Source organism: Nymphaea colorata, chromosome 2, assembly GCF_008831285.2.
Source record: "Nymphaea colorata isolate Beijing-Zhang1983 chromosome 2, ASM883128v2, whole genome shotgun sequence".
Lineage (NCBI taxonomy): Eukaryota > Viridiplantae > Streptophyta > Magnoliopsida > Nymphaeales > Nymphaeaceae > Nymphaea > Nymphaea colorata.
Genome location: NC_045139.1, coordinates 9,144,330 through 9,270,585, shown reverse-complemented (window position 1 = coordinate 9,270,585; position 126,256 = coordinate 9,144,330). Strand labels below are relative to the sequence as shown.

Here is a 126,256-nt window from a genome sequence, read left to right as displayed (position 1 = left end):
TAATGAATTAATTAATAAAACTGAAAAATATATTTACAAGTCTTAATCAAGTAAAACTTTAGCACATATAATACGCTAGAGAAATTTCTGTTAACTTTGCGAGATGAATGGACAACATTGAAAAATAGAGATGCATTGAATTTTTGACATTTACGAGACTGACATCCGTCTTGCGTTGTGTAATATCTAAGATGGGATTTACGAGAACAACAGAGCCCGAAAAGTGAGTATATTTTGATCGCTCTTTGATATACACGAACAAAATACTAAACTGCAAGTAACAAGTATACACAGAGAGAAGAGAATAGCATACACTTAGCGCACACTGCTTACGAATGCCCTTCATCTTGAAATTAAAATGAACTACATCGACAAAAAGCCCGTATGGTGAGCCTTCCGGTCGGAACCTCTTTCTAATCACCATCCATTTCCATTTTCCGCCATTAATGGCGACACCGGAAAACCAGTTTTTCATCCCATAGATGGGTCTTCTAGCCATGGTGGTTTGGAGGCGCCACTCTTAACAGTATTCTGATCACTTGCCGACAGGTGAATCTTAATCTTATGTAAAGTATATCTTCCTTTCCTGAAAGTTATATAACAATGTTTCAATCGTCCAGCCACTGTTCTTTTCCACTAGTTGGCAAAGGTATGCCATGACGGCACGTCGCTTCTTGTTTCCAACTACTTATGAATTGATAAGAAAGGCCACATCTTCGTGTTTGAGCTAAAATTTAAATCCTATATAGATTACATAGCACAAACGTCTAGGTTTGATTATGGGACATTTCCTTGAGAGAGAAAATTACCTTTTATAAGTAAAAAAATAAGAGTACACATTATAATTGGTTAATCAATTGATCATCAGAGAAAGAGTTTGGCAATTTATTTTGATCATCTTTGATCTTCACCAACTGAAATGTCATTTTCTGGTCTGCTCCTTTTGTCACCCCTACCATCATCTTAAAGTCTAGATTAAAACTTTTCAGGAAGCGTGCTAGGAAAAGTTGCAGCTTTAAGTTAATCATGAAATGTTGATCGTTTTAATTTCTACGGTAAATGGGAAGAAAATAATATTGAATGGAAGAAAATATGTTCCTGATCTCCAAAAAGAGAAAACAGAAACTTATATGGTTAAGAATCAGCAAGACCAATGTCCAACACCATTGTGCATTTAAGCCTTATTTGGTAGAAGGTTCAACAGTCTCTTTTGGAGTTTGTCTTAGTCATTTGGCTATCTCGATCTTAGACCCAAGAGTCAGATTTAAAGCGAGTCTCACCAAAAATCTATGGTTCTAGCGAATTGCTGATTTGAGAAAATGAATTTGAGATCTCTGTTATGCTACAAAGTCATGCATCCGATAAACAGAAGCAGGGTTTGACTTGAGAATCATTGATTTTAGGATGTAGATTACAAATTCATAATATATTGACGTAAGCATGTTTCATAATATACAAGAAACTGCAGATACTTGCTAGAGTCTTCAGAATTAGAAAGCCTCACACCATCTCAGATTTTAGATCCAAGCCAATCAAATGTCTTCTACTTGAAAGGCATTGTGAGATTTTGCATCCAAGGCAAAGCAACTGAAAATTATTTCCTACATAACAGTGGTTCATTAATTTTAAGAATAATAGCACTGATCAATTCTGTCATTTTTACGGTTACTTCTTAAACAGAAAAAACCCGTATGCATATTAATGGAACCTTATTCCTCAACATTTAATCAAATTACAAGTCATTTGAGGTATTGTTTGAACCCAAGCCCTTCTCCTTTCTAGTCTTACCACGGTATGTTGCCGAAACCCAAAGGCCCTTCCCAGATATCATTGAGCTTCAAGAACTAGTCACATAGAATTCCAAAGCTATGAATAGATCCAATACTTTTATGTTGTGGATTTATTCATTCTCCACATTTGTAGCCAACTTAATTGATCCTGTAATATCCAAACCAACATCAGGAACGGTTGGCCTATCCCGGATTGTAGTGGAACAAAAAAAATGTGGTCATGCCAAAGCATGAATTGCTTATGTTGATCATTACAAAGAAAATTGGTGTGTACTGGAATAACTCAAAGATAGTTGCCAATTCATGATCGTGATTGTCTACAGATTTGGATTAAAATTTCCTGAATCAATGATGTTTGTATATTAACTGCGATGTAAGATTTTTTTTTTTTTCTGAGAAAATAATGTGTAACTTGCCCATATGGGCTCAATTAAGAGAGTGCCCCACACGTGTTGATCGATACAGCTCGTCAAGTGAGGACACAAAAGTGTGGACACAAATTAAACACAACCTGGACATGTCAGAATGATCGTTGATTTTTTTTTTTTTTTTTTTTGCTTATTTTGATATTTTTTTATTGATATGTTTCATGAATTTGAATAATGAATACATTATATGTTTGCTTTTGAATGGGCCTACATATATATATATATATATATATATATATATATATATATATATATATATATATATATATATATTCTACGCCAAGTTTTTCACAGGTGCATGCAGCCACACTTGCAGGGGCCTTGCACCGTATTTTTAGCTGCATTCTTGTGGCGGTGTGCGATAATCAATGAACACTACTAAGCATTCTTACGTTAAATAACATTTGCTACTGTCAGTTGTTTTTTCCTTTCTTTCTTTCAACTAAGGACCTGACTTAAAATATGAGACCTTCACGTTCTTGCCTAATATTTATGCATGGTCTAAACTCTAGGAAAAATAGCAAAAAGAAGTTCAATTATTGTCATTTCAAAGATAAACCAGAATATGTTTAACCATGTTGACTGAATAGATCTTGTACCAAGATTTCATGTACATTGTGTGGACACCAGCTAAGGAAAATAGTTATCACTCGATGACGAATTTCTCTTTTCTATAGTTGCATACATGACAAATAACACTATTAAGCGGTCCGAACTCCCAAGAATGTTTTCTGTCGTCAGAAAAAAGAAGGAAAACTCCATTTCAGACTTGTTTTCATGAGCTGCAGCTCTATTTCTTTTAGATTTCTCCTTCTCTGGATACTGAAGCTAGGAGTTCTAGTCAACACTTTAGCGATCGACTTCACTGTGTTGCTATTTTCTTTAGCAGAATATTTCATCTTAAGTCGATACAGCATGGTTGGCGTATTCTTTCTTGGTTCATTTTAGGACATGATCAGAACCAGATTGTCTTCAGACTGCCATACAATTTCTCCGCACGACCCAACCCTCTCTTTCATTTTCAGCCATTAGAAAAGCACCAAGAATAACATCTTAGTTAACCCAGCTTCCATAGTAAATGGCCGCATCTCCCTTGCAGTTTAGTCAACAAGATTTCTCGCTGGTGAACCTGGAAGATCTCTCCACCAAGCATTGCTCTGAGATCTGATCAGCTCTTCCTAGATTATGTTAACTTGGAGGAGCAATTTCTAGTTCCTCTTGAATAAATTAATGTTAATTCTGTAAAAAGACGTGAAATGAACGTCTTACTGATCAGCACGTCACAAAATGGCTGCCCAGCTTTTGTTTAATCGATTCGGGCACTTTATTTTTTGCTTCTCCATTTGCATCGGTGGTGCTCCAATCTTTTTTTGATGCTATGTAATTTACAGTGAAAGTAACCATGAAAACTAGTGTGCCTTCTAAGGAAAATGTGTTATTTTTGTATTTAACGGTCTTGGAATTTGTGGTTATTAACATCAGATGCTTCCTTTGTATAAGTAAATTAACACTGGTTGTATGGTAGAACAAAATGGAGGGACAGGCCGTAGATTGTTTTATCATACTATAATGATCCACCTAAGGATAGGAGGGCGACTTACGGTAAAATGATATAATAAACGGCCAGCTATGTAATAGACTCACAACCCATTTCAGATTACTCTTATTGAACGTGATAAAGGCCTCGGATGCCCTTCCCATCTACCAAAAAGATACCACATTTTGTTGCAGCATGGGATGCATTAATCAAGTACTTCTTCCCGGAATCCATTTAGCTACGCAAATCAGTATCAGCGGTACTTAGATAAATTTGCTGAACATTTTGCTAGCAATTGAGTAGAAGATCACCCTCTTTTTGTTTGTCCTTTTATTTCTTCACAGTGTTCGTTCCTTGTCATGCTTCAATAATTGAAGTACAATTTTCAAAGTGATACTGAGCGCCTGGCCTACAAAAAGAAATGTGTAAGTCGATCTAGCTTCAAATAGCTTATATGAATGAAGTTCTAAACTTCATTTTACCAAAAAAAACACTAAAAGTAAAAAAATTTTATCCATGCACCCTCAAAAAGATAAGAGAATGAATTTGGTAGAGTAGAATACAAGTGCTTTTCAGACTTCATAAACCCAAATTGGCTGATCCCAGATATTGATCTTGAATATTATTACCACACATTCTGGATCCATATGTTGAATCTCTCGAGACTATTCCCTCCACTTTGATTCATATCACCTTCCACTCTGATTCAGAGTCATGTAGACATGCATCTCAGTATATGTTCCTGCTCAGATCTCAAACCTGAACTGAGATTTAGACCTCCATTAATAATCATGGAGGCTCGGGCTCCATCATTCTCATTGCATTCTCTATTCAAATTCAAGAATCCCTGGTGATAACAAGTTCCACTCGAGATCTGAACACAACTGCGGTACGGTGATAGAATATATTTATTTCTTTGTCATGTGATCTCTATGACCCACATGCGGATTCCTTGAGAACTTGGGAGTCCTCGAGAGCTTCCCTTCCTGACCACAATGTCCCTTGTTGTGAGAGAAAAGTATGTGGGGGCACATGGGATCAGGATCTCATGGGGAAGGATAGCTAGTGTGAGGATAGTACGTAGTACCCCCAGTCTTATTATCACCTCAGCTTCTGATGTGAAGATGGTGGGTATAAATTTAATGTCTCTTTCTAATTGCCCCCAACATTGGATGCCGGTGATCATACCAAAGACTCTGTACAATCCAAGAACTCCAAAGTTGAACCAGGTCTGATGCGAGTACTGCTTCGGCTGGTGACCTCTTAAAAGAAAAAGGTGATCGTGGAAAGAGACTGATGGTCATCAGTTGTATTAAAGAGGGCAGGTGGGAGCATAGGAGCGGAAGCGTGTGAATTGCAGGAGGACTATTGGAAAGCCCTTTATTAAAGTTTTTAACTTTAAGGCTGTCAAGGCGACCAAGATGGAAATCTGCAGTGGGCAACACTGTCAGCGGTTGAAACATCTATTTTTAGGCGGCCACGGTGCCTCTGGTGGTACGAGCGGTGGGGTTACATAGTCTCACGGCCATTGCAATTTAATTTCTCAGATATTTTCGGCCGTGCTTTAGTCTGTTTTTACTTGATTGATGTTCAGTGGAGTTGGTGCTTTTCTCTTTTGCAGAAGAAAAAATTACTACTAAGGTCCAGTCCAGCTGATTACTTCTTCACGTCCAAGAATCAGACAATCGATAAGAAATGTTCCAATGGACACTAAGCCTATATAGAAGAGTACTCCTACCTATATACAGGTTAATTTTTAGACAGAGGCATCATACCTGTGCCATTGATGTCACGGGGAAGGTACTTGCAGGTAAGTGGCTCCAGTCTGAATAAATTAAAAGAGAGTGCGCTGATCAAGGCTACTTAGCAGATCTGTACCCTTTACATAAAGATGTGCAAGCAAAGAAAATACATTGCTTGCCCGTGGGAAAACGAAGAGAGGGCTATTGAACGACTGAGAAAAGTGATTGCAATCATGAAAAACAAGGATAATTATTTAACCTTACTGCTGAGATTAGGCGCCCTTTAATTATGTCTTATAATGAGGACAAACTGGACTCAAATCTATGCATTCATGAAGTTGGTACCTCTGCTCCTTCGTGTTTGAGGCACATGAACGCGTATGTGAAGGGGATCAATGGGAATAATTACGGTAAGGGTAGAACAACGAGCCAGATATGAAGAGAAAGCTGAGAATGGCTAAAGTCACAGATCTGCTCCCCGGATGACGCCAATGGACAGGATGATAAACCTTATACATTTCACAATCAAGCCCTACCTGATGCACTCACTCATTGACATGTCACCAGATGGACAGCTATGGATCCATTATTGAGTCCGGCTTCAATGCAACTTCTTTTTCCATACACATACACACGTACAATCGCGCGCATGCATGTGGGTATGCGAACACATATGGACGCACATACACATGGTCTCTTTCTTCTAACTGGTTCTGGAACCAAAGACCTTTGTGCATGATACATCTCATTTCATGCCACCAGTATTACGCCAGCGATGCTGTATTTCTTGTCCTTTGATTTCAGAAGAGAGAAATGAAATAACAAGAACCAAAGACCTGAACTTCAGAAATTAATTGTCTTTCTATGTGAGATGGATTATTGATCACGGGATTGTCTGGTTCTAAAATACTTGATCAGCCTCGCGGTAGCCGAGCAAACAGGTTGGTACATTCCTTTTTCGTTAATATCGTCTAAACTACGAACCTTATTGACATTTTTAACTTAAGTATTCTAATCAGAATCTACGTGCAGTGCTGAACAGACCTTTCTTACTACATTTGTCTATTTGTGATGCGTATATGTGAGAGAGGGGGTAGAGACAAGAACCGGTCCACTTGACCTCATAATGACACTTTTAATCTAAAGATCAACGCCCAACCCAACCCGTCGCAGTACCAGTGAGAGAGATATATGATAACTGTGCATTGTCCATTATTCGTATAAGAAGAAAAGAAAGGAGCTGAATAAAGATATAGAGAATAGAAAAGGAGAAACTCGAAGAAAGTAAATTCTCCTTTTACATAAAGAACACACTGCAGCTTCAACATGACATCAAACAACATACACTGATGGAAAAAAAAAAGAAGTGCCTACTGATCCGACTGACAGTAGCCAATAATCACCTAGCTAATATTATTCCCTCACCAGCTAACAGAGCTCATAATCTCAAAAGACCAAAACTCTCATATTCACCAAACATGATTTCTACTCAGCAACAGCGGTCTCCTCTGCAGCGACGACGGTCTCCTGCACCACCTCTGTGGCTGGTGGTGCCTCTGGCTCCTGAGCAACAGGAGCAGGTACCTCCGCCACCTCTTCCTCCACCACCTTAGTCTCCGCCTCTGCCTCTACCGCTGCTGCTTCCTCCTTCTCTTCAACAACCTCCTCCTTCTTCTCCTCAGCTGCTGGGGGCTCCGCCGTGGCCTCTTCTTCCTTCGCCTCCACAACCTCCACCGGCTGCGCTGCTTCCTCCTCCACCTTCACTTCCGCCTCCACCACTGCCTCCTGCTTCTCCTCCACCACTGGGGCCTCTGGCGTTGGCTCGGCGGCAGGGGTCTCCTCGGAGACTGGTTCTGGTGGTGCTTGTTTCTCCTCCACTACGGTGGTCTGCTCGCTCACTTGTTCTGCAGTTGTGCTTACCTCGACAGATGCTGGAGCAACCTGCAAAAACGTTCAAAATCTCATTGGGTACATGACTCATACATCTTGATCTCGACCCTTGATCATTTAACAGTTCAGACAACATTGTATACATACATACATATATTCGATTATGTTAAACCATGTTGTAAACCTGGTTTTGATCAAGTATCTGTGTTGTTTTCGTAATGAAAACAATGTCTAAACTAACTAAATGGGTGGGAGAAGATAGTATTAGAGATTTCATTACTGGTTTTGCAAGGATCATTGCATATTCTTGGAAATTCATTCCTAATGAGCAGAAGTCACCACACCAACCTCTTATCTCACTACGTATTTGTGCAAACTAGTGTCCACATCAACGCTGAAAGATACCAAGAATCAAACACTTGCTAATATGAGCATGTGTTTGTGAAACATTGCGAAGGATACGAGAGAGATGAAACAAATGCACCCCGATCATCTTATATAAACGCAGTATAAGGTTCATATATAAATTGAAATACTGGGCAGCCATAGGACTTCTTACCTCGACGCTGGCCATGGTGATGACTGTGGAGGAAAAGAACAGAGTGGACGAGTCTGATCTCCCGGAAAGGGTGAATGAAGATGGAGAGTTTGGAGGAAGGGGAGGTGGCTTGAGATCGAGAGGGTTTATGCGAGTGAGTGAGTGAAGGTGAGAAGGGGCGACGGCTATTTATACAGAGCCGTCGAGGAATCTGGCCGACATCGTCCCTTGGCGGGTGTCACTGGAAATTATTTTTTTCAATATTATAAATTTTTTTTTTTGAAAAAAAAGAAAATCGCAGCTTGAGGTCCTTTTTTGTTTGCTTCATCGTGCCAACCATCTTACTTTTGCCGGCCGTACACGTGGCAGTAGCGGAATGGTCGGGCGGAGGGGCGGGGCCCGCGGAGAGTTGAAAGAGGCTCGTGGGTGGGCCAGGGTTGCAGGTAGACGACGCCGGAGCTGACGTGGAGGCCGACGCCTTTTTCGCCATCCACGTCTCATCCTTCCCTGGTCCCCGTGCATGACAGATGGGAAGCCGGTGGCTGGGGCCCGCTTCGACCAATTGGTGCTTGACACGTGGCCAGTCGGCCACGCATACAGCCTACTTCCCGTCTTTGGTGGGATCATTTCATTGCTTTTCTCACACTGTTGCTAACAATGTATGAAATTCAATGTCAAAAATCGGGACAAAGAATGTTGAATTCAAAGAATCCCTTTCCTTTTAAAATTGTAAGTTAAATTAAGAAAAATCAATGTTGATGGATGACTAGATTTTGAAAATTCACAGGAACAATAAGTCTTTCTTATTACACGGCTGGAATATAACTGTTTTTTTAACAGTAAATTTTTAAATTTTAACTATCTAACAACATTTGTGGTAGAATAGAATTGTTCATATTCATGTTGGGTACCCCATGTTTACTTTATTTACGAAGGTAACAGATGTACTCAAGCGTCAATTTATTAAGAACAAGTTGGAAGCAGTCAATCCTTAGATCCGATCTTATGGTGCTCGACAGCCTGCTATGGCATCGGAATCAGGTAAAAAGCTACCTTTACAGGGTGAGCTTGAAAATAAAGTGAAAATGAAAATATTACTTGAATTGCTTTCATAGCAATGACAAGGAGAGAGAGAGAGACTTCTAATTCTTGTCTTAAAATCATCTACGAAGAGATAAGATATCATCTCTTATTTGTTTATTATCAACTCGTTTAAGAATCAATTGTAAGCCGGAATGTCTGTGAGGGGCAAAACAGTCAAAGGTTGAGGGACAGTGATCCATGAAAGCGGTAGAGTGGACACGTGTCTCATCATCACAGGCGAAGGGCGAAGGCCACCATTCCACATGACAATGTCCCCTCCTACCACCTTTTGCCGGCCAATCATGTGCTTTGCTTAGGCCGCGGGCCATCCACCTGTAACTTTCATTATCAAAAATGCCCCTGTACCTTTTTCTGTTTCCTCCGGCGTGCTTGGAAATCGTGTCATATGCTTCTGTTGGACCTCCCCAATTAAAATTTGCAGAAGTTGGATCGTTTGAGGGTCGTCCAGCAATTTTAAATAACTTGTAGTACTTCCATAGAAAATTCAACTGCATTACATAAATGGGATCTTCGAAATTAAACTATATCTTCAAGCTATATGAACATTTTTGTCTTGATACTTTTATTCTATTGCCTTCTGATTGCACTTTAACTAGTTTGTTTGCAAGTAATGCAAACCAAAAACCTGTCGGCTCCATCACCAAACTCTGATCTTGTATATAACTTTGATTATTGACCTAACGCTGGTATTGTATATAAGTTTGATCAAAGCTCCTTAAGCCAAGTTATATTTGTAGATTTAACTGGTTGAAGTGATTAGAACTGTGGCCATAATTTTGTGATAATTATTGTGAAAGCGAACAGCTTATGTGGTACCAAGGGCTGGTCACAGGAGAGGGGCAATTGGGCCCAGGACAATGCTTGAGAGTGACCCCGGCCGAAGATGAGTTGAACTGACTGCTGGTGACCTCCTGAAGTTCCCAACTGGACCCCTTGCTCCCACAGTTGGGTCCACAATCTATCATCCTAGAAACGGGTCGAGGCCTCGAAGAAGCCGAAGCCATTTTCCCTTCTCCCTGCTTAAGGGGTCTAAAGCTGCTTCAGGACCGTGCATAAAACCTGATTGGATCCTTCAAATTCGATCGAGTAGGGTCTGAAACTGTAGACTCTGGTGAGTCTTACTGATCCAGATAATCATAAATGGTGCCCTTGAGAGGGAGAGAGATCTAAAGAGAAATGGGTGTTGGTTGCAGAGAAAACAGAAGCGGCTTTATCTTTTGTGGTTGGACCGCCAGTTGCCTAGACAGCTCCTATGATATGATAAGAGCGTCTGGACAATCCGAGTCCATGCTGGTCAGATATGATACATGTCTTCTTATTGTTGTCCCTATCGTATCGTTTCAGCTAGATATAATCATCATCACCATCATCATCATCATCTCACTTGTGAATTAAGAAGTATGGAAGTTTCCCAAATTTTTAACTTGAACAATTTCCAGATATCATGAACTATATAAGTTTCACCAAAATATCCAGCTTAATGGCCGTAAATAGGCTTGAGAAGTGCCATCTTCTTTCTAAATGTTGTTTCACCTTGTTTTTGAGATGGAAATATGTCTATTTAGCCTCATTTTTTGGTGTATTAATGTTGCTTTGCAAAGGTCCAGCTTAATTTGGTGCGTCTGATCAGTCTGCCAATGTGAAAAGAAAATGCATTCCGTCATTATCAAAGAAAAATCAGTGAAGTTGGCTGGCCTGATCTTACAGTGACAAATCTTTCATTGCTTTTTCTTTATCTATATTATCGTTATCACGTCTATATATGTTGGAAGATGACAATCAGAAATAAGAATGTCAGCAGGAGACGGAACCTCGAATGGAACAAGAGAGCAACAGACATCAGCTAACCAACATCGAGAAGGAGAGTAGGACAGCTTGTTCAGACCCTATAATTCCTGAACTATGCATGAAGCCTCATTCGCAATTAATTTTTATTTAAGAAAGCTACTAAAACTGGTGGGTGATATAAGAATAATATGAATGAGCTCCAATTACATAGTACCAACATGGATATATATATATATATATATATATATATATATATATATATATATATATCTTGTGTCCCCAACTTGTATATTGGAGTAATTCATTGTAGCTCACTGTTTACCGATGATGGGTCAATTTGAAGGACTCAATTATTTGGGCTTCCATGCCCACCTGCATATCTTTACTGAAAAGAAGAAGTAGACTCACGACTCCCACTAGTCCTCTGCAATTCTATCTCTACGAAAACTTCAAACCGATAAAACCATAAACGTCATCCTTTCTTCTCTTTGCACATGATAAGTTGGCACTTTCCCTTTGGCTGCACATGACTTCTGCTACAAATTGCGACCGACTTTCTATCTGTGTACATGAGCCTTTCACATGGCCCTTAACACTATGCGGGTGCTATTCGTTGCATGTGAGCGCAGGGTATGCAACTGCACCTTGCTCCTTTCGCTCCTTTCCCAAAAAAGAAAATAAAAGAATTATTTCTTTTCAAGTTGATTAGTTTATTCATTGAAACACCATGCTGCTGATTCATTCTTCTTCGGATTTTTTGTTTAAGGTATTTATGTTTGAGACAGTCAATCATGTCTCTCACTTTTATATTCCTAAATCTTCCAACATTTTGTAGCATTATGTATGTTGTTTTTAACAGATCTTGTAGCCTTACAGCAGGGTGTCAATCATCTAAATCTATTAGATTTCTTAGGCCAAACATGAAAATATGATGCATATATAGAACAATTTTTATAAAGCTTTTTGGATAAATGACATGCATGAACTTTTTTTGGAACATGATATGGAAAATCTAAAGTATAATTAATTTTAATATTGCTCATTAGAAGAACAGATCGAATGACCCAAATGGCAAGGACACAGTTGCAGAAAAGAACCCAAAATAAAAAAAGAATGGCCACAGTGTTCTCCTCAGCGTCCAATAATGATCGACATGCTTCTTTAGATGAGCATCGCTTTTCTTTTGTAGCATTGTTCATTAAAAGCTGGGCATCACAGGACATGGCCAGCCAAGTTTTTTTGTCTAATAAGGTGACGGCAATGCCTGTTTGGATGTGTTGCTTGTCACTTTCTTTCCTGCTTTTTCTTTCGTTCCATAATTTAATTTGAACCTTTTGCTTCTCTTTTGTAGCACCTTTACGGAACTTCAGCGTCCATCCACCAGTCAATGATACTACGTAATGCTGATATATATTGTAATATATTTTTTTATTATGACATGTTTTCATATCTTTTCCTCATCACAAAGTAAGGTTTCATTTTCAAGAATCCCCTTGTTTAGAAGCAGGCCAGTTAATAAGCGCATCCTTCACTCCCCAACTAGTTTTAAGGATGAAGGCTATGCATATCAACAGATAGATCGGATTATTGGGATTGGATGTATCATTTATCATATTCGATTTATTAGATATTTATATATTCGAATTTGAATACAAATCCTTGTGGGGTTTAGCGCACACAACTCACGAGGTGAGGGCTGATAAGCAGTCAGTTTTCATTTTGAACTCCTATAGCATCAATTCATGAACTCATATGTACCTAAGGCATCGAAAACAGTCTTAGACCCTGAGGGATTGAGAGAAAGGAGGGAAGCTTCGGCCTTCACCCGGGCAGTGGGATTATTATCCGGCTCACCCAAAATTTTTGGATAATGTAAGTGAAGAAAAATTCAATCCATATCTGAATCACACAAATCCGTTTTTTATTTTCATATCTGAACCCGTGTCCAACTTGTAAATTGCACATAAACGGAATCCGTATGCTATCTTAGTGACTACTAAAATGTATGGATAATGGAAATCGGATATTTATCCAAATGTCAGTCCAAATCTATATCTGAATCTGAATTCAGTCAGTTATGTAAAACTGAATCCAAATCCAATTATATGACATTTGGTAAATTCAAATTCGATCCGATTTCTTAAGCAGATGCCAGTTTCTTTTGTTTTTAAATATAAAATGCAAATTTTTTGAACAATTAGGTCGGATATCCGACCCCGATCGATCCATTCACATTCCTAGTGAAGTTTTTACGAGGATAAGCTATTTGAAGGCAAACGAGGAAGATGTCAATTAATTATAAGTTGAAAACCATTTTCTCGTAAGAGTCTCCTGATCTCAGAAAAATGTATAAATAGTCCAGACGTTTTAAACTTTGGGAGCAAAGATGTGCTGTTTATGCTTAAATTTAAGGGATATAAAAAAAGTTATCAAGTATGAAGATAAGTAAGACGCAGATAATTACATCATTCTAAAATTTGTAAAGCTTACAATAGTCCTGCACAATTAGGTGAAGAAGAAGAGGTACATCTTGGAGAAATGGGCAAAGAAACAATTAACGTACAATCTTTTAGCCATTTTAGTTGTGGAAAGGATTCAGGTCATGGCCCCTGTTAAGAAAACACGGCCACTCCTTTCAATTTAGGAATCATCTGAAAAGAGGCAACACGGCGAAGAGAAAAAGAAAGAAGAAAAGAAACTTTATGTGGTTGAAAAAAACTGAGACGCACATCCACGGTAACAGTAAAATGTTACTGTTCCTGGAGATGATAGGAACAAGAGACGGTTTCTCCTTTATATGCAAAAATGCAATGTCGTTGGAATAAAATAGAATATTGCCCTCCTTCCCATCATCCATGTTGGAAATTTGAACTATGTTTGCATTTCAAATTCTCCACACGTATTCGAACTATGTTTGCATTTCAAATTGTCCACACGTTTGCCTGTACCTGAAACACATAAACTTTAATCTCACTTCAAATAAAGGCACGGTTATATATATATATATATATATATATATATATATATTCCTGCCGCTAAAAGTCGTTGGAAAAAGTGTGTTTGCAAGGGTTAGTTGTTTGGTCACGGTTTTCAGTAACAACTACATAGTTTTGCAATGGTTTTTTAGAGACACAAAATAAAAAGATAACTTCGGTAACAAAAATGGCAATCAGCTAGCTGTCAGAGGTTGCTGGATGCCATGCAATAGAAATACTGTTAACAATTTATCGTCTAGTGATAGTTTACGGTGTTTTTAGTGGTAATTCATGTTACATTTGGGTACAGCTTTAAAGATATAGCCATCCGATGATATTGGCAGTAAGCATGTTTTAAGTAGTATATATATACACACACACATACACACACATGGGTAGCTATCAGACCCTCATATGCCACATTTGGAGGGAATTGTTTGGGCTGTGGATTATAAGAAGATTCATGGATATTAAATTGAAAAAAAAAAATGAAAATCCAGTTGTAATAGACTAAAATACCCTTCAATGGAGGAAACAAATAGGTTTCCTCAATTGAGATGCTTTTCTTCTTTTGACTTAAAAATATAAATAGATTTTCTTGACAATTTCCATAAGTCTGGCATATTAAGGTATGGCATTTAGCTATATGAAGTGTACTATATAGCTTTGTAATGAGTACTCTATTGATACTTCACAATAACAGTACATACAAATTTATTTTTAAAAAGGTGAATGACAACTCGTCTTTTGAGTTTAAAAAACTGAAACAACGAGTGATATCTTATGAGTCTTCAATCAAATTGATAGGAAAATCCATCTCATATATACAAATTCTTGGTCAAAGTTCCATTAGTATAATTTTTGAAAGATTAGTTTAAACCAAGAAGCGAGCCACATGAACCAACAGTGCGATCACTTTATCAACAGAAAGTGGGCCAACAAGCAATCAAGACGGCATTAAAGAAAAAAGGAGAGAGGGATGTTAGACATTAATGGAATAATTAAGACAAACAGAGCCTGATAAATAGAACATGCATGTCTGATGAATGAGCCCAAGCAATTAGAGATCTCCAACCTCCAGAGACTCCTTGTGAACTGGTCGTCGTTGCTGCAGGGCCGCTGGACTGTGTTGATTGATTAGAAATATTGCTAGGAGGTGACATCCAACAGCCAGATTTTCATGCAAAGGTCTGTAACCCGTTTGCAGTTGATGGTGTCCATGGCAGTCTAAGCTCTTGATCTCCGCCATGAATCCAGGCCTTAAGCCCTCTGTGCTCACCCAAATTAATACTTCTAGCTAGCTATATATTATGATCTTATTGCAGGTTAACTATATATTCACTGTGTTTTAACTCAGATCATCTATTCTTCCCACTTTTCCTTTTCCACAGCTAATCCGTGATCAGCAGTCGAATCTACACCGACGTTTTCGACCTATCTGAAGATTCAGAAATCTATCCATCAGCTCAAGCAAGACAAAAGCAGGTAGGTTCATGTCAAATTCTTCCTAATATATACAATTGTGGCCCCCCATCTGTTTTAACTTTGCCTGGAGCCTGGAGGCTGGCCCATTAGGCACTGGGCCTGATCCTCAGTGACGATTTCTTATGGTCAATTCAAGCTTCTATCATTGCACTTCCTTTTTTATATTAGTTGAATTTTGGTTTAGCTGTCTTCACTCATGAAATTTATTTCAGGAGCACAATCTCGCGCCATTAGTTGGTAGAAGACTTGAAAACCTTTAGGGTTCCACTGCAAAGTTCATCCTACATGGGTGCATGAATCCCCCTTCCCCAAGAGGTTTTGGTGGGACTTCTGAGCGGTTAGCAGATGGTTAGTTGGTTCGAGTGTCCTTGGAGAGCCATGATTTTTTTCAGGGGCGGGCCAAACCATCCGCCGGTCGGGCCAAGAGAAGCGACGGGTTGGACCAAACTAAAAAAATTTGATTTTTTACATATAAAAAAAAAACATTTCGGGCTCACCCGGGCGCCCCACCCTCCCTCCGTCCCTGGCTATGGGATACTCCTCCCGCTCACCTAAGTTTAAGGGTAGGCATCAGGCCGGGCTGTCTCGGGTCGGTCCGTCGGGCCCAGGCCCGGCCCAATATCCCGGGTCGGACCTGGCTCGTTTTACAATAAAAAATAATTTTAAATTATGAAATAAATTTATAATATAAAATTTATTTTTTAACAATAAAATACATATTAAAAAATTAAAAAATTAAAAAAAAAATAATGGCTAACGGGCCGGGCCCAGGACCCGATTTTCTCAGCCGGGACCTGGGCCCGATCGGGCCGGGTACCCAGCGGCAGCCCGGCCCGACGCCGAGACCTACCTAAGATGAGGCTCAAAGACGTAATCAATGGACAACATGTGAATTGCAACTGAGTGATTGTCATACTTAGCAAGAAAACTAGTCCGGCCCCTTAATTAGATGTCAATATATCAGTTTTAAATCAGATATCCAAATGAACTTATTCGAAAAAAATCGGACACGAAAAAAAAATAATATCTGATTAAGAAATTTGATTGGCTTCCAATTTAAGAAATGACATCATATTATATTTGGATTCAAGTTTTGATATACACAAATATCTGTTTGGATTCAGATATGAATCAAGATTGAATTTATTTTTAAACAAATCTCTTATATCTAGTGTGCTTCCATTTTGTACATTGTGAAAATTTGGATTTCAGATTCAGATATGATTTTTCTTTATTTGTATTCGAATACAAATATGTGAATATATGAAAAATGAATATAATTAAGGATATATATGATTCAAATCGGTTCAGTTGGCATCCCTACTCATAATGAATCGAATGCACTCCAAGGGGAGTCGGAGTCGTGTGCACTTGGCTTACCTGTGAGTTGTCCTTACTAAGAGGAAAAATGTGCGTCTCTTGTCATTTATCATTTACAAACCCTAAACTTGTACACTAAGATGGATTAGAAACAGAAAAGAGCAGAGTCTATGTGATTCCTTTATATATATATATCAACTCACACGTGCATACATGCATGCACACACACACGGAAGGCAGAGGTCATCCCAGCTAGTTGGGATGGATTTTCGCTATTTTTTCTTAAATTGACTTTATGGAAGAGGTCGATCGACAGACTCAAATCTATGGGATTGAAAAAATCCAGATTCAATGCGTGAAATAAATTTTAAGAAGGTTTTATGAGGATCATTGGTTTTAGATAGATCGAAATTCGAGGGGTTAGAAAATTCAACCTTGCGACAGATTTGGGCATCTCTTTCTTCTCAAACTTACAAGTTGTAGGAAACCTGTTGGTTTTTGCACGTCCATTTTGGTATTTTGGCATGATGTTGCTCCGGGAAGCTTAAGAGTCTGTAGGATTGAACAACAAGCGGGGCAACTCAACTTTGGCTTGAGCTTAAAAGATCTGTTTCCCTTTTTTGAAGAATTTTTTTATATAGTATTAACATTAGTTTTTATTTGTACATTGAACGAAAAGTACAATATACAGGCTGAGTAGAAGGAGATGTTCAAGCTGGGCTGTTTTGCTAAACTGGTCGAGCTCGAGATCATGTCTTTGCTTGTTTTTTTAGTTGAGCCTAGTTCGAGTTAGTTGAGCTTGACATTTTCTGCTCAATTGGGTTCGAGAAAAGACCGAACAACAAATGCTATTTAACACCAAACATCCATTCCATTTTTTCATTTTGTCATGTGTTTTCTCTCTCCTCATTCTCTTCATTCCACAAAGGTCTGGTGGTTCCTCTGGGCAGCATTGGAACAGCAATTAACGTACGACACTTGCGGCCGAGGTACTACCCATCTCTATCTTTCTCTCTCACACACACAGGCACACTAAGTAATCAGTGGCGGAGCTAGAAAATTTTGGTTGAGAGGCACTAATTGATCTCTCGTTTAGAAGGATGAGTGCTTGTAGGGCATTGACTTAGGCCTGGTGTAGGCACTATATGTGGCTGAACATAGGTCTAGCTTAGTTGACAATACATGATTTCAAGGAATGGCATGGGCAGTGGCTCACCAGTCACACAATAGCTTCGCTACTGCAAGTGATAGATAGCGCAACCGATCGGGTTGGGTAGCATATTATAGTAATGTATTGAAAAGTAGTATTGATCTTGATATTAGGGGTGCCACTATGAGACAAGTTCCTCCTCTTTTCCCCTTTCTTCTTTCACTCTCTCTCTCTTTATCTATCTCCCATCCAAGTCCCTGGCTTAGAGTCTCTGAAACCCTCATAATATTTAGAAACATTATTTTTGGGCTGCTAGGAGGAGGAATGGATGGGTGAGGACGACGGGCAACGATTCTGCTGAGAACGAGCTGAACTTAAATGAACCAAGCTCGAGCTTGACGTTGTACAATCGCGTCGAGTTGAAGCTCAAGGTTTCATGAGTCGAAGGCCCAGCTCAAGCTCGACTCAGCTCCACTCATTTTCAAGCCTACTTGAGAGGTTCATCCCACTATATCTGGATCCAAATATGGACCTGAACCGGATGCAACCATTGCCTCTTTTTCAACGCGTTCATTTTCTTTTCATCTTATATAAGTATTACGAATGATTCGTAGGCACCACTAGGAAATGAACTTTTGGCTTTTTAAGCCTTTTTAAACAATTACAAACAATTTTAAATATTTGAATATGAGAAAAAAATAATGTTTTTAAGTAACATAGTTTTCAATTATTCATTGTTCCACCCATCGAAATTTAAATCATTAACTTTATTATTGACGTGCATTCAAGACGGTACGTTTTACCGGTGCTGAATTCGATCCAGTGGATCGGATTCTGGTCAGCTTCATACAGCGAGAGCCAGATTTGGATCGTTTTAATTTCATTACAGCCATAAGAATGAGACAGTGACTGGAATCGTTTCATGGTCGCCTTGGAATCTTGGAGGGATGAATTATTTTCTTGTCCATTTTTATTCTCTCGTCCTCATGTACGTGAAACATCTTGAAATATGATAAATTCCTAAGTTGATAATATGCTGATTTTACTGACATCTTGGTACTCTATCGTTGAACATCCCCTCAAGAAAAAACAGAACAAACGATAAAATGATTTTAAAGCGCGGATAGATATGATTTATTCATTAATGTGAAAGCGTTCAATTCTATGCAACTATATAAGAGTATGTTAGTAAATTCACTTTTCTTGTTTAGTGACACGAACCTTCCAAGGATCGGACCACCTAATGGGCACAAACTCGCTTCTTAAAGTTCTAGCCACGAGCCCAAGTCAGCTGCAGCTCGGTTCAGTTTTAATCCAGATTGATGATCAAGTGTCCGATGAATTTAACCAAACATTTCACCTATGGATGGCGCTCAACCTGCAATAAGATTGCCCAAGAGGTTTGGCTTAGCTGCTCGGACTGTTGACTAGTAGAAGTACAGTCCTCCGCTTGATTCTCATCAGTGTCAAGTGGTGGAGCCACATGGTGACTGATGTGGGCACTTGCCCACACTAGCCTCTTAATATTTCTTTATTTTTAAATGGGTATCTTTAAACATTTATCCTTAAATATAAATAAGTGCTCCACCAAATATGAGTATCTTTCAACGAGTATCCCTCTAGCCAATTTTCATGTCTCTGCCACTAGTGTCAACATCATGTGCCAACACAACCCTACGCCCCGGTGAAGAAGGGAAAAAAAGGGAGAGATTGGCTTCTCATTTCTCGACACAACTCGCAAGAAGATGGAATCAAAGAATGAATTTTAACAAAAGGGGAGTTCAAGAAGAACTATAAAGGGTAGATAAGTGAGTCCTTTTCTTGACAGCAACCAAATAATAATAGTGCAATGTCAACAATAACAACAAGAAGAAGAATCAAGGCTAATAGGAAAAGAAGGACAATAATAACAAGAGACAAAACAACCCTACTACATCTTCCAAGACGTATTTCTACAAAAGCTTTCAATCAGGCAATGGGTTGTTGGCCTTAAACTTCAGATATGACTGCTTCCTGGTATGATCTAACTAGTAAGCATCTCCCTAATCTCACAGGAATATGAATGTGCGGAATCCGAGAAATATTAGTTTGAAACTTCTAACTGCAGCAGTGTATAGGACACTGCCGATCTATAAGTGAATCGTCACTTTTATTTCATAGAAAATATATATGATTAGAAAATGAAAGCAAAAAGAAGAAACTATATAAAAAGGAAATGGTAGGGGTTTTTGGAATTCCTCCAACAGGAAACTAGAACAATCAATTTAGTGTTGAAACTTAATTACAAGTTTATTCGTTTGAGGTGCCGACAATCAGCCTACAGCACACTTTTAACGATGTGATCGTGCAAACAGATCCAATCCAAATCAGCTAAAACTTGAAAAATCAGATCTGAAGCACATCCAAGACAAGGAATTTCAAAACCCGAAACTGAAGAAATCCATTTTCATTAATGCTCTTAACCTTCCTGTGAACCTCAACTTAAACAAATTCATTTTCGCGTGCACTCTTAATGTCACGGGCAGGCTTTTTCAAGCCTTATTTGGCACGTACGGTGCCAAGGGTTTCGACAAACCTTTGGCCAACCTTTGCTCAATCTTAATGTAGAAGAAGCATCATCAATCTTTTGAAACCATGGACCATATGAGTAGTGCTAGGCACTCGGCATACCATCACCCACTATTATCTCGCAGTAGGTCATCGGCAAGCCGTGGTCATTAAACTCTGTCAAAACTCTGCCAGTTCTCTAAGTACCTATCTACCTCTATACAAAATCTGTATGGGGGAAAACTTTCCTTTGGATGAAGTCTCCAGCTGAAACCAGATGTCAACTATATGTCTTTAAGTAAGGTGACCGACCATCGACTTTCTAGACAACGAGCTTTCATTTGTTCACCCTCTGCTATCATGAATGCAGCATATGTGCCCATCAAGAAAATTAACCTTAACCCATGCCCAAGCTGGCCAAGCAGCATCCCATACTATTGGCTTGGATGGGTCAGACATAGTCGGCCCGCAACATTTAATGTCGCATTTAAATGTACGATATTCCACTATAATAGTAGAACTAGGAGTCAAAAATCGGGAAAATTTCCATGACATAACAAACATAGACATTAATCCCAAGTGTTTTGGCTCAGTCCTGATACTTTTGTTTCAGCATGAGAGTTTCACCTGAACATGTAGAACTTTTGAGAAAAAGAGACGTCGAAGGAAAGTTTTAGGTCATTATGCATAAGATATGGTTGGTAGGTGGAACTTAGAACTTTTGTTTCACCGGACAACTATATGGTACTAAATGTGCGGCATTTTAATTTCGAGTATTTTAATACCACTCATTCAAGCATGCCCCAAGAATAATGCGTACCATGATTCTGTATGGTATTTCAAAATAGTTGGGCAAGGACATGCACACTTTACGTGCACGCACAGGCAGACAGAAGTATCATAATTACTTGTCTATGTGGTTTGAGAAGAAAGACTTTATTTTTTGGGTCTCTCAAATTCACACTTGACTAAGCAATTGAGACATTTTAGGCCATGTTGGATAGCTTTGGCTGATCTCAGATCCGCACTGAGAGATTCACTATCTAGACAAACAGTAAACATTTCTAATCCATGGCTGTCAATCTATCTACGTCAAAGAAGCAAAGAATTTGAGACATTTCATCCATAGGGAGGGGGTGGATGCAACGGTACTGGGACAACAGATCCAGGGTTTTGAAATCCCGGCGGATTAATTTTCACTGTGCTAATTAGTAGCTTTACCCTAGTAATGTGTATTTGCAGCCTTCCGAAATGGGTTTGTGCCATTTAACAAAGATTTAACTGTCATACTATAATAATCGATTGTTTCTTTTTTCCTTTTCCTTTTTCACATTTACCCTGTCCTTTTATTGAACAAAAAGGGTTTGTTGGCAAACCTTATAAGAGTGATTTGGAAGAAAAGAATAAAACACAGGGTTGAATTAGCCAATATCAATGAAGCAAGGATCAAGCAGATGATGAGAGGCGAACAGTTTGTAATTGTTACATGAATCCGTCTCAAAAATTGAGTTAGAATTATAAAACACTTTTTAAAGTAATTCATGAATCTGCATCAATCTTTCATCCACTAATTTACATATATTGTTCTGTTTGCCAAATGAATGTCAGGAAGCTGCACCTCCATTATTTATACTCTTGAAAACATATATCTGATTCCCCAACTCTTAGAAGGCTTATATCTCTATCTCTTAGAAGACTTATGTTTGATTCCCGCCCCAGCTAAGCAAATGAAACTCCTTGTCACAATCTGAATTCCATTTCTGTTTTCCATGGCTTCTACTTTTGATTCTAGCTGAGTTAATTAAGGATAGCTAGGAGAAGAGAATCCTAACAAAAAAGTAAACCACGAAAAATTTGTCGCCCTAATTTCCATTCACTGCATATGTAGATGAACAAAACCCAAGTACAATAGATGAATTGATCATGTGTCGAAGCACTTCAAAGTCTTTGGGCTCATACCTGACCTAGGCTTCACCTTGGTTCGAGCCCTGCTTGACATACTTTGAGGATTGAGTCATCCCTATGCAAGCAAACTCTTGTAAAAAACCCTTACAAGCGCACGTGCCACTTTGTGGCCCATCAGGGGTGGAGCCAGAAACTTTTTATGAAGAGGGCTGAATTAAAGTTTCAAAATTTTGATTAGGGCCTAAATATCATTTTTCAAAATTTTTATACAGAATCAAGTGAAATTTTTTAAAATTTACGTGTAAATTTTTAAAAGAAAAATTGAGGTGGGGCTAGGACTCATGCAAGCATTACCGTGACTCCGCCCCTGCAGCCCCTCACTGCTTTTTTGTCGCTTTTGTTTCAAGAGCCAGTCACAGATGCGGACTGGCACGGCAAGATCGCATCTGAGGTCGGGTCACTTGCGGACCTAAGTAACCATAGCCACCAATGTAGAGTTAGGGTTTATGTCTTACTTCTAAGAGTGTCGTGTAGTTTCTATAGGGAAAAAAGTTGAAAGATTCTTGAAACTTTCAAAGGCTTTGGGGTGGGGGTGGGCATTAATTGGTAAATACCATGTAACAAAGAAAAACCAGACCACCTAAATTTGTATTAAAAATTATCCTAAACAAAATGTGAGCATCTTATTATGTTCATAAACACTAATTTAATATAAATCATTTTCTATTTCAAGTTATTTTTGTGAAAATTTTGAATTTTTGTACGATCACAATTTTGATGCTCTTAACTTTTAAGAGCCGTTCACTTTTTATTATTAGAAAAAAGTTCTTCAATTTAAAATTAACTCAATACATGTTCCTCATCAAACCACTCTTTAGGTCACAAAAGAATACTTTAATAATTGTTTCTAATGAGTCTGGCTTTTGTCTCTTACCCAAATGGTATGATATCTACCAATTTCTCGGTCTCCTAACATTTTTTTTTTTGAGAGATTAGTTCTTGTTTGCTTATTCTTATCTTTGGCCATGGTATCAAAGCAGAATGCATAGTGAGTCCAAAAGAGATTAATTCTAATCTTAAAGCAAATCCCAAGTTAGGATCGGTTCTATGAAGATTGAAAACGATTAATATTTGCTTAAGAAGAAATGGACTTCTTTCAGGCAACCAAGAGATAGTTGGTTTCTTCAACAAAGAAAGGGCTCGATCCACTCTCACAAAATTCTCGCAGCAAACTTAAGGGCTGCTTGAATACGTCCTCCTTTTTCAGAGAGTAATTAGAAAAAGAAAACGAAACTACTTTGGCAACAAAATTATTCCACAAAATAAATTCTCAGATGGATCTTCATTGTAAAGTAGGCGACCGTTAGAAGGCTACAAATTTTGGAATATCGATGGGATATTGATGATTGTAACCATTAAAAATGTTGTAGCAGCTCATTTATGAGGAAGCTATGAATCAATACTTTCATTTTTTAACAGTATTTATTCCTCTAATAGATGGAAGAGCGTAGCCAAAGAAAAAACTTTCATGAACAAGCCGAATTATAGTTTTCAATATTAACAAGAACCTTGAACCAAAACATATTTTTTCAATCCAAAATGTTATATAAATTTATATAGAATATCTAAAATTTATGTGCACATTTTTTTTTTTCATTTCCGCCAAAGCAATAAGAACCAGGATAACAGCGATGGATCTGGATCCCAGTTATGGATTCATTAAGCCACTCATTCAGGATGCATGACAAACCATACAATGCCATCACTCATGTCACGCCATGAAAATACCGTGCACGGCCCACCAGTCCCAGCTCAGATACTAAAAGCGATTCCCTATTCGCGGAAGCGGGAAGCGAAGGAATGGACAAACGAATTTTGATAAAGACCCACATAATCGAGCGTCGGATCTAATTGCTAGATCCATATAGGTCCCACTTAGCCACCCCTGCGCTAAAGGGCAAAAGAACAGAAGAAGCTCCTTTTCGGTGAATCTCACTCTGCAGATTTTAATGGAAAACATTCTCTTTGCTGAAGGTGAGCTATTATGGTTTGTCCATATCACGTGCAGTGGAGGACCTCGGCGTTTTCCCTCTCTCCCCTTCTCTTTTCTTCTCTCAAAAGCCAATGAAAGTTTCACGCTTTCTCCCCTTTAACAGGCATTCGTATCCTTTCACTTTCTCTTCGAAAACGACCACAGACTTTGTTATCTCATTCCTCAGAAGGCAAAAGCATTGAAAAGTGGTACTAAGAGAACATTAAATATATAAAACACAGAGAGAGGAAAAGAGAGAGTCGTGAACTCGTGATCCTTCTTTTCGACGAATATTTACAGACTTTATCTCCCTTCTCCATGACAAGAGCATGTTTTCATATATAACATAAAATAGATTGGGTAGATGGCAGTTCGGCTCCCCTACCAATCGACTCTCCTATCATCATCATCACCACAACGTACTAAAAAGAGGAAAAAGAACAAATTAAACCCAAATTTTTCAACCACACCAAAGAAAATGTATAAAAGAACACCACGCGCACAAAGGAGAGGCCGGAGGCCGTCTACTGAAACCTACAAGACAACCCGCATGCTGAGACTTGTGCCATTCAGTAGCAGACACGCCGGCGCCGGAACATCCTCGAGAAGAAGTTGAGAAACTTCCGCTGCAACATGAAACCAAGTTCACGATCATTAGAGAGAGACAAAGGAAGGAATAACTAATGAGGACGTAACATGCATAATGACCATGACGGTATGCATGAGTACCATGATGGTATCTTTCAGAGGGAGAGAGAGAGAGAGAGAGAGAGAGAGGATACGTACTCGTCGAGTTTTCCGCAGCAACTCCGGGGGTATCTTGTAGAGATCCTCGTCGACGGCCTTCGGAGCTCGCTTCGGCGGCGCCGGTGCCGGCGGCGATGGGCTGCGTGGCGCCTGCGCTTCATCCCAAACCCGCCCGGGCTTCTTGGTCTCCTTCCCGTTCTGGAACCGTCTCACCGTTCCGTGTCCCTGCCAACCCGAGTCGAATGACAAAAGTAGAACAACAAACGCTTTACTTTAAAAGAGAAAATCGCTCATCTCAGAAGCCCGAAACACCACGGTTCGCCACGAAGCGACTCGGGCTAAGAAGCGCGGCACAATTGTCCCGTTTGGCCCTCACGGAGCACAACAATTACAGCACTGACCCTTCCAACCACCGGTTCCGAAAGGACTTTTCGGTGGTCTGAAGGGATGGACTGAGATGACCTGAACCAGGAGACCATCTCGCTTTTGCTTCAAACGAAACAATTCACGGACTGAGGTCAGGACGTCTCGTGTTCGAATCGTAATTACAGAGAAGCAACCCGAAGGGAAGAAAGAAGAAGACGATGGTTGGCCGGGAAAAAAGCGGTACCTTGATGCGGTAGACGGCGAGAGGAGGCGGAGGAGGGAGAGGGGCGTGGCGGTCGAACTCCCAGAGACAGTCGTCCGGGTGGAACTTGCCGCGGGGGTGGTGGAGCCCGGCCTGACGCGCCGACTCGAAGTATTGCGTGATGGGCATGTCATCGCTCAGGTCCCAATTCCCGAACGCCGGAAACTGGTACTGCACTCGCCCATAGTCCTGCACCACACACTCCATAAGTCGAGAGAAGGAGAGAGAGAGAAAGCAGAGGCAGAGGATTCTCAGCTTACCTCCATGACGAAAGAAAGAGAAAAGGGGAAGAAGAAGGATTGGCGACGGCGGCGAAGGGGGAAGGGAATTTATAAAGGGAAGCAAGAAAAGGGGAAGGAGGGCAGAGGACCAACGACTCTCAGTCTCACTTCCCGTCAACACAGAACGGAAAAAGGAAAAGGGTAGACCACATACTTTCAAATCCCGAAAGAAGTAAAGGTGGCGCGTTCCCTCTCAGTCTCCATGTCAATTAAGAATCTGTCGCCTGCGCTCCTTTTCCTCTTCGGGCAGCGTGTCACGAACCAGCGCCAGCATTTACGGGAACGCCCTTCCCCATGGGAGACCAACCCCCTCCGAATGGGTTCGGTCCAAGTCCGGACCATGGTAGCCGGGGCTGACCATGGCCGGGGTCCAGTCGAGCCTGGTCGTCTGGCACGGCGCAGTGGCACGAAGCGAAAAGATCCAGGGAAGAAGGGGAGTTTCTTGGGATACTGTTGGTATGGCTCGACGTGGACTGCGGTGACTCTATCACAGGCGACAAATTGGAAAAGCGAGTGAGAAAGCAAAAGGGTCTCGCAGCGGCTTGTAATTGACGGAAATGCCCTTAAGGTGTGGCGGAGGACGTGAATTGGTCGCTTTCGGTTGCGTCACGGAGTGGGCAAAACCGTTTGAAATTTTGACGCATTTGGAAGACGAGATAAAAAAAGAAGGCGCTTCTGCTACAATGATTGACGGAAATAAGGACCGAAAACATGCGTCCTCTTGTTTGTCATTCTGGCGGACGGACAGAAGCCCTTGTGCCGGTCCGCCGGAGCTCCTGAACACTCAGATTTTGTCCGGTGGGTTCGTTGGCCGGACTTCGCTTCATTTGGACGCGTTACCTGAGTGAGCGTGAGACATACTTGCTCAGTCAAGTAAACCATAGTTAGATTAGCTGGATTAAGTCACAAATTTTTATAATACATTTTTTTTACAAATAAATGAAGTAGGTAAGCATGTCCGGACTTCATATTTGATTTTTTTCATCAACTAAAATTGAATAAAATGTAATATGAGAGTATTTACATACAATTTAGTAAAGTTTGTGATGTTTAGCACTTCAATAAATAACAAACTTCAATGTTTAACAATGGGTAACAAAAAAGAACATATAATTAGTAAACAATCTAACTGATTTGGTGAGCCCTGGCTCGTAATAATCAATCACAACCAAACTCGAGTCGTGGAGCCAAAAAAAAAATTGTTTTATAGGCACTCATTCATGGATTTTCATAACCAAACAAACATACATAAGAACAAATATTTGAAGATGTTAAAGTGAACATAAAGAAATATTTAAGGGCCTATCCCCAACAGCCTACATATTGACTCTGCCACTTGCTATAAGGTTAAAGCTCGTACTTCGACTCCTGAATCGCTTTATTTTTATTGTCAAAAAATGTGAGTGTCCATGTCCATGTCATTCCAAGTAGAGTACTTCCCACTGACAGGAGCCAGTCACGCTTAGGGGCACAAGAGCTTAGGGGCACAAGAGAGGAGGGCCCACCTGGGCTGTGTCTCCATCCCAGTGAATTGAAAAAAAATATATATATATTAAAAAGATTGAAAATTTTTATTTGTATCATGTATTTTTTGGATTCAGGTTTAGTTTGATTCTACCTGTATCAGTTCATTGAACCATTTAGTTCACCCCTCAAAAAAAATCTTAGCAAGTTAGATCTCTAAAAACGGACCATTTTTATTTGTATTATGTATTTTTTGGATTCAGGTTTAGTTTAGGTCTAGTTGTATCAGTTCGTTAGACCGTTTGGTCCGCCCCTGAAAAAAATCCTAGCAGACTAGATCTTTAAAAACGTTCACACACTCCACCTAAAATATGTATGAAGTGATCAAGTTGTTTGTAATGATAGGATATTTGCAAGTAATGATAGGATATTTGCAAAAGTAATAGCCAAAATGTAATAATCTCTATCTTAAGCAATAGTTAAGCATGAAAAGATCATTTTTCTTGTTTGTTTTAGTGCATGTCCCACATTTTAGAGCAATCTAATGGTATGAACTGTTCCAATTCAGGAAGTTCCATCTAAGGAACATAATAACTTTTTCATTTGAGTTTGTCAAACATTGTCTGTCAAACCGGCCATGACTTACATGTTAGCTTCGTCTTAGTGCTCTTACATACACAATAATAGCGAAACGTCGATTTTCAAAAAGCACTATCATGGCTTACACGTTTATTATATATATATATATATATATATATATATATATATATATATATATATAAACAATTCATCGAATTGCCGATTTGCCTTAGCCACTGAACTGGAGTAGTTCTCAATAGTAAGTTGGCAGAGGATATATTCATTGAATGCTGCACCTTCATGCGATACAGGCTCATATAAAGGGGACGTTCTCACTGATTGGGATAAGAATATCCCTACCTATCAAACACTAGTTAGAAAATGGACCATCAAATTCCCTTTTGCCAAGCCCTGACAATTCGTAAAGTTCCAGCAATAGTTGCATAGGCTGGACTTTTATCATGCGGAGTGCTAGTGGAGTTGTCGTGGGGATAGAAGATTGGGAGTGGCGAGATCACTATAGTTATGCACCTATAATTCGAGTCAGATAGACCACTATCTTCAAGTGATCCGTCTGCTTGAAGAGAGAGAGAGAGAGGCTCAATTGAGATTTTTCTTTCTTTTAGAGTGACAAAGTGTTTGATAAAGGGAGAGAGAGTGAAAAATTCAATTGGGTGACCAGAAGTTTCCAATGTACAAAAGCAAGCATCAAAATAAAACAAAACAAACTAAAGAGAGAGTAGAGATTTAACCGGTAGTAGACAGGCAATGCAAAGTGCAAGGTGAACATCTACCTGCACCATATAGTATACAAAAGTGACTCGAGTAGTTGTGTTTTTTTTAAGAGCTGATTATTTCAACCCTCCCAAAATCTCCACTACCAACGTGTTAACGATGTCAGGCCCTTGTAACAAATGGAGAAGGGAGAAAGATGAGGGTGTGCATGGTAAGAGAAGTCAGAAGAAGGGCGTACATAAAAGGTTAAGCATAGCCGAGAAGGTGTTGGTAGAAAAGGTAGAGGTGAAAAGGTAAAGGCGAGACTCTACATTAGAGCAATCAAACATGCATTAATTAGCAAGTTGAAGTCTCAAACATTGTAGGTGGTCAAAAATGTTAATATGGCCAGCAAGATGCACAAGCAAAACCATGTCTCGAGGACAAGGTGGAAGATGGGAGGCGCGACCATAATCTTAACCATTCTAAAAACCCGTAAGTCTTCACTCTCAGCTCTTACCTCTCAATTTGGACTAGAGCATAATGCCTACAAGAATTGAACTAGAGCAAGAGAACAAGAAAAGGTAAAGTCTATAACACCCTAAAAGTTCAGTATCGTATTGAAGATTGTAATGGATCTTAAGAAGCTTATAAAATGGGTTGTTAAAGATGTTGGTTGTCCACCCATGTTGAAATTGCTAGGGGGTGGCTGCCAAACCAGATGCTTAAGCTCCAGAGTGGGCCGAGTCCTTGCAGTGGTGTCAGAGCACGATTCAACGCTCATACTTAGGGTCCCACACACATGCCTTAAAGGGGTGGAGTATAACACTCCAAAAGTTTAGTTTCATATTGAAGATTGTGAGGAATCTTTAAGAGTTTATAAAATAAATTGTTAAAATAATTGGTTGCCCTAGTTACTAGTTTTTGTTTTCTTTTTTGCTGAAACCAAAGCTACTAAGGGGCGGGCCAGGTGCTCGAGTTCAAGAGTGGGTCGAATCGTTATAGAGTCAAGAGGAGGTGGACAACACAACCATAACCCCAACCATCCTGAAATCTCGTAGGTTCTCACTTCCGTTCTTACCTCCCAACTACCAGAGTTTAATGCCTACAACAACTAAACCTATGATGGGTTATCCACATGTCATAGGTCTAACCAGCTATGCTATACACTAACATGAGAGAAGGAGAAAACATGGTCATCCATTCATACCAACATAGATGAAGGAAAGAATTCTATAAAAACAACTTTATTTTTTAATTAAATAACTTGATTCAAGATAGATAAAGCTTGAGGATAACTCAATTAATAAGGGAGTAGGGTCATTCTAGTGTTTGTGGCCAATTTCATAGCCAGCTTGATAAAGAAATTGGACTTTTTTTGGTGTCAGCTGTGCGAGCAACCTTATCGAGCATTTAATTAGCAAATTGATGCATGTGTACAATAAGCAAGTCATTTAATCCGAGTCAACCTCACCCTCGTCTCCCTTGTTAAATTTTTAGAAATCAATGGATGTCCACAACTTATTTTAAAAGAATAAATGAGTCACCTGATTACAAGAAGCTGCTATCTTTTAAGTCATTGAGTTAGATCTCACAGTTATTATGTCCTTAAAAGAAGGTGCAGCATAGTTGATTGGTCAGATGGTGAATACAAGGTGTGTTGTTGTTCAATTCCAATGAATGTTATTTTCTTGAGACCACGAATTGTGGGATCACTATATTTATTGAAAGGCATATCATACTTCACCTATGACCAGAGACGTCCTGAGAAGAAGAAAAAAAATGAAAAGGCTTTAGAACTTCTTTTATAACTGGTGAATAGCTAATCTCGTGCTCCTCAAGGTACAAGTCCATAAAAGAAAAAACTAAGGGGGAGTGTTTGGATGACATCTTAGTTTTGTGAAAGCTTGTTAAGAACTCAGTCTTATAAACTTGGTTAGATATTTGAATGGCAAGTAAAAAAACTTGGGTTTATAAACAAAAATAAGTCTTACCTGAAAAACCCGAGAAAAGGCGCATTTTTCTGTTTTTTATGGAAACCAGGTTTTATTAAGATCAGGTTTTAACAAAACTCAATTTTAATGTCATCTAAACTATGGTGTTTTGAGGCAAAACCAAGTTTTCAAATAAATAAATGAGGAAACTGGACGACCCGTGCTTGGTGCCACCCTTTTGATCGGCTTTGAGGGTATTCTGGTCTTCGAAAATTAAAAAATCCGGGCATCAGGAGTCAACGTCACCGGGGACGGGGACCAAAGTCCGAGGCAAAGGAAGGGGGTAGTCTGGCAAATAAAAGGAAAAGCTCGGGGGCATAGACGTCCATCGGGCCCACGGGCGCCCACGCGGGGGAGCCTCAAAAGCCGGGGTCGAAGGCCTTTTTCGTCGGTGGGGAGCTCGAGTGTGTCGACCGCGGCTCGAAAAGAGGGCGCAATCTGACACAAGCAAGGCGACAAACCACCTTTTAGCGGGCACAACCAACCTCCCTCTTGACGATTCTGCCCTTTGACTCGGACCTCCCCCACTGCCGCCCTCCAACTAACCTCGAAGGGAAATAAAAACTTAGAGTTTGTGGCGGGCCCCGCTTTTCGGGCTCCCACCCACAGCGTGGGGCTCAAGTTTGTGGGTCTTGGGGACCACGTTAACTCCGCCAAACATGGGCTTGCGGACCGGTCTGTGTCCTGCTTCTGGATTTGTATCCGGCACAAGTGTTTATGCGTACGAAGTAAATATAAAAATTTATTGTGAAATATGTGAACAAATTTTGTTCACTAATTTTACTTAACCTTCGATCAGGTTCAACAAGACGAGTTATAATTAATTTTCTTAGTTTTTATATTTAATCACATACATGTAACAAGACATATATATATATATATATATATGGGCCGGCCGTTCGTTTAAGGTGGATGTGGTGTCCGGGTCAAATCCAGAAGATGGACATGAATCCACAGCTACAGTGTGAGGCATTGGCGGTGGTACTGGAATGAGGAATTGAGGGGACTGGGTGACATGACCGGACCTGGGTCCGGACCGCACCAGTATTAATAAAATCTGACTGCGGGTACAAATCTTGACCTCCGCATCGGATTGCGTATCCGTAGCAGCTGCTGTTTTCTATGAAAAATAAATAGATATCAGCTCAGAGACAAGATCGTCAATCTACTGGATCTGGATTTTCTCCGACCCGGTCCAGACTTGACCCTCGTGATCCTTTCCCGATTGACATGACCTATCAGGTCGCTTGTTTCGAAAGCGAGGTCTTCGCCTTAAATGTTCCAAAGAAAAGATGGGGATTATGAAAGATCTGGATCCAAATCCTTTAGTAGATCGAATCTGATTAGTCGCATTCACCAAAGGAAGGAGGATCTAACTTTTTGCAATTCGATTCTGATTCTTTCTGCTGCTTTGCGTCCAACTTTGGACTCATTCTCGGAAAAATCCTCACCCAATTAAGATCTAAAAAAGCAGTCAGTCACCTCCACAGATGAAGCTGAGCTTAACCAACCTGTGGTGTCCTAGCTCAGGCCATGCACTTGTAGAAGCTTGTTAGGACTCACCTCATATGGTTTGTCTCATGACATGCAATGCTAATTTAGGCTTTGCCTCGACATGTGTAAGAAAACTAAGTCGCTCTGGAGGTATGTTATATACGTATGTATGTGTGTGTGTGCATGCATTAGCTCGCACTTAAGTGTACATGTCTATATACTTAGCTTCAGCTTTTCTAAGCATAGGAGAACAACTTTGGTTGAGTTATAGATTTGAGGTTACTGCACTGAATCCAACTGGATTCCACTTTCCTACATGTTTAGCTGTTGTGAAACCGCCCATTTGCACCCTTAATATGTATAGATATAATATGAGCATGAACAGGTTGTTGATCAAGAAGAGTTAGAAGAGAATAGTGAGACAAGGTGCTGGCTTCATTAATTTTGCCAGTCTATATATGTAGACTCACATCAATCTGCAAATGTTGTTTAGTTATCTGTATGATTAGATCAGCATCTATGTTCACTTTTAGAGGAAAAAGAGTCTAAAAAGTTGAGCCCAATTTAAGCCGCTGGTCAAGTTGGACAGCTGCCAAAGTGAACACCATAATAATAAAGAGGAAGAGGCTGAGAGGAGAGATAAAAAGAGACCTACTGGGAGACTGACAGAGTGCATAGACATATATGCTTTTTTGTTTCTCAGCAGACCTGATGATCCTTGGCCCTTCTGCTGTAAGAAGCCAATTTTTTTTTTTTTGGGTCCCACAAAAGGTAATGAGGAAGATGGGAGGAATCAGACTTAAAGGCCATCAATGCGCATGAACCAGCAGAGCCATTAAGTCGTGGGTTGGTGCTTTCGAATTTTTCATTGAATAGGAAATAGTTCTGTTAATAATTCAAATGTGGTAGATTCAGAATATTGCAGTCATTCTTCTGCTGGAGTTCATAATATGTGCCATCGCTCTCTCCCTCTCTATAACCACGAGAGAGATGCAAAGGCATACTTCGACGTGAAGTAAGGAATTACGAAGAAATTTCAAAAAGACAACTTAGAATGGCAGTGTTCTTCTCTTGGTAGCTATAACATGAATCAGGAGAGCATTTGAAACATTTAAACCGTAAAAAGTAATGGACATGTTCTCTGTAAATAATTCCTTTAAGATCTGAAACTCATTTATTGTCAACGGTGCTTCTGCATGCATATGAACAAATGCACGTCTGTCTGTTTGTGTTTAGAGAGAGAGAGAGAGGGATGCTTCTGTCATCACTACAATGACTGTTAACCTTTTATTCACTCCATTAAACCCGACAGCAAAGTGATGCACATCAGGAAATGCAGACTCGAGTAGGTAAGCAAGGGAGAAGCCAAAAAGAAAACAACCATTGACACAGTGTTCCCCACAAAAGTTGAGATGAGGGTGGTAGGTGAAAAAAGAAAAAGGCGGAGGTGAGAATCTTGAGAGAGAAACAATATGAATGTTAAAACTCGCAAAGCATCTTAGACGCGCCTTGTTTAATGCTCAGTGCAATAGGAAAAGCAAAAGCAGGTGCAACCGTGCAGGGATCAGGTAAAAAGGAAAAGCTTAGTGGTTAAAACTCAAAAAGGCCTCTGCACTATCAGCACATCCTTGGACATACAAAATTATAACTGCCATTCTTTGCTGTAGTCCTCGACATCAATAGCTTTCTTATATTACACTAGACTACATTGTGGTCTGTAAATAAATAATTTTTTGAAAAAAAAATGATACACCCAAATCAAGAGGGCACTTTAGAAAGAGAGAAAGGGAGAGAGAGACTCAGGAGTCAGGAGCTGGTTTTCTGTCTCATCCATTTTGTAGCAGACCACTTCTCTCCATCTAGAACTTCACAGCCACCATGAACACTCTTTGGATCTGATGTCCCATCAAGATCCTGTAAAAAGACAACCAATGTGTTACAGAACTAGTAAATAATAAACTTCCTGCCTAACCACTCTAACATAAGACGCTGACGGCAGAGGGCAGACCATGCTCCAGAAGAGAACTGCATCTCCTCTACTTGGCTTCACACATAATCCTTTAACCATCTTTCCACCACAGCTACATTCACCATCTCCCGCCTGGTTGGTCAAGAACATCATGATATTATACCATGAAACTATACCGGAGGCGTTATTCATGAAATCTTGCAAAAAAAAATAGAGACCTGGAAAATATACAAGACGCTTTGACAACACAGCAAACTAGCATTGACAACCATTTTGGCGATAACAAAGGATTCTAGCCATATCCCCGCGCACATGCACGGACGCATGGACCTGGATGCTTCAATACCAATTTGCCACATTTCGCTAAATACTCTTTTTCATTCTTTTTTAATAACTTTCAATAACAAAATGCCTTTTAATATCAAAGTCATAACAGTTTTTTATTGATTAAAAATTCAAAATATGTCACGCCCGTTTTCGAAAAAGAACTATTTAGGTGGTAAACCTGCAAGATATTATCTTGAATCCTTGCAGTACTATGACAAAGTCAAACGAATGGAGGTAGATGCGCTCCAACAATTTTAAGAACCGTGACCCTAAACTGTAGTTACACCTCACAATTTTTTCACCAACCAAATAATTTCTAATTAAGGATGTGATTGGAAAGTGGAGAGGGGCATGGCAAACACTCCATCTCATGACCTTTTCCATCCTCTCTTTCTGTCCCACCTTTAAGGCTGAAAGAAACTTTTGGTAAATCCATGCAAAAATAAAGATAAATGGTGGAAGGTGTCCCATGTTCAAAAAGGATGCATGCTGTTGAGACACGGCCTGTCTTAGACAGTTTCCTGCAATAAAGGGTCTCTATGTGAAGTTATAATATATTACCCAGGTGCTATCCTTTCACATTCTTCAACACTTATGCCGCCTGGAAATTCTCCAGAGGACTGGTACAAGATAGTTTTATTAATTCTTAATTTCTTATGTCCACAAGAATGGAGTGACGTAACACATTAGCAGACCACTTACAGCAAACACTGTCGCAGAGGCAGGTGTGGGCAAGTCTACATAATAGATATCAGCAGGCGAAGCCAAAGAGCCATTAATCTCCAGGCAGTTTATTTTGTTTTGAAAAGGAATAAAAGAAATGCCTTGTTGCAGAAAGTAAACATGGCCGCCCCAGAAGATGCAGGATAACATGTAGGAGTATGGCAGAAGCATATCATGCTACTCCTGTCAAAGCCCTTCCCTATCGTCCCCTAGATTCTGTTTTACTCTTAGAGGTAAATGCTCTTTATTTCAGCAGACATGTTTACAGTTGCTATAAATGCAAGCGTCATAGGCAGTGATATCAGCGGCTAATTTTAGTGAAAGTGCCTAACTAAATGACAGATCTTTGATCTTCATAAATTAAATACCTACTAGGTTGAAAAATCTGGCTACAACCCTTGCCTTCAGAGTTTGAGAAAAAAAAATGTTGGCGTATTATGTGATATGCATTCAGACCCCAACAAAAAACCCCAGACATCACAACACACAACCAGCATATCGACATGCCCTTTTTACTTGGAATTCTTACTTGGGATTCACATGCTAAACAATGACGAAAGCCATTGACTTGCAATAGGGAAACTCTTTGATACATAGTCACAAATATCGTTATCAAGTCTTTATGGGGAAGGTTTTTTCAGATGTCTTTTAGCAAAATTTTTCTCAAGAAATCTCAGAAATTAAAAATTAAAACATAAATAAAAAATGGCACAAATTTTATGACGTTAAGAGTTTTCTACTAATTATGTTACAACAAACTGATGAAAATTCAAAATGTTTACTATTACTTTAGAACAAACAAAAAATTAAAACATAGACTAAAAATGCATTAAAAAAGGCTTTTCTATAAAAAAAGGAATCACGATATTTGAATAGTATAGAAACAAATATTTTTTACAACATTTTGAAAATTTTGTGAGATTTTCCCATTAAAAATGTTTGATGTTATTTTGATGATAAGAAAACAATATATTTGTGATTGTGTTTCCGTAAGGTTGTTGAACCTATTCTAACAAAGGGCACGAAGATCTTATTGGAATTCCAGGTAACATGACAGGAAGAAATGAGGTGATATTGAAATGGATGATAGAAACATGTACTGGATATCAAGGTAACAACCTGATTTAGCTATCACAAAGGCCTAGGCATGTATAGCCCTCGTAGATTTATTGGACAGGGAACTTGAGAGGGAGAAATGAGGTGATATTGAAATGGATGATAGAAACCTGCATTGGACACTTAGGCAACAACCTGATTTAGCTACAACAAAGGCGTAGGCAAGTATAGCCCTTGTAGATTAGAAACTCTCAACCAACAAAACCAAGGCTAGTAGACAATTTGAAATCAGATGCTAATAACATTAAAATGAGACATTAAATATAGTTGCTTAAAATATTTATTTATTAAAATTTCATTGTGCAAACATGTATGCCCTTAGTGGATTACCAAAATTCCTATATATGAACTTAGAGAACTACCTAAATGCCCATAAACGAAAAGAGAGGTCAAGTGGTGTAAGGTTGCCCGAGTGATAGTTTGCAAGGTAGCACATGTGAAATTACCTTTTGAAAATGAAATACAAGTTGTCATTTATTTTTTCAAAAAAAGTAACTAAAGTACTACCCAAATGCCTCATTAACAAAGAGGACGTCCAGATACCAAATGAGCCAACAACCTAATGGCCAAGCATTGGTTAGGGCTACAAGGCATTTCTATCCCCTTCTCTTGCTGCATTTGTATCTTCTAGAGCCTTGTGTCCATATAAGAAGGCGAAAGTGGAAGACAAAGCTTAAAAGCACTATTCAATGATCAGCAAACCACAACATATCAAACAAAAGCTCAAAGAAGTAACCGGAAACAACCATCATAAAACAGCAACCTATGGAGAACAAAAGACCAAAACGCAAGCTCCCAGAATTAGCAAGAGATAAACCATTATAAAACAGAGACTCCATGACCAAAAAGCCAAACATACCATAGGGAAGTATGTCTCACCACCTTGAACATTATCACTTAGATACATGAGCATTGTTGCAATTCTCTGGCCTCCACGTTCCAAATTAAACTATGTACAAGAGAAATAAAATATTTAGAACATAAAGACTCAAATACAAAGGGACCCCTCAGATCTGATGTGTCTAAACTCTAAACAAACTATATGAAGTAATCAAGTAAATATGCACCTCAACATTTTCAGAAATACCATAACAGAACTACATTCTATATCAGTGTCTGCAAGTCTTTTTATGAGTATCCGTGGATGTATACCAGAAACCAGGTACCAGAGGCTCAAAAGGAGAAAGAAAATGGAACTTACTGTATCAGAGAAGTAGTCATGATGTGGTTTGTAATACTGATTCTTTTCATACCTGTCCTTTCACAGTTATTAAAAGTCAAGTGCATATGAAAGCAAGTCATCACTTGAAAATTTGAAATATGAAAAAAAAAAAAACAAGCATTGAACTGCTTACCGAAGGACCTGTATGAGCTCTCCATTTTCTGCAGGCACTTGAGAATAGATAGCAATACGTTTTTCAATTTCCTGGTCCACAATAAAAGGCATGAAGATCACTGAAGATTTTTCATCTATTCTTCATCATTTCATTCAGCACACGCACATCCTTCTCATATAGAACTACTGTAAAGAGAAGAAATTTAAGACAAATATTGAACAACACAAACGTATTTGGTTGTGCAATATATAGTTTGAACAATTAAAACTGGAGTTTATTGAGAACCGGCACTATGATTAGTAGTCGATTATTACAAGGTGTTCTGAATTGACACGTGTATGGAAGATACAAAAGGGAAAACTCCTTAACTGTTCTGTAGCAGAATCTGCACAGTATCTTTCATTTGAGCTCCTAATCCTTTTGTTGGTACTATTTTATTTGGACATAAGGACTTTCTATTTGATTTACAGAATGTCTTTGCTGAATATATCCTTGTATATCTATCAGGTTATATGCTGTGCATGGTTCACTTCTACATGTTTATTGCTCTAATTATGCATTTTACAGTGATTGGCATCTGTGTAGAAGGATACCATCACATGGATGAATTAAGTGCACGCTTTGTCAACAGGCCACTGGAACAAAAACTAGTCTTGAGCTTTAAAAGAGTGCATTTCATGAATGGCTTTCAAAAAATGATGGTTTCTGATCATTTATCAAGGTTCCAGTATGTCATATGACTTTGATAAACAGGTATTGCTAGAGAACAGAAGAAGAAACAGAATATCAATTTAAATATGCAATTTAAAATGCATGCTTAGACCATATGGCACTACCATACTTGAAATTAAAAAACCAACCTGTATCATTGGATACTTTCTCTCATTTGAGCTTAAAAACATCCCAGAACTTGTTCGAACATTACTCTTAATACCCTGGTGGCCAAAAACAAAAGGGCTTAGTACTCAGCAGTTGGGAGTAGATAACTGGACACCTGGAACCAGACATGATTAAACATGATAAAGATACCTAGACTCTACGGGGATACTAAAGTCAATCGCAGGTTTGCAACAAAAATTAGGATTCAAAATTTCAAACAAATACATATTTCAGAACAAGTGAACATCTAAATTTTACCCAGTGTATATCATCTGAACGCAAATTTTGCCAAGTTGAAATGCGAGATAAACTGCATAACTAGTCTCTCGTGACAAAAAACAAGAAGCCAAGAACTGTTTGAGCAACATGATACCTTGAGGCATAGTAACAATAGACATCCCCAAAGAGGAGGAAGTATCCATAGAAAAATTTTATTCCAGAATGCTAAACACTAGCACCAGTATCATGAGATTTCTAAAGAGCTTCTTATTAATTGTTACAATGGAACTTCAACGTTCTTTTTTTTTCAACTATCAAATTAGAGTTCTTTTTATGTAATTGAAGCAACTGATTTCCCAGAAATCTCCTGCTTGTTTGAGTATTTGGAATATTCAAATATTTTATTACATACAATTTTTTCACATTCAGGAAAATAATACCAATGAGAGAACCATTTTGCCTGCATGAAATAGCAAGAATCAATTTTTGAATTTTACAATCTTGAATCTAGACAAGAGATCTCTGTACTAATAGTTATTCACATGATTAATCCAAATTCTTATAACAAGAATCAAATAACTTTTGCAAAGGCATAAAAATAAAACAGGCAAAAGTGGTAAACTCGTTATTGAACATTACATTAAACTTAAAGTCTTAAAGTCAAAGAGAGAAGGAAGCAAAAAGCCCTTAGCTATCTAAAAGAGGCTTGGAAGGACATGCCTTGCCTGTTTTTGCATCTACAACTGTTGAAATTTGAAGCCTTGGCCGAGCAATTGCTTTAAGGTAATCACACTCCTGAAAGTAACAAGTTACACTTTTGCTTTACAGCACAAAATCCAATTTAGAACTTGAACACGAAGCACTGAGACACAAATAAACAGAAAATAGCATGTAACCATAAGACAGAACAAGACGATACAATCAGTACCTCTGGACTTAAAAAGTTATGAAGGATAGTAATTCTTGGGGACCAGCTGACTACTTCAGGCTTGATCTGTACCAAATATAAAAACTCAGCCACAACAGCTAAATGGTTCAGCTATTTCAACACTGTAAATTCTATAACATAGGGACCAAAAAAAGAAGCTTTAAACTTTGTTTTGCTCACGTCTGCAACACATCTTGCTATATATTACAAAAGAAGCAGGAAGAATGCACATAGAGAAGTGCTGTTCTCTACTTTCTCTCACATCCCAGATTTTGAGCATCAAAAATTGTAAAAGAAACAATTATGTTCCCCACGTTCATCTGCAACCATGCATAATGGCAGAACAGGAACTCTGCCTTCCCATGGATCATATCCATGGAACACGATCTTGGCATTCTGAGGTCAATTGATGCCCCTGCTTGGCAGAACAACTGTTTCACAGAAAGCAAACACAGTCCCTCTCGGAGACATGTTTGTTCTTCCTGTTCAGACGTCTTGTTTCTGGCGTTACCAGGGGCAGGAATCAGAAGGCCTCTGAGAGATGCTTCAACATATAAGAATATACACAAACAAAGCAAATTTAACAAGTTACTGGGTTGGTCAGTATGAGCCTCTCCCACCCTAGTTCAGCTTGATTCCTGATATGCCCATCCTCGTATGCCCTTTATTTTTGTTTCATTTTCCTACCACGTATGCCCCTTTCTTTCTATTTCATTTTCCAAAATAATTTTGCCCTCTCTAGTTTAAATTTATGGGTCTTCCATTGGATTTAGTGATATATACAATATCAATTTCTATCAAATGAACATGGATGAACCGCGTCTTGCCAAGTCGTAGTTTTGTTCATGTTTCAAAACTGTAGCTTGGCAGCTAAAATAAGACTCTTGAGGAAAAATACTAACCAAAACAATTTATGGGAAAGCAAGAAAGCAGGCAAGAGTTTGAGCATACCAATCCAAGACGTAGAACACGTGCATCTTCATCATTTGCCCAAAGAGACAGTCCTGGAAAATGTTAAAAGGCATCAGCAGGATGAAAACTTAAACAAATGCATCAAGAATGGGACAATGGGTGCGGAAGTGGACTTGTAATACAATTAACGGAAAAAATCACCAAAGACTATCACAAAAACATATAACCAGAAAGTAACCTGCACAACATGCGATTTCTAGTAGGGTATTAGCCAATAACATAATCCAACATGGATATATAATTGGAAAAGGTAACAATAACATGCTCAACACTCTGTTCGGCTGTTCCTTAATGAGGTATGGTACAAAGACACACAAACCTGAAGGCATAGTATCTTTCTCATGTTCCAGAAAAGACACACTGCAATGATTTTAGTGGTATGTCATCACACCTGCCTAAAAGATAAAAGATACCATCGACAATGAATCGTGAAAAAGAACCACCACATGAGCATGCAGATCATTTCACACTATAAACAAGGAAAAGGAATAATTAAAATTTTAAAACATCAAGTAGTCTCTAGTACCATATGGAAGATAAAATACAAAAACTGCTGTTCTATGTATAAAAATGGGCCTGTAACATCACAAATTTGAGATAGACGATTGCACCTCTCCAGATCAGTAATAATGCTTCTAAATCCTATCTGGATCACAGCATCCCTCAACATTTTTACATACAGTAAGCATGACATCAATAAATTCGGTAGAAATTTCCTTTAAAATTCAAACAACCTCTTGATAAGAGAGCACGGCCTTCACTCTGACTTCCACCTATTCTCCTCGACAAGGAAAACTTGGAACCTGCATGTGAACATTGCCCTTCAGAACTACTGAAACAGTGTAAGCAGCCACCGCTCAAGCACAAACTTGCATACGTGCATGTACATGTTTATTATGTTCCCACAGGAAAAACCAGTAGTTCCTCATACGGGGCTCAGAACCCGCTACTGGACGTAAAAGTAAAAGACAAATATTGCACAATGTTTTGCATTCCCCAACATACTAAGAGAACTTAGTAAAATGCCAAGTGAGGAAATGAATGGTGCTCTCTCTTACCATGATAATTGACATTATAAGACCACCAAAACTATGTCACATGGGTGTTGGGTGCGGGTGAGGATGCAACAATTTAAAAAAAAAAGGTGCTAATGTGGCAATTACACACACACACACACACATATATATAGTTAATTAACTGTTTAATATCCTTATTTATCTATATTTACATCTTGGTCATTATGAACATTTGTACTAGGGCTAGTTTAATCAGGTGTGCATCTAAAATGGTCAGTTTTAGCTTAGTTCGGTAGACGCCGGGGATGTGCCATATCTGAGCTGCTCCAGCACCTGACTTGTGTTGATGCACGTGCGACAGCACTTTAGAAGCATCCATGTGACATAGCACCAAAATATGAAAACTAACATTATATCTGCATAGAACATCCAATGTGATGTGAAAGACTGAAAAGGTTGTAAAATTTTTAGATATTTGCAGTTCCTCGTTTGTCATATCAATAAGCAAGAACCTTTTATTATCGCAAAAATACGACAATCAGCATCCGTTCATGCCCAGGATTTTTGCTGCCGTGGGATCAGATAAATACATGTCAACAAGCATCAGAATCCACCTCCTAGATGCACAAGATCTTCAAAGAAACAATATAAGGAGAACCATAAACACTACCTGATGATTCCTCAAGCTGCCGAATAAATGCCACTTGAAACAACGCACCTACCAACAAGACATAAACCGAGTAAGGCTGAATGTTGACCATCCAAGAATAAACAGAGTTCGGTTTTTTAATCAAACGAATTCCACACTCAACTACATGATGGTGCAAAGCAAGATTCCAGAAATTCTACAAAATTTAGAACTAAAATCTGATACACTTTATGGGCAAGTTGAATTGACTTAGCAGGAAGTTTTAGTATCGGAAGTTGCAAATGAGATGCAAATTTACGGGAAATTTTCCAGTATGCTGCCGTTACTTCTACAGGACAACTGCTTGTCGCCTCATAGGTACCAGGAAAAACGAAAATCAACCAACAATTAACTGGCAGGGGCCAGACACGGACAGAATCGCCATTATCTTAGCTACAGGGACATCCAGATTTCAACCAACAGATGAAACCCGACGAAATTGGTTTAAAATAATTTCTGAGAACCCATAAATGGTCCGAAACTTGTGAAATTAAAACAATTTCTCTCCTGTCCAGACGAGAAAGCCAGAGGTTTAACTCAAGACTGCCATCCCAACATCCAAGTACCAAATATTTCCAATAATCAAGAATTCGCATCGCCTAAAACAACAAAGATTAAAGAAACTCATCAACCAAGCATCCCTTGTTCGCCTCCCTTCGAATTATCACCAACGAACCAACGAACGAAACAAAAACTGAAGAGCAATCAAAGAAACCAACCTATGATCATGCCGATTGTGACCAGAGTAAGGAGGCCCAACACGATCTTGATTCCACCCATTTCCTACAGCAGAGTCAAGATCCAAGGAATCACTTCAGGAGACCAAGTCCACTCCCAAATTCGATAATGAGCTGCAGAAATCTTCAGTGGGCATGTCTCATTTAACTCAACAAGCGAAAGAAGAAAATTCCACGAGACGACCGACAACGTGTGGCGCCACATTGAATTCCTTTTCCCCCCAAGCAGGAGTAACTAGTGGCCGAATTTAAGGATGATCGTAATTAGTGATCCAAACCACCCGTTGGGTCCAGTCCACCAAGGTCGAATCCTTCGACCAACATGAGTCCCGTCAAAGGGTGCGAAGTATCTGATTCAACTCCTCGAGACATTTCAACTTGACTTACCGTGCAAAGGGCGCAACAACATTTTTTTTTAATAATAATCGAAATGAAAAGCAAATAAGTCTTAAGAAATTATGTTCAATTTCTAATTTTTATTTTTTTTATTAATGATGCAGGTCAATTGTTTATCAGCCATAGCTAATAACCTAAACAATTCCTTTTTTTTATTCTATTTTGAACGAGGTACTGATGAAATGACAATGCTAGCCTTAACATGCTTGAGTTGTGAACTTCTTTTATTAGTACGAATAATTCCTTTTGACATATAAAAAAGGAATTCCAGCTTCATTTTGATATTAGCAGTTATGTGTAACTGTCCGAAAATTGAGGATCCACTTTTATATATACATGTAAATTAAACAGAATGTTGTAACAAGGTTTTATTAATTTTAATATTATTTCTAATATTGAAAACTTAAAAAAAGAAATACTTGCAACTACACAGTATGTTATGATATAAACCATAGTTTAGGTATCTCGAAATGTTGTTTCTATTATGCTTCAACTTATATATTAGTAATTTTTCCTTTTTGCATCATAAAAATTTGACATTCATAACACTCAAAATGCAAATTGACCACTTACCAACCTCACTCCAAGCTGTTGCGCATCCTCTATGACAAAAAATGATTTTTACATAACAATGTTTTGTAGGGAAACAATAATAATAAAAGAAGCCTTGTTTTTGGATATGCGATCTAGACGGGTGTACCAACTTTGATTTGGATGAAGCACGCTCTTGGATTACAAAAATTGAGGTTGGATCCAAACACACGTCCTATCATTCTCTTCAGACAAACGATTTGATTTGGAATTGGATATTATTTCATCTATTCTTCATCGTTATCATATCGTTGTATGTGCAGGCATTTTCCCAAACATAATTAGCGAAGGCCGGTTGTTTGAACATATAGCGCGATAAATTTCCGTCCTCCGGTATATTCCCGAAGTGCAGATATATAACATGGGCCCTGCGCCCGTTTTTCTTATTTCCCGCGCTTCTTCTGGGGAGGTCTGTGACGAGAGAGAGGGGTGGAGGGGGAGAGAGAGGGAGCATAAAAAGAAGAAGAAGAAGGGAGCAAGCAAATATGTGTGGAAGGTGTTGCTGTACCCTGAATCCCGAGGATGTCCCCAGGGCCTGTGGAATCAATGCCTCCTCTATCCCTGTTATTCAATCTGAACGGTTGATTCCCTCTCTCTCGTGTCCTCCCTTCTTCTTGTTCTTGTACTTCTCACAGTTCACCCCATCGGAGTTAGCATCTTCTAGGATCCTTCTTTGTGATGCCCTCTTCTCCAGTGCATTGCTCGGCGTTTACGGTTTTTTCTTCTTTCGAGGAGTCTGCTTTTAATTACGATGATTTGCTAAAAGAGATACGGAAAAAGGTGACGATGTAAATTGATCTCTATTTTTCTCTCACGCGATTCTGCGTGAAACTCTCAGGAGTTTTACTGTCCGATTCATGTTGACTTTCCTTTGCGGGTAACTGTGCTTTCGAGAAGAGCGTGTGGACTGCAAAATATGATTCAATCGAGAAGGTTGTAAACTGCAAGTTAGTCCCAATATAGTTTACATGAAGAGAAAGGGGTTTGACCCTCTAGATATAACTGGCTGGTGTCATATACTATTTGTTTTACAAGAGTATTCTATTCATGGACGAGTTTTAGGAGAAACTTCATGGTATTGGGCGTTTGAAAATGCATATAAAGTTAGGTTTAGTGCCATGTCTATTGCACAGGAAGGTCCTTTTCTTTGTTATTCATTTTTCATAGGAAGCTATCGCAATACTGAGTAAGTCCAAAACACTTATGACTTATTTAACCAAGGGCTTCATGCAGTTTAGCTGTCGTAAAGGAGTGGGAATCGAATTCTTTCAACCGTTTTTCAATTAAAATATAAGAAATCTATATGACGAATTGTCTTGATGAGACTTATATATGGTCGATTTCTCAGGTACCATCCATCATACAATGTTTCTCCTGGAACATATTTGCCAGTTGTTCGAAAAGAACGTGGTGCAAACTCTGAGCCAGTTGTTCACTCTATGAAATGGGGACTAATTCCCAGTTTCACCAAGAAAACGGAAAAGCCTGATCACTTTAAAATGGTAATTTTTTATGGTGCATGTTTGCACGTCAATTTCTTTCCTTGGCCTTTCATATTGGAGAAGGGGTTTTCATGTCAGTTATCTTTATTTATTTATTTATTTTGCTATGCTAACAATGACTCCTTTGATTATGGGTTTTAAAACTGAACTACAAAAAAACAACACCGCGAGACTTTGGATTTGAAGATATAGTGATCTATCTGCATAAATTAGGAGCTCGCTATGCATTAAACAGCTTTCTGTTTATGATCTTTCACCAATGCACTTAAGATTATTTACAGAAGACTGCTAAGCAGTTTGCACACAATTGTTTTTCCTTCTAATCTGTTTTTAGTCGTTGGAGGATTGTTCCAAAATTCTCATTTGGATGCTTATGATGGAGATACAATTCACCTTTATTGCCTCTGACTGCAGTTTAATGCTCGATCAGAATCAGCATGTGAAAAGGCATCTTTCCGTCGGCTAATTCCTAATAATCGGTGCCTAATGGCTGCCGAAGGGTGAGCTCAATATTGCACATCTCCGTGATATTCATCTGTCTGCTGTTTTTCACATGGATTCGTCGAAAGATCTACATCAAGTCCATCATTCAAATATTTGCTGCTACTTCATCTACTATATTTGCCTACATGCATGTGGGTTTTTTTTTGGCTCTTATCTTTTTTCACTTAATTATTTTGTCTATGCAGCTAACGTATATTCCTTTTAGTTGCATAACATGATTTTTTTGTTCTCTGTCATTAGTGGCATAATCATTTCATGTTGGCTAGCAGCACAATAACTTATTGGGCGTTTAACCTTGGTCCTGTACAAAAATACTCCACCGAAAGCTCTGTTCTAAATTTATTGTTCACACCTTTAAGAATGAAAGCTTTCTCTATTCCATTACCACCAGTTCTTGTTGCATAGTTGTCATGAATCTGTAGCACTTGCAAGAGATAGATGAGATAAACGTTTTTTATTTTTATTCTTCTCTGTGACAGTGATATTCAGTATTTTATCAGTTACTGGTCTTCATTACCATCTTATTTTTCTTGTTCATTTATTTCCCATGCAATTTCATGCAGATTTTATGAATGGAAGAAAGATGGACATAAGAAACAACCGTACTACATACATTTCAATGATCACCGCCCTCTTGTATTTGCTGCTTTGTATGACTCTTGGACAAATGCTGAAGGTGAGGATCTCTTTTGTACGTAATGTTTATGAATATTGGATTTTCTTATATCATAGGCGAGTATGTTTCTTTTAAGGATTCTATTTTGCTGTTCTCTGTGGCTCTTCGGTAAATGCTGAAGCTGAGGATCTGTGTTGAACTTGGTGATTTTGAATATTTTAGATTTCTATATCATAGGCAAGTTTGTTCCTTTTAATAACTCTGGCATCATGTAATTATATTTGGTCAGCTACAAAAGAAATCTCTTCATATTTCTTTTTCATGCTTCTTTCCCTTGCTTTGTCATGGGTTAATACTCATTTTTTTCCTTGAAGAACAATGGGAAAGAAAACTTAGCTGTGGAGATTCTTGGAGTGATATTCTCCAATAGATAATGATCTTGCCAACTTTTTGTGATTTGCATTTGTTGTAACCAGGGTACTGATTTTATATTGAGTGTGAACTTGTGAACCTGAAAGTCGTAGATGATGGATCTTTATTAAATAAGTTGTAATGCTACTTGTGGGACTATCATTAGTAAGTTAATGACCATAGAGTGATGCCTATTTCATGCCTTTAAATCATTTGAAATAAATTTGAGAACTCAAAACTACTGCTCGTTTGTCTCTTTCAATGTCTTCCTTCAGTGGATTGAGTATTTTGTAGTTGGTTTCAAGACAGCCGTAAAATGTTTATTAGAAGCTTGATACACTCTGGTGGTACAGGGAAAACCTAGAATTTCCTAAAATCATATAAAGTAGGTTGTGAACTTGGTACTGAAACTTGGGCATAATTTGGAATAAGTAGGCATGAAGGAACTAAATGAGATATGTTCTTTTTATACATATGTTTATAAAGCACTTGCCTAAGTTTCCGTTTTTGCAAGATACTGAGATAAAATGATAAGAAAAAATCCAAATTGAAAGAGTTAGTAGGTTTGGACAATTTTGTCCTTTTGTTTCCTTCTGAAGCTAGTCATGGTAGCATAGATGCTGAATTTAAGAAAGGTCACGGAATATTATACATGTTTATACTTTATATGAATGGGTGGGTACATGAATTGCATGTATATATGTATTTGGTGGCCATATTCCACTCTGAGTAGTTTTACTTTTGGCTTTTCTATCACAAAAGATTTGTATCGTAGTCGGCCCATGAACTGCTTAACTAGAAGATATAGACTTCAGCTTCGGTGTGATTACAGGAGTTCAACAGGTGAAACTTACACCAGTGCTTATTGTGCCTTGCAGGAGAGGTTATCCATACTTTCACCATTTTAACCACACGTTGTTCGTCAGCCTTGGAATGGCTTCATGGTCAGTTTTTTGCTTCTCGTTAGGACACACTACTCATTGTCCTGCAACGTCTTAGTTCTGCTCTGAGCTTTTTATGTATGTTTTGATGATTTTCATTGTTTTGCAGCATCTAAATTTTGTTTTGAACTTTTATGCCTGTTCTATGCTTTCTTCACTCCATTTTCTAAAGGGCTTCATACACAACCTTCCTTGTGCTCCTAAAGCTGTATCTGTTTTTGGGTCTCTCTGCAGTCTTATTACTTGTCCTTCATGGATGAAGTTCACTCTAGCATTAAACCGTTTCATTTGGTTGATAGTGACCTAAACACCTTATCTTCTATGATCCTAAGGTCTTTCATGTAGGTAGTTCTGCTTCATGTTTGTATGCTGCTGTATCTTGGTTGATTTGTTGCTGATATTATTGCAGCAGTTAGAGTCTGTTTAATTGATCAGTTGATGTGTTCTGTTGGTTCAGGTCCATACTTGCCCCTTTCCATCTGCAGCCTCGACATAGCTTATTAAATTTATGCATGTGTGAACCTTTTAACAAAAGGAATCTGATTAATTGCACTTCAACCCTTCCATCTACAGCCTCGATGACAGCTTATTAAATTTATGCATATATAAACTTTTTAACAAAGGGAATCTGGTTTTGGTTAATAGAATTGTAAAGAGCTTCATACTTCATAGTAATAAAAGCAGCCGCTGTTGGTTGCATAATTACATCTACTCTGTAAGCCTTTGATATCTTTCTTGTCATTTCTTTGATTCTGGTGTGTGGCGGCCAATACAAAATGGTTTTACTTTTATCCCTTATTTAATCAATAATGCTTATCCTATGTCACATAGGTATGAGTGCCGGTACAAGTACTGATTCGGACTACTTTAAAAAAACTTGGGTACGAGAGTACGGCTGTATATATATATATATATATATATATATATATAACATAAAATAAGAATCAAACAAACAACACATTCATGATTCAAAATTTATAGTTTCTAAAGAAGAAACTATTGAACAAAATATGAAAATGCAGCTCTGTATGTGTTTCCTGAGTGTAAATGGTGTAAAGAACAAAACTGAAATATTAAATTTTGGATAGGAAATTACTCGGTCAACTTTGATCGAGTCTTAAATCGATGGATATGGTCCTGGGTACATTGACCGTATCTGGTACTGTTTGACCAGTACTCAAGAGGTACCCAGGACAGTACCAGTACCGGTGTTGTACCTGATGGGTACGGGTACGCTGCCTTTACCGTAGTACCCATGTGAGAAAGTGCTTATCACCTTATTAAGTTAATAAATGCTCTTCTTGGCAAATAGCTGCAGTAGCAGAAAAAATTTTTATGGCTGAAGGATCATTAGAAACATAAGTAGTTCATTTCAAATTGATTGGATCACACTCACAAGTCTCACATACATCGATCCCAATATCATTGCAATTCTGAAGCTTGCTGATAATGTGGGGAAAAATGGAAACATTTTCAAAATACCACCAAAATGAAAATATCTAGATATTATCCCAATATATAAGTAATCTTTTTTCAAGACATTCAAAAATTCCCTTGTTTCATAATTTTAACTATATGATTTTTTGTTTTCTTTTATAATTTTATGTTTTTCTGCTTCTATAATTATTGCAAGAAAAATTCTATAAAACCTGTTGACTCTCCTTTTTTTCCTTTTTTTTTTTGGGTTCTCTATGCTTCTCCTGCTTAAAGTCTTCAATTTTGCCCAACATGTTCCCGCAAGAACCTGTATCTCAGAAAATCAATCCCAAGTAAAACCTTGCCAAGCTTTTGAACAGCGTTTCTTAATGACAGAGTCTCCTGTGCTCACATTCACTAATTGACTTACTTCTGGATGATAAATTAATTCTTTGTTTGGCTTACCTATGGAAAATAGCAATTCATTTATTTGATCTTTTTTTCCGTTCTTGGTTGCCTTAAATGTTTCTGCTGTTCTTGGTTGCCTTAAATGTTTCTGCTGTATGATCCCTGTCAGAATGAGCAAGTAGCCTAGTAACAAGCTGTTTCGTCTAAGTGCTAATGCTATATTTATATTTGTATCACAAATGCGGCATATTTCTTCTGGACTAACTTTTCTATAACTTTCACAAACGGTACCACAGACAGGATGCCTGTAATATTTGGAGATGATGACAGTAAGAATGCATGGCTAAGTAGTTTGCCATCTACTAAAGTGGTCGGCATGCTTCAACCATATGAAGGCACTGATTTGGTAATTGGCTTACTTGAATCAAAATTGTGGTCTTCCTCCAAGTTATGTTATGTTGTTATAGTCTCTTTTCTGTATTTTCTCTATCCACAAGTAGCTTAGCTTTTTAGCTGGATTGCTTGATGTAAACTAGCAAACTGTACCAAATTATATGATGGAGGAAATGATGTGTTCGGTGAATTTAAGATGTCCACATGCAGCTAAAATTTCAGTCACTTATCATTATCCTCTCATAACTTGGCATGTGGTTGTGTTTTTTGAAGAATTTTGTCAGCTTAATAAAATAATTGAAGTAATATGCTTTCTAACTGCAAGTAATCCTTCTATTGTTCTAGCCAAAAGGTAAGTATATATCACGTGTTATCTTTTTCTATTTGGAAATTTGTATATTTAAGAGTATTTTATAAAGTGATTATAATAGTACTACCTGCTGAAAAAATGATTGTCGGTTAACAAGGTTTCTAACTACATTGCATTTTCTCCTGTCAAAAGGCATGGTATCCTGTCACACCGATGATGGGTAAACCATCATTTAATGGACCAGAGTGCATAAAAGAGGTAATGATAATACTGTTCATGCTTTAACTTTCCTTTGCCAAGTAATCTTAGGAATGCTTGTTATGCATTTAACTTAAGTAGGTGGTCACTTGCAGATTCAGTTAAAACACGAGCAAAAAGCTGCAATATCATCATTTTTTTCTAAGCGCGAATTTGAGCGGAAAACAACACCTGAATCTCAGAAAAAATCGTCCTCCGAGAGCCCTAATTGTGAGGACTTCGTGAAAGAGATTGCCAGCACTGATAACTCTGAAAGCTTCAAACTTGAGCGGAAAACAACACCTGAATCTCAGAAAAAATCGTCCTCCAAGAGCCCTAATTGTGAGGACTTCGTGAAAGAGATTGCCAGCACCGACAACTCTGAAAGCTTTAACACGCCAGATCATGATGACTCGGAAGCCTTTGAGATCACCGAAGCAGTTAAAAAATGTGGCACCAAACGTGATTTTGAGCAGTTAGACGATTCTGATGGTAACATGCTGAAGGGCGTGGCTTACCATAACTCTCCGAGCATGGTGGATATAGCAAGCGACAAGTCTCAGCTTCCAGTCAAAAGAAAAAGTGGTGTGCCTAATCAACAGACGCTTCTCTCATACTTCGGTAGATGTTAGTCTTGCACAAGGTGAACAGATGATCTGTCTTTAACGTTTTGATATGACTAATTGCAGTGATGAGGTTTGTGCAGTGGGTGATAACAATGTAAATAGTTCGACTATTTTCTATGGTTGTGTATCGCTGATGCTACAATCTGTTTGTAGTAGGTCCTCGCTCGAGCAGGACATTTTGTATGCAAGTTCCTTGGTACCAACCAAGAGCTGCAGGGTATAATGCCATTGTCAAGGTGAGGAAGAATGCTAATTGCTTTTGTGGATTTGAAACTTGGACGAGTGTGGGGCGATGGTCATCCTTGTCCTATCAAATCCATTTGAAGGTGTCATAAATATCCAATCAAATTTTCCTTGGATCTTAAATAATGTGTCATCCCGCATAACTCATTGATAATATCTTTGTGTGAATCTGAATAATGACTTGGTTTTTTTTTTTTTATGTGAACATAAATTCATCTCAACAACAAAGGTACTTTAGGAATCTCTCTCTCTCTGTCTCTGGTCTGAGCTATCTAATCACATTCTACGTGGATTTTTACGTAATTTGTCATCCCGGATAACTTGTTGATAATATCTCAACAAGCGTTTGAATCTGAATAATGACTTGGATCCTTTCTTTTTCAAACATAGATTCATGGTTAACACTAAATGTACTTTAGCAATCTCTCTCTCTCTCCCCACCCGCTCGCACACACAGATTCCTATATAGAACTAGACCTGCTCAGAACATGGCCACTTTCAGACTGCACAGGATTCACGAGTCAAATCCACGTCCCACGTAAATTATCCCGTGAATATCTGTTCGTTGCCAAGAAATTTCTCATTCTATACAAATGAGAGAAGTAGATTTTGCCTTAATGGTGTATCTAAACCTGGGATCTTGGAAACCTAGCTTTTAGGTGAGTTTGAACCGTGAGCTTTGAGATGAATTTGGATCCTGAAGCGGACTCCTGATTGATCATGTCGCTAACGCTGGGCAGCGGCCGCTGGCCAGGTGTCCGTTTAGTTGTGGGGAGAGGGGTTTCACTTTTCGCGCGGTAGGAGATAATCTCTCACCTCCCAGTCTGATCTGTTTACACACCTCGGTCCACTCAACATTCAACGCCAAGATTGATCTGTGATCAGAGCCTTGACCATCAGAGCATTGAAGGCATCGTTGTCTGGTTAAAATTCTAAGCTCAGGCAATCTAGCGATTGAGCGAGCGAGCGAGAGAGAGCAATGGCGTCGGCGAACGTGGTGGAGAAGATCGAGTTGGGGAGTAGTGGTCTGGTGGTGTCGCAGCAGGGTTTGGGATGCATGGGGATGTCGGCGTTCTATGGTCCGCCGAAGCCGGAGGAGGACATGATCCGACTTATAAGGCACGCCATAGATAGTGGCATCACCTTCCTCGACACATCTGATATGTACGGGCCCTTCACCAACGAGGTATTGGTGGGTAAGGTCAGTACCTCTCCCTCTCTCTCTGAGATGGTGTCTTCCTATTATTGGCAGTTTAAAAATAAGGATTTAATGCGTTGATGGCGGTACTTTTCGAATTGGGTACGGTGGCGGTTTTTCAGGCAATCAAAGGTCTGAGGGAAAAGGTTCAGTTGGCCACCAAGTTCGGTGTCAATCTTGCAGATGGAAAGAGAGAGATACGCGGGGATCCTGCATACGTTCGGGCGGCTTGCGAGGCTTCTTTGAAGAGATTGGATGTGGATTGCATCGATCTGTACTATCAGCATCGCGTTGACACACGGGTTCCGATCGAAGTTACAGTACGTTCAATCTTCCAGCATCTATGGATATAGGGACAGCCTACTCGCTACTTAAATGTGTACCTCCCGTTGGTAATTATCGTGAAGATTTCTGTAGGGATGCCATGATCTCTGAAATGTTTATCTGCTACATAGCTTGATAATTGGCGCGAACACATCCTTTTTGTTCCAAATTGCACAACCTATAAAAAGAAGGAAAAAGAAATGTAAAACATAGAGAGTGCATGTTGGAATCAGTTCTCTATTTTATTGGAATGACAGTAGTGCTTAAAATACCTAGTTTGATCAGTATGCCGTTGCTCTAACTGCTTTGTAGCAATGGTTTTTTTTTCCCTTCAACATATCTCACTTTATAGGCTGGGGCTGCTTAATTTTTTGACTCTCTATAAGTTGTTGCCTTCCACGTATTCATTCATGGTTATCTTCACCTAGGCAACTACTATAGTTAGAAACCCATTGATAGAAGTAGAACAGCGGTTTCTCTACTGTTCAGAAAACATGATGGAAAGCTGATGAGACTTGATTGGGCATAATTCAGAGAAATTGGATTTGATTAAAAAGTAAAGTCAATGTCAAGATTGTGGCTTATTGTCTTTTCGTGTTCAATATAGTAAACTTGGAATCAATTTTCATTTATCTTTTAGTTGCCTCCTAGTCCTTATGTTGATCTTCTATATTATCTATTAATGCCTAGTTTTACATGTGCTACATCTATTTATTTGTATGAGGAGCGTTATTTATAGGTGCTCACAATTATGTGAGGCTTAAAAAATTTTATCTGGTCTTTTCCCCTTTCATCGGGCTAGGTTGGTGAAATGAAGAAGCTGGTCGAAGAGGGCAAAGTAAAATATTTGGGGCTTTCTGAGGCCTCTGCCTCGACAATTAGAAGGGCTCATGCTGTTCATCCAATAACAGCAGTGCAATTAGAGTGGTCCTTGTGGACCAGAGATGTTGAGGAAGAAATCGTTCCCACCTGTAGGTGAGTATCTCCCCCGTGCTTCCACTGTGTGTAAACTGGTGATTGATTTAAGAATCTTACTTCTTCCGTTTGTTCTTTCCTTTCACAGGGAGCTTGGTATAGGTATTGTTGCATACAGTCCCCTGGGTAGAGGTTTCTTTTCAACAGGACCCAAACTGGTTGATGGCTTTGGAGAAGGTGATTTCAGAAAGGTGGGTTTGTGTGTGTGCGTGTGTGACAATCAATCATCTAGGGATTAATAGAATTATTACATTGTATCCTTCTTTTCATCCAAATCCTTTTTCTCCATATGAGAGAGAGAGAGAGAGAGAGAGAGAGAGAGAGATGAGGAACAGAGAAAGTTTCTAACACTGGTTTTCATCATATTTCGCTTGTTCTGCTGAGACAAAAACGTCAAGTTCTAGGAAACCTCAACCTCTATATAGAAACTAAAACTCGCTAGTTTCTCTTGCAACAGGCATGAATTATGCTTGTACATTTCCCTTTCTGCATTAGCAGGTATAATTTGCAAGTGAACGATATTTTGAAGTTTTACTGGTGCAAACTGCCTAGACCAAATTCATGGATATTCTTCTGCAGCTGTACGAGCTTCCTCTACAATTCTTTTAACCCTTTATTCTCCGGAAGTAAAACTAATGTTAATGGGCATTTCTTCAACTACTGGTAAAGGATCGAGCTGTCCCAAAATGGCAAATTATTATTATTCTGGTTACAGGACACTATTGTAGACATGCAGCACCCATAAGGCCATACAATGCATATTTTTTCCCTTTTCTTTTGGGTGCGTCTTTAGACTAATCCTGTTAGAAATGGAAACCATATACATGGATTTATTTTTTGTCATTTGATCTCTAAGCTTGCGTTGTCTTTACAGTTCTTGCCAAGATTTCAGCCAGAGAATTTGCAACATAATGCCAATCTGTTTGAACGTGTACATGAAATCGCTGCTAGGAAGGGATGCACACCATCCCAGCTTGCATTGGCTTGGGTTCATCATCAGGGGAAAGATGTTTGCCCGATTCCTGGAACCACCAAGATTGAAAATCTGAATCAGAATATTGGTGCTTTATCTGTGACCCTGACCTCTGAAGAAATGACAGAACTTGAGCATATAGCTTCGAAGGATGCCGTTAAGGGAGACAGGTACCCAGACATGCGTCCCACTTATTTGGCATCAGAGACACCTGCTTTGTCCTCGTGGAAAGCCGAGTAATTTTACTCCAAGGTGGCTGTTGAACTATCCTTTGGTGCATGATCTGAAGACCATTATAATATTTTAATAAAGCAAAATATGGTACTTAAGTATGCTGAAAATGAGTTCGCGGAGGTATAAATAAAGAAAGCATTATGACTCATTATGTAGAATATATTGAGTATACTAGGAAAAGCTGTTGTATTTTCCTCTTATTATAGACAATGGTTTTGATGTAGAATGGATTGAGTATATTGGGAAATACTATCGTATCTTCCTCTTGTTTTAGACAATGCTTTTGATGCATTACGGTAATAAAATGCTGTACTGATGCTTTTGTTCTTAAACTGTCCAATTATCTATACCTGCTGCTGAATATCTCTATGCGATAAGGTTTAATGTAAGTAATAAAATGGTTTGGGGATTTCCCTAAGTTCATCCCTGACCTATAAGGCGACTGACAAATCCACCCTTCTCACAATTGGCAAACTCAACTTCCGACGAAAGATATTTTAACTGTCATATCCTGGCTTCTGGTGTGTGGCAGGCAATGCAAAGTGGTTTTATGTTTATCCCTTATTTGATCAACGATGGTTACATGGGTTTATCCCCTTATTAACTTCTTGGCAAACAACTACAGTCGCAGGAAAAATATTCTATGGCTGAAGGATCTTTGGAAACATAAGAAGGTCATTTCAAATTGATACTTTGGTCCATACTCACATGCATCTTCAATGTTTGAAAAATATTTCATTATCATTGTGATTCTGAATCCTTCAGATCATATCGGGAAAATATGGAAACTTTTTCAAAATATCACCAAAATGAAAATATATCCCATTAGAGATGTAATATTTTCTCGAAACTTTCAATAAGTCCCTTTTTCATGTTTTTAAGAAAATGATTTTTTTTTTATCATTTTATGTTCTCAAAATGTTTTCCTGCTTCTATAGTTTTTGCAAGAAAGTTTATATAAAACCTGCTACCCCATTTTTTTAGTTTCCTATTCTTCTCCTGTTCAAAGTCTACAAATTTTCCCAACATGTTCCCGTGATAACCTGTATCTGAGAAAATAATTCCCAGGTAGAACCTTGCCAAGCTATGGTTTGAACAGCGTTTCTTAATGACAGAATCTCCTGTGCCTCATTGGGCACTTTCACTAATAGACTTACTTCTGGATGATAAATTAATTTTTTGTTTGGCTTAACTATGGTAAATGGCAGTTCCTTTATTTGATTCATTCCTTTCTTGGCCGCCTTAAATATTTCTGCTGGCGCGATCCCTTAAAAATGAGTTAGTAACTGAGTAACAAGCTGTTTCATCTAATTGCTAATGCTATACTTATATTTGTATCACAAATGTAGCACGTTGCTTGTATATCTTTCACAAACTGTACCATAGACAGGATCCCTGTAAAAAACAGATGATGACAGTAAGGATGCATGCTAAGTAGTTTGCCATCTACTAAAGTGGTCGGCATGCTTCATCCATATAAAGGCACTGATCTAGTAATCGGCTTGCTTGAATCAAGATTGTGGTCTTCCTCCAAGTTTATCTTGTTACAGTCTCTATCTGCTTTTTCTCTATTCATAAATAGCTTATTTTTTCAACTGGAACGCTTGATGTAAACTGGCAAACTGTATCAAATTCTATGATGGAGGAAATAATGTGTTCTGTCAGTTTAAGATGTCCACGTGCTGCTAAAATTTCAGTCACCGATCATTATCTTTCTCATAAATTGGCATGTGGTTGTGTTTTTCGAAGAATTTTGTCAACTCAGTAAAATAATTGAAGTAATATGCTAACTGCAAGTAATCCTTCTATTGTTCTAACCAAACGGTAAGTATATATCCTGCGTTATTTTTTTCTATTTGGAAATTTGTATTAATTTTGTTTTAACTGTTGCTAAGTGATTATAAAAGTACTACCTGCTGAGAAAATGATTGTCGATTAACGAGGTTTCTAACTACATTGCATTTCTCCTGTCAAAAGGCATGGTATCCTGTCACACCGATGATGGGCAAACCATCATTTAATGGACCAGAGTGCATAGAAGAGGTAATGATAATACTGTTCATGCTTTAACTTTCCTTTGCCAAGTAGTGTTAGGAATGTTTGTTATGCAGTTAACTTAAGTAGGTGGTCACTTGCAGATTCAGTTAAAACATGAGCAAAGTGCTACAATATCATCATTTTTTTCTAAGCGCGAACTTGAGCGGAAAATAACACCTGAATCTCAGAAAAAATCGTCCTCCAAGAGCCCTAATTGTGAGGACTTCGTGAAAGAGATTGCCAGTACTGACAACTCTGAAAGCTTTAACACGCCAGATCATGATGACTCGGAAGCCTTTGAGATCACCCAAGCAGTTAAAAAATGTGGCACCAAACGTGTTTTTGAGCAGTTAGATGATTCTGATGGCAACGTGCTGAAGGGCGTGGCTTACCATAACTCTCTGAGCATTATGGATATAGCAAGCGACAAGTCTCAGCTTCCGGTCAAAAGAAAAAGTGGTGTGCCTAATCAACAGACGCTTCTCTCATATTTCGGTAGATGTTAGTCTTTCACATGGTGAACAGATGGGCTGTTTTTAATGTTTTGATATGACTAATTGCAATGATGAGGTTTGTGCAGTGGGTGATAACAATGTAAATAGTTCGACTACCTTTTATGGTTGTGTATCACTGATGATACAATCTTTTTGTAGTAGGTCCTCGCTCGAGCAGGACATTTTGTATGCAACTTCCTTGGTACCAACCAAGAGCTGCAGGATATAATGCCATTGTCAAGATGAGGAATAATGGTAACTGCTTTTGTGGATTTGAAACTTGAACGAGTGTGGGACGATGATCATCCTTGTCCTATCAATCCATTTGAAGGTGTCATAAATACAATCAAATTTTCCTTGGATCTTAAATAATGTGTCATCCCGCATAACTCATTGATAATATATCTTTGTGTGAATCTGAATAATGGCTTGTTTTTTTTTTTCATTCGAACATAAATTCATCTAAACAACAAGAGTACTTTAGGAATCTCTCTCTCTCTCTCTCTCTCAATGGTGTATCTAAACCTGGGATCTTGGAACTCTACCCTCAGCAAGTCAGATTTTAGATGAATTTGAACCATGAGCTTTGAGATGAAGTTGGAGCCATCGATGGCAATGGCATCGTTGTCTGGTTAGAATTCTAAGCTCCGGCAGTCTAGCGATTGAGCGAGCGAAGAGAGAGAGCTAGAGAGAGAGAGAGGAATGGTGTCGGCGAATGTGATGGAGAAGATCGAGTTGGGGAGTAGTGGTCTGGTGGTGTCGCAGCAGGGTTTGGGATGCATGGGGATGTCGGCGTTATATGGTCCGCCGAAGCCAGAGGAGGACATGATTCGACTCATAAGGCACGCCATAATAGTGGCATCACCTTCCTCGACACATCTGATATGTACGGGCCCTTCACCAACGAGGTATTGGTGGGTAAGGTCAGTACTTCTCTCTCTCTCTCTCTCTCTCTGAGATGGTGTCTTCCTATTATTGGCAGTTTAAAAATAAGGATTTAATGCGTTGATGGCGGTACTTTTCGAATTGGGTACGGTGGCGGTGTTGCAGGCAATCAAAGGTCTGAGGGAAAAGGTTCAGTTGGCCACCAAGTTCGGTGTCACTTTTGCAGATGGAAAGATAGAGATACGCGGGGATCCTGCATACGTTCGGCGGCTTGCGAGGCTTCTTTGAAGAGGTTGGATGTGGATTGCATCGATCTGTACTATCAGCATCGCGTTGACACACGGGTTCCGATCGAAGCTACAGTATGTTCAATCTTCCAGCATCTATGGATATAGGGATAGCCTACTTGCTACTTAAATGTGTACCTCCCTTTGGTAATTATCGTGAAGATTTCTGTAGGGAGCCATCTGCCACATAGGTTGATAAAGTTGGCGTGAACACATCCTTTTTGTTCCAGACTGCACAAATTGTAAAAAGAAGGAACATAAATGTAAAACATAGAGCGTGCATGTTGGAATCAGTTCTCTATTTTATTGCAATAACAATAGTGCTTAAATACCTAGTGTGATCAGTATGCTGTTGCTCTAACTGCCTTTTAGCAATGGTTTTTTTCCCCTTCAACATATCTCACTTTATAGGTTGGGGCTGCTTCATTTTCTGATTCTCTAGAAGTTGTTGCCTTCCACGTATGTATTCATGGTTATTACTTCACCTAGGCAACTAGTAATAATTGGAAACCCATTGATAGAACAGCGGTTTCTCTACTGTTCAGAAAACATGATGGAAAGCTGACGAGACTTCATTGGGCTTCAGAGTAATTGGATTTGATTCCAAAGTAAAATCAATGTCAACATTGTGGTTTATTTTCTTTTCATGTTCAATATAGTAATCTTGAAATTAATAATATAAGTTATGCCATTTCATTTATCTTTTAGTTATCTCCTAGTCCTTATGTTAATCTTCTATATTATCTGTTAATGCCTAGTTTTACATGTGCTACATCTATTTACTTGTATGAGGAGCGTTATTTATGGGTGCTCACATAATTATGTGAGGCATAAAAAATTTTATCTGTTCTTTTCCCCTGGCAAGGTTGGTGAAATGAAGAAGCGGGTCGAAGAGGGCAAAGTAAAATTTTTGGGGCTTTCTGAGGCCTCTGCCTCGACAATTAGAAGGGCTCATGCTGTTCATCCAATAACAGCAGTGCAATTAGAGTGGTCCTTGTGGACCAGAGATGTTGAGGAAGAAATCGTTCCCACCTGTAGGTGAGTATCGCCCCCGTGCTTCCACTGTGTGTAAACTGGTGATTGATTTAAGAATCTTACTTCTTCCGTTTGTTCTTTCCTTTCACAGGGAGATTGGTATAGGTATTGTTGCATACAGTCCCCTGGGTAGAGGTTTCTTTTCAACAGGACCCAAACTGGTTGATGGCTTTGGAGAAGGTGATTTCAGAAAGGTGGGTTTGTGTGTGTTTGTATGACAATTAAGCTTCTTGGGATTAATGGAATTGTTACAGTATATCCTCTTTTTCCTCCAAACCCTTTTTCTCCATAGAAGAGAAGAGAGATGTGGAACAGAGAAAGTTTCTGACACTTGTTTTCATTATATTTCCCTTGTTCTGCTGAAATAAAAACGTCAAGTTCTAGAGACATCAACCTGTATACTGGATCTAAAACTTGTCTGGTTTCTCTTGCAAGAGGCATGAAGTATGCTTGTACTTCTTTCTTTCTGCATCAGCAGGTATAATTTGGAAGTACACGTTATTTTGAAAATTTTACTAGTGCATACTGCATAGACCAAATTCATGGATATACTTCTGTAGCTGTACGAGCTTCCTCTACAGTTCTTTTAACCCTTTATTCTCCCGAAGTAAAACTGATGTTAGTGGCCATTTCTTCAAATATTTGTAAAGGATTAAGCTGTCCCAAAATGGCAAATTATTATCATTCTGGTAACAGCAGAGTATTGTAGACATGCAGCACCTATAAGGTCACTGTAACTAGGGGACTTCTTGTCCCCAATTTTTGTACGTAGGGAACTTCTTGTCCTCAAATTTTGATATACATTCTCATTTTATCGGCTATATCGGCTATAAGGTCACCCAATGCATATTTTTTCCCTTTCCTTTTGGGTGCATCTTTAGATTAATCTTGTTAGAAATGATAACCGTATACATGGATTTATTTTTTGTCATTTGATCTGTAAGATTACATTTTCTTACAGTTCTTGCCAAGATTTCAGCCAGAGAATTTGCAACATAATGCCAATCTGTTTGAACGTGTACATGAAATAGCTACTAAGAAGGGATGCACACCATCCCAGCTTGCATTGGCTTGGGTTCATCATCAGGGGAAAGATGTTTGCTCGATTCCTGGAACCACCAAAATTGAAAATCTGAATCAGAATATTGGTGCTTTGTCTGTGACCCTGACCTCTGAAGAAATGGCAGAACTTGAGCATATAGCTTCCAAGGACGGCGTTAAGGGAGACAGGTACGCGGACATGCGTTCCACTTTTTTCGCATCAGAGATACCTGCTTTGTCCTCGTGGAAAGCCGAGTAATCTTATTCCAAAGTGGCTGTTGAACTATCCTTTGGTGATCTGAAGACTATTATGATATTTTAAAAGCAAAATATGGTATTTAAGTATGCTGAAAATGAGTTTGAGGTATAAATAAATAAAGCATTATGACTCATTATGTAGAATGTCTTGAGTATATTGGGAAATACCGTTGTATTTTTCTCTTATTCTGGACAATGGTTTTGATGTAGAATGTATTGAGTATACTGGGAAATACTGTTGTATCTTCCGCTTGTTATAGACAATTATTTTGCTGCATTACGATAATAAATGCTATACTGATGCTTTTATTCTTAAACTGTCCAATTATCTATACCTGCTGTCTGAAAATCTGTATGCGACATGGTTATTGTAAGTAATAAAATGGTTTGGGGATTTCTCTAAGTTCATCCCTGACCTATAAGGCGATTGACAAATCCACCCTTCCCTTCTCACAATTGGCAAACTGGACTTCCGAAAAAAAAGATATTTTAACTGTCATATCTTGGCTTCTGGTGTGTAGCAGGCAATGCAAAGTGGTTTTATGTTTATCCCTTATTTAAGCAGCAATGGTTACATGGTTTTATCCCCTTATTAAGTTAATAAATGCGCTTTTTGGCAAACAACTATAGTCGAAGAAAAAAAAAATCTATGGCTGAAGGATCGCTGGATAAGCAGGTCATTTCAAATTGATACTTTGGTCCATACTCACATACATCTTCAATGTTTGAAAAGTATCTCATTTTCATTGCGTCTCTGACGCCTGCAGATAATATGGGAAAATATGGAAACTTTTTCAAAATATCACCAAAATGAAAATATCTTGACATTATCCTAATATAGATGTAATATTTTCTCGAAACTTTCAAAAAGTCAATTTTTCATATTTTTAAGAAAATGATTTTTTTTTATCATTTTATGTTCTCAAAATGTTTTCCTGCTTCTATAGTTTTTGCAAGAAAATTTATATAAAACCTGCTACCCCATTTTTTTAGTTTCCTATTCTTCTCCTGTTCAAAGTCTACAAATTTTCCCAACATGTTCCCGTGATAACCTGTATCTGAGAAAATAATTCCCAGGTAGAACCTTGCCAAGCTATGGTTTGAACAGCGTTTCTTAATGACAGAATCTCCTGTGCCTCATTGGGCACTTTCACTAATAGACTTACTTCTGGATGATAAATTAATTTTTTGTTTGGCTTAACTATGGTAAATGGCAGTTCCTTTATTTGATTCATTCCTTTCTTGGCCGCCTTAAATATTTCTGCTGGCGCGATCCCTTAAAAATGAGTTAGTAACTGAGTAACAAGCTGTTTCATCTAATTGCTAATGCTATACTTATATTTGTATCACAAATGTAGCACGTTGCTTGTATATCTTTCACAAACTGTACCATAGACAGGATCCCTGTAAAAAACAGATGATGACAGTAAGGATGCATGCTAAGTAGTTTGCCATCTACTAAAGTGGTCGGCATGCTTCATCCATATAAAGGCACTGATCTAGTAATCGGCTTGCTTGAATCAAGATTGTGGTCTTCCTCCAAGTTTATCTTGTTATCTATGTGCATTTTCTCTATTCATAAATAGCTTATTTTTTCAACTGGAACGCTTGATGTAAACTGGCGAACTGTATGGATGGAGGAAATGATGTGTTCGGTCAGTTTAAGATGTCCACGTGCAACTAAAATTTCAGTCACTCATCATTATCTTTCTCATAAATTGGCATGTGGTTGTGTTTCTCGAAGAATTTTGTCAACTCAGTAAAATAATTGAAGTAATATGCTTTCTAACTACAAGTAATCCTTCTATTGTTCTAGCCAAAAGGTAAGTATATATCCTGTGTTGTTTTTTTTTTTTTTCTATTTGGAAATTTGTATTAAATTTGTATATTTGAGAGTATTTTAACTGTTGCTAAGTGATTATAAAAGTACTACCTGCTGAGAAAATGATTGTCGATTAACGAGGTTTCTGACTACATTGCAATTCTCCTGTCAAAAGGCATGGTATCCTGTCACACCGATGATGCGCAAGCCATCGTTTAATGGACCAGAGTGCATAGAAGAGGTAATGATATACTGTTCATGCTTTGACTTTCCTTTGCCAACTAATCTTGGGAATGCCTGTTATGCAGTTAAGTAGGTGGTCACTTGCAGATTCAGTTAAAACATGAGCACTTGTGGGTGTGAAACTTGGAAGAGAATGGCATTATGATCATCCTTCTCCTATCAAATCCATTTGAAGCTGTCATAAATATCTAGTCACATTGTCTTGGATCTTAAATAAGTTGTCATCCCTCATCAAATATTGATAATATCTTTATGTGAATCTGAATAGTGACTTGATTTTTTTTCCTTCAAACATAAATTATCACAATAACAAAAGTACTTCAGCAATCTCTCTCTCTCTCTCCGGTCATAACTATCTGATCACATTTCATTTGGATCTTAAATGGTTTGTCATCCTGGAAAACTTATTGATAATATCTTAATAAGCATTTGAATCTGAACAATCAGTTTTTTTTTTTTTTTTTCAAACATAAATTCATAATCAGCAATAGAAGTACTTTAGCAATCTCTCTCTCTCTCTCCAGAGATCCGCACACACAGGTACCTATATCGAACTAGACCTGCTGTGCGCATGACCACTGAACTGTTGATTAGATTCAATGAGTCGGTCCCGATGTGATTCAGATGGCACAGGATTCACTAGTCAAATCCACGTCCCACTTAAATTATCCCGTGATTAACTGTTCGTTCCCAACAAAATTTCTGTTTCTATAGAAATGAAAGACCAGTAGATCTTGCCTCAGTGGTGTATCTGAATCTGGGATCTTAGAAATCTACCCTCAGCTAGTCAGCTTTGAGATGAGTTTGAACCATGAGCTTTGAGATGAATTTGGATCCTCAAGCGGACTGCACGTATGGAACTTTCAAACACGATGCTCGCTGAAGCGCGCGATGCCGCTAGATCGTGTCGCTAACGCTTCGTGGCGGGCCTGGCGGCCGCTGGCCTGGTGATACTTTAGCTGGGGGTCCGGAGGAGGGCCTTCATACCATTTTTTACAGAGATTGGGCGATTATCCGACACCAATCACTCAAAATTCAACGCCACGATTTAAGATTGATGACTTAATCATTGACCAGAGCGTTGAGAGCGTTGACAAGTGGAGCAGTATCTGGTTATAAATTCTAAGCCCAGCCAATCTAGCTATTGAGCGAGCGAGCGAGCGAGAGAGAGAGAGATAGAGAAAGAGAGAGAGAGAGCAATGGCGTCGACGAAGGTGGTGGAGAAGATCGAGTTGGGGAGTAGCGGTCTGGTGGTGTCGCAGCAGGGATTGGGATGCATGGGGATGTCGGCGTTCTATGGTCCGCCGAAGCCAGAGGAGGACATGATTCGACTCATAAGGCACGCCATAGATAGTGGCATCACCTTCCTCGACACATCTGATATCTACGGGCCCTTCACCAACGAGGTATTGGTGGGAAAGGTCAGTACTCTCTCTCTGTGGTGATCGTGTTTTCCGATTGTTGACAATTTAAACGCAAGGATTTAATACGTTCATGGCGGTATTCTTGGAATTGGGTATGCTGGTGGTGTTTCAGGCAATCAAAGGTCTAAGGGAAAAGGTTCAGTTGGCCACCAAGTTCGGTATCAGCTTTGCAGATGGAAAGAGAGAGATACGCGGGGATCCTGCATACGTTCGGGCGGCTTGCGAGGCTTCTTTGAAGAGGTTGGATGTGGATTGCATCGATCTGTACTATCAGCATCGCGTTGACACACGGGTTCCGATCGAAGCTACAGTATGTTCAATCTTCCAGCATCTGTGGATATAGGGATATAGAGATAACCTACTTAAATGTGTACGCCCCATTGGCAATTATCGCGAAGATTTCTGTAGGAATGCCATGACGTCTGAAATGTTATATGCTACGTAGCTTGATAAAGTTGGCGTCAAAACATCCTTTTTGTTCCAGATTTCTCATTTAGACGTTTACTCAATTCATTGTTTATAACTCGTACAAAGGAAGGTAAAACATAGAGCGTGCATGTTGGAATCAGTTCTCTATTTTATTGGAATGACTGTAGTGCTTAAAATACTAGTTTGCAGCAGCATGCCATTGCTTAAGATTGTGGTTTATTTTCTTTTCGTGTTCAATATAGTAAACTTGGAATCAATAATATAAGTTATGTCATTTCATTTATTTATTTTTTAGTTACTTCCTAGTCTTCATGTTGATCTTCTATATTATCTGTTAATGCCTAGTTCTTCATGTGCTACATCTATTTACTTGTATGAAGAGTACTATTTATATGTGCTTAAGTATGTGAGGCTTAAAAAACTTTATCTGTTCTTTTCTCCTCTCATCTGGCAAGGTTGGTGAAATGAAGAAGCTGGTCGAAGAGGGAAAAGTAAAATATTTGGGTCTTTCTGAGGCCTCTGCCTCGACAATTAGAAGGGCTCATGCTGTTCATCCAATAACAGCAGTGCAAATAGAGTGGTCCTTGTGGACCAGAGATGTCGAGGAAGAAATCATTCCCACCTGTAGGTGAGTGTGCCCCCCCGCTTCCACTCTGTGTAGACTGGTGATTGATTTAAGAATCTCACTTCTTCTTTTGTTCTTTGCTTTCACAGGGAGCTTGGTATAGGTATTGTTGCATACAGTCCCCTGGGTAGAGGTTTCTTTTCAACAGGACCCAAACTGGTTGATAGCTTTGGAGAAGGTGATTTCAGAAAGGTGGGTTTGTGTGTGTGTGCGACAACCAAGCATCTTGGGATTAATGGAGTTATTACAGTATATCCTCCTCCTCCTCCAAATCCTTTTTCTCCAAAAAAAAAGAGAGATGAGAAACAGAGAAAGTTTCTAACACTGGTTTTCATCATATTTCCCCTGTTCTGCTGAAACAAAAACGTCAAGTTCTATAGACATCAACCTGTATACTGGATCTAAAACTTGTCTGGTTTCTCATGCAAGTGGCATGAATTATACTTGTACATATTTATTTCTGCATCAGCAGGTATAATTTGGAAGTAACACGTTATTTTGAAAATTTTACTAATGCATGCTGCGTAGACCAAATTCGTGGATATAATTCTATAGCTGTAAAAGCGTCATATACAATTCGTTTAACCCTTTATTCTTCAGAAGTAAAACTGGTATTGAATGAGCATTTCTTCAAATATAATAAAGGATCAACCTGTCCCCAAAAGGCAAAGTATTATAATTCTGGACCCTGGTTACAGGATAGATATGCAGCACCTATAATGTTATACAATGCATATTTTTTTCCTTTTTCTTAGGTCCATTTTAGACTAACCCTGTTAGAAATGATATGGATTTATTTTTGTCATTTGACATCTAAGATTGCATTTTTTTTACAGTTCTTGCCAAGATTTCAGCCAGAGAATTTGCAACATAATGCCAATCTGTTTGAACGTGTACATGAAATCGCTGCTAAGAAGGGATGCACACCATCCCAGCTTGCATTGGCTTGGGTTCATCATCAGGGGAAAGATGTGTGCCCGATTCCTGGAACCACCAAAATTGAAAATCTGAATCAGAATACTGGTGCTTTGTCTGTGACCCTGACCTCTGAAGAAATGGCAGAACTTGAGCATATAGCTTCCAAGGATGGCGTTAAGGGAGACAGGTACGCAGACATGCGTCCCACTTTTTTTGCATCAGAGACACCTGCTTTGTCCTCATGGAAAGCCGAGTAATCTTACTCCAAAGTGGCTGTTGAACTATCCTTTGGTGCATGATCTGAAGACTATTTTAATACTTTAATAAAGCAAAATATGGTACTTAAAGTGTGGTGAAAATGAGTTCGTGGAGGTATAAATAAAGAAAGCACTGTGACTCATTATGTGGAATGTATTGAGTATACTGGGGAAAACTGTTGTAATTTCCTCTTATTATAGACAACGGTTTTGATGTTGAATGCTTTAGTATATTGGGAAATACTGTTGTATCTTCCTTTTGTTGTAGACAATGCTTTTGTTGCATTACGATAATAAAATGATGTACTGATGGTTTTGTTCTTAAACTGTCCAATTTTCTGTACCTGCTATCTGAATATCTGTATGTGATATGGGTTAATGGAAGTAAGAAAATGCTGTTGGGATTTCTCTAAGTTCATCCCTGACCTATAACGCGACTTGACAAATCCATACTTCCATTCTTACAATTGGCAAACTCGACTTCCGATAAATGTTGTTAAAAGCAAAAGCGACGCCTGCAGGGCAAGGCTATAATGGAACTTTGAAGTGTAAAAAGCCAATGCTTCATAAGGAACAGGGAAAAAAATGTAAGCAAAAAAGCAAAGGCGTGCATTTAATTAGTAATATCTCCTCCTCGCTCTCTCTCTCTTATTATATATATATATATATATATATATATATATGTTGTTAATTTTTGGCAATCTAATGTTATGGCCATGATCTTAAAGAGTGATTTGTTGAGAAAATATATTTAGTTAGTCGTTTTCTTACTTAAATAATGCTTTTTTAATAGTCAAAAAATAAACTGTTCTTATAACAACAAAATTTTGCTGATAATTTTTTTTTATAAAAATGACTTGAATTAAAGCATGATTATATTATTTTTTTGTTTATCAACACATTAATAGGTATATGTACAGATAGTGTAATTGAAGGGAAAAGGCTTGTTATCTAAACAAATAAAGGAACCATTACTCTATTTTTTCATCATCATTTCCAATGCAAACTTGCTGGGGTTAGGCCCTTACCAATTTGTTAAGATGGTATGAACAAAATTACAAAAAACGGTGGACAGAATGTACAAAGAGAAAAGGCCACTGGCGACGCATAGAACTAAACACTATGCGGCGAGGACAGACGTTGTTACACAACTATATGAAGGGAAATTATATAAAACACATTAATCGTTCTGTTGTTTTGTTCATCAAAAGAACTGACAGTCAAAGTGTTGTTACACAATAAGTTATCATCATCATTGATATCAATTCTTCGTCACCTGCACTTTCTTCTTCCTCATGAAATGATGGCATGGGAGTCTTTCTTTTGCCTCTAGTAAATTGTACACTAGAATTATACAATAAAAGATGCTTCACTAAAATTTATATAATCAAATTTATCTATAAACTTTGCGCTTGTTAAAGAATATAGATACGATTCACATTTATATAACATCAACATTTACACTCTAGATACAATAAAAGGTTTGTGCCGAAAGAGAACCTCGCCGAGTTGGAATTGTCAAAAACCGAAGAGAGAGAGACGGAAAAAAGTAGCGAAAGGATGAACTCAGGGAACGAGACGATAAAGAAATTCGTAAGAAGAAGAAAAGTCTTCGGGCAAAGGGTGGTTTTTTTCCAAAAATTTGTGCTGGTAGAGACTTCAAACGGGTTTTGTATGACGCGAATTCGTCTACTTTTCAGAACACCACATTCCCAAACTTACGTTCTTCTTTAGAAAAAAAATGCACTCGGGCAAGCACGCCATGGTTGAACTTCAAAGCATCTTTTTTATTTTCAAAGGGAAGCGCGCCTTTCACGCCCTGAAATCACTTTCACAACATTGCCCTGTAACTTTTACAAGGCAAATTTGCTTTGTTTCTGTTTCTTCATCCCTGCTAAGCGGTTTCTGTATTATGTTCTTCAGAAAAATGGTTTCCTGTCATCAGAAAAAACATCCCAGCTACAATCTTACAGCATGGAATTCCCTAATCCTGAATCTCTGAGATTCCCTTTCTTTTATCTGATGTGCCATCTTCATTTCCATGAGCTTATAACTACAATTACCTCTTCGTGTACACCAGGAAAACAGTTGAACACAATTCTTAAAATATTCATCTCATCTCACATTTGGTGAGGGCCTAAACAGACAGTACCCACCTTCAGAAAGCCGCCCTCCTTTACATTAATAGAGAAAGCCACCTGTGTTCTGCCATAGTTGCATGTCACAGCTGCTTGAAAAAAACTCCCCATGTTTGGCCAAAAATCTGGTCTAACATTCGTTTTTATCCATACAAATGTCTTTCCTGTAATTGGAAGACCAGCTAACCTGAAAGCGTATCTTCATGAAATCATGTCAGCAAACATCAAACTCAGCCTCTGCTGTTCTTCTTCATGAATTGCTGCATTGCGACACTTTCAAAGGGGCCACGCTGTCCACGAGGAACAACAGCCAACGTCTTCCAAGTCAACTTCCCGGCCCTTCCACTCTCCACCACCAATTCAAAGGCTCATTAATTGACATAGACAGTGTTATTTTCTTGTCAAATCTGGCTGCTAAGAAAGTCCCAAACTTGTTCAGTAAACTGGCATGAAAGGGATACGTGCGAACCAGGGCACCTGAAATTTACAGAGGTTGAATTTGTCAGCCAGAAACATGGGAAACGGAGTCTCCTCCCACAATCTAGAAGCAGAGCCCATTTGACTATAAGGAAGCGGGTCGTTGTCTCGATTGCTTTGTTCCACTTAATCTGGAATTTTCTTCTCTTGATGCAATCAACATGATTCTTCTCGTCCCCCCAGGCCAGATAGACGCCACCCTCGCTTAGATTGATGCATTGGGAAATCCAAGCTGGGAATTTTCATTTCTAGAACGGAGGGTGGTTGCAAGACTTAAAATTTCTAGATATAAGACTCTCTGGCAAATGATCAACCATATAATAATATTCTGGCCCTTTGAGAATAAAATACAGAACGTACCGGGTGAGCGAGAGCCTTAATCCCACTGCCCGAGCCCAAGCCACCCTCCTTCCCAAGGGTCTAAACATAGCAGGTAGTTAAATCTCTATGTGCTTCAATTGCACATAGGCCTCTGCACCTCCTTATGAAACAAGAACATAGCCCTCCATGATTACGAGCCACATTATGTGCCCCACGCTCACCCTTTTGAGCTATGCCCAGGGAAAATGAAATACAGAACTTGCTGGCATTTGGCATGTTTCCTATTATGTAGTTCTTTACAATGAGATAACTCACTTTTTCCATCTAGGGCCTGATTTGCATTGGATATCTCATCAAACTGTTTGAAAAAAATCGGATATGGAAAAAACTATAATATCCCATTAAAAAATCAGATCTGATTCGGATTTAGAAACGACATCCAATTAGATTCAGAATGGATGTGCATACATATTCTGATTCAAATCAGATTTAGTTTTGAATAAATATCCCATATTCAATAATCTTCCATTTTGAAAATCTTAGATTCAGATTGTAAAATTAGATTTTAGATTCGGGTTTGGATATAACTTTTATTTCTTTATATTTGAATCTGGAACCAAATATGTGAATATCCAAAAAAGCGGATGTGGTTAAAAATAACATTATATCCGATTCAATCGGATTAGTTACATCCTTATTTCCATCCTCACATTAACCTTGGGCCTCTAGAATTCTTTCTATATGTCCAAAGATGCTACCTATAAGTGTCCAAAGATCTTTTGATAGCAGGGAATATCATGTCGGCCCTGTTGGAGCATGTTAAATCCACTCCTCCCTCTTGGGCCTTGGCGTTATGCCAATGAGGAGATTGCATGTATATCCTCAACAAAGTTGGAAGGTTGATTGCTTGAAACGAGAGATGATAAGAAATCTACATATGAATGGGAAGAAGATGAAAAATCCTTGGCATCAATGCTGAGCTAATGAGCCTTGGTGGGTACTGGTGTGAAGATAGTCTGTAAGCTTGGTGTTCCATCATAGCTCATGAATAAATGTAACGCTTCAAGTACTTTGGCTGAATCAATGTAGGGATGTCAACGGGTGGGATTCAGATTATATTTATATATATATATATATATACCCTTGATCATATTCACTTTTTTCAGATATTCATATATTTGGATTTAAATCCGGATTTGAATACAAATAAAGAAAAGTCATATCCGAATCTGAAGCTCGATTTTACAATCCGAATCCGATCCCAATTCATTTTTTATATTTATATCCAAATTTGAATCGGATTTAGCCAATTTTCAAAATATAGTAGCATTAGATACAAGATATTGTTTAAAAATGAATCCGATCCAAGTTCATGTCCGAATCTGATCGGATGCAATTTATTAAATCCAAATCCGACCTGGTTTCTTAATCGGATAATTTTTTTTTTTCAGGTCAGTTTGGTCGAATATCTGATTGACATACCTAAAAATCTATGGGTAGTAGATCGGTGTACTGGGGGTTGGGTTGTTTGAAGGGAAGGAAGACCAAAAAAATATTCAACCACTTTCCAAGGAGCTAGCTAGGGGTTTCACTAGGTGATCAGACGAGGTACATCTAAATATGTGAGTGCATTTTTAAATGTAGTAATTACCTAAAGAAAACAAAATATTTGAAGACAGGAAAAACTTTCATAATTGTGTAGCAAAAGAAATACCCATGTTGCACAAGTGCATTAATAATCTGGAATTGTGAAAAATTAGTAAGCACAGGCCCGTGAGTAAATGCCCTCATTGAACTTCGCCACTCTAAAATTGGCATCTTTATTTATTGGAAGGTGCTAAAGAATACGAAAATCAAAGAAAAATTATAGAGGGATGCAGTTTGACAATCAAAGAAGCTTGGCCACTCACATTCTCAATCAAAGAATATGAGTCATTAACTATCTTCAAGTTGTTGGGATCAAGAATACATTGAAATCAACACATGAATAAGTGTTTGGACGCCTGCCTTTTCGTGCCAAGCACCGCTAAATCCCCCATGGCTGCAAATGGAGGATTCAAGTTCTTTATTGTACTGCTCAATCGTAAAGCGAGTTTCTTTTGGTATTCCTATTTGATTGAAGATAGAACCCAAATACAGAACATTGAAAATTTGAACATAATCCAACTAAGATGTAAAAATCCCTGCGTGGGGATTTGAATCGGATTAGGAGGCATAACTTGAATAGCTTCTCCAAATCTTAAAGTTAGTTAACATTGTCAATCTGTCATTCCATGTGCTTAGTCATTTTTCGGAGAAGAATACTTTGCATCGGCACCTGATGCTCATCAAACATATGGTGATGAAGTTAGGACTTCATTCTTGTATAGTTTTTAATATAAAGTTTGGGTGATGGAAGTCAGTGGGAGAGAAGGTTGTGTCTTTCTTGAATCAATTTTATGGTGTTAGCATACCACCGTAAGCATTACCCAGAACCCAAAGTTTTTTTTTTTTTTTTTAAAGAATGCTCCAAGAAACTTTAGAAGCACGAATCTCCTTTTATATGTTTCTATTCGAGGGAATTTAGCTCTTACATCCATTCAGGCCAAACCTGCACAATGAGGTATAATTGAATTTGATATTCACTTTTTTATTGTGCTTGCCTGAAGTTGATATTTGAGCAATGAATGTGATAAAGCATGGGCAAAAAGCACGCTATTTTCACAATAACTCCAAGCAAGCCAGCTTTCCAACTGATCTTTTACCACTTAAATGAGAAATGAATACATTTACCCTCAACAGAGCTTCAAGGGGTCGAGCAGCGCAGTGCAAACAGCCATGGTTTCAGCTTTATGGGCACCAGCTCTTTGCACGAGTCGTAAAATATATTCGGTCCTGTTGTTAACTATGGAGTTTTATAACTTTGACCTAATAATAGATCAAAATTTTGTCACAACATATTACATAGAAGCTTTAATGTCGAATTTAGAAACCAGAATCAACTGCAGTTCTTGAAACTTGACCTGATCATGAACTGCATATAGCTTATAAAATTATAAATTTTAAGCGATTAATTTCCCAAAATCTTATGTCTATTTAGATACGCAGTCGTGATGATGGTTTAGAACATTGAAATCAATCATGAGAATCTGTTACTTGAATGCATAATAACATTTTCGACGGATTGAATAATTCATTGGTCTAAAACAATTTTGGCAATTTAAAGTGACAAAATAAACTGATTCATTAACGTGTGCCGATCTGAATTTGAATTATGAATCGAGGTTACCGTTATTTAACTGTTGTTAACTGCTGTACACTTTCCACTTTGTCGGATGTCTCAGAAGTGACAACTACTGTACACTTGTTCCTTGTATTAGTAGTTTTTTTTTTTTTTCAGTTGATTGAAATCATGACTGTTTGCTTCGTACTTTAAACAAATTTCTTTATAAATCTTATGAAGATCAGGGGTGGAGTCAAGATTTTCTTTAGGGGCGAGCCGACAGTTCAACCTCTAGATTTGAATAGGGCCAGATTGAATTCAAATCTAAAAAATACATGACACAATTAAAAAATTATATTTTTTTCAATGTAATTTTTTTTTTCATTGGCCCAAGGCCCCCCCCCCTTCAAAATTTTAACAGTGTAATAAATTCAGTGTGAATTCTAGCAATAATTCAAAACTAAATTAAAAATCATTGTATGCTTGTTCTCTTGCATAAATCAAACGGCATAGATGTTGAACCTGATCGATCTGATATAATGTAGACCTATAGGTTGATGAATTTGGCCACACTACCTTTAGCTGTTTAGTGCTATTTGGCTACTTCGGCGATCAGTTTTTTCAATTTGAATACTTCACACAAGAACTCAAACATTCCGAATTAGTTGTATAGTTAAAAAGAATCATTGAAAGTTTGATGCACAAATTAAATACTATGAGCATTTTAGAATCAACATGTGTGTGTGGATCGATACCTTTTCAATGTGGCCGCCGAACAATGACACAGTTTGTTGTTCAATTAGAGACGAAATGTTCAGATGTCTACTATCTTGTAGATAAAAGAAAGAAACTACGTCTTTCTGAACCTCCTGTTACTGTTATTAACCATACCAATTGCAAGTCCGCGCCGCCTGTTACATAAAGTAGTAGATTCATGAAACAGTTTGTTATTGTTCTTATTGCCAAAGGACCTTCATGGATGTGATTTTTTTAATATAAATATCCCGATCTTGCCATGGTTCATTGAGAGCATCTTGGCCAGCACAGTCATCATACAGCCGAGGGAGGTTAGCGGCATCTAGAGTTCTTTTTTTTTTTTTTTTTCATGGGGCATTAAATATGTGGTTTACAAATTTTCAGTTGGTCTTGGGGCAGTGACTCGGGTCTCGTGGGGCTCCTTCATGTAACTTAAGTCAGGTCTACCAATTGATTCAACACGTAAATTCAAAGTTTCAAATTAATCTATCTCCGCCCCTGGGTAGATGCTACTGCCAGAAGTGCTCTAGAAATACAATGTCAAAAGATTTCATATGCGAAAACACAAGCAATGTTATCAGGGAGGCAGGATTGGACTTCGACTCGAAATTAAAAATGCAATAAGCTAACAAGTGACCTTTATTGATGTTGGCCAGGTTCCATGATATACTTTTATGCTCGTCTTCTTTCTTTCAAATGGGCATAAAATTTGTTCTTTTCTTGACAGAATGGCGTGTTTTGACAGTAGACTGTGAAACACAACGATGGAGTTAGATAGGCCTACATGAGCTTTAGGGATGTCAAGGATTTGATTTTGAATCAGATAATACCCACAATCGTATCTACTTTTTTTTGGATATACACTTATTCGAGTTCTAATAGATTCAAATAAAAACATAAAAAGGTTATATCTGAAACAGAATCCTAATTTTGAACTGAGTGTAGACGATTTTAAAAATGTAAATGCAAGGGGATAGGATATTTATTTAAAAACTAAATCAGATCTGAATCCAATGGGATTATTGTATATCTGAGAATCTAAATTCGATCGGATGTCAGTTCTTAAATGATCTGATTTCTCAATCAGATATTTTTTTTTTTGGAATCTGATCATAGAAAGATCAGCCAAAGGAGCATCCTGACATCACTTAATGGTGCATATTTTTTCATTAAAAGTAAAATGGAACTTTAAAATATAAACCCAATGTTTCCATTATGGAGCGTTTGTTTTAATTATTTTATGAACTTAGGCAGTTGTTCGTCATTTTTCCATGTTAAGTGTTATTTGAAAATGTATCAAAATTTTGGCAGTTATTTGTAAAATTTCGATTAAATATCATTTGAAGCCTTGAAGATCAGAGGCTCAGTACTGACGTTTCAGCAAGGCAAGCAACAATATTCTCACTCTCTTTTTCACTGGAATAACTCTTTTGCTGGACATGCAGCTACAGGAGTTGGATGTAGTTAACAGGAAGAAATTAAAAGAATTATACCTTTCTCACAATCAACTGTTCACTTTAATTTCTCTTGTCAAAATCCCCAAGTACCCGATGAACATGATTCCACTGTTCTTTTCTTGCCACAGGTAAAAGAAACAACGCATTCTTCACATGAACGTTATAACAGGAACATGGACACCTTAATTTGAGTGCCCTTTTTGGAACTGTGAACCTGACGATCTTTTTCTTTAAATAGTTCGCCGCCTCACGTTTGGCATCACCTTTCAACAAGTAATACCCAGTAGAGAATGATTTACTTTCGCAAAGTGTGGTTGGTTAATGGAGAAAAGCCACTGCAACTACGCAACTTACAAACAAGATTTCTGTGATCCCTTTAGTCGTGAGAATGTAAAGAAACTGTATGGTTCATCTTCAAAAGAATGAGTCGTTTATACATTGGCTTACCTTTTCCAAGCTGAGAAAGCTTTCCACAGGCTTTACAGATACACTCTTGCACTGGTTGCAGAATTCAACAACGCACCAGCCTACGCATTTAAGGAAAAAACGGGACACTTTCTACTTAATGTGAGAAAATTTTTCACAGGCTTTGCAACCGCATTCTTAACTTTCTTGCTGAATTGGACAACTTGGATGGCAGTTAGTAGTATATGCCCATGACTTTGCCACATTTCTCAACCATATAAAGGCATAGGAATTATGGCTGTTGATCACTTTACAGATAGTGGCTTCTGCTCATGAAACATGGTGCGCAGTACTGCCTCCTATATAAGGCTATGGCTGGTTGGAGATTGATTTCATTAGTTTTGTACAACTGCCGAGATGCACATGCAAGTGTTTGGTTGTATTTGGAAATATTTTGCTGTCTGTAATCAGTTGGAATTTTTTCCAATAAAGACTTGTTTTTTTTTTTCCCCTTAAATTTCAATTTCATATTTAGCTTTTTCCAGATTTCCCACCACAGTGCTAAACTTTGCTAACAATTGTCAAATTGAGGTTGTATACCGAACCATTTATGTAAGGGATGAAAACCAAACCCACTAAAATTAATTATTAAAGCAATTTTTTTGCAATCTAACCTTATAGATATGGAAGAGTTAGTCATTTTTTTACTTTAATAATGTTTTTTAGTAATAAAAAATGAACAGCTCCTAACACATCAAAATTTTGATAGTACAAAAATCAAATTTTCTTACAAAAATTATTCAAAAAATGAATTTTTTTATAAAATGAATTAAAATACAAAATCTTAGAATTGATTTAAAAATAGCGAAGTAAGATGGGAGACCATTGAATCAGCTACTGAATAGAATCGACTTACCATTCGGTTCAAATCGGCCAGTTCGGGAAACATATATCGGGCTTGGGGTACGTAATGGGATTTCGAAAAACCATATCTATCAAGAAATATTTCATTGCTAAATATGGTAAACCAAAATTTATAGGGCACGTAATCCAAGCTTTTTTTTTGTAGAAAAAAAAAACTTCTAATTGTTTGCCCATCAAAGAACTTGGTTTCATAATGAAGTTGACACGTTAAGGAAACGAAACGAATTTTTACGTGACATTTTTTTTTCATAATTTAATGAAAAGTTTCAGATTTTTATTTTGATACAAACCTTACTTTTGTACAACTCTCCAACAAAAATACCTTCGCTTATTTTTTGTATAAATAAAATGACACTTAATTTATCGCAAAGGCTTCCAAAAGAAATGGACGAGGAGATTCTTACGTGGGGGGCCAGCCAAGCTGATTTCCCGAATAAATTCAAGTCGAAAGAAACAACTGACAAACTAATGGTGGGCCTTCTGTAAAAACTTATTACATGTGCAGGCCTTGTAAATTATTGGAGAATCTACTGTTCTCTTTGGCATTTAGTAACTAGTAAGCCTTGGTGTCACGTTTTCTCTAATAGTCTCTGAAAACGACCAAGCTTTTCAAGAAAACTTGTCCACAAACGAATTTCACTAGAACCGTCCATAATTCGGTTCCTTGGTTAATTGTGATTAAGTTATTATTCTTTTACTTACTTTTTTTTTTTCTTTTAATTTTGATGCAATTTGAATAACCGACAAAAGCTGTTGTTTTTAAAATGATAGAAACTTAAGAGAAAAAACCTCTTTAACTAGAGAATGTGTGTTCAAGGCCAAAATTAATTGAAGGGCACTTTTCGAAATGAAAACTGAGTTTTTTGGTTTACATGAAAGACCTGTTTTTCCTTAAGTTTTTAAGGTAAAATTGATTTTTACCACTAAATCTAAGTTTTTCATTTATCATTCAAACATCTAAACCAACTTTTGAATCTAAGTTAAACCAAGTTTACAAAAAGGCTCAGTTTTAACAAAATGATTTTTTTTTTAAAGTGTTATTCAAGCGCTGCCAAAATATTTTCCATGTTAAAAAAAATATTTTAAAATAAGAATATATTTTTTTTCTCTCTTTTACAAAACCCAAAACGGAAGGCCTCGTGTGTGGGCCCGAACGGACGCTCTTGAGAAAATATCTTGGGCCCCATTTCGCCGTGTAAAAAGGAAGGGATATTTTTCGAGATATCAGACGAAAAAGATAGTCCGAGCTCCGTGAAAATCTTCATTAATTTGCATAGAGTGGACTGACGTGGCAGCTTATTAAGGGAAGACCTTGATTAATAAACGCAAATCTCTGTCGCTCCTAAGTTTTTTCCTGCGGGTTATTAAGCCCCAACCTTCGTGATGATCCTCTGCAGCCCACGTGGCAGATGGGCATAGGTTTATATATATGCAGCGCCAGTCGACTTCTTACAACCGTGTAGCTCCGCTTCTCCCCCTCCCTCCTTCCCTCCTCTCCCCTCCCGAGGGGAAGACACGAGAGAGAATCCAACAAATTTCCGAGTTTACCACCTTCTTCTTCCCTCTTCCGCCATTGATTCTGCATCGGGAAAGAAGCAATATGTCGTCTCTCTACCTCGTGCATTGCTCGTCTCCCCTTTGCAACGCCTCGTCTCGGAAGGGATCCTCTGGGAGTTCGCATAGGCATATCTTCCATAGGAAGCTCCGGTTCTTCCTCCCTCTCCAGGGCCCGGAGCGGAAACCGTGCTGGAGCCCGTCTTTCGTCGTTCGTAGTGCTGCCGATGTTTCGTCCGGCAGAAGGTTTCACATTTCTTGCTTCTTGATTCAGCTCCTTGGAGTCTTCTTCTTCTTCTTCTTGCTTAATTCATCGGCATTTGTTCCTTTAGTTTCTCGTGTTTTTGATGAGGGCTGATAACTAATGTTGGAGATTACGTGGTTTGTTAATGATATTGATGAGTGATGTTGCTTCCTTGATGTTTTGTCGATGATAATAAGGATTTTGTTTTTCGTGGACGGGACGAGATCAGGTTGTTGAAGGAATTTAAGTCTATGATTGAGTGGGATAAAAGGTCCGAATGTTTCGAGAAATGGTGGCGCCTCTGGCCTTTTGTTTTATTTTAAAATTTAGATGGCTGATAAAAGTAGTTCATCGAGGTGAACACTTCCTATAATATTCATGCACTAGGACGTTGATACTAATTCATTCGTTGTTCGACTACCTATAGCCTAGAACGTGCTTTGTGGGATAAAACATACTATCTCGACTCTCGGTGTCCACATTTATCCTATGATAAAGTTTAATGGAAAATCAAATGTAAGTATTTAATCAAGTTTACTAATCAAAATTTTATTGTGAAGGAAAATCAAATCTAACCAAACTTATTGTAAAGGAAAATCAAATGTAACTATGTTTCTTATGTGCACGCTTGTATTAGTGGTGCAATTTAATCGTGCAGGAAAATCAAATCTAACGAAGTCTCTTACCGTATGTGACTAGGGAAATGAGGACACCATCACATCGGGAGCATGGAAAAGTGGTTCTTCACGTCTTGTTAGCTTATCAAGTGAAATTTGGTGAACATATTGCTATCTTGGGTTCCTCTGAAGAGCTTGGCGTTTGGAAAAACCCGGTCAAATTATCATGGACGACAGATGGTTGGGTGTCTGATTTGGAATTAAAAGGTGGTGAGACTGTTGAGTATAAATTTGTGACTGTAACTAGCCAGAACAAGATAAAGTGGGAAGCGGGTTGCAACAGAGTTTTGAAATTACCAATGGAGGGAGAGTATAAAATGATTTGTCACTGGAACGTGACAAAAGAGGCTGTCAGTTTAATTGCACTGTCAGATGTAGTTACTTTACCTCAAGAAGAATTTACACAGGAGGCGGTGGCAAGTAGTAATGGGTCTATGGTTGATGCCCCTGTTTCAGTCAACGAGCCTAGCTCTTTTGTCCAAGAATGGCAGGGGAATGATGTACAATTTATGAGTTCTAATCAACACTCTGCAAGAGAAACTGAAAGGAGATGGAACACTGATGGGTTACTGGGTGTGGCACTGAAATTAGTTGAAGGTGACAAGGTTTCAAGGAACTGGAGGCGAAAGGTATACTATTCACTTTTGTACATGCACAATGCATTGACCTATCTATATACACATACATGCTTGTTTTTTTGATCTATCAATCTCTATGACATTCTTTAGCTTATAAGAAGTTATGCTTGAAGAGATGAGCTCATCACTATGGCTTCCCCCATTTCTTGAGTTTCATCAAGTTCCTTATGATTTTCTGTTAATCTTAGTAATCTGAAAGATTTCTATTAAATGTTTGCTTGTTATTTTCCCATTATTTATGTACCATTCTTTAGCTGATAAGAAGTTATGCTTGAAGAGATGAGCTCATCACTATGGCTTTCCCTTATCTCTTGAGTTTCATCAAGTGATCATTCCTTATGATTTTCTGTTTTCATCTCATTTATCTGATAGATTTCTATTAATTATCGTATCAGCTTTTTGATACAACAGAGAAAAGGTGGGAAAAGCAAGTACTTTTTTTTTTTTCTGTTTTTATGGTTTGTTGCATATTACTTGACATAGAAGCTACTCTATGTTTTTTAGGCATCATGTAACAAGAGAGTTAGAATCTTTTGGAAGACCAGAAAGCTTCCATGTGTGTAAAACTCTTTGATGGTTTTTTCATCATGTGATGGTTGGCATGATGGTACTTCTCCATGTTTGGCTAATATTGCAGCGCCGGTTTCATCTAGAATGAACTACCTTCTAATTTTACCCTGATACAGCTGGAAGTTGTGCGCGAGCTCTTGGTGGGAGACTCGAAGAGGAGTGATCGGCTCGAAGCTATCATCTATTCTGCCATATATCTGAAGGTGTTCCTCTTTTGAGGTTATTTTGTTGGAAAGGATTATAAAGATTCAAAAAAGTTTAGGTTTAGAATTATGTTTGCTGGACATATATGTACTGATGAGCTTTTCCCAAACAGTGGATTAATACAGGTCAAATACCTTGCTTTGAAGATGGGGGCCATCATCGGCCAAATAGGCATGCTGAAATTTCAAGGCTCATTTTTCGTGAATTGGAGAGATTCACCTATGCAAAAGATACAACACCAGAGGTAGGGTTACAATGCATAATGAATTTATGTTTTCTTAGTTGATGCTAGAATGACCACTTAAAGCAGGTCAGCTTTCAATTTCTTTTGTTGCAACAATATGGTTAACTGCTCAGCGCTTGTTGTTCAATGTTTTTTATTTTCCACCACCTTGTTTGGGTAGTGTATATATTGTTTGGTTACAATAAAGATGAAGTTTCATGCATGTTAAATTCCTTTTTTATGTAACTTTTCTTATGCTTGGAAGGAGAAGATAAAACTTCTACCAAAAACATGAGTTGGGTGCATATTTTGGTATAAATCTTGGCTAAGAAATTTATGCACTGCATTTTGCCTAATTTTTGATATCAAATAGATGCACTGCATTTTGCCTAATTTTTGGCGATTGGGTTTTAAAATATTGGAGCCTTTTGATGTTCTTAATTCTGAAATCTTGGTTTGTAGAACTGGTAAACATTGAAAACTTTTGGTTTCTAATGATGTTAAGAGTGTAAAAGTACACTTGATATGAAAGCAGATAAGAAGAGGAGTTCTTTCCAGTTCAGACAGTCAAATGAGATATTCACATTTTTCTTTTTTCTTGCTCAGGAACCATGCAGTCACGCATCTTCCAATGTTTACCCCTTTACCTCATGGCTCCTGTGATTACACAATTGCTCAACAACAGAACTGTTACATGGGACACCTAGAAAAACCTGTTCACTCTTTCGATTAACAAAAAATGTTTAGTCTTAACAATAACAATATCAATATGGACTGCACATTTTTTGGTTTAGATTTTTTAGAATGGTTTATAAAAGCTTATGAGACTCAGACAACATACTAATTTTGCCAATTTTCTGAATTTTTGCACCTAAGATCAGGATTATTGCTACATAAATCGTTATTACAAATATTGTAATCACAAATATTGTAATCGGGAAAATCTTGGCCAGGTCTTTCTTGAGTATTTTTTGGCGAAGTTCCTCTTCTCGGGTAAATCTCGGAAAGATCTCAGCAATTTTTGAAAAATTTAAAAACAATAAAAATAATAAAAACTTTAAAAGTTCAAGAGAATAAAAATATTAAAATCTCAGGAAAAAAGTTGTGAGCAAATTGCAATAAATTCATGAGATTTTCATTTTTGGTGAGATTTTCAAAGTCTCGCAAATTTTCCCTGTTTTTTTCCGTTTCATTTGATTTTCTCGTAAATATCATAAGATTTTAAAAAATCTCACGATATTTGTGACACTGACATAAACAGTTGTGGATATCTTTCTTTGTCGATAACGCCTTATTGCTGATTTTGCACAGGCAATTTGTTTCCTCTTTTAGTGAATTTGTTTCTATAATATTCAGAAGAAGAAAAGGTGAGTGTTTTAGGAATCATGATACTAGTTTTTTTACTACTTTTACTCTCAGTTTTTTGAACTTATGTTGTTTTGGTTTCTGATTTTGCGGGTCTTCTTACGCATACTGGCTCATATCCGCACTTTCTTTTCTGTCTAGTAGGCTAGTAGCTCAATAACTTGCTTATTTTTTCACATTTTTTCCGTTAACAGAATTCTTTTTACCTATGTTCAGGAGATGCTTCTTATCCGCAAGGTTCATTCTTGTTTACCTTCATTCAAGTCAGAATTCACTGCATCTGTCCCGCTGACTCGCATTAGAGATATCGCACATAGAAATGATATACCTCACAGTCTTAAGGTATCTCTTACTGCATGGTTTTGATGTTGACATCTATTGACAGTTCACTTAGCCTAATACTTTTTAATGGCAGCAAGAGATCAAACATACAATACAGAACAAACTCCACCGAAATGCCGGTCCTGAAGATTTGATTGCCACAGAAGCTATGCTTGCTAGAATAACAAAGACGCCAGGAGAATACAGTGAAGGTTTCATAGAACAGTTTAAGATATTCCATCGTGAGCTCAAAGACTTCTTCAATGCTGGAAGGTATGCTCTTTACTTCATTCTAATTGGTAAAATATGATTATTGTGGTTATTGGCAAGTTGCTTCTGTCAGTGGCAGTTTTACAAATTAATAAATCATTACGTAATAAGAATATGTACACAGCTTTTGCTTGCTTGTTAGTTTCTTACATTGGTTTTTATGTGCATTGCTCTTTGTATGGATATTCAAGTTATTTGACCACCCTTCAAGTCGTGCTGTTTCTCACTTGCCCTTGAGTTGGATATTTCCTGACATGCATTTGATGGCAGCCTTGCTGAACAGCTCGAATCAATCCAACCATCGCTGGATGGGCAATCTTTAAAAGCTCTTACAGTTTTCTTGGAGTCAAAGAAGGTCTACTTCTATGTGACAGCCTTGCTTCCTTTTTTTCATACGATTGCTTGAATATTTTATCTTAATGTTGCCAAGTGTTATATATGTAGTTATGTTGGTTGAATGAAAAAGGAAATAAGAACTATACCATAAAAAGCTATGGAAGTAGCTCACCATGAGGGCCTTTTTTCCACTTCACTTTTATGTGTACCATCAGAAGCTATGTAGTTATGTAACTTTAACCAGTGGAAACACATCTTTTTGTTGCTTAGTTTTCTAAAGTTTCCTGTCTTAATCAAGGTACTAATTACTGTCAACTCTTGTATACATCTGCAGAATCTTGACATATTTGATGAGTCTGGTGACACTTTGAAAGATAATGTGGATCTGCTGATGCAAACCCTACATTCTTTAACAGAACTAAGAATGGTGCTTTTCAAAGGTCTGGAAAGTGGTCTCAGGAATGATGCATCTGACACAGCAATAGCAATGCGTCAACAGGTAGTGGTCTTTTTGTTTTCTTTCGCATTAAATATTAGATCATCAATAATAATTCTAATGTCTTAGCTTGTAAATGATTGTGAAACAGTGGCGGCTTTGTGAGATCAACCTTGAGGATTATTCTTTTGTTCTTTTGAGCAGGTACAGTCTAGATCTTTTGTTTTGTTCTTTGTGCATGTTGGTTGTATAAGACATTATTTGGACACCCACAAAAAATAGATTGGTACCACAGGGCAATATTTGTAATGCTGTTTGCATGGAACCTTTTGATATGGCATACTGAAAGCCTTTCTTTTTTTTCACTTCTGACAAATTTATTGTCATTTTTCAAAAAGATGCTTGAAATAGTGAAAAGTTCATATGAGAATCTGGGCCATTAGTTTGGAATCTACAGATTAAGTTATAACCACTTTCACAGGAATTGAGTTTTTCAAAAGAAAGAGATGATTTGACTGCTGCTTATTTATGTGGTGGCCTGGGTGAAATGTAATTCCATCTGGTCCTTGGTCCTTGCTGTGAAATATAACTGGTGGTTCAAGTCATAGGCATCGTCTCAGATGGCAGTAAATTTTCTAGGAAAGATTGATATTAATTCCTTGGTGGTGTAGAACACAGTTCTTGCTTGCTTTGGATCTCACTTACTGATTGCCTGAAGAAGCTTGTAGCTTTATGAACATTTTCATCTATAGAATGAATCAATGAAGTATAATATAAGGTTAGTGAGATTATTCAAAACTCTAATTATGACATCCCCTCTCTCCCACTTCACACCTCGGAACAACGCACTGTTCTTATAGAGTAGAGAGAAACACACTTCCACATCTTCTTAATCTGAAATAAAATGGCTGAGGAGAGGAAAGGTTCCTTTTGGAGGGTACTCCTGGGAATGGATCCAGTGGAGACGGGGTGGGGCCTGTAGCTCAGAGGATTAGAGCACATGGCTACGAACCACAGTGTCGGGGGTTCAAATCCCTCCTCGCCCGCAACCGGCCTCGAAGGGGAAGGCCCCTTCCTTTCCTTTATTACCTCGATTGCCTGATTTTTCAGCATAAATTCCTACAGATATATAAACTCAATATTCTGAAGTACCTTCCAGTACTATTGCAAGTTTTGAGTCTCAGGAAATGTCAAAAACGTCATAATTTCTACGCCAAGTATATCTTTTGAATGCTGTGCAAAGTGCAAACTTTTGTCTATGCATTCATTCTATTTATAAATGTAGTAAACATTAATAAACTCTTAAGAGGATAATTAGATGCTTCCCACTGATCAGTTAAAACTATACAAGCAATCTTTCAGGTAATTAATTCCATATACTTTAATTACTGCTTTCCTAGCAGATTGCTCAATGCTCTTGAGACTGTGGGTGGTTCATCTTTGCTTGCTCAAAATGTGGACTTGAAGAATGTGGGTTCTTGGAACTATCCTCTGGAGGCTCTTATGATCGGGATACACCAAATTGGGCTCTCAGGTTGGCAGCCAAGGGAGTGTAGAGCAATTGAGGATGAGCTGTTGGCCTGGAAAGAAAAAGGTCTATCAGAAAGTGAAGGTAACCTCTTACTACTGGTATATATATATATATATATATATATATATATATATATATATATATATATATATATATATAAAGCTATGTCAGTGTTATTTTTCACAAATCTAACTATTCTGATGGGGTGCAAAATATCTAAATTTATAGGATTTACAATAATCATGAAAATCTGATTTGTGGATAAGATTTTATAATGTTTAATAAGTCTATTGTCTTAGCTTTCATGGTTCCTAAAATCAAAGCTCCATGTGGGTTTTCATTATTTTTTTTCTTTGTTCCTGTACTTTCACACATTATGAGTATGCACACGTCCATGTGGTTATGTTTATGAAAAAAAGATTAAAACATTGGGAGGCATATCTGGGGAGATACAGTGTAAGGAGACACACACAGCAATATACACATACATGTGTGATCTCTCAAGTGTGCAAACTTTAGCCTTTTCTTTGTGTAGGTAATGAAGATGGTAAGAAAATTTGGGCTTTGAGGATCAAGGCCACTCTTGATAGAGCAAGGAGGCTGACTGAGTCTTACACAGAGATCCTTCTTCAACTTTTACCTGACAAAGTCCAGGTTGGTAGACGCATGAGTTCTCTAGAGTTGTAGGTCTGTCATATTTGATCTTTGAAGCCGACACATGCATAATGTTTGCTAGCTAAGTTTTAGGAAAGTGGCATTGACTTCCATTAGTTCCATAGTACATGTGTTTACATGATAGAATGCCAGAAACTCTTTCTGCTGTTCTGCTATGTAACACTTTTATTTTCTCATCAATCATTTGGCATCCTGTTCTATCTTTATAATTTGTTGCTTGTTTGTGCAATTCCTCTGTTGTGCTTCTGAATTGCAGTAGGCATGCTATGCCATAGAAGCTAATTAAATGTACAACCTTGATGTTCTATTACTTTTTATCTTGCTTATGCAGATGGATATTCTCTTCTTGTTCAGTGTTCTTGAAAAGTTTCCTAGTAATACTCTATCTTTTTTGCACCCATTTTCTCTAACAAAACATGATGTTGCAGAAACTGGGAAATGCTCTAGGGATTCCTGAGGACAGCATAAAAACATATACTGAAGCTGAAATTCGAGCAGGGTATGGACTCGCTTCTCATTGTCATAATTTGATGGTGATGCGAGTACTTTTCTTTTACTAACATGCACTTGTACGTGTTTGACAATATGATGCATCTGTGAGACATGGGGAAACATTATCAGCTGTTTCTTAGCTGGTATCAACCATTAATATGGTCCTGATATAAAATACCTTCTTCCAGTGTTATTTTCCAGGTCTCAAAAATGTGCTCTTTTCTTCTGAAAGCACTAAGAATGACATTGGGAACCCAAGGTTGGGATGTTTTAGTTGCAGGAACAGCTGTCGGGACCCTTGTTCAGGTATTTCAATAGTTATTGGATTGTGACTTTCTTTCACAACAATTCATTGATCAAGGATTTCTGTTTCACATTGACTAGTCTATGCTTCAGAATTATGATACGGTTCTGATGGCTTTGTTAGCATGCTTGCTATGTTTCTCTTCTTTCCCTGAAATAATATTTCAATTCTATTGAGAAAATTGTAAATTCTGTATCAGGTCGACAGTATTGGTCCTGGTTGCTTGCCAGCTTCCATCAGTGGTCCTGTTATTCTTCTTGTCAATAGAGCTGATGGTGATGAAGAGGTTGCAGATTCTATTTCTGGAGTTTCTCCTTCCCTTACTAACCAGGATCAGTTAGTTAATTTTTTTTTTTGTTATGCTACTGTACTCTGTAATAATTTGTTATCCAGGTAAAGGCTGCTGGGGGCAATATTGCTGGAGTTGTACTTCTGCAGGAGCTGCCACATCTGTCACATTTAGGTGTTAGGGCACGACAAGTGAGTTACATACCTTATTCTGGGTTCTTAAATGCTTATGTACATCGTTTCATGAAACCTCAATTTCCACCTGCTTTTGTAACAATTTACAGGAAAAAGTGGTATTTGTAAGTTGTGAAGATGAAGAAAAAGTTGCGGGGCTTCGAGGTCTTATGGGAAGACCTGTCAGGTTATAGTTAAATTACTTCTTTTTGGATATTATAGAAATTCAAAATTTAAATATTTCAATTGATTCTTAGATTTATATTTACTTGAAATGGTTCTTTCCCCTCTTCCATGGAATCTAAGTTTAAAACCTGCTCGCATTTCAAATTTGCGTTTAGTTTCAACTTTCACGAGCATACAACTAGTGTGATTCATAATAGTTCATGAGTACCGTGTTGGAAATAATTTTCCCAACCCGAGCTGCCTGACTCAATGTTGTCACTGGCGTATCATATCGTGTATCGATCGGGCCAACCTATACGCTGTACCGTAATGTATAGTAAATGTACCATAGCGTATTGTAAAATTGATTTTCTAATTAAAAAACACTAAAAAATTAATAAAAAAATAATGAAAAATCAATAAAAATAGCCAAAACATCAGAAAATTTAAGAACAATGTATTTCCGATAAAAAAAAGCTCATCACACATAAAGCACATTAATGATTCCTCATTCATCATTCATAAACCTTAGGCATATATAACAACAACAACTTCAAAAAATGAAAAGTAAGACTAAGAGATTCAAAATAACATATTAAATCATTCATGATCTATCACAAGTTTGAAGAGCATCTATGACATATGAATTTAGATTTTATAGTGTTGTAGAGTTTAGTAAACTGCATCCCGAGTTCGTCAAAATGATGGTTTCTTCCTCAAATCAGCGATTTTTTGGAGAAACCAGCAAAATCTCGTACTCTCACAGGCTTTAGAGAAGTTTAGAGAGGGAGAGAGGGTCTCAGTTTAAAAGAATCAAGTAAAGAGGGACCTCATGCTCATTTTTTAAATTTTAACCCCGTATCGTAAGATACGTGGTGTATCGTGTCTGTCATACGATACAGGTCATGTATCATACGATACACCCGATACGGGTGCGATACACAGGCATATTGTGTATCGAACCCATATCTTCTAAGTTTTCTCCATCCAGATGAGTCGTATTCTATGATACGGATACTGGCCTGACTTTTATGGGACATTCAGGCAGAGAAAGGGAAGAAGATTGAACCATTATGCATCAGAAGGTGCAGCGGTTCATTTTAGAAACTGTCTATATGCTGCGCCATTCATGACCTCTGAGGCCTTATATATGTCTGTGTGATGAGGGAAGATTGGTCCCTGCCTGGCATTTACACTGCACATGGAAGGCAGCAATCAGCTGAGGAGAATTCTGGATTCCACTGCTATCAATGGCTGCTTCTCACTGTTAGGAGGGCTGTTTTACCCCAACAATGGGCCATGGGCCCATATTCATGCTTTCACTATGTTCTTGTTGCAGCTTTGGTGTTGTCCAGTTGATTATCAGCCATAACAAGTCATTGAAATCTTGATGCTTCCTGACTTGAGGATCAGTAATCTCCTTTGTGGCTGAAAGATCAAAACTTTTCTTGTCTGATGCAGCTAATGCCAATAGCATGGGCTGCACGCTGGATTAGTGTCTTGTTTCTATCTCTACATGCTGTAACAGATATATCCAACAGTGAAAATATGTTTGCTGAATAGTCATCCAATTCCGGCTGATCAAATTGTCTTGCTGATTCACCACTGGAGTGCATGAAGGTCCTTCTGAGGCTGGGTAGGATGGCTGTTAGTGCAAATCTTGGTAATAGTAGCAAATACTCGAATGTAGAACTTTCAGGGGTGAAGACGGGAGGGTTCCATGAACGTTTGGCTGTCAATAGTTGTTATGTCCCCTTGCAAGCACAGAGTGATCTCACTGTTGTCAGAAATGCAATGTAACAAGCTGTTCCATTATGGTTCCTGGTCATCAGGAGCGCACGAGCTTCTGTAAGCTCCTATTCAGGACAGGCCTCCAGCTGTGTAGACGCAGACCTCTTACCACAAAAATTTTGTGAGGTCTGATCAGGTTTGGCTTCCTCCCCAAGCACTCATGGATGATGTCATACAGGGCCTCGGTTACACCAAAATTTGGGCAAAACCTTGTCCCTGATTTTCAATCCATATGAGTGCATCAAGTCCTGCTTCACTCCCTACGACAGTGCACCCACAAGCCAATCTGAATGGCAAGAATGGGATTTGCTTATTTTGCTAGCCTGTTTTTATTGTTGGAAACATAAGTGGTGGGAAGAAGAGTGGAAAATCAAGCAGCTGGTTTGGCATGCTGCCTATGTTGATCTACCGGCATTGACTGCATCAGACAAGCAAAGTTTGAGCTTGTGCCTATAGAGGAGATGGCAATACTCATGTCGGAGTAGGAGGATGTGGATGACTTGCTATGATTAACAATCAACCACACAACACCAAAGCTGCAAGCTGAGCATTGTGGAAACTTGTTCAGCTCATACCCATTGTTGGTATAAAGAGCCCATGACATCTAAAAACAGCCAGTGCAGTGGTCATCTGAGGAGAGTTCAGTTTTCTGCCAGTGTCATTGCATTGGCTACTTCTGGCTTTCATTGGGCTGTTTTATGCCAACATATAACACTGACAAACACAAACGAACATGAGGGAGTACGTCCTCAAGAGGAAAACCACCTTCATACATGTATTTTTATGCAAATATGTGCATGTCCATTGTATGCAAGCTCCAGGAACCTATGTCATTTGAGGTCATTATCATAAATATTTTTCTTCGGTTTCTGTTGACAAGGATTTTCTTTGATTATTAATCTGGAATTTTGTTTTTCTCAGGAGCTAAAAAAATTTTAAAAATAAAAAAGTAATAGAAATAATTCTTTTCTTACTGAAAAAGATAGAAAATACGATGAAATGCTAAATTTTAATCTTCACATTCTTCAAAATGTCACTCTTCTTTACCTTCTATTTGTTTATTTTTTATTTGCCCCCTTTTTCTTTTCCTTTTTGGGGAAAACGATGATATATGTGACAATGATTGAGATAAAGTGATAAATATCTACATGGGGTAAATGCCGGTGAAATCCGGGAGAGAGAGAGAGAGTAATATGTGAATAGTTTCTTTCATTTGGTGTTATCAGTAAATTGTGTCTTATGGTGCCACAATGCTTGCATTTTCATAGATTGGAAGCCTCATCTAGTGGCGTTGACGTATCAGCGTGTAGTATATCTGAGGCGACCAGCTCTACGGTTAATTTGACAGCTGATGAAAAGCCATCTCGAGTTGAGCCTTTTTCGCTGTCTCATGTGCACACTCCAAGACAGGTAATGTCCCCTCTAGAACACGTGCATGTACTCATCAATGGAATCAGATATGCTTCCATATCCAGTTATGTGCAGAAATTGGGCACGCATTTCTTGTGTATTTCTTATGCCTACTACCTTAGTTGGAACAAGTGTCTCTTCGTTCTCTATGGCATCTGCCTTGACTTGACTTGTTGTATTACCAGGCATTTCATGATGAAGTTGTGGACCTAACAAATGCAACCCCAGCCACGTCGGGGGCAAAGGCAGCTGCTTGTGGCCATCTCATGTCCTTAGCAGCAGATTCTGCAAATGGTAAGCAGGCATTGGCGACCCTTTTTTACCTTTGTTAGAATATATTGTAATGGGGAACCGGGTCCATATCTGGACCCGGTCCTATGGGGCACGGATACCGAGGTGGGCTCGGTATCCTAGGCGGCACTCTTTCTCTCCCTCCTATATATTCTTCACTTACATGTAATTGTTGAGTTAAGTGAATGTGATTTTCTCTCTCCTAGGGTTGCGGTTTGCCCCTAGGTCAGAGCTTCCCCGTGGTTTTTCACCTCTTTCTGAGGTTTTCCACGTATACTGTGTGTGTTTTCTCTACTCTCCTTGTGGTTCGTGTTTCTACATGGTATCAGAGCCACTGCGTGTGAGATCGTTGGTGTGCAAGTAGTGTTTTTCCGCCGTTCACGTGCTGCCCCCGTTGCCGTTTCCAGCACCGCCGCCGACACTGTTCCCAGCGCCGCTGCCGTCGTTGTTTCTACTGCTGTCGCCGACCAGGAACGCTGCCGCCGTCCGACACCGCCGTCGTCATCGTTCCCAGCGCCGTTCTGCCCTGCCCTGCTGCCGTCGCCGCTCCCAGCGTCGCCGTCGTTATCAGCGCCGCCCTGCCCTGCTGCCGTCACAGGTCCCAGCGCCGCCGTCGACTGGTTTTTTTCTTCTCCGCTGCCCTCTTCTTCCGCGTCGCCGCCGGCTATCTTGTTTTCGCCGCCGGCCAGTTGTGACCTTATTTGGGGATTGCCATGGCTGACGCAGTGATTTCCAAGCTTGATGATGCCCTGGACACGGGCAGCAATACCAAGGGTGAGAACTTGCCTGTTCATGTCACCTCCATTCGGCTGAACAAGGATAACTATCTCTCGTGGTCTGCTGCCCTAGAAATCGGCATTACTAGTCGTGGTCGCCTGCACTATATCACTGGGGAGAAGCCTCCACATTCTAAAACTGATTCGCAATGGCCGACCTGGGCTTTGGAAGATAGTCAGGTTAAAGTATGGATTATTAGTTCGGTTTCCGCAGATATTCAGCCTTTGATCTTGCGTAAATCGACTGCATATGATATGTGGACTGTTCTTGCACGTATGTATGGTCGTAAAAAACGTGTTTTACGTGCATATCAAATCAAACGTAGCATATATGCTCTTAAACAGGGTGATTTATCTGTTGCCTCCTTCTATGCCGCCCTGAAGACCAAATGGGAGGAACTTGACTATCATGTGAATGATGACTGGAAATGTGGTGTAGATCATGCCCTGTATTGGGAAAAGGAATGGATGGACCGCACCTTTATCTTCCTTGGAGGCCTGCGTGATGAGTTTGAAACCATTCGGAGCCAGATTCTTAACTGTGATGAGATTCCTGGAATCGAAGAGGTATATGCTCGTATTGAGTCTGAGGAGCAACGGCGCCAGATTATGCATATTGACTCCCATCAGGGGAGCTCTCCAGCAGCCTTTGTGAGCCATACTTCAGGGACAGGGCAGCGTCCTACTCGCCGATGCAGCCATTGCAACAAAGTGGGTCATTCTGTTGATTTTTGTTGGGACCTTCATCCTGAGAAGCGTCTCGTCCGAGGTCGTCCTCCTCCTCATCGCCGTGCTCCTTCTGTGCCCGAGCCTAGTCCAGGGTCGACCAATGTTGCAAAATCCAAGCTCTCCTCAGATCAATTTAGAGAGTTGCAAGCATACATTAGTCGTTTGTCTACCCAGGATGATGCTTCTACTTTTGAGGGGGCTAAGTTAGCCCAGGCCCTAGTTGCTACTAGTGATCAAGGTAATTCCTCCCTCGGTGATTGGATTGTTGACAGTGGGGCCACTCATCATATGACAGGGGACCCTACGATGTTTCAAGAGTACAGGTTGACCTCTGGGCAGCAGCGTGTGGCTATGGCTGATGGTTCCTCTATCTCTATGGCTGGAAAAGGGAGTTTATCATTACTGAACAAATATTGTTTTCATAATGCCCTACATGTTCCCAACATTCCTGTCAATTTGTTATCTGTCAGCAGTATTACCAAAGAGTTAAACTGTAATCTAATTTTCTCTGCTGATCGTTGTTTACTGCAGGACTTGGGGACGGGGCAGAAGATTGGGATTGGTTCGGTTATTGATGGTCTCTACAGACTGCCCGTACAAGTTGCTTCTGCTTTGATTTCAGCCACCAGTGGACAGTTGCCTGGCATGGAGGACAGATCCATCATTATGCGTTGGCACGAGAGACTTGGTCATCTTCCATTCCCGTTGCTTAAAAAGTTGTTTCCTAGGATGTTTCATTCTGTTTCTTTGGACACCTTCGCCTGTGAAGTGTGTCAGTTGTCTAAACATGTTAGGGCCTCGTACCCTATTTCATTCAATAAAGCCGACCGTCCTTTTGCTTTGGTTCATTCTGATGTTTGGGGTCCTTCGGGAGTACCCACTTGTCGTGGCTTTCACTATTTCATGACTCTTATTGATGACTACTCCCGGTGTACGTTCGTGTATCTGTTGAAAGAACGTAGTGAAGTTCCCGACATTGTCAAAAACTTTGTGGCATTTGTTGAAACTCAATTCCAGACCCCTGTTCAGACCCTTCGTACTGACAATGCTCGAGAGTATGTCTCCCAATCCCTTGATGACTTCCTGCGAAGCAAGGGTATTATACATGAAACATCCTGTAGCTACACACCTCCTCAAAATGGTGTGGCTGAAAGGAAGAACTGTCATTTGTTAAATGTCACCCGGGCCATTATGTTTCAACGTCATGTCCCTAAGCGGTACTGGGGTGATGCACTTCTCACTAGTGCTCATCTCATTAACCGTATGCCTACTCGTGTGTTGAATGGTCATTCCCCTTATTCTGTTTTGTGGCCTACTCAGAATCCCTGGCCTTTTGACCCCTCGAGTGTTTGGGTGTGTTTGCTTTGTCCATGATCATAGTCCCACTCTCAAGAAACTTGATCCCCGGTCCATCAAAGCGGTCTTTTTGGGGTATTCCTCCACTCAGAAGGGATACAAGTGTGTTGACCCTAGCACTTCCAGAGTATATGTCTCCAGGGATGTTACCTTTCATGAACATGTGGCATACTTCCCTGCGACTCCTCTTCAGGGGGAGTGTCTAGGTGACAGAAGGGAAGAGTATTCTTCGCATCAGTTGATTCAGTTCATGGATTTCTTGGATTATACAGTTAGTTCTCCAAGTGTGGAAGACGTTGTCAGGAAGGACAGAGACAGTCAGATGGAGGGGGGCCCTGTGGAAGAACAGTCTCGAGGTCACTTATTTGGTCAGGTTTACAGCAGGAAGAAGAAGGATGTGATGGAAGATGTCGATGTTGCCAATCCCAATCTTCCCAATCTTGTGACCTCTCCGGATGATCCAAGTCCAATGAATGAAGAACTTCCCATAGCCCTGCGCAAGGGCACCAGGTCATGTACTTCTCATCCTATTCAGAGATTTGTTTCATATGCTAAACTCAGCAAAGACTACAAGTGCTTTGTTACCTCTTTATCTATGGCTGTTATTCCCAGGTCAGTGGAAGATGCCAGGAAGGATCCTAAATGGCTACAGGCCATGACAGAGGAGATGGACGCCCTGGAAAAGAACAGTACGTGGGAGGTTGTTGACATCCCCAAGGGAACTCACTTAGTTGGTTCCAAGTGGGTGTTTAATGTGAAGTACAAACCTGATGGCACAGTAGAACGCTATAAAGCCCGCCTTGTTGCTAAAGGGTTTAGCCAGAAATATGGGATTGACTATCTTGAGACGTTTGCTCCCGTGGCGAAACTGAAGACCGTAAGGGTCATCCTAGCTCTTGCAGTGCAGAAGAAGTGGAGCATGGACCAACTTGATGTCAAGAACGCCTTCTTGAATGGTCACCTTGAGGAAGAAGTCTATATGAGCATGCCGCCTGGATATGCTCGGAACGGGAAGTGTTGCTATCTCAAGAAAGCTTTGTATGGTCTCAAGCAGTCCCCTAGAGCGTGGTTTGAAAGACTAAGGGTTGTAATGAAGACTAATGGGTATAAACAGGGAAATGGTGATCACACCCTCTTCATCAAGCAGAGAAATGGTCTGGTGAGCCTTCTACTTGTATATGTTGATGATATGATTGTCACAGGTGACGACGAGGGGGAAAAAAGGAAGATGAAAGAAACGTTAGCTGCAGAATTCGATCTCAAAGATCTGGGCAAACTAAGGTATTTCTTGGGAATTGAGATCGCGCGATCTGAGACTGGGCTTGTTATGAGCCAAAGAAAAATCTTCTAAAAGAGACAGGTAAACTGGGATGCAGGCCCTTTCTTACCCCAATGGAGTCTGGCACAAGGATAAGTATCAAATCTGGGACTATCTTGGATGAGGAAGGAAAAGGGAGGTATCAGCGGCTGGTTGGTAAACTTATTTATCTCACTCTTACTCGCCCAGATATTACGTATGCTGTGGGTGTGTTAAGTCAGTTTATGCATGTCCCTACTGATTGTCATTGGAAAAGTGCTGAAAGAGTATTGGGATACTTAAAGAATGACCCAGGGAAAGGATTGCTCTACACTCGGCAAGATCGACTAAGTATTGAAGGATACTCTGATGCCGACTGGGCAGGATGCACAGATACTAGGAGGTCTACCACAGGATACTGCATCTTTCTTGGAGGTAACCTTGTGGTCTGGAGAAGTAAGCGACAAGAAGTTTGTTCCAGGTCCAGTGCTGAGGCTAAATACAGGGCGGTTGCTATGGGGGTTACAGAGATGATATGGCTCAAAATTCTTTTAGCAGATATTGGGGTTAAAATGGAAGAGAAGATGAGGATGTATTGTGACAACAAGTCTGCTATTAACCTGGCAAATAATCCGGTCATGCACGACAGGACTAAACATGTGGAGATCGATCGCCACTCCATACGGGAACGCATAGATTCAAAGGAGTTGATTCTGCCCTATATGAAGTCTGAAGATCAAGTTGCAGATGTCTTAACTAAGTCTTTATGTACATCTCAGTTTGAGAAAAATGTTAGCAAGCTTGGCATGTTTGACATGTATGCCAAGCTTGAGGGGGAGTGTTAGAATATATTGTAATGGGGAACCGGGTCCATATCTGGACCCGGTCCTATGGGGCACGGATACCGAGGTGGGCTCGGTATCCTAGGCGGCACTCTTTCTCTCCCTCCTATATATTCTTCACTTACATGTAATTGTTGAGTTAAGTGAATGTGATTTTCTCTCTCCTAGGGTTGCGATTTGCCCCTAGGTCAGAGCTTCCCCGTGGTTTTTCACCTCTTTCTGAGGTTTTCCACGTATACTGTGTGTGTTTTCTCTACTCTCCTTGTGGTTCGTGTTTCTACAACCTTGTTCCCCTTCTATTTTGGAAGTGGATAGCTGGACAAATTGTGATACCCAAAGATTAGATTATATCTTTCTTTTGGGCCTTTCATGAAAGACCACCATGGTAATCCAATTTTGCCTTGTTGATTCTGTTTCTTTTCTGTTGTTTCAGTGTACGACGAACAAGGCGTTCCAGCATCATTTCTTGTCCCTTCTGGCGTAGTCATTCCATTCGGTGCGATGGAATCTGCTCTTGTAAGGAGTGGGTCAATGGAAGAATTTGGTGCTCTTTTGCAAAAAGTGGAGACCGCAAAGATGGAAGATAATGAAATGGACAGGCTATGCACCGAGCTGCAGTCACTCTTGTCGGCTCAACGCCCTTCTGTAGAAACCATACAGAAGCTTGCAGAAGCTTTTCCCAACGACGCCAGCCTGATCGTGCGCTCAAGCGCCAATGTCGAAGACTTGGCTGGAATGTCAGCAGCTGGTTTATATGAATCCGTTCCTAATGTCAAACCTTCTAATATTGACAGTTTTGGCCACGCCGTTGCTCGAGTATGGGCGTCGCTGTACACACGAAGGGCTGTACTAAGCAGACGAGCTGCCGGTGTCCCGCAGAAGGATGCAGTCATGGCTGTTCTTGTTCAGGGGATGCTATCTCCGGACCTTTCCTTTGTCTTGCACACAGTCAGCCCTACTGACCATGACCATAAAATGGTTCAGGCAGAGGTTGCTTCCGGGCTTGGCGAGACGCTGGCATCAGGAACACGTGGCACGCCTTGGCGTCTGAAAGTCGGGAAATTTGATGGGAGTGTAACCACATTGGCGTTCGCAAATTTCAGTGAGGAGTTGGTAGTTAGCAAGGCAGTGCCGGCGGACGGGGAGATTATCAAGTTGACCGTTAACTACAGCAAGAAGCCTCTCTCTGTAGATCCTGTCTTCCGCAGGCAACTTGGGCAGAGGCTAGGCGCCGTTGGATTATTTCTTGAGCAGAAGTTTGGTGGGCCACAGGATGTGGAAGGTTGTGTAATAGGTGAAGACGTATACATTGTTCAAACTCGCCCGCAGCCCTGAGAACAGGCCGCATGGCATATCCCTCGTAGAGGTAATCTTGCCAGTTATACATATTGCGCTTACAATAAATGTAAACAAAGAGAGACTGTTTCACATAAAATTTGATGAAAAGTAACAAATAAGCAAAGGTTGGTCTGTTCCTTAGCACTTGATATGGACGGTCTTAACGTGGTTGGTATTTATAGCAAATTATCAGGTGAGCTCACTGCTTCAAAAACTCGATGTCTGAAGGAGTTTAGACGGTGGACGGTTCAAGAGTTTGCTGGCACATTTGGGTATATGTGACGTGAGGCTTCACCAACGAACGATGATCTTGAATAGTTTTTTGAAGGATTACTAAAAGTTAGCTGGGAAAGGCTTCTGCAACCATGCTTAGGTTCAGGTGGACCAGGAAAAGCTTCTCCAATCATGTTTTGGTTTGCAGTATACAAAGCGAATGTTCAGTTGATTGTATACGTATGAGATGTGATAAAGGTGATGTGACTGAACCAGTTTAAGTGATTCGATTGCTTCTATTTTGACGCTCGAATGCAACAGATGAGGATGTACAAAAACATAAAACAAGGATGAGAAATGATTTGACGTAGATGAAGGCCACCATCAACCTTAGAATTCATAGTTCAAGTCCCTCGTATTTATAAGGAACTTTACAACCGTCTGAAAGGAACGCTACTAAATAAAAGGAGCTGTTACAATTCACACGATGGTAACTCTTCCCATCAAGATTTTCCTCTAAGGTTTATAATTATTTTTAGCAAATTCCAATATCATCATCGGCTCAAATTCTTTCCTTCATCTGACTTGATCCTCAATATCTTTTATTGAAATTCTCATCCCATGATGGTATATCCTCGATATTATTTCTTTCAGTGAAACCGCTCAAGGTTTTAAATCATTTCATATATAGGGGCACTCTTGACTTGAGCCTCAAGCGCGTCTCGGTAGGTCTGTCTCTGAGTCCGAAGAAAAACCCGTTTTGATTTCATTGCCACCACTGCAGCTCATCTCCATCTCCACTCTGGTCTCCATTCTCCTTCACCAAAACCACGGAAAAAAATCTCCATTGCCTGTCCCACCAAGACCATGGAGAAAGTAGTTGGTTGATTATGCGGGTGGACATGGTATTCACATGCGATCCGTCGGCCTGTCTTGTAGCCGGAAGCCGTTCCGATATGAGTCTGGCGATTCAAGCCAATGCCGACGATGCTGGCGACAAATCCATTGGTAACGTAACACCAACCGCTAGTATCCAGAGTTGATCAAACGCCTGGGGGGCCGAGCCCCTTTTGGCCATGTTTAGGACCCTTTCTATGGTATCACATGCCTCAAGTGGATGGGACCTACAGAGAAAAAGTGTCGTGGCGTGGGGGAACCCCGCACGGGGCCCAAACACTCAACAGCATCTCACCGGTGTCACGGGGGCATTATGCACTTCTCTTTAGGAGCAAAAAGATCAAAGAATTTAACATTATTGCGACGCAATTGGAGGTGTTTGTCTAGTAGGGGCAAAAGTTATGGCGACGGGAAACAGGGCCGTGCTTGACTTCGGAATGTAAAGGTCTGGGCCCGGAGTAGTGCTTGACTTCGGAATGTAAAGGTCTGGGCCCGGAGTAGGATATATTGGAGAGAAAAATCAGCCAGCTGATTTATATCAAAGAGGAAAATCAGTAAGTTAAATTTAAGGGAAGAAATATCTTTCATTCTATTGTTATAAATCACATGATTGTTGTGATCTTCCAATCCCAAAATTTTGGGATTTGTACATGTAAATTTATATAAATACTCCATCATATATGAAATGAAGTATAATCATATATGAAATGAAATATCTCTTTTGCCTCATTTGTCTTCATCTATTCTCTTTTATCCAAAAATTTTGGGATTTGTACATACCTGTAAATTTGTATAAATACTCATCATTTCATATATGAAATGAAGTATCTCTTTTTGGCTCATTCGTCTTATTTTTTTCTCTCTTTTCCTCACGCTTTTCTTCTCATGGTATCAGAGCTTTGAAAGAAGAGCAGGAAAAAAGAGAGTCGCATACCCTGTTTGATTTCTACATGAAGTGCGAGAAAGAGAGAGAGAGCCGTTGAGATCAGGAGGTCGCCCACTTGTTCTTTGCCTCTCTTGCTTTGTTCCCTTGTTCTCCCTTTTTGTTGGATAGGGGTTTAGAAGAGGAAGAAGGGAAATCGCCATGGGAGGGTTTCCGCCAATTAGTTTGGCTCATTCTGGGGTTCCCTTCATGGAGGCGAAATCAGCGGCAAGACCGGGCTTTGATTTTGTTGGGTCCATCCTCTCGCCCGCTCTCTCTTCCCTATTTTGCCTCTCTCTCTGTACACTCCCTCTAGCCCCATTCTCCCTGTTGCACAGAGAGAGAGGGAAGCCCTAGTACACAAGGAGAATCCAGAGTCCTCCATCTCGCCAGCCCTCTGCAACCACTCTCACCGGAGCAGCTTTCCTTGAATGGTCGCATCCACCGCTTGCTCCACCATCTACCAACCTTGTAATCGGCTACCGAGCATGCGCCAGAGACCATCGTCGCTGGTCGGGAGGGTCTCCGCCCACCGTAGAAGGGAAAACGCTGTTGGGAGGTCTCTGTCCCCTCTCTCTTAGATCTTTGCTTCTGCTTGGGAGGGAGATCTTTGTTGCTGGACTTCTGAAGCAGAAAGGGCACTAACGGAGATATTGTCGCTCCCTTCTCGAGTTATTGCAAAACTCAAGGTTCTCGCCCGTAAGTGTGAAATTTTATTTTATCTCACTACCTCCGAGGAAGAATTGACTGAGAAACGGGAAGGGATTCTCTCCGAGTCGAATCTAGACGTCTATGCGCTGTACTAATTTTTTGTGCGCATTTGATATTTTTCCAATGGTGACAACTCCTCTGGTTGATCGGGCTGATATTTCTGGTGATCAGAATGAGTCACCTTTCGTCATGCACCATTTTGATAATCCTTGTGTTATTCTAGTGACCAATCCACTTGTTGAAGACAACTATTCCACATGGCGATGGGCAATGAAGATGGCCCTTAGTGCCAAGAACAAGTTCGGATTTGTTGATTGTTCTATTCCAAAACCCGCAACCACTAGCTCAAACTACATGGCATAGGTTCGCTGTAATTACTTGGTTCTATCATGGATTCTTTACTCATTATCCAAGGAGATAGCGAATAGCATCATCTATGCTAGTGAAGCTCACGAGGTTTGAATTGATCTTCAAGAACGTTTCTATCAAGGTAACAATACTCGTATTTATCAATTGAAGAAGATATATCTGATTTACGTCAAGAACAAAATTCATTGACTGTCTACTTTACTATACTCAAAACTTTTTGGGATGAACTTGGATCTTATTCAACTGTGTCTGTGTACTTGTGGTGCATTCAAAGAGTTTCATTCATGTCAAGATCATGAAAAAGTTCATCAATTTTTAATGGGGTTGAATCAAAGTTTTAGCAATCTTCATAGTCAAATTCTTGCTATCAATCCTCTACCCAACATTAATAGGGTCTATGCTGCTTCAAGAAAAGACTCAACGTCTTCTCACACCAAAAATGTCTGGATCCAATAACATACCTCTTGCAGCCAGGTCTTGTCCTGCATCATATACCAAAAAGAATCATGTAAAGATGCCTAATGCTACTCGCAATCGTCTTTGACTAAAATGTGATTATTGTGGAATGCTCGGGCATATAAAATCTTGATGTTATGTGCTTCATGGTTATCCTCCAAATCATCTTAAGGTTGCAGGTTCAACTGGTGATTCTTCTAAAATTGAAAAGGCGCAACAATGAGGAACATCAGAAAACAGTATAAAAGTCAATGTTGTTTTGTCACAACTTACTGAAGAACAGGTCAGTCAATTGGCATCTTGGTTAAATGTTGATACTTCACCGGCTGCTGCTAATCTAGTGGGTAAACAATCATTCTCAACTCATTTTCCTTAGGTTATTGACACCGGAACCTCAGACCACATGACACCTCATTTACATTTGCTCTCTGATATCAAAACTCTACCAAAACATCGTGTGATCAACCTACCAAATGAACATCAAACACTAGTCTCTATTACTGGAACAGTTTATCTTTCAGCCTTACTGATGTCCTATATATCCCTGATTTTAAATACAATTTATTATCAGTTCCAAAGTTTACCAAGTCTACTAATTGTATTGTTGTTTTTCTTTTAACCTGTTGTGCTTTCCAAGACCCTTTGTCAAGGAAGTTGATTGGAGTGAACAGCTTGAGCGGTGGACTTTACCATCTTCTTCTTCTGTCTACTTCACATGCTTTGCTTGCTTCTTTAAGTAATATGACAGCTCATATATGACATTGAACATCCTTCATTTGATAAGACTTTTTTATTGAATGAAAACATTTCTATTTTCAAGCATGGTTCTCCTTGTGATGCATGTATTAAAGTTAAGTTCACTCGTTTGCCTTTTCCAACTAATACTAGTAGAGCAAGTGATCCGTTCGGTTTGATTCATTGTGATATTTAGGAAGGATATGTTATGCCGTCACACACGAGAGCACATTACTTTCTCAGCATAGTAGATGATTTTACACGATCTACTTGGGTCTTCTTGATGAGGTTCAAATCTGAAACATTTTCTTGCTTAACTCATTTTTGTGCTACGATATTTACTCAATTCAATACTCACGTGAAATGTGTTCAGAGTGATAATGGTATTGATTTTACAGCTAATAATATGCAATCATATTTTCATAAACCTGACATAGAACATCAAACTTCATGTGTTAGAACTCCTCAACAAAATTGGTATGTTGAGAGGAAGCATCGTCATCTATTAGAGGTGGCACGAACACTTAGGTTTCAAGTAAACCTATCTATTACTTTTTGGGGTGAATGTATTTTGACTGCAACTTTTTTAATAAATAGAATGTCGTCAACTCTTTTAAATGACAAGTCTCCATTTGAACTTCTTTATAATAAAAAACCCAATTATGTAGACTTGCGTGTTTTTGGATGCTTGTACTATGCCAAAAATTTAAATCAACTGCATAAGTTTTCATCACGTGCACACAAATGTGTTTTTGTAGGTTATCCTTACAATAAAAAAGAGTATCGTGTATACGATTTAGATACGAAACAAATTTTTACAAGCAGAGACAACCTTTTTTGAGGATCATTTATCATTTCTAACAAAAAATTGTCATACTAATGATTTGAACAACGTCGTTTTGCCTCAACCCCAAGATTATTATCTTGATGAGAAGTATATGACATCATGTGAGAATGGCGTTCTAGAAAATTCTTCTCCACTATCACCCATTCAATCTCACGATTCCATTAACAATGACCAAAATCAACTAGTCTCTCATATTTCATATCAACAACCTATGTCAGACGTTTCACCTCCTCCAAACTCACTTGCTTTACACCGATCTAGCTGTACTCGTCATTCCCCTCCCTACCTTCAAGACTATCTGTGTTCCAATGTGATGGTTATAAGTTCACCGCCTAAGGAATCTACTTCAACTAAGCAATTCTCAGGTACACATTATCCCATACACAAGTATCTCTCTGTTCACAAATTTTTTAAATCTCATTATGCCTTTTTAACCTCTATCATGAGTGATGTAGAACCCAACTCGTATACAAAATCTGTTAAGTATCAATATTGGCGAAGTGCCATGGCTGATGAGATTTGGGCTCTTAAACAAAACAGTACATGGTCTATTACTGCTTTGCCTCCAAACAAATATCTAATTGACTGTCGTTGGGTTTATAAGATAAAATGACGATCAGATGGAAGTATTGAATGCTACAAAGCTAGACTTGTCGCCAAGGGGTACACTCAACTAGAGGGACTTGATTATCATGAGACATTTGCTCTAGTTGCAAAATTAACAACCATGCGCACGCTTCTTGCTCTTGCCTCTATTTAAGGATGATACATATATCAAATGGATGTGAGTAATGCATTTATACATGGAGAATTACATGAGAAAATATACATGTCCATTCCACAGGCCTCTTGAGTGAGGGGGAGTATCCTACTAATAAAGTGTGTCATCTTCATAAGTCTCTGTATGGACTCAAGCAAGCGCCACGTAACTGGTTTCACAAGCTATTATTAGCACTTAAAGGTGTTGGTTTCATTCAATCATCAGCTGACAACACTCTCTTTACTCGAAAACATGAAAAATAATGTATTGTTATTCTTGTGTATGTTGATGATCTTATCATTGCAGGAAATGATGAACTAGGAATTGCTTCAGTTACGCAATATTTACATTCGAAATTTCATATTAAAGGCTTGAGAATACTTAAGTATTTTCTTGGCATAGAAGTTGCAAGAGCGCCATCGAGAATATTTCTAAGTCAAAGAAAATATATCATGGATATTTTGAATGATGCAGGTTTGATGGGAGCCAAGCCTATGGACTTTTCAATGGAGCAAAAATTACGATTAACTCCCAATGATAGTATTCCACTGAAAGATCTAGCTACATACAAGAGGTTAGTCGGACGTTTGATTTATTTAACCATTACTCGTCCAAACATAATGTATTTAGTCCAAGTTCTCAGTCAGTTCATGCAATTGCCACGAACTATACACTATGAAGCAACACTTAGAGTATTGAAGTATTTGAAGGCTTCACCAGTAAAAAGAATATTTTTATCATCATCAAGTGCAAAACAATTGAAGGCTTACTGTGACTCAGATTAGGCGACTTGTCCTACTACTCGTAAATCAGTTAGTGGATATATTGTGTTCTTGGAGAATAGCTCTATCTCTTCGAAGTCAAAGAAGCAGTCTACTATTGCCAAATCTTTTGCTGAAGCAGAATACCGAGCAATGGCTTTGACAACTTGTGAAGTTGTTTGGTTAAAACCTTTATTGAATGACTTGTGGTGGAGTCATGATAAACCAGTCAATTTATATTGTGACAATCAAACAACTTTGCATATTTCAGCAAATCTAGTTTTTCACGAAAAAATGAAACACATAGAGCTAGAATGTCACTTTGTAAGAGAAAAAATTCAGCAAAGAATAATTCGGGCTCATCATGTATTATCATGTTTGCAACTAGCTGATATTTTCACTAAACCATTAGGGAGAGACAGTTTTCAAACTTTAAGAATCAAGTTGAGTGTTTCAGATTTATACACACAAACTTGAGGAGGAGTATTAGGGAGGAAAATCAGCAAGCTGATTTTTAGGAAAGATAGAATCAAGAAAATCTTTCCTGTATATCAAAAAGGAAAATCAGCAAGTTAAATTTCAGGAAAAAAATAATAATCTTTCCTTCTATTGTTGTAAATCACAAAATTATGATCTTCCAATCTCAAAATTTTGGAATTTGTACATATATGTAAACTTGTATAAATACCTCATCAAATATGAAATGAAGTATCTCTTTTGGCTCATTCGTTTTCTTCTTTTCTCTCTTTCCCTCACGCTTTTCTTTTCAGGATACTTGGGTGGAAACAATTTTAATTATCATCCGATATGACCGTGCATTCGGGTGAGCAGAGCCTAATTGGTGAAAGCCTCCATTTCCCTTGTTTCAGCACTCTATGCTGCGTCGCGACTTGAATGAGTACCATACATCCATCAACTAAATAGTGTGATCCTACTATTTACAGTTCCGAGAAATAGTACATAAGAATCAAACCGATGAGGTGCCTGAAATCATTGAATAGAGTAATGAAAAGACTTTTCTTTGTGGTGGACAAGGAAATAATGCTTGAGACTTTTTTGCACCTATAAGGGGCAGCCAGCACGAAGCTTGGTAAATATGCATCGTTAGGTTCGTTAGCCTGATACGCCTCTTCTAAGTTGGTGGTTTTTCTTGTCATATGAGATAGGAAGGTGCACCCACTCGCAGACACCAGTGCATAGGAAAAGTGAAATATGCATGTAAATTGGGTGTGAATCAAGCGTTTGTGACCTTTTCTCTAGCAGAAAACGAGCTTTCAAATGCATTCGACATGGTTCATTTGTTGCAGCCTGAGTTGCTAATTGATGTTTTATAGCGTTTAGTCGATATTTCACAAAACTGTAGTGCCGTTTGGTAACTTGGGTCGCAGAATTAGTGGCTACCCACGATTCTCTGCTGCTCCGTCACTGTCTGCGCTCATCTGCTCAAACGGTTGGCTTAAAACTTTGAATTTCAAGAAGGTCCAACATTCGATATTTGAGAGTGTTGAAATTAACTCACAAGCCCAACGTAATATAGAGACTCTTTAGCGCATCTAGGGTACTAGGAGAAGAGTGTGCTCAATTCCTTCTCCATCATTAACTGTAGAATAATATGAAGTCTGTCATGTACTGTAAAGCTCACCACCTACACAGTATTTTTACAAGGAAGATCAGTATATGCTTGACAGTTTCATTCTTATAGTCAGATTCATAAAACAGCATGTAACTGTCAGGCTAGCTGCCGAACAGCCTCAGTAGAGAACAACTAAAACAGCCGGAGAGGATGGTGAAGATGCATCTAGAGGACTCGAGTACGGCGCTTGTAAAAGAAACGTCCCGTATCTATCGTCACTAATTAGAAGTTTAAAAATGGTCGATCATTACTTCCTCGAACCCAACAAATTATTAATTATTTGGTTTTAGGTAGCCGAGTGGCATATGTAAGTCAAGGCTCATCAATGGTCAGATGTGAAAACAGTAGAAATTAAGACAGAAAGGTGTACTTTACCTGCTTCCTTACGGCACAATTATGTCATGACTATATATGAAATTTTTATGAACCTCTTGATATTTGTAATACTTTAGCCAAACTTAATTGTCTAATGTGTCATGCAAAAGAAACAAATAATAGAATTTTCTACCTCAAACACTTGTACTCAATGGGTGTCGTAGTTGAGAAAAAAAAAACGCCATCTGGAAAAAAAGACATCCCTAGGCTTAATATAGATGGTTGGACTAGTAGACTGTGAAAGCATGGTTAGTTTGATTCTCTAGACGTTATTTTTCTCTACTACAAACAATGGCAGACTTAATTGACCTACCTTGGAGATAGGGGAAAGAATTTCGACCTCTTCAGGGTATCGTGCGCCTATAGAGAAGTTTAACGGGATTGCCAACTTGATAAGAAGCTGAAAAAAAAGCAAGCCGCCTATAAGGATAATAAATGAAAAAATAAAAAATTTGTCCAACAAAATTACCCTTGACAAAAGATAAATAGAGTCAAATGAAAAGGAAAATGCCTTCATTATGCCGAGTTCAAACCTTTACATGTGGTCATTATCAACTGAATGGTAAAATTGAAAAATAACTTTTTAACAATAATAACATAATGCATGCGGAAATGGAAGGGAAGAGTGGGGTTAGGGATGGACATCCAGCCAGCCTGGGCCATTTTGGCAGCCCCGGTCAGCTCGGTACGACCCAGGCTGCGGCTCGAAAGCCGGACGGGCCCTCGGTTCAATACCCACTCCTAAGTGGGGTTGGGGAAAAATAAAAAAGAAAAAATAGAGAGAAGAGTGAAAGCTTTCCAATGAGCAGAAGATTCCGTTCATGGGTAACCCCTTTTTAAACTATCATCTTTTGTTGGCAAGATCTGAATTTCTTTGTAGTAGTAGAAATTTTGCACTATAGTTGATGATGTCCCTTAATTTTCTTTTTCTTTCTGGTCCTGCAGCGTTCTCCCTGTTTCCAGCAAACAGTTGAGACGTTTTTCCATAAAATCTTTTCCTAGAGAAATGATCTTCCTCTAGCATGCTCTTAGTTTCTCACTTGCATTGTTTCCATTTCAAACGATCTGGCTGGTCATGCTTCACACCTCCTTGTAGTAGTGGTTGTGGACTATTAGTAGTTACAAAAATTGGGAGACCATGTGGAGAAGAGAGAGAGAGAGAGAGATCTTAATGTTGCTCACCTTCCTTTGGGGTCCATATCATTAACTAAGGGCGTTGGCTACTGGAAGGCTGCAACAAAGGGCCCATGTCATTAACAAGGGATCTCCTGCATCTTGCTTGCCACTGGAAGACTGTTGTTACAGCAAAACGATAATTCTAAATCTCTTTCTCTTTTCTCTCTCGATGGGTAGCACAACCGCCGGGTTGTGTCGCGTTTATTAACCACGTCCTTGGTTTGATTGTTGATGGTACTCCTATCCTGTTGTCATTGAGGAGTGTTGTTATTATTTTTGAGGTTTTTGGATCTTAGCCTTCCTCTCTCTCTCTCTCTCTCTCTCTCTGTTCTTAATGGTTCACAACTTGCTTCAGAAGCCATTAATTTATGAAGCAACCTGTCCAATAATAGCCATTAATTTATGAAGCAACCTGTCCAATTATTGTTACAGCAAGAACACTATTGTTACGGTGAGATAGTATCCAACTCTGTCATTAATTTATGAAGGAGCCTGTGGAATTATTGTTACAACGAGACGACTATTGTCACATTGAGATAACATCCAATTCTCTCCCTCTCTATCTTAATGCTACCCACCATCCTCGAGGGCCCATATTTTAAAAACGGAACCAGTTGCATGATTGTTCAATAAAGGCTGTTGTTACAATAAGAGCTAACTTTTATTTCCTTTCTCTCTGTGTGACAACTTTTAAAGATGCATAAGTAAGTGAACTGGTGCAAATGCATCTGTGTCACATGGGTGTGGGTGCTGATGCGAGTGTGAGATGCTGCAAGTTTCAAAAAAAATTGCATGCAGATGTATATATATAACCTCCTATATAAGTAGTTTTATTTATCTATACTGTTAAATTTTTTATCAAGATTACCTTTATGTTATACAAAATTTAAAGTTTTATTAAATAAAATCAAAGATGAAAGAGAAAAGAGGGCAAAGTCACTGCATTTCTAGGTATGACTGTAGGATACAATAGATTCATCATCTTCGCCGCAAGAAAGCACTTATTGCTCATCAACATCAAGCATATGTAGGACCTCATGTGAGTGTGACCTTTCTAAGCAAACCAGTTGGAGTCCATGGAAAGATTCATGCAATTTTGCAATACAATACAGCGCAACTAGATGCAGTTCTTTTTTCTTTTTTCTTTTCCTTTTCATTGATTGCCACTACCAAATGTTATAAACACAGCTCCTTCAGAAATGGGGGCTTTCTTCTCTGCTCATTAAGAGCACCCAACTCGGACCTTTGACCTGCAAAAGGAAATAAAAAAATGACACAGTTTCCCCTCAAGATATCATGTGACTGAAAAAAACACATTGGAAAGGTCTTTGAGTTTAAGCCAATGCAACAATGACATAATCATTTCATGAACTACCTTTTCATTTGGTTTAAATCGATTTAACAGCCAGACTTGATTTTTCTTCAATTTTTTGACATTGTGAACCTAAGGGGCTGTTTGGCAATGACAATAGTTAGTTACTGCTTCATTAATCTGCTTCAAAAAGTTAGCACTGAGTTATGGTATTATATGAACCTAACCATTCTTTGGGGTAGGTCTGCGGAACAGTAGCAAATTGTTATGGTTGCCAAATGCTCCCTAAAGGTTGTTTGGCAACAGTAATACATTGTTACTGTTTCTCATGAATCTAGTTCAAAAAGAGAAGAAAAAAGCAAATTCATAGAACATTTGTGACAATGTTTTATGAATGTACTCTATTTTTTGGGGCAAGTTCATAGGGTAATAACATAATATTACTGTCAAAACAGCCCCTAAAGTCTTTATTGCTCGAAGAACATATTCAGACAAAAATTTTCATTAAAACAATATCTTTAACAAATTAATCATAAAAACATGTTTAGAATGTCAAATTAAAACAAAACAAAGTTTTTGGATGTATTTGGATCTCTATTTTATACACAACGTATAGGCATAGATTTGAATGACAAAAAATTAAAATTTTTTGTTGAAAAATAGTAGTTGTCGGGACATTAGTGACGATTTATAGTGCAAAAATGGTTTATGGTACAATGACGGTATATGGTACGTGTAATAATTGTTTATAATGCTTTTCGTTGACTGCTTTTAATTTTTTTAACCATCCGTTAGATGCAGTATCAGACAAATTGTTATTATCAGTTTATCACTCTCTCTCTTACACACACATAATGGGTTAAATCAGTTATAAATGAGACTAATTTTTCAATCCTTCTTCTCTTCTCACTCTTTCACCTAGTCATTTTCTCGCTCCCTTCTTTTTTCACTTTTAATATTTTTCACAACCAGTAAAGAAAGATTGGTGAATTATAGGGAAGAAAAGGCCCTTCTACACCTTTAAGATGTACTAATCCCATGATGAAGAGGATGAGTTAGAAAACCGGAGTTCATAATGTCACTAGTTCCTATCAACGATTGCTGGGAGTTGGGCTTCTGATTAGAATAAAATGGTTTTTTTTTTTTTTACACCCATTTACTCTTTCATTTTATATATATTCTTTGCTAAATTCATTTTGTCACGGGACCAACAATGTCTATTTAACGTAGATTCAGTGAATTTTTTAAAATTTATTGATAAATAAACGTGAAGTAATTTTCACATTGTCAAGTTTTGATCACGACTCTATTTTAAAGCAGATTCACTGGATTTCTTAAATATTATAATACAAACAAACTGGATTTTTTTTCCCCTTTTATGTCCTTTACAAGTGGCCTATCAAGTTGCCTAACGGCCGACCCCTGCTTTTGTTCGAGATAAAGGGATAAACGAAGAATGAAAGTGGCGACCGTTAGGATTTTTGAATGGCGGAAATACCCATAAAGACGATCAAGAGAAACGTCTTCATCAAGGTGAACGTTGGAGGATTTTTTTGTCTAAAAGAAGAAAAAGATAACCCCTTAACAATTCTCTATTTCCAAAGTCACACTTAGGCTTTATACATTTAAAAATCCACTCGGACGCATAAACGCATTGTGAAGCTGGAGCATTTGTGTGGTCAGTTGAATGGTTATTTTTTTAATTTTACGTGGCTAAAAAATGTTGTAAAAGATGTAATTTTTATGACTAGTTGCTTAGCTATAGTTTTTAAATGCATATTTTGCAAAGATTTTTGGTAATACAAAATTAAAAAATAACCATCCTACGATAGACATAAATGTAGCTGATTTCAAACGATAGATTATGGCCAATAGGAATCCCTTCGTATTAAAGGTAGCTGGTCCTTAGGATTCCTAAAGCCAAGATGAATCCCATAATCGTATAAATATAATTGTCTCTGCCGTCTGAATATAAATCCTATTTAAAAATGTGATTTGGCAAGTGACTACGTCTGCTGCGTAAATGCAACTTTGTTTTTTTGTTGGTTCGCGTGGTTGCTTCTGGCCAAATGAATTGACGTTTTAAGCAGTGCCAGGGAGCCTGCTCCAAATAATTTCTAGAGTTCAACCCGTGAACCTTTTCATTATTTAGCTTATGATCGCCGATCTCCATTAAATAAACTATGGCTGCTAATCCATCCATGTGGTCTGTTTTAATCGCAACTTACAGAGCCGAGTTTTCAAATAGGAGGAAATTAAGACAGTTTTTTTTTTTACTGATCGGCTCAGATTGATTCGAGTGCGCACCAAATACATTTAAAACTCTTTGAACATATTGCCTTTAATCCAGAGACGATAACCAATTATCGAAGCTTACAGTTGCGGTTCATTTTCGTATCAGGTTTTATTTCATGGTTCTATATATATATATATATATATATAAGGAAACTGATGCCCACAAAAACATATTCTTTGCAGTAGCGCAGGCTGACCGATTCCTGTGTAACCGAGTCCTTTTGAAAAGTTTCGGACTGGTTCGGCGCTCCGTTCACTTGAGTGAAGGACAGAGATGCATGATTTCTTCCCCCCTTGCAAATTTGGCGGCCATTCCTCCACTGCCCACTAAATTTAGCGACTGGAGTTCCGGAGCCCGGATTCCGTCCGCATAAGGTAGGCGAAATCAGGCCAATCTTCCTCCTTTTCAAAGTTTCCTTATATCTGTCTCCGCCGATTCTGGAACTATTTTCGACTACCAAAGCTTCCCTTCGTCTTTCTTTCTAGCAAAGGCCCGCCAAAAAAAAAGGTCTGCCTCCTCTTCTCCTGCTTCCTTCCGAAGATTCTCATGACCTTGGTGATGAGGCGGCGCCTCCTTTGCGTCGTTCTGTTTGGTTTTCTTCGGCGGGTGTCTCTGTTCTTTTTTTTGAATCGTGCTTTTGGGTTTGTCTTTTGATGGGTGTCTCGGCTTTTTTGGTGCTCTTTTGAAACAGAGTAAGGGTGGAAGGGAGTCTGCTCTGGTGGGAAGAAGGGAAGGATGTCTGCTGTCATGGGAGCGTTGAAGAACGTTGGGTTCTGCTCGGAGATAGAGAAAGATAAGGTGTTGGAGGAGAACGGTGGGATTGCTGGTCCTTCTGGCGATGTCCGTGCCAATGGGGGTGGTGGAGATGAGGTTGAGAAGTTGAGCAGGAAGTCCAGCCACGCTTCCATTTGCTCTACTGACGATGGGGACGATGGCGAGGATGATGAGGATGGTGATGATGATGGCGTTGATGAGTCCACTAAGTCCAAGGATGAAACGGCTATTGCCCTTGGTCCTCAGTGCACCCTCAAGGAGCAAATTGAGAAAGACAAGGTACCTGAAGAGAGGAAAACCTAGTTTTGGGTACTTCTGTTTCTGGTTTTTCTTAAAATGTTTCAGTGGAAATTTTGTTGGAATATTGTGCTGTGTATTTGTAAGAGCTTTTGGTTTGTTCTTCCTTCGGTTTGTAATTGCTGTGTCAACATGGGGAAACAATTTATTAGGAAGATGAGAGCCTGAGAAGATGGAAAGAACAATTGCTTGGAAGTGTGGATTTGACAGCAGTTGGAGGTACCCTGATTTTCACCTAGTTAACCGTTTTTATTGTTTACTGTTTCATTGACCTTTTTTGGTATTATTCATGAGCAGGTTTTTTTTTTTTTTTGTGAATTTCACATGCTTATTTTTCGAGGTGAAACTAAATTTTCACCCTATTACAGTACTACTGAAGATTTACCTTGCTCTGTTCTTTACATCTAATTGGCACAGAGGCACTTGAACCAGAGGTTAAGATAATGAGCCTTGCAATCTCGTCCCCTGGTCGGCCTGATCTGCATCTGCCCATTCCTTTTGTACCGAATGCAAAGGGCTACGCTTTCGCGCTAAAAGATGGAAGCACTTATCGTCTCAAATTCACCTTCCAGGTTTCCAAGAACATTGTTTCTGGACTCAAATATACTAACACCGTGTGGAAGACTGGCATAAGAGGCAAGTTTCTTCTTCTTTCTTTGGTTTCAAACCCTTCTTCTGGCCATTCTTAGGTTGTTATTTTCCTTTTCAGCAAAAAGAAAATTTGACATATGGATGCTCTGTGAAGTGCCAACTTTTCTTTTGCTAATTTCCTTGTATTTAAAAATTTGTTGAATTGGATTATGACTCTGGTGAGGCGAACCTGGATCCCCTTTTTCGGTGGTTTCTTCTTATAAATTTATGAACAGAGTGATATGATGTTTGCTTACTGGGTATGTAGCTCATTGGACAGGCCATGCTTGTCAGTCCCTCTAAAAGCAGGTTTCTTCAATTCGCTTGTGTTCTTAATACGATAATCTAATAGTGAACTTTTCTTGTACCCTTTAACTTGCTGAAGTTCAGTGGATCAAGTTCTGAGTAACTTTTTCTGAACTTATTCTGATTTACTTTTACAGATTACAGTGCCCCCGTAGTGTCAACATATGAAGGATCCATTGACATCGGATGTTATCTTTTTGTGTAAAGTTTCACGTTTCTATAACTGGTGATGGGATCAATGGTTCTTCTGCGGATGTTAACTTTTATGTCCTGTTTTTGTGGAACTTTTAATAACATATGGATCATTCCGCCAACTCTTGTTTATTGCAAATTCTCGGATTTCTTTTGCTGTTACTGAAGCAAAATTTCTGCCTTTACCCTTCTTTGTAGTTGTTCACACTTAATAGTGTGTTTTGTTGCCTTATTTTTTATTGTCGAGGATTTAGTATGTCAGGATGCCCATTTCTATGAACTGTTGCAGTTGACAGTACAAGAGTGATGCTGGGAACCTTCAGTCCACAACAAGAGCCGTACACCTATGAACTGGAGGAAGAAACCACACCTTCTGGGATCTTTGCAAGGGGCTCCTATTCAGCAAGAACAAAGGTAGGTGCCCACTTGAGTGAGGTTTTCCGTAAGTTCACTCAGTCCTTCAACAAAATTCCTGAATAATTTTTCTCCTTTTGTGTTACCAGTTTGTGGATGACGATGGCAAGGTCTACTTGGATATCAATTACAGCTTTGAGATCAGAAAAGAATGGCCGTAGCCTCAGTCTCCTCATCTTGGCAACTAGTACTCAAGTTCCAGTCTTTATCTGAGGATTCATCACCTTGCAGTTAGTGATGTATGTAGATTAAGTCCCTCTATGTCGTAGCCATTCTCATAGGACATTTTCCACTGTAATTTTCAGTTGTTGTAGCCGTTACTTCCATGATTCCGGAGTCGGGAACTTCATTATTCAATCAAGGTGTTCCCAACGGTTTCCATGGCTGGTTTTTTGGCCTGGAAACTATTTCAGCCACCACCATTGATACTGATGGATGGTTTCACAGCCTGTACATTGGGGGAGCTATCCTAAAGACAAAATGGTAGAACAGGAAGATGTGTGGAACATGATGTACCCTAAATTTGAGTAATCTGCTTGGCTGTTTCTAATTCAACTGGTCCTCTGTTTTTTGTTCTTATGGGGAATGTCTGGTAGTGCCTTCTATCGCTTCACTGTTTTTGTCGCAGAGCTTTCAACCTTCAAGGCTTGAAATATTTTACCTTGACCTGCTTGTTGGCTTTATTAAGACAGTTTTCTTGTTTGTTTACAGTTACCAATATTGTCTTTTCTTTCCCTTTTCCTCTTCCCGCCTCTTAGAATTTAATAGATCTCTCTGTTTTTTTCCCTCTGTGGGGACAAAGACACCTAACGGGATCCAACATGTGATCTGGTTCATCATGGTGGACTATATTATATCTGGTGTAAGTGGGTGCATGCACGGGCCCCAAGGGACTGCAACGGATTGGATTTGGATGAGTTAAGTATGGGGATTCGGACTTGGTTGGCCAAACCGTGCGATGGATCTAATCAACTTCTGCACCACTTGGTTGTTTTGAAAACACTGACAATGTTTTGCTTGAGTCCAGCTGCATAAGTTAAGCTTGAGCTTCATTCGACAGATTTAAGTCCTGGCTCAAGTTATGACTGGTTTAAGCTTGTTTATTAACTCTTCATTTGACTTGATCTCTTTCTTTGGTTTTGAATTTGGAAATTATAAAAAGGAAAAAGATAACTTATATTAAACGAGCTTACTCGAGTTTAATCGAGTCAAACTCATGTAACTTGAAATCGACTTGTTTATAAGCTCGAGTTTTCAGTTAAGCACGAGCTCAGAGCCCTATCCATCATAATCAGGATCATTCTCTAGCCATCATTGTAGGTCAGATGCAGATGGTTAACATAAGTAAGGTTTTATGAGAGAGACAGTTCATGGTTTTGGGATCTAATAAATTTTTAAAAAGGTTTAGGCTATCGGCCAAATCAAATCGAGTCAATCGTATTCCAACTTATTAACAATCATTCTTACGGTTTTCCAGTTAACAAGTAAAATACAGAAGAAATATATAAAAAAAAAAAACTAAAAACATAAAAATGAAAATTTCTAACAACTTCCACACAAAATCTAACAAAATTAAACGATTCCTAAGTTCTGTAACTAATAAAAAATATGCATAAAATTTTTTATTTTATTTTTTTTAGTCATGTCAAGTTCAGAGTTCAATAATCGAGTTATGGTACTTGATATAAACTATAAACTGGTAAAATATCGACCTATCTCCATCTAACTTGATATCGAACTTGGTTTCTGATATTTATTGTTCAGTCTTTTATTTTATTTTTTATTTATTTAGAGTGTGTTTCTTTTTTCACAGCCTTTAATAGAAGCTGTAGTTCTCGCCCTGTGGACCATACCAATGACCACAGGTTTTGTGACACAGACTTTTTTGAAGTGAATCACCTTACTACCCAATACGCTATACCCAAGCTGATGGGTGCTGTCCCGCTAGAAGATTTTTAAATGCTAGGGAAAAAAAACATTTCTTCGTGAGCTAAAAGGTCCTTAAAAGACTAAAATATGAATAAATGGAATATTGAGCACAAAATAGCATGATTTGTAAAATGGGGGTCTTATATTAATTTATGTTTTTGTAATTTCCCCCCCAAATTCATCCTTGATGATGAGGTGATTCCTGTGTTATGACGTAAGAGGGAAGCAGTTTTTCATGGCCCCATATTAGACACAAGCACTAGTTGGGCCATCTTCCCTAGAGTGTGAGTCACACTGTCGGGTTATGCGGAACTGCACTCCTTGAAACCATCCCTTTCTTATAAAAATGTGCAAAATCTTTACTACTTATGTTCAAATGCTGCATGCCCAATGTAAGGCTTGAGAATGACAAAAAAAGGCTTCAGGTACAAAAAGACAAAATTGAAAAAAAATGTTTACTTTTAATTAAGTCTAGGCATTCGGTGGGGCCACCGTCCAGTACCCAATACCATGCCCGACTTGGGCTCCGGTCCGAAAAAAAAGGCATCGGGCCGGCCTGATAATTTACCGGGCTGGCTCGGATGAGCCCGATTATTTTTTGATATTTATTTTATTAATTATATATATAATTATTATATTTTATTACAATTAATTATATTTATATATTATTTTATAATTAAAAACATATTTTTAATTTAATCGGGCAAGACCCGAGCCTGGGTTTTGGGTGTCGGGCTGGGCCCTAATCTGGGTTTCGAGTGTTAGGCTGGCTTGATGCCCAAACTTACTTTTAATAGAATAACTGAAATGTTTTATGTTTTTTTTTCTAAAAATACTAGAAATGTTTCTTTCCAATAAAAAAAGGGAAACACTTGGCTCCTTTGTTGACACCATAGTCACAAATAACGTCTCAGAATTTCAAAAAGCAAGGTTTTTCTTGAGTATAATATGGCGGGCTTGAAAAAAGAGGAAAAAAACAAGAAAAATATAGTAAATTTTTAAAAAATTTGAAAAACTAAAAATTGGAAAAAAATAAAATAAGTGGGAAACTAATGACACAAACATCAAATGATAAGTATATTTGCAACAAATAAAAAATAGAAATGAAAAAAAAACTGTTTGGCATTAAAAAAATTGAAAAAATGAAAAAGGTGAAAAAAATTGAAAAAACGCAAAAAAAAGCACGTTAAAAAGGGTTAAAAACACGTTTTTTCGTTTTTAACTTTTTCAAAAAAATGTTTTTTTTTAGTTTTAAACGGCCATTTAATTTATCAGGTTTTTTTCAAGTTTTTTTTTTGAGAAAAATGCGTTTTTGTGACTATGGACTTGATACTTAAAAATGTCAATGGATCATATTCAAATCGCTTATTACCCATATTCATTTTTATTGGATAATTACTTAAAAAAAGTTTAACCACATTCAAATATTAATCTTAATTCACAATCCAATCTGTTTCAAATCCATTTTTTAAATTTACAACCAAACATGACTATGACATTTAATGTGAATCCAAACCACATTATATTATGTTAAACCTTGACTTTTAAAGTTGGTGGATACTTGATATATGATATGTAAAGCTAAATTTAAAATCAAATTTTGAATTGAAATCCAATCAGATGTCATTTTTGAAGTCCAAGTTCAATTTGATTTCTTATTCTAGTGTTGAATCTTTTCCATATCCAATTTTTTTAAATCTGATTTATTGGTGTCCCTACTGATGTGTTATGTTGGTATTTCAACCATGATTGACCAAAGAAGAATTTATTTAATTTAAAAAATAAACAGTGATGAATTTGTTCATATCACTAAGATTAGATACTAATGGATTTGCCAATCTACTCATGAATTTGAAAAAAACGTAATTCTCTACATATTAACATTTTCTCGAAACATTTTTGAAAAATACAAAAATCTAAAGGGTGCATTAATTTCAAAAATAATGTAGACATTGGTGAGATTCAAAATTAAACGGTGCATTATTTTCAAAAAATATATGTAGTTGTTGGTGAGATGACGTATGTGATAATTCCATAAAACCTGCCAAGTTCTAGCCCAACAAAAATTTGAAAAATTAGTTGGCCTATTTCTTTCACCATTTACTGGTAGTCAATCTTTTATAGGAAAAAAGTCGATATTGGGGCCGTGAAATTTGAGAACATCCCTCATCTTTTTTATTCTTTTGACAATGGCGAATCTTTTTCTGACGGCTGCGAGTGAGCACTTACGGGTGCCTCTTTACTGTTACCCTCAAAGGGGGATGCGCTAAATGGAAAAGTTTGGTCTCTAATCTTCTAATAGAACTTAAATGTACGGGTGTTTTTCTCCTACCGGCATGTCGGTGGAGGAAGCTCTCGGCCTCAGGCTCAGGGTTGCATGAACGCGTGAAAACTCCAGATTCAAATCTCTAGTCGACTAAAGTTTGGAGCTTCCTCAAATTTATTACTAGATTTGTTTCTTTCTCGAAACTACGAAAAGGAAAGCACAGAGCAATAAATAAAGGATGGAAACTGAAAAGGAGCCACAGAATTCAAATGTAGAAGGTTACCGCTTTCATAGTGGGTCATACACATACAAACGGCTGTACAGAATATCAGTGAGAAAGAAAAGCCTACACCTCTCCTTAGTTGCCTGCAGCCCCTGTAGGATCTCCTTTTCTTGAAGATCACATTTCTTCTTCTTAGTGTTTATTTTTAGTGTTCAGATCATTTTTATAGCGTCAAACTTCTCGGCATCTCCAATTTTTGCCTTGACAAAGAGATATTTAGGATAATTTTTTGTGGGGTTTGGGGTTTGAAGACCATTTGCCTTCGATGGCTGGCTTTGTGGGTGTTTTAGTTTCAGATCCATGGCTTCAAAACCAGTTCACTCAAGTGGAGCTGAGGAGCTTAAGGTCTCATGTGAGTGAAATCTGTACTCCGTTTTTCTCGGGTTCTGCCCATTTATTCTTTTATCTTGCATTCAAATACTGATATCGGGGTTGGCTTCTGCTCTCTCTCTCTCTCTCTCTGTGGTGGCTTTTAAAGTTTGATTCTATAAGGAGAGAATGTGGGAAAGTGAAAGTTGGGGACCTGCCGTCAAGGATGTCGAACATCAAAGTGGTGGGGGAGTTTTTGACAGAAGAGGAGAGAGCCTCCTTCTTGGGAAACAAATATAAGAACATGGATGAAGAAGTAAACTTTGAAACTTTTCTTAGGGTGAGTGCTCTCTTTTTCACATTTTTATGTGATTATTGCAAAATGCAGTTTTCCTTCCTTCCTTAGTCTTCTTTTTTTGTTTCCGAAGAAGTGTGAGTCATAACTTGCCTAAGAGACTCAAAGACTCACACTTTGCGGTAAAAATAAGTTGGGCATTGTGCTTCTGCACTTCTTGTTGGACTATGAGAAATTATGCATTGCCCAGATGGTCAAATGGATCGCATGCAGGCTGCAGCAAAAGCACGGTTGAAAAGAAATGTTCTGCCTGAGAACAAGGTTGAAGTTGGAACTCAAAATTTAAGTCGCAACAACTCTTACATTCATAGGTTAGATTGAATGTATTGGCGAAGTTCTTATTGGAGCCATATATGATTTGGTAACATGTCAACATGAAGAAAAGGAACTGAAACTCATGTTCCCGAATCGCTTAAATGCTAATCACTAAGATAGATGGTTGAATAGGTGCAAGTTGGTTTACCACTTGTGGAGTTACTTATATAGTTGAGTTCAAAGTGCTCTATCCCAGGGCCGAAGATTCACCATTTTTATTTATGACAAGAGCAATATGAAACTATTACATTTGGTCGACTGTGCTGTTTGTGATCACTAAATTGCATAAAGCAAAGTCTGGATTATTTCCATTGAATTAATACGTCTGCTAAGATTTTCTTCAAGTTCTTCTAAGAAATGCTTACATTCTCCAGAGAGAGTTTACTCTGTAATGTTCAAACTTCAAAGACCGCAGCATGCAACTAGGGTCTCAACAGTTTGATGTACGTGGTCGATGTGGATATTCATCTTCTTAAACCTTTCCTTCTCTTTCCACGTACAGGTTCATTTGAGTTTACAAGAGCATATAGATGCTCAAATTGGAAGCATCAATAATTCATCAGCGTTCCTGAAGGCTGCTACAACCACCTTGTTGCACACCATCAGCGAATCAGAGAAGGCTTCTTATGTTTCTCACATCAATGCCTACCTTGCAGAAGACCAATTTTTGAAAAAATATCTTCCTATCGATCCTTTGACTAACGACCTCTTTAAAATTGTAAAAGATGGCGTATTGCTCTGGTATGCTTGTGAACTTATACTTTTCCGTTGACAAGAACTTGTAGACCCAGTAAACGTTCAGACATTTTATGGCCATGATGCAGTAAGCTTATTAATGTGGCTGTTCCTGGTACTATTGATGATCGGACAATCAATACAAAGGGCGCACTTAATCCATGGGAGAGGAACGAGAATCACACACTTTGCCTCAACTCTGCCAAAGCCATCGGATGTACAGTTGTGAATATTGGTACTGAAGACTTAATAGAAGGGCGTGTAAGTTCTATCTTTTATGTCGTTATTTCCAGTTTGAAATGATCAAGTTGGGTATCAGATCATCTGGCAAACATTTCCATGGGGCAAATTGGAAGCCTAATTTGTGTATTTGTGATACAACAAGGAAACTCAAGTTGAGGTTTAACTATATTATTAAATAACGAGTCACCGAATTGGTTGGAGTCTGCGATCGGTTCAATTGATGAGTCATGTGTGTCTGAACCTAAGTCACACTGGTATGTGGATTATGCCCACGTACCAGTATGACGGTACACCAATGCTGGTACAGTGGTATGGGGGAGGTACCTTTGGATCAGTTAACCATGTTTTTGTAAGTTTATTTATGCTTTATCAGATTATGTGTAGAAATTATGAAAGAAACTATTAAAATTTGTCTTAATGATGTGTTGTGTGTGTGTGTGTGTTTATATATATATATATATATATATATATATATATATAGTCACACACTGTTTTTGCCATACCCCCGTACCAAGATCTTCTAAAATTGCCATACCTGTACCCGAATCCATACCCATACCTATGTGACATAGGTCTGAACCATTCTCCAATGGTTTACCATCATACCTTGGGGGGAGAAAGGCTTGATCCTGGTGGGCTCTTTGTCGTCTCAGAAAAAAAGAAAATGTGGTGTCACTATGTCAGTTAGATTCAATCTTTTATTTGAAGATGTTTAATTAGATTTATCATTCTGTACAGCTTGTGGCATGCGTTCATGGTTGTTTTTCCAAGTATGAACTTGCAAGTTATATGATGTATGTATTTTTCTACTTTTCAGCCACATCTCGTACTCGGATTGATATTTCAAATTATCAAGGTAAGTTCTTCAAGCTATTTCTAACTTTCTTGTTAGATCATGTTAGTTCTTGAGAATTGTGAGTTTTGTTTGCCTTCCGATGACAAAATGCTAGATGATTGTCTTCATAATCATGAATTTGTGCATGTCTTATGGTATGTATACATTATACATTTGAAAACTTTCTTTGGTCTGAAGTTCTTTTTTTTTTCCTGTTAATCTCAGATACAACTGCTGGCAGACCTGAACTTGAGGAAGACACCTCAGTTGGTGCAGTTGGTGGATGACAGCAAGGTGAATTTATTCAGTAACAAGCCATCTCCTTTTGCATTTTACTTTTGATTTTTTGAACTTTCTAAAGTTTCTCACTGGATCCTATCCTTACCATAGAGTTTACTTCCATAACCTAACAGGATGTCGAGGAGCTTATGAATCAACCACCTGAAAAGATTTTACTGAGATGGATGAATTTTCATTTGAAGAAAGCTGGATATAGAAAAACAATATCTAACTTCTCTTCAGATGTGAAGGTAGGCAATTTGAAGTCAACTGTTCTAAACTTTCTCTGTAAGTGTATTCTATGTCACAGGAGCAATATATATATATATATATAATGTTGTAAAAAGCGTATTGTAAGCCATATAGATCTGGCTTTAAGATATGCTGTATTGTAAAATATCGTAACGTATTGTAACTGTATCATATTCGGCTTTTGATTCTACTTTGATCGTTATGGACTGGTGCCAAGATCAAGTCCTAGGCAAGCCGACCTTCTTTGAACAGCCGGTACAGTAACAATGGCTCCTTCTTTAGTGAAAAAACAGTTTGGGGGGATGATTTCGTTCTCCCCCCCCCCCCCCCCCCCCCCTTTCATATTCGGCTATGACACCTTCGTCGAAAGATGTCCACCCACTACTACTCCCCTCTATCCCCGCCCCCACCATTATGGAGTTGGATGCGACAGAAGCCACCGACTCATCCTCCATCGCAAAGACAATATGATCTACAAAAACAAAAGAATAAAGAGAGAACATAAACAACTTGCTCAGGCGAGAAGCACATTACTTTCTTTCATTGATCGGAGACCATTCTGATAGTGGAGTGCGGGAGATTCCAGAATTGCTGCCTCTCGCTCAACTTGCAATGAAGAAAGGTGGGAAAAAAATTAATCAGAAAAAATAGAAAAAATTATGAAAAAATCAGTAAAAATTAACGTATCATACCTGTATCGTAACTATATCATAACTGTATCGTAACGTATCATAATTGTATCATTATGTATCGTAATTGTATCGTACGATACAGTGCATGCATTGTAACTGTACGATACAAGTGGTCTATCGTATCGTATTTTTGAAACGCGACTATATGCATCGTACGATACGTACAACACTAATATATATATATATATATATATATATATATTATATAATCATATAATAATAATAATAATAATAATATATATATATACAGACAACTGTTCTTCAAGAGTTGGTGTTACCAAGGACTTTATCCATAACATATCTTATTACCTGTTTCAGGAAATGTCCATGTTTGGCACCTAATTTGTGTTCACATTTCTACTTCTTATTATCTAAAAAGTATATCCATTTTAACACTGAGTGCCATCTGCAGTTTATGTGTCACTATTTTTCAAATTATTTTTTAAACAAAAATGGGATATATCCTATCAATATTGGAAAGATTAATGAAATTTGAGGTCAGCATGCACCCTACAAGTACCTATATCCTTGGCCTTGGGGGTGAGTGTGCTCCTAGAGGGTCATGTCGAGTCTCTTTTAGGAGTTACCTTCAACTTATTCAACCTACATTTCTTTTGGATCCTTACCATGATCAATTCACTTCTCAATGTATTAAAAGTAACTTGACCAACTTCTAAATATAATTGATCTTCCACAAGTAAACTTATGCACACCAAAACTACCAGGATATTCTGTATTTATTTCTTCTGGATACTTATAGTTTATGTGGCCTTTTTCTTGCTATCCTGACATGCTTCTAAATTCTTGGAAGCATTAGGTGTCAGAAAGCTGTTCCTTATATATTGAGTAATACTTTTTGTTTGTTCAGGATGGAGAGGCTTATGCTGTTCTACTGAATGTGCTTGCACCCGAACACAGTAAAAGGACAGTTCTTGATGTAAAGGAACCCACTGAAAGGGCGAAACTAATCCTTGAACATGCAGATAGAATTGGTTGCAAGAGATATTTGACACCTAAAGATATAGTAGATGGCTCACCAAATCTAAATCTTGCTTTTGTGGCGCACATTTTTCAACATAGGTAAGAAGAAAGTGTTCATTTAAGTGATGATATTCAACAAAAGCAAGCCAGTATTTGATTTAAAATATTTGTTGTCCTTAATAATTTTAGAAGTTGCACCTATGTCTGTCTAGGACGATGAGAAAATGGACTAGTCATTTACTGGTAGGACACAAATGTGTAATAGCTTTTTGTTATTATGAACTGTCTTAATAACTTACATTTCAAGTTAACTTTGCATATGAAGGACATTTATGAGTTCCTTCTTCAATGCAATTATTGCAATCGTCATCTTATTGTTTAAATAGTGATGGGACTGCCTCTGCATGGGCTATTAATCTTTGAAGCATAGCAGACTGGATATTTGACAGTTGTTTCTTTGCAACTTATACTAATATGTTATTTTATGACAATGGAGTGTGTCCAATAATATAAGTTAATTCCTTTTCATAATTGATTCTCAATATCCTCATTTATTACAGATATGACAATTTTCTCCAAGAATTTTCTTCCTCTGACTTGCTTTCATACTTACTGAGAGTGTAAATGACCCCTCATTTTGTGATTGTGGTTTCACTTTTTTTGACTAAATTAGTGATTTCTTAGGAATGGCCTGCCATCTCACTCAAAGCATCTCCCTGCCGTCAATGAATTTGTTCTGGAAGAGACACTAGTCTCCAGGGAGGAGAAATCATTTCGAATGTGGATCAATAGTCTTGGAAACTCTATCTACATTAACAATATCTTTGAAGATGTTAGAAATGGGTAAGGCAGTAAGGATTCAATATTTCTAAATAGTTAAGTTCCTGTTCCTGGTTGTCTTCAAAATGACAGATCATTTAATGTGTAGGTGGGTCCTTTTAGAGGTTCTCGACAAGCTGTCACCTGGAATAGTTAACTGGAAACATGCAACAAGGCCTCCAGTTAAGACATTGTTCAGAAAAGTGGAGAACTGTAATCAAGTTGTGATGATTGGAAAACAATTGAAGTTTTCTCTTGTTAATGTTTCTGGACATGACATTGTACAAGGAAATAAGAAACTTATTCTTGGTAAATCCCTTTGCCCTTTAAGTTTGCTTTTCATTGTGGAAAAAGGTTTATTATATATCCTCTTGTTTAGAACAATAAGCTTTCGAACATCTCTCAGATTTTGAATTTTTGAGCAATTACACCTTTGTGTTTGCTTTTAAGAATTTTAGGATCTAGTGAATGCCAAGGAATTATATCATGCAATCTCATGCACCGACGTGAGAACCATTAGGTTATCTATACGAAACCAATGCAAAAAATTTTGGCAAACATTGTCTGGTCTATTTTGGTAACTGATGTACTTGTCTTTCTTAGTGTTTACATTTTCTTTTTTGACTCTGTTCTTTCAGCTTTTCTGTGGCAACTGATGCGCTACAATATTCTCCATCTACTAAAGAATCTACCACGTCACTCCAGTGGCAGGGAGATAACTGATTCAGATATCTTGAGGTGGGCAAATGCTAAAGTTAAGAGCTCAGCGAGAAATTCTAGAATGGAATGTTTTAAGGTATTGATAACTCACCATGAAAATAGAGGGGTATACATTGGGATCTTTATTTCTCCATTAGATGTGATATTTAGAGCTTAAGCCAATTATTTGTCCTGACGTATTGAGAATTTTCAGGACAAAACTCTTGCAAATGGAATATTTTTCCTTCAGCTTCTTAGTTCAGTGGAGTCCCATGCGGTGAACTGGAAACTGGTCACAAAAGGGGAAAATGGTAAGCTCCTGATTTCTTAATTATGGAGTTAATATTATTGTGCTTATATTATTGCATTTGATTTCATTTTTCACTGGCCTATGTTTAGGAAATCTTCACTATGAGTGGCATCTACTTTTGCAGTTTGGGGTTTGTTATGCACTTCCACACATTGGATGCATAATCTTCTGAAGTTGTATCTCAAGTCTTGGCCAAAAGACTTTTACCTCATCTTCTTGATTAGGTTATTAAATTTTAGAAACAATTTGGCCTGTTTGGGATAAACTGCTTGCCAAATAAGTGCACAATTTGCTACTTTCCTTTATAATTGCTTCTCTGTTCTGTTGCAAAACATGCTATGCTGTATATGCAAATAAAGACACTAACATGCATTTCAATCTGTACAATAACCTGCATGAGCTGATCGCTTAGTTGATACTCCGGGTTGTGGCTACTGCCACAGCTAAATTAGTACAATATGTTGGAGGTGATGGCCTGGGCAAATTTTTATGTTTTACTCAGTTCGTACCTTGCTCCAATCGACCTCTAATCTACTATACTGCTACTGAATGGCTTTCTCGTAGTGATGTTTAACGGTTTAGGATGTTCATGCAGATGAAGAGAAAAGGATGAACGCTACCTACATCATTAGTGTTGCAAGAAAACTTGGGTGCTCTATTTTCCTGTTGCCAGAAGACATCATGGAGGTCATTGAGTTTATAATTCTGTTCAATCTTCTTCTGCCCTCACTTCTGACTTTGTGACAATTGAAGTTTTAAATTCTATAACAAGTTATCATTTGATCAACAGGTTAACCAGAAGATGATGCTCACTCTAACAGCTAGCATCATGCATTGGAGCCTAAAACAACAGCCTTTGGAAGAAACATCTTCTGCAGCTTCTGATAGTGAAAATGATAGCTCTGTGGAAACTTTGTCAACTTCGGCTACTGATGATAGTGCCTCCGAGACTTAGGATAATGTTAAAATGCAACCTGACTTGTTACAAGAAAATGAAATATAAGATTGGATGATAGTGCCTCTGAGACTTCTTAGGTAATGTTAAAATGCAACCTGGCTGGTTACAAGGAAATGAAATATAAGATTGTAAATTTAATTTTAAAAAATTTCTTAAACCATTATGTTCGCTCTGATAGACATCCCATATAGTGTCATATTTGCTACCTAGGAAAATCATAAAATAATTATTTCTGTTAAAACAAACTTAAAATTTTGAAGGAATAAACAAGACATGCTCATGATTGAACATTTCACATTTGGACGGTTTAATAAAGGCATATATTACATAAAACAGACGTATGTATATATTCTTTTGAAACTGCGTTGCTCTCATTGTTTCTATAAATCGTTATGTGCCGTTTAATAAATATTCATCACACATGCAAGATTTATAGTTAAATGTACTTTATTTTTGAAAAATGTTGTAAAGAAATTTTTGTACATAAATTTCAAAATATGTAATGAATATACCAACAAATGACTTATAAGAAAGAGGGGGAAATACCAGGTCTAAGAGGTGACATTTTGGAAGCTTTGTGCTTCCTGCGGAAACGTTATCACATGATCACAATCACGATATTTTGAAGAACTCGTAAAATTTATGAGTGCTTCAAACATATTTTGAAGAACATGCGCCCTTCCTCCGTGTTGGTTGTTTCACAAAATGCAAAAGGAAGCAGTTTTGACAGTAATGCTCACTCAGAAAGCAATTTGGTTCCTGCAGGGCCTATGTTTTCCCCGGTAGCCCGGGAAAGGCCGTACAGTGGCAGCTTGTTTTGGTGTGCTTCTTGGCTATGTGGGAGTTC

General features: G+C 38.5%; 9 protein-coding genes and 1 pseudogene across 19 annotated transcripts; 7 read left to right on the top strand and 3 right to left on the bottom strand.

Annotated features, from left to right (window-relative positions):
* Positions 1–6,777: 6,777 nt before the first annotated feature.
* On the bottom strand, positions 6,778–8,104 carry LOC116246947 (uncharacterized). Its single transcript, XM_031618868.2, has 2 exons — positions 7,947–8,104; positions 6,778–7,438 (listed from the first exon to the last, which is right to left on the bottom strand). The coding sequence occupies exons 1-2, from the start codon at positions 7,959–7,961 to the stop codon at positions 6,983–6,985; spliced, it is 471 nt and encodes a 156-aa protein (XP_031474728.1). The 5' UTR covers positions 7,962–8,104; the 3' UTR covers positions 6,778–6,982.
* Positions 8,105–24,478: 16,374 nt separating this feature from the next.
* LOC116248212 (RPM1-interacting protein 4-like) lies at positions 24,479–26,047 on the bottom strand. 2 transcript variants are annotated; one of them, XM_031620870.2, is made up of 4 exons: positions 25,867–26,047; positions 25,589–25,795; positions 25,018–25,203; positions 24,479–24,857 (listed from the first exon to the last, which is right to left on the bottom strand). In XM_031620870.2, the coding sequence occupies exons 1-4, from the start codon at positions 25,870–25,872 to the stop codon at positions 24,801–24,803; spliced, it is 456 nt and encodes a 151-aa protein (XP_031476730.1). In that variant the 5' UTR covers positions 25,873–26,047; the 3' UTR covers positions 24,479–24,800. The 2 variants fall into 2 exon arrangements, with proteins under 2 accessions (XP_031476730.1, XP_031476729.1); XM_031620869.2 differs by lacking the exon at positions 25,867–26,047 and having other exon boundaries at positions 25,589–25,860.
* A 7,654-nt stretch (positions 26,048–33,701) lies between these two features.
* Positions 33,702–43,280, bottom strand: LOC116248827 (prolyl 4-hydroxylase 1). Its single transcript, XM_031621817.2, has 12 exons — positions 43,026–43,280; positions 42,289–42,336; positions 41,337–41,405; positions 40,582–40,634; positions 39,631–39,696; positions 39,423–39,497; positions 38,465–38,539; positions 37,623–37,693; positions 37,469–37,520; positions 37,127–37,216; positions 34,141–34,233; positions 33,702–34,046 (listed from the first exon to the last, which is right to left on the bottom strand). Exons 1-12 carry the CDS (start codon positions 43,084–43,086, stop codon positions 33,939–33,941), a joined length of 861 nt encoding a protein of 286 aa, XP_031477677.1. The 5' UTR covers positions 43,087–43,280; the 3' UTR covers positions 33,702–33,938.
* Positions 43,281–44,437: 1,157 nt separating this feature from the next.
* Positions 44,438–58,132, top strand: LOC116248767 (uncharacterized). Of its 2 annotated transcripts, none has more exons than XM_050076383.1 (8): positions 44,438–44,610; positions 45,379–45,532; positions 45,947–46,032; positions 46,600–46,712; positions 47,942–48,007; positions 50,125–50,234; positions 50,724–50,789; positions 57,480–58,132. In XM_050076383.1, the coding sequence occupies exons 1-8, from the start codon at positions 44,516–44,518 to the stop codon at positions 57,882–57,884; spliced, it is 1,095 nt and encodes a 364-aa protein (XP_049932340.1). In that variant the 5' UTR covers positions 44,438–44,515; the 3' UTR covers positions 57,885–58,132. The 2 variants fall into 2 exon arrangements, with proteins under 2 accessions (XP_049932340.1, XP_031477592.1); XM_031621732.2 differs by lacking the exon at positions 57,480–58,132 and adding an exon at positions 50,885–51,473.
* Positions 52,186–55,673, top strand: LOC116248768 (probable aldo-keto reductase 4). The gene is made up of 5 exons (XM_031621733.2): positions 52,186–52,838; positions 52,958–53,155; positions 53,962–54,134; positions 54,223–54,325; positions 55,009–55,673. The coding sequence occupies exons 1-5, from the start codon at positions 52,617–52,619 to the stop codon at positions 55,345–55,347; spliced, it is 1,035 nt and encodes a 344-aa protein (XP_031477593.1). The 5' UTR covers positions 52,186–52,616; the 3' UTR covers positions 55,348–55,673.
* A 296-nt stretch (positions 58,133–58,428) lies between the features above and the next one.
* Positions 58,429–63,746, top strand: LOC116248770 (probable aldo-keto reductase 2; annotated as a pseudogene).
* A 695-nt stretch (positions 63,747–64,441) lies between these two features.
* On the top strand, positions 64,442–67,422 carry LOC116248769 (probable aldo-keto reductase 4). The gene is made up of 5 exons (XM_031621734.2): positions 64,442–64,864; positions 64,980–65,177; positions 65,752–65,924; positions 66,011–66,113; positions 66,758–67,422. The coding sequence occupies exons 1-5, from the start codon at positions 64,643–64,645 to the stop codon at positions 67,094–67,096; spliced, it is 1,035 nt and encodes a 344-aa protein (XP_031477594.1). The 5' UTR covers positions 64,442–64,642; the 3' UTR covers positions 67,097–67,422.
* Positions 67,423–78,239: 10,817 nt separating this feature from the next.
* Positions 78,240–104,554, top strand: LOC116247279 (phosphoglucan, water dikinase, chloroplastic). 8 transcript variants are annotated; one of them, XR_007572662.1, is made up of 20 exons: positions 78,240–78,576; positions 79,274–79,880; positions 80,576–80,662; positions 80,776–80,907; positions 82,468–82,593; positions 82,667–82,845; positions 83,113–83,197; positions 83,513–83,677; positions 83,766–83,818; positions 85,018–85,226; positions 85,681–85,799; positions 86,249–86,319; positions 86,501–86,618; positions 86,816–86,902; positions 87,010–87,096; positions 87,189–87,265; positions 90,303–90,444; positions 90,630–90,738; positions 91,143–92,478; positions 92,772–93,088. XR_007572662.1 is itself a non-coding variant. In XM_031619351.2 (20 exons), the coding sequence occupies exons 1-20, from the start codon at positions 78,377–78,379 to the stop codon at positions 104,537–104,539; spliced, it is 2,778 nt and encodes a 925-aa protein (XP_031475211.1). In that variant the 5' UTR covers positions 78,240–78,376; the 3' UTR covers positions 104,540–104,554. The 8 variants fall into 8 exon arrangements, 7 of the variants coding, with proteins under 7 accessions (XP_031475211.1, XP_031475209.1, XP_031475208.1 ...); XM_031619351.2 differs by lacking the exons at positions 91,143–92,478; positions 92,772–93,088 and adding exons at positions 103,458–103,557; positions 104,515–104,554; XM_031619349.2 differs by lacking the exons at positions 91,143–92,478; positions 92,772–93,088 and adding exons at positions 96,169–97,101; positions 97,267–97,604.
* Positions 104,555–110,709: 6,155 nt separating this feature from the next.
* LOC116248285 (rho GDP-dissociation inhibitor 1-like) lies at positions 110,710–113,704 on the top strand. Of its 2 annotated transcripts, none has more exons than XM_031620988.2 (6): positions 110,710–110,910; positions 111,228–111,589; positions 111,760–111,826; positions 112,025–112,243; positions 113,025–113,149; positions 113,239–113,704. In XM_031620988.2, the coding sequence occupies exons 2-6, from the start codon at positions 111,272–111,274 to the stop codon at positions 113,308–113,310; spliced, it is 801 nt and encodes a 266-aa protein (XP_031476848.1). In that variant the 5' UTR covers positions 110,710–110,910; positions 111,228–111,271; the 3' UTR covers positions 113,311–113,704. The 2 variants fall into 2 exon arrangements, with proteins under 2 accessions (XP_031476848.1, XP_031476849.1); XM_031620989.2 differs by having other exon boundaries at positions 110,902–111,043.
* Positions 113,705–117,433: 3,729 nt separating this feature from the next.
* Positions 117,434–125,466, top strand: LOC116248284 (fimbrin-2-like). The gene is made up of 14 exons (XM_031620987.2): positions 117,434–117,979; positions 118,106–118,276; positions 119,109–119,347; positions 119,431–119,602; positions 120,402–120,440; positions 120,645–120,713; positions 120,833–120,949; positions 122,511–122,722; positions 123,308–123,466; positions 123,552–123,751; positions 124,081–124,238; positions 124,356–124,452; positions 125,047–125,138; positions 125,242–125,466. Exons 1-14 carry the CDS (start codon positions 117,893–117,895, stop codon positions 125,404–125,406), a joined length of 1,977 nt encoding a protein of 658 aa, XP_031476847.1. The 5' UTR covers positions 117,434–117,892; the 3' UTR covers positions 125,407–125,466.
* Positions 125,467–126,256: the final 790 nt, after the last annotated feature.

Coding starts and splice junctions, on each gene's coding strand:
- LOC116248767 (XM_031621732.2), top strand. CDS start 44,516: ATGTGTGGAAGGTGTTGCTGTACCCTGAATCCCGAGGATGTCCCCAGG. Junction 45,533..45,946: donor AGCCTGATCACTTTAAAATG/GTAATTTTTTAT, acceptor CTCTGACTGCAG/TTTAATGCTCGATCAGAATC. Junction 46,033..46,599: donor TGCCTAATGGCTGCCGAAGG/GTGAGCTCAATA, acceptor AATTTCATGCAG/ATTTTATGAATGGAAGAAAG.
- LOC116248827 (XM_031621817.2), bottom strand. CDS start 43,086: ATGGGTGGAATCAAGATCGTGTTGGGCCTCCTTACTCTGGTCACAATC. Junction 42,337..43,025: donor CACAATCGGCATGATCATAG/GTTGGTTTCTTT, acceptor TCTTGTTGGTAG/GTGCGTTGTTTCAAGTGGCA. Junction 41,406..42,288: donor GCAGCTTGAGGAATCATCAG/GTAGTGTTTATG, acceptor GTTCACATGCAG/GTTCCAAGTTTTCCTTGTCG.
- LOC116247279 (XM_031619349.2), top strand. CDS start 78,377: ATGTCGTCTCTCTACCTCGTGCATTGCTCGTCTCCCCTTTGCAACGCC. Junction 86,320..86,500: donor GAAGCTGAAATTCGAGCAGG/GTATGGACTCGC, acceptor ACCTTCTTCCAG/TGTTATTTTCCAGGTCTCAA. Junction 87,266..90,302: donor CTTATGGGAAGACCTGTCAG/GTTATAGTTAAA, acceptor GCATTTTCATAG/ATTGGAAGCCTCATCTAGTG.
- LOC116248285 (XM_031620988.2), top strand. CDS start 111,272: ATGTCTGCTGTCATGGGAGCGTTGAAGAACGTTGGGTTCTGCTCGGAG. Junction 111,590..111,759: donor AGCAAATTGAGAAAGACAAG/GTACCTGAAGAG, acceptor ACAATTTATTAG/GAAGATGAGAGCCTGAGAAG. Junction 113,150..113,238: donor CCTATTCAGCAAGAACAAAG/GTAGGTGCCCAC, acceptor TTGTGTTACCAG/TTTGTGGATGACGATGGCAA.
- LOC116248284 (XM_031620987.2), top strand. CDS start 117,893: ATGGCTGGCTTTGTGGGTGTTTTAGTTTCAGATCCATGGCTTCAAAAC. Junction 118,277..119,108: donor ACTTTGAAACTTTTCTTAGG/GTGAGTGCTCTC, acceptor TTCCACGTACAG/GTTCATTTGAGTTTACAAGA. Junction 124,239..124,355: donor CTAGAATGGAATGTTTTAAG/GTATTGATAACT, acceptor GAGAATTTTCAG/GACAAAACTCTTGCAAATGG.
- LOC116248769 (XM_031621734.2), top strand. CDS start 64,643: ATGGCGTCGACGAAGGTGGTGGAGAAGATCGAGTTGGGGAGTAGCGGT. Junction 64,865..64,979: donor ACGAGGTATTGGTGGGAAAG/GTCAGTACTCTC, acceptor GTGGTGTTTCAG/GCAATCAAAGGTCTAAGGGA. Junction 65,925..66,010: donor GAAATCATTCCCACCTGTAG/GTGAGTGTGCCC, acceptor TTGCTTTCACAG/GGAGCTTGGTATAGGTATTG.
- LOC116248768 (XM_031621733.2), top strand. CDS start 52,617: ATGGCGTCGGCGAACGTGGTGGAGAAGATCGAGTTGGGGAGTAGTGGT. Junction 54,135..54,222: donor GAAATCGTTCCCACCTGTAG/GTGAGTATCTCC, acceptor TTCCTTTCACAG/GGAGCTTGGTATAGGTATTG. Junction 54,326..55,008: donor GAGAAGGTGATTTCAGAAAG/GTGGGTTTGTGT, acceptor TTGTCTTTACAG/TTCTTGCCAAGATTTCAGCC.
- LOC116248212 (XM_031620869.2), bottom strand. CDS start 25,813: ATGGAGTGTGTGGTGCAGGACTATGGGCGAGTGCAGTACCAGTTTCCG. Junction 25,204..25,588: donor TCGCCGTCTACCGCATCAAG/GTACCGCTTTTT, acceptor TCGGGTTGGCAG/GGACACGGAACGGTGAGACG. Junction 24,858..25,017: donor TGCTGCGGAAAACTCGACGA/GTACGTATCCTC, acceptor TTCATGTTGCAG/CGGAAGTTTCTCAACTTCTT.